Here is a 142,676-nt window from a genome sequence, read left to right as displayed (position 1 = left end):
TTAAGAGCATTGCATATGGGTAACAAACATTGAAAAACCATCGAAAAAAATAATACTAAAAAACAAGCCTATCTTGCCCTTGTCCGACCGCACCTTGAATACGCTTGCAGCGCATGGGACCCTCACCTACAAAAACATATTTATCAGATTGAGATGGTCCAACGCCGTGCAGCACGCTTTATCAAAAGCAATTATTTAAGGGAGCCTGGAACAGTAACAACTCTTCTAGAAGAATTAAATCTAACACCACTAGAAATAAGAAGAAAAGTAGCACGTATAACACTCTTTCATAAAGCCATCCATGAAAGAGTTGCTATACCTATTCCAACGCACATTATAAAACCAAGAAGAACGTCGAGACTCCACCAACCGAACACTAAAAGATATGTACAAATTAGGCCAAACAAAGATATCTACAAATACAGCTTTTTCCCTAGGACCATCAGAGACTGGAATAAACTACCAGGTGACCTATAAGAGATCGAGAGCAGTGAGGAATTCAAGACCAAACTCACCAAGCTCCTCTGTAGTGGCTAGCAACACAGACAGTCGATACTGGTAGAAAATGTTTTTAACCTGCACCTGTATATAAATTTTTAGCACAATTTTGGAACCATTGTTTGTAAATATAGAAGTTAAAACTATACTTGAGTGATGGGTCGAAGTACCCTTTTCAAGTGACGACATAGCTCCGCTATGTCGTAGATGTAGATGTACTAAACTTTTTTTCTTCTTGGCAGAACATAATATGGTAGGGAGGTAAAGACAAATGTTTTTTTTTTAGCATTTATATTTATATTATACATAAAATAATTAGAAATATTTTCTGGATTTAGACGGTAACGAAAAAAAAGAAGTTAGTAGCAACAAATATAGGTTCCCGTCTCGGGTAGGTAGGGGGGGGGGGGTACTTCTGTAAATGCTCTTTTGTTCCGACGTTGGAAAGTTCCGGGCGGAAAGAACTAACTAGCCGAAAAGGTCCGGAGGAACTTATTAACTAGTTACTTTGTTCTTCCTCTGGTTGAAAAGTTCCACCGGAACAAAGTGACTAGTTGAAAAGTTTCAACGGAACATATCAACTACTTTTAGTCAAAACAAACTTGCCTTAAAGTTCCAACGGAACTTATCAACCAGTCACAAAGTTCCATTTGGAGAATTAATGCAAAGTAAAAGCGCAACCTATTATATTTGAACCTTTCAAGGCAAAGGGGAACTGAGATAATGATTACAAAAGTCAAAAGGAACTTATCAACTAGTCACAAAGTTCCTCTTTGGCAAATTAGTGAAAACCAGAACTTATAAACTAGCCCAAAAGTTCCAACAGAACTTATCAACCATACAAAAAGTTCCATTTGGAGATTTGATACAAAGTAAAATAACAGAATGAGTTTTAATTTTAATGTTATACACATTAATCTCGAATTTATATTTTCAAAAGTACCCACATGAGGAGGGGGTATTTTTCCCTCTCTCGAGGGTACTATGAATACTAAATGTGCATGATAATGCAACTTATTCAGTTTTATGTTAGCTATGAAATACAGCTTAACTTTTGCTAACTAGTTGTTCTGTTCCTCCAGAACTATTCAACAAGCTACATTGTTCCGAAACTTTTCAACTAGCTACTTTTTTCCGGAACTTTTCGACTGCACTCGGAATAAAACAACTAGTTGGAAAGTTCTATCGGAACGAAATAACTAGTTGAAAAGTAACTGACGGAACAAAGTGGCTGTTACACTTCAATACTTATTGATAGGGGTGTCGCTGGGGTTCTGTTACCTCAGCTTTGTTTTATATTTTTTTTATTCTAAAAATTTATGCCTTTTCCTATGATTACGTAGGTAAAAATGTATGACTTTTTATATATTACGTAGGTAAAAATATAACTTTTTTCCAATATTGTTTAGGTTTCATGTAGTTTGTAATGGTCTGTAATGAAAGAGTTGAGTATCAAAGTGTAAAAAGAGAAAAATTGGTTGCGATTATAAATCAATCATGAAGGAACACTAATGATGACAGACTAAGAGGTTATAGGAACTTAATTGACCTAATTATAAATTATATTTCTAATAGTTCGTTCCCGACCTATGAGATAAATAGATAGATATGTTATTCTAAACTAAATGCAAGTTTACAGAGAAACATATATATATTTTCAAGCTTGAAAAGGTGACCTATTCCAGCGACACGTCCTATCACCTTGTATTATGTATATACTTGGAAGTGCCCCTTCCCGAAGGTTCCCGTAGCTTTTCCTACACAATTTGTACTTATCGCCCCTGTATATCAATCGTGCACATATAAACAACTTATAAACTATACGTGTCTCGTCACAGCGTAGACTAATTATACTTCCTTTTGGGCTAAGAAAAATATGGAATGCTGACATATGAAGAATATTAATAATTGCAAACAAAATAAAGAAAAATGACATCCCCACTCTGACCCTCTTATAAGCATAGACATATTAATTAAAATATATATCCGTTTAAAACAAAAGTTACATTTTCATAATTACTTAAAAAGTCAGTTAAAACCAAACTAAACTAGATATATTACACAAAATATATGCATGAGCTCTTTTGTAGTTTTTAAAAAATGAGGCAAATTCCAGGAACTGAACGTTTAAAATGTGATCATTGTAAAGAAAGAGGAAAACAAGGTTAAACAACAATAAATACAGCACACATACATAAAGATAGTTTACATACTTTACAACTGACATAGTTTCATAAGTATGAAACATCTGTTGAAACACTTTATTCATGTGTTGAAATGTTGTACAAGTATTTATAAATATATGCTAATGTTTACGGATTATTTTAAGTGGATAACTTACTTTATTGACTGAAAGAGACGTTGTAATAAACACTTGCATAGAAATCAGTGGCGAATCTAAAACTTTTTGTAAAAGGGGGCGCTGACAGACCTTAGGGGGAGTTCGCTCCAGTGATGCTTCAGTGATTCCCTATATAGTCGACCAAATTTCCCCCAAAAGGGGGCCCGGGCCCCCCAGGAGCCGTCTATGGAAATTAATGATCTAGGATCGAGAGACTGTACAGTGTTATAGTAATATTTTTGTTAAAACAGTGTCCTGGAATTTAATTTATTATTTTTGCCACGTACACGTGCAATCTAAAAATTCGTCAAGTGCATGAGCAGTGACGGATCCAGACCGTCAGTAAAACCATTGCCAAAAGGGGGGGGGTACATTTGGCTGTGCGGGATGTACAAATTTTCAGCTACGTCCGTCAAGAATGGGGACACTGAATCTGATGGTTCCTGTATAGAGTGCCACGCCCTTTGATTTTGTACGTAAAGCACCATTGCAACAACTCTTTGTAGGTGGTCTGTTGTAATGCATAATTTCGGTCCCTATCCATGCCAATATACCGCAATTTACAGTGGCAGTCCAATTTACCCGAATCTCTATTACAGAACCTACCCGTTTCATACATTGTGACTTTGTACTTGTCCGGAATATGCATGAAACATTTGTCACTGGACGTTAAGCAACCAGCAACCAATCAATCTGCATTTGATTTTATAATTTTTTTAACGCTCTTCTTATGCTATGACATGTATGTTTTGTCTGTTCTAACTGTTTGGTAAAGTAGATTTTACCGATCTAGCTTGAATCTATATAAAATTCGATATTTACTAGCTTGACAAATAGCCAATAACTTCTTTTAGTTCTGTCTACTTTGTCTGTTTCGCGTATTTTGTACAGTATCAATTTTCATACAATTTGCTTATATTTCCATTGTTTAGAACATTGATTATAGATCAGATACATTTCTTTGGTTATATCATAGAAGTAATATTACTTCCATGGTTGTATGTACATATGAAGACTGAATTGACGACTTGCGATCGTGTTGCTTTGTGTTCAAGAGAGTTATTAATTATCGTATCATGATAATATTTCATGACACTTTTAATGATATAATATTGTAAAGAGCAAGATGAATTTCTTGAAAGACAAATTGACTACCCTATGGATTCAGTATCCCAACAACACAAAATAAACAGACATATTAAGTTTTAACCGATGCGAATTTCAGAGTTTTTTAAAAGGGGGCCCACCGTAATTGAAAGCATCATCAAACCGAACACCTTGACAACTCATCACTGTCATGCTGTTGACCATGCATAAGAAGTCGTTCTGTTTAATAGTGTCTGAAAAGTGTGACGCAAATTTGTTTGACGAAGACGGACGGAGATGATTGCAAAATAGCCAAACTTAAAAGAGTTCTACCAAAGTTCAATTAAATGAAATGGATATAAGCAATTAAAGGCAACCGTACTTGTTCTCTTCTCAGTCTATAATCATTTGACAACTAAAATAATTCCTATCTGGCGTAAAAATAGTTTTCTGTAGTCGGCAAATCAAGACACACGAAGACCACGCTTATTTCAAACTAGTATGAAGAGCTGATTTGTATTTATTCCTTTTTGTACTATGCATTTTCTCAAGGATAAGGTTTTTACCATCTCTCACCAAGATATATAAGCTTTTAAGCCTCATTCACTTTTAATTTTAACTTTTACACTTCAATGATGAAAAATGTTCGAAGTACACTAAAAAGAAATATTCCGCCTGCAAGAACCCATCATTGATTTTATGAGGCGACTACGAGATTCACATTTACATATAACCATATATATTGTGCCAACTTTGGACTCGAGATGAAGAACAGCAATAAAAATGCTGTTATTTGCCGACCGTTTGCGTTCTTTTGTTGTGCTTGTATTAAATTTGTGTCATGGATACCCTATATTATTCGTTCTATATTTTTTATCATAGATTTTTGTTGTTGCAGGTGTCCTGGGCACAGTATATCAATATAATTCTTCCTCAGTGACGGATCCAGCCCCGGACCCCCCTCCCCTTATGAGGACATGTAGTCTTTTTCCTGGGTTAGGAACCCCTCTTTTTCAAAATGGCTGGATCCGCCTCTGATTTGTCATGGGATTGTTGTCTCTTGACTTCAACTCATTCTTGTACTGCTTATTTCCCATTTCAGCTGCGGACCCAGAAGTAGCCACAAGGGGGGTGATTTCCCATTTCAGCTGCGGACCTAGAAGTAGCCACAAGGGGGGTGATTTCCCATTTCAGCTGCGGACCTAGAAGTAGCCACAAGGGGGTGATTTCCCATTTCAGCTGCGGACCTAGAAGTAGCCACAAGGGGGGTGATTTCCCATTTCAGCTGCGGACCTAGAAGTAGCCACAAGGGGGGTGCTTTCCAATTTCAGCTGCGGACCCAGAAGTAGCCACAAGGGGGATGGAATGGCATATAAGAGGGACACAGGTGAGCTAAAAATGACACCAATCGACATTCAACCATGTTTAAGCCAGTCAAGGAATAGAGAATAACAGGGTACTGCAAAATGTTAACAAAATGAAAATGAAGGGCTGCCATCCAGACCCTCACAATTCGGCACTGCAGTATGTCTGAAGCAATAGTGTATCATCATAGGTAAGCAATTGTGTATCATATAATAAAACCAGTGATCCGTGTTATGTCTTAATAATATAAATGTAATAAACCAAACAAACAAGATGTTTATAAAAAGTTATACAATTTATTAAATACCAAAGCTTGCATGAAGTGATTAAAACAGGGCCACTACATATCTGATAATCACATTGCTTGCATCAATAATACTTTCCTTTTCATCGGATCACACCCGTTCAACTTGAACCTCTTGTTTTATTAGTTCAAAGCCGCTGATTAAGAAGCATTTTAATGAATTTTCAACATTATGATAGTTCCCCCATTTTGAACCCATCGCAAGTTTATGTAAATAATTTGCATGAAAATAAAAAAATATGCTTTTTGCCTAACAAAAACATCATACAAAATGGAATTCTTTCATAAATTCATAAATATAATGAGCACGTGTATATCTTCGGAGACAAAAGTCAAATTTAGTCCCTGGCTTGATGAAATTCTCAGGGTGTGGATGGAATGAAAAGGCCTCCAAGATTCTGTAGCATCACAAACTGACAACTATGCCGTCTTCTCTTGTTCAATTGCTAAAAAGATAAAATAAAACAATAAATAAACATCAAGAAAGTTAAAAGTGATGTCACCAAATTTCAAACTTGATCTGATTTTTACAACACTTGATTTTGGGGCGTACAAGACTGACAAGGATAAAACTTGAGTAGCGGCAGGGGTATAACAAAGTTTTAAAAAATACAATTCCTATAAACAAATAGTACGGTGATCTTTCAAAATATTGCAATATTCATAGTTGCTACAAATATACTTTAACTGGATCATGCGCCCCATTTCACATTTTCGATAAACATGTATATACTTCCTTGTGCATAATGTCAACATCATACGATATTGTTTGTTTTTTTAAGTATATATCTATTTCTAGTTTATTCTGAACCCATTTGTAGAATAGCTTGTAATTACTATTACTATGCACCGCCTGACGGCCAGTGTCCTCATGAGCGATAGTGTAAGGAATTTACGTCTAGACTGTATTCAAGGTAGATAGTCGACTTGTTTATTCGGGTATGATAACTATGCAGAATTTGACCAACATGTCGGATTCCCAAGAGCTTCTCATTGCTACAAAAAGACGCTGCTTAAATCAGATATCTTCTATTTACTCAGGACTATAACAGTACATTAACAGATTATATGTTCGATCACACATTGATCAAATCAATAATTAAAAGTTATAAATTAACAACTAATGGCCAGGATGGACCTCATGTGGGGTCACAACCTCAATGGCCAGGAGCAGACGGAAACCAGATAGCGTGTCATGATTTTAATCTGCTTTTGATAAATAATATGATAACTGCATGATAAGGCTTTCCTTTAATCCGTTCTTAGTCATCAGAAAAATAGAAACCCGAGATGATGAGAAAATGGTTGAAAAGTTCGTCTGCTGCTGAAGTTGAAATTCTAAAAATTCCATTTCAGTTGAATCATCCGTCTATCATCATCGATTTCATTTGTCGGAGTTCATTTTGTTGATTAAAATACATGAAAATAATTCATATGTTGTGGTAAAAGAATGTGAATCATCCCACATACAGCATAAAATGCAAAAAAATCTGTCTGGTTTTCAGGATAAACCGTGATAACCGCAAAATTACAATTATTTGTAGGTAATCAATCCATCTTTCGAGACAGTTGACTGCGGTAAAAATAGTGTAGTGTATAAAAAGATTGGATTGTTATATTATTAAAAGACAGTATTTATTGTTTTTGCCCGATTGATTAACGTTGATATGGAAACTATTCAAAAAGTATATGTAGCTGTGCTTGATCAATAATCATGCAATCCTGGAATAAATCCAAAATCGGTAGGTTAAGATGCAGTTGTAATTTAGGTTCCAAGTAAATTAAAAGAACTTTTCACTTCACGTTAGGAATTTCTTAAAATTCCCCAAACGTCTGAATTTAAAACGTCTCTCGTTATAACACAGGCGGATTTAAGACAGGAAAAAAAGGGGGGTCTGTTCCTTTATGGATTTACATGCAGTAACGAAAATTTACGCGAACGGGGCCCGCTTCAGTGATTCCCTATTCATGTTTTCCCCCACACAAGGGTAGAGGCACCTGCCACTTAGACTGTCTCTGATAACATAAATAGTTCATGCGTATTCAAAAGACCTTCTTTAAATTCCTAACGTTCCCTAGTTTTTTGGGGTCTCCTCTTTTTCCAAAATCCCAGATCCGCATATATCACTTAGGCTTTAAAAATGCAACTTTCTGCGGAAATCATATATTATGTCGGAAATGAGAGAAGAGCAAAACAAATTTCTACTGGAGTAACTATTTTAAAGTATAAGCATGCTAACAGAACAAAGCGACTGGTATTAAAGCAGACCATATGTGAGAGGGTCTTAACCTTGTTTGGAAAAGAATCATACCCGTAGCCAGGGATTTTGTCCGAACCCCCCCCCCCCCCCCCCCCCCCCCTGAAATCAAATAAGCACTGTTCAAGTCAATGTTCTAATCGAATTGTGACTGTTAAAGTCGAGTTCGCGAGTCCAAATATCCCCCCTTTTTTTGAAATTCCTGGCTACGGGCCTAAGAATTTTTATTATATCCACGAATTCAATCTTTGTTTTGTAGGGGTATGGAACATTCATCATATTCGCCCCATTTATGCTATGTTAAACTTGGTAAAGATCAACATGCATGTACTATTCCACTGCACATATCTGTCATCGTCTGCAGCTCAAGGATATTTGCCGCCAATTAACAATGCATTTCGCTTGATAAATATTCTTAATTAGATTGAATCACACAAGATTATGTAACAAAAAGGAAGTATTTGAGGTCAACAGTCAAATATAACATCTTAATTTCTACATAAAATGAATGGAATTTGCATACGACAGTAGAAAGAAAATGCATTACATGTGACTCATAGGAAACATCTGTCTATAGCTAGCAGACGATGTCAAACGCGGGTTATAATTTCCCGTTTAATAAATCGATCAAAAACAGAGAAAAATTTGATTATTATAAATTATATCGTAAAATGATATGTTATTTCCTCTATAAAACTATATGGCTATTTAGTGGCCTCTTGACTTGGAGTAACCTTTGTCCCTACTATGATACCAATTTGCCGACAGGCGTGCCTCACATAAAGACATAGGAAAGTGGGAAGAAATTGTAGAAATACTTTTACTTTTTAATACATATCCCTGTTAAAAGTAAAATGACCTAAGCAAATACTAGATTAAAAGGTGCGTCTTCTTTGTTTAAAAAAACGCCAAGACCATTAAAGTTCAACAAGGGGGTAACACACACCAGTGTAAAACTAGTTTACCTCTATCCTTTGATAAATACTCAACAAATAAAGAAGCGTTGCGTGAAAGAAGCTGTCATAATAAATAAATCTAATATTTACATAACAAGAGGGCCATTTCACTGCGGGCAGCACCGCATCGGCTTATACAACAGCTTCTCTAAAATAGCTTACAAATAAGCATGAAAGAAAAAAATATGAAAAGAAAATATATTCTTACTTTCTTTGGTCGGTAAAGGGTTTTTCTCTTGTGTTTCTGTTTTCTTCAATTTTGATTTATCAAACTTAGTTACTTCCTCGAGATCTGGTTTGTCTGCCATGGTTAATCTACAAAATAAATATTACTTTATAATATAATAAGTTTTTAATATATATGTATAAGCTTGCATTGCATGTTTAACATCAATAAACAGTAATCTACATAATTTAAATTCCATTTTTGTTCAAAAATGAAAAGTAATGTAGGTATTTGACAATAAGGAAATGTATTTTAAATTTTAACTTACAATTTAAATTCACGTCTTCCTTCGCTGCAATCAGACAAGCAAGTGAAGTGTGAACAATATTCAAGTGCTGGGAGTAGTCATCGATTATATTCCTCCGCGAGAGAACTATATTTTGATGAGACAGCGGTTGAATCATTGTGTGATGACATTGATGACTACACTCAGCTAATGCCAATTGTTTGATGTCCGGTTAATTGATTATCTGATAATATTGAAAAGAGATATATCTGTATTAATTATATTTATGAAAAAAGATATAGCATAGAGTAATGCGACATTTTTCTGTTACTATGACAATCTTTTCTAACAATGGATAATATATATTTCAACCTCAGATTTCAACAATGTAATTTGTGCGAATAAGAACAAAAAGAAAGGGTTGACACAGCTACAGGAGACTTTAATTTATTTTACCAAAGACTAGTTCGTACTTAAATGATTTAAACGAATACGGTTGAATTCCAAACCAGTGCCGGGGGTGGGGGGGGGGGGGGGGGGGGGGGGGGTGGGGTGGGGTGGGCATGCAGGCAATCAGACAGATAGACGGTCAGATAGAGGAGGGTGAAACTCCCATATTTGAGAGCCATAGAAACTAGAGAGTGAGAGAGAGTGGGAACTCCCATTGTTATCTTATTCTTGTATATATAAAAGGTTTTTATTCTATTGTTGCATATGTTATACTCTTCACTGGACGTGAAATCATATAAGTAAATACATGAATAAATTGAGAGTTATTCATCGAGAAAAAGCTTAAATTTTGTATATATACCATAAGTAGTTATAGGTTGAAGGCAATACTTTGACCTTTGATAGTGTATTTTTATAAATTGTATATAATTATATATTATATCTATAGGAAATACGAAGAACTATGTTCGGAAATGCATTAACACCAACTCATTCTTTAAGGGAATATTATAAAAACCGGATTTTCATTTTAAAATCGGATAAAAACACCGAAATCTTTTCTTCCTCAATTCCATTAAAACTATGAAATATTTACATTTGATGCGGAAGATATTTTATAAAAACTGCATAATAATGAACAAACGTCTAACCTTTAATCCGCTCAGGAAGTTTAGTCGTGTGTTGTATTATAATTTATAGTACATTGTTACAATTTTTTGTTGTAAGATATAGGAGCATTTGTCAATGTTTTTTATCTGATTTATTTGAGCAAGCTTTGGGGAAAAAGAAGTGGGGTATGTCACGAATTGTTTCAGTTCGACATATACGATAGATATCTTTCAAAATTATACTTTTTTATAAACTTGTAGATAAAAGATATGTAAGCACTATTTTGATACAAACTTAAATTGATTAGCTATATTAAAAAAGTTTTCTGAAATATGAAATGTTATTTTCTTATCTGCCAGAACGACTGACAAGACCAATAAAAAAGTAAATTAATATTATAGTCTCTCTACTCTCCCTTTTTGTATATTGGAGGAGAGTATCCGCCCCCTTTTGTTTGGAAATATTAAGGTGATACATATATAGGGAATCACTGAAGCGTTATTGGAACTTGACACCTCTTAGGCAGGCAGTACCCCCTTAAGCGAATATTTTTTTTCTGGATCCGCCTCTGAGGAACACTTTTTTGTTTTGTTTCAGATGGTTGAACTTTAATGCATGTAGTATTATGATATATTTTGTGGTCGTATATGCATATGGTGATATGCTAAACAAAGTTTTATTACAGCTTACATTTGTAGAAATTTGACTCGAGGCAAGATGTAATTTGAAGTGAATTAAAATAAATCATTATTACGGTGTCAAATTAAAATCAACTGATTCTCTTGTGCACTGAACATATTGTTTGTATGAAAATAAGATTAAGAAAGGATGCACAAAAAAAATCAAACACCTACATTTGAGGGATGTTGGTTTTTGTGTGTTCAGTATGTCTAAAACGTTGCTTTGACGTCGACTTACAAACTTTTTTTTTTTTGCATTATGACAGAATAGAGTAAAGTTGAACTCTATACGCACATTTTTCAAGCAGCAGTTAAAATACCACATCCTAATTAGTAATAGTCGAATCCATATCACAACAAGAAGCCTGTCATATTACTGCAGTATACAGGCAGGTGCATGTTTCATCGTTGTATCAAATAAATCATTACTCTTGATTTAGCTATACTCTTTTTATATCTGCAAAAATGACGAATCGAAAATGGCACATATAATCTTTCTATAGGGATAACTGTATTTATTATCTATAGATTGATTATAATCTGAACGCAAATGCAAATGATAGGGAATATCGTATGAAATGGATCATATATATATATATACACTTTTTGTACAACTCGTCTAAACATCAACCCACCAATGTTAGATCTGTAAATTTGCTTTCGCAAATTTTTAGTTCTTCCATCGCCGACATTCGAACCTATGCTACTGAGATATCGTGACACCAAATCGCCTGCACCGTAGCCACACGACCACCTGGGTTTCCGAAAATGAAGCTTCGGTGGCCGGGTGTTACCTTTCCGCGTCAGTTTGAATCTAGCGTCGTTCTACAGTACATAATATATAAGGCATGAAGATGTTATTGTTACAGATCAGCTAAATTATCTATAGTAAAGGATCCTACAAAGTAATGTAAGATACAGTCAGAGAAAATGATTATATTTATAAGTACGTCTGAGCCAGTGACAACTCTACAACAGATTTATATATATGTGTAAACTATGTTGGCAGTATGCGGCATTTTCGCCTTTTCGCGTTTTCGTGTTTTCTCCTTTCTTTCCAATCGAGAATCGAGAAATTGAGAAATAGGGAAATCGAGAAATCGGGAAAGCAAAAACGCGAAATGAATTTCTCGATTTCTCATTTTTTACTTTCTCGCCTTCTCGATTTCCCGATTTTCCGATTTCTCAAAATATAATGATTGATTGACTGATTAAAATTACTGTCTTATTATAAGTTTTATGTATAAAATTATATGTCGGTTAAACATCAATGAAACAATGCGAGTCGACATCAACCCCAAAACCAAATAATTATAGTTTAACGAAAATACAAACTCCAATGCTAATTTCAAATGGGGAAGTCTACAAACTGGAAAAAATAAAACGCCATCAATCGACGGAAAAAGTGAAAAACAACTGCCAAAAAAGGGGGTTTCCAACCCCTGGACCGCCCCATCCCCTGGATTCGCGCCTGTATATATTCATGATTTGGTACATGCACTTTTTGAAAGTAATATCTATTGTTACATTTCTCCATATAATAAGAAGCTTAAGCAAATCAAGCGGATATTTCAAAACAGACTTGGTTTCTAACCATTTTGTCCTTTCTGGGCCTTTTATTGATGAATAACACTGAAACTGTTTTTCTCATTGTTGAAGGTCGTAATGCTGCTTACATTCATGTGGATGATAACTGTCTTGGCAAATAAACCACATTTCCTCGTGTTCATAACAAGAAAATGACTACCAACAATATCAAGATTCAAACGTATATAACAGACTATATGTAAATATTTATAACGTTTAAGTTAAAACGGATACACCGTATCAGACAGAAAATGTAAGCCAAGGAAATATACATAAGTATATCAGGAAGTATGTAAGTATAGTTATATATATGTGACACTTTGTAACACATTTTATATTGTTAAATATGGCTGAGTTTAAAGATTACCGGTTTAAGTACAGGGACGTCCGTTCGGTTTGGGGAATATGAAATACATTCTTCCATTTACCCGGTGCTTTTCATTTGCGCCAATTGGCATTTCATTTGCGCCAAAAAAATCTTTCATTTGCGCCACAAACCATATTTCATTTGCGCCAAAAACTAAATCTTTCATTTGCGCCAATATTACAGGTAAGTACAGGTAAATACGGGTAAAATAGTATAAAATATAAAAATTTTCAAAAAGTCTTTTAATAATGAAGAAACATATTTCTCAGAAATACAGGTAATAATAGTATAAAACATAATTTTTTTCAAAAAGTCTTTTAATAATGAAGAAACATATTCCTCAGAAATCAGTTATCATAAAATCATACAAGTTATGCTAAAACCTCGATAAAATCATACAAGTAATGCTAAAATCATACAAGTAATATTAAAACCTGAATAAAACCTTGGTAAAATCATGAAAGCAATGTTAAAACCTTGATAAAAACAGAAAAGAAAGCACTATACACTGGAGTACATTATTGAGACATTTGTTAGCACTATAGTAAAGTTACAAGTCTGTTCTGGCACAAAATTTATAAGCAACGGTCTTGATGTAGTCATGCCTTGAAATTTCCCCTCTTAGATGCATGCCATGTTTCTCCATAGGATAGTCAGTTTTCCCTTTATCCCATCGTCGAACTGCAGCCGGTGTGTCCATATATCTCATTTTGATGTATGTTGTAGCCTGAATCTTCTTTACAACGTCAACATAAATAAACATGTTTGGATGTTTTGAATAAAATTGTTCATTAAAATGTGCATGGAATGACTCTGGTCCATTGTTGGTTCGTTTGAAATTAGCAGTGGGTATAGCAGCCCAAAATGACGGTATATATCTAGATTCCGAGCTTATATAAGTTTCCAAAACATAGTCAGCAAATTTTATGCATCTGCTATCAGTTGGAGATTCAGTCATAATGTCCTCTACGAAGAAGTCTTCAATTTGATCAGGCGGTAGGTATGGTAACCCAAAAATTGATGATAACCATTTACCAATTTCGCAGGTCTTTTCCTTATACTCGGTACTTAATCCAAGATCTTGAATTTTCCGCCACCAATTTTGGCCAAGGTGATTATCTACAGCAATCGATTTTTGATCCTGGCAACATTCGCAAAATAACATTATGCATGGCTTGTTCAAAGTCTATATGAATAGACTGTGGTATTAGTACAAGATTTCTCTGTTCACAAAGTTGAAATATAAAGTTCCACATGTTTGTGTAGCATTCTTCACTTTTTCCAGGAAGCAATGCATATACTAGCGGCACATACTTACCATCTTTACATCCATGCAGTGTGTACATTTGAAAAAATATCTTGGACAGCATTTAAAGGTACCATCCACAAACACTATTTCAAATACTAGTATTAGAAAGTGAGTATGAACTCACACATATATCCAGGGGGGAGTTATGTACAAACAAAAAACAAAATAAATCGTAAATAATATTTAACTTTTCCGTTATATTACCTGTCATACCTTTAAAATGGCGCAAATGAAGGTTTTTTTTGGCGCAAATGATATATAACCTTGTGGCGCAAATGAAAGGTTTGATTTTTAAAAAATTGGCGCAAATGAAATGCGCCCCCATTTACCATTATTAACATGTTAACAAAAACTTTTCAAGAACAGGGATCGATGGAGATATGTATTTTGAAATATATTTTCGATGAATAATTTACCATTAGAAAAAACTTTTAAAAAAACAATTAAAGGTGATTGTAAATACATTGATGCAGAATAAAATAATCTAAGCATGTTTTCATTTTCTAGAGGCAGACAGCTATTCATAAATAATAACATTAGATGTATGTTTCGTTAGAATACTTTATTCTAATTGGCTAACTGCACATCACGTGCTATTCCTTAAGCAATTGCATTACTCAATAAAACTTATCATTTATGGTAACACGTGGTCCAACAATAAAGTGCACAGGTGAATTAAATAAAAAAAATATAAAATTCATGTTTTCATGATCATACCTTAAAAATGTAATTATAAGTATTGAGTGATTCTTTTTATAACTTCATATGGTTGTAAAAGCGTTGACCGTGCGCACTTTTTTTTAGAATGAAACGCTTCCGCGCTTCATACAAAATGTACTTCGGTCAACGCTTTTACATTCCAATGAAGTTACAAAAAGAAGCATTCAATTCTTAAGCACATGACTTCCAATATTGCTCCAGGATTAAAAAAACCCACACTCACTTCCATATCTGTATTGTATGATTAGTTTCAGCATGGAAGTATTATATTGACAGGGTAAATGTCAATATAATATTTCCATGGTTTCTGTTACTGAATTGTTTTACCACTGGACGTAACATTGTGAGTATTAGGATTTTTGTGTTTAAAAATATTTAAACAGTTCAAAATGCATCATAACGAAACTTCCATCAATATGAGAAACGCATGGATATCAATGGTTTGGCCACAACAGAAATAATATACATAAACGTGCGAAATGTGGATCGGGTGGAGTTGGTGTTTTAGTCAGGAACGATTTTGCTGACCAGTTTTCAATAGAAATTGTCGAAAGCAGTAAAGATGGAATCATGTGGATTCGATTTACTGAAAAAAACTGTGTCCAAAACTGTTTTTATGTTTGCGTGGTGTATTTGCCACCAGAGAACTCTACTAGAGCTGTAAACGCACAAGAATTTTTTGATAATATTATCGGTGATATTTATACAATTCCGAATGAAAATATGTTTTATCTATGTGGAGATTGGAATAGCCGATGTGGTGACATGCTAGACTATATACCAGGCGTAGATTCCTTACCAGAACGAAATGTAGTTGATTTTAAATGTAATACGTATGGAAGTATATTTTGCGATTTTCTATCTGATATAAGCTGTTGTATACTTAATGGCCGAAATACGATTCAAAACGACTTTACGTACGTATCTACTCGAGGATCTAGTGTAGTAGATTACTGTATAGTACCTTACGAAAAGTTACAAAATTTTGAAAAGTTTAGTGTAAGTCGTGCAAGTACCTTAGTCAACACTGTAAATGGCATCGGAAAATATGACTTAAAAGGAATTGTTCCAGATCATTCTATGTTATCATGGGAGATGTCACTAGACTTTTTAGTGACTGAAATAACACGTGAAAATACCAAACAATCTGTTAAGACGAGGTACGACACACAAAATATACCTCAGGACTTTCTTTTAAATTCGGAAGCTATTTGTGACTTGAACAAACTTATTTTAGACCTTGAAAACTCAAATAAGTCACAAGTCGATTTAGACCAGATGTATTGTGAATTTGTTAAAGTGGTAAAATCAGAGATGTCAAGTAAACTTTCATGTAAAACATATATAACGGATGGATTTAATAACAAACGCCGTAGATGCAAAAAACCATGGTGGAATGAAGAACTAACCGTTTTATGGAATTGTGTTTGTAGTGCAGAAAAAATATGGATTAAAGCAACCTGTAATAAAAGTACGTTACGTCATAATTATGTCCAAAAGAGGAAACATTTCGATAAAGCGTGTCAACGTGCCAAACGCCAATACTGGTATAGTATGCAAGATGAATTAAAGAATTTAGAAGATAACCCAAAAGAATTTTGGAGGAAAATCGGGAAAATTGGAGTAGGAAACAACAGGCAAAGTATTCCAATGGAAGTGAAAATGGAAGATAATGTTATATATTTAGATATATATGTTTTATATATGTGTAATTCAGTTTTATATGTTTTACGGAATTGTACAAGTGATGTCCGGAAACGCCTTTTTGTTTTACGCTCTCTTTTATTAAATGTCGTTGACGTAAGATGTGTTTTTGTTCATGAGCTAGTCGCAACCCCAACACTTATATTATTAAGACGAGGCGATATCGTTACATGGTGGAGTGACCCTAAAAAGAGTACATATAGAGACGTTTTACTGAATTTTTAAGAACATTTATGCAGTTTTCGACACATATTTAATTATTTTCTGAAAATGTTACGTCCGTGTATATCATACATGTAGACCCCATACACGAGGACGACACACGTGGTTGATTCGTCAATATGAATACATTATGAGAGCATTTAGACCATTGAACTATTCGAACAAATATTCATTTTAAAACTATATATCCAAACAAACATGGAGACATTTATTTTAAAACATTGAACCGCCATTTATACATAGATGATTCTTCCCCGTGTCAGAAAACATCATGGACGTCCGTGGGTATATTCAAATATATATGGTCTTGTATAGACGGAATAACTTGGAATAATATGAGATTGCAAAAATAAAGATTTATTATAGTATGCATTGCCTGTATTTATTTTCATTTATGTAGAATGTGAGATTTATCTCATTTCTGCTCGTCTACTTACAGCTGAGCGTACAGTATGTGAGATTTTTCTCATTACTGATTTTTCCGTGCGATATATATAAAACATTGTATTTTTATTTGGTAAATGTCGGAATCTGACAACGAGTCTGTATTTACAGACGATTTTCTATTACATAACCAAATAACAGATGACTTAGAACCCGATATTGGCTATTTATTGCAACCACCGGCTTCTCCACTACAATTAAATACTTCGTTCAGTTTGCTAAATGTAGAGACGCCAGCTACTCCTGTCTTGACAGCATTTGATCAATTTCAAACCTCAGAATTTACCAATTCTAGTACGCCAAATACCGTAGTTTCTCCAACACTTGACGACGACGTTCAACCTTCCACATTAAATTTCAAACATAATTCTTTTCACAAAATGGAAAAGTTAGCCAATTGCCGTAAATTTGGGGGATACCCACATGAAAATGCATTTCAGTTTTTGAGCGAGTTTGAGTCCTATGCCGTGTTACATCATATAGTACCGGAGGAGGATGCTAGAAAAATTGCCGCTTTTCATTTACACCTTTGTGGCCCAGCTCTTACTTGGTTCAATACTCTTCCAACCGACAATAAGCAAGTATGGCAAACTTTTGAACAGGTTTACAAGAAGCAGTATATTGATATTGATTTTCGAAGTCCAACTATACTTCTTGAAGGTGAAATATTTGAAACATTAACACTTTCAAAAGGTCAATCAATTGATGATTTTTACGCTCAACTACTTGAAAAAGCAACAATTTTGCACAAAAGTGATCACGAAATATTGATTAAATTTATAAAGGGTTTGCCTGATCAACTCGCCTTTTTTGTTAGGGCAGGTCAACATAGTGATAGCGCGAATTGCCTAGCAGCTGCCAAAATGGGCGAAGCTTACGGTTATCGAAAGGACGATGCACTACATGTAGCTGCTGTTAGTAAATCTGCCAATAGGATACCCACTGTGGCGAAAGATGTAAACAATTATAACACTGATGTGGTGAGTGAATTACAAGGTCAACTAAACAGTCTAACTCAAGCCGTATCAAAACTTGCAACCAATTTTTCTCAGCAAAAAGACAATACTCGTGATGTACAAGGAAATGATAATTTTTCTCGTTCACGAAATCGAGATCGTCAGGTATATCAATCTGACCGTGGTTTGTGCCGTAAATGTCATGCGCCTGGACACTTTGCGCGTGCTTGCAATTGGAATGAACAGGGTAATATAGATTTCTCTTTTATATGTCATATTTGTGGACAAACGGGCCATAAGAGTCCACAGTGTGTAAACAGTTCGGGAAACCGGATGAACCCGGGGTTCACAGGGCAGGACCCCCGGGGTGGCATGTAGATAAAATTTCTGTACACGAGTCTGCCTATGTTAACATTTCTGATAAATCGGTATATTATTCTGAATCAACTGAATCAACAAGTGACGACGATTCAACATTTGTTAGTAAATTTTTGTATATGCCTGTGCGAATTGCAAATCTGGAAATTTCAGCATTAATTGATACAGGTAGTTCAATAAATGTCATGTCTTCGCAACTTTTTAATTCAATACCAGATTCAATGAAGTCCGAGTTCAGTGCTACGAGTGACAAAATTACTTTGGCGAATAATCAGACAGTGCAAATTTATGGAACTGCTAAGGTTAAGATTTCTGTGCCTCAAGGAAAGCACTGGATTCATGTATATATTTTAGTGCAAACATCGCATCCTTTAATTTTAGGAACGAATTATTTATATTCCAAGAAAATCGTTCTTGACTTTAGTGATTGTCGCATACTATCTAAATATTTCAAGATTTTAACTCAAAGTCCTGCTTCTATACCTCCGAATTCAGAAGTCCTTATTTGGGGACACGTAAATGGAAAAGTGCAATATGGAATGCAAGGTATATGTACTTCCAAAATATCTAAAGACCGAGGAGTCATAATATCAAAAGCTGTAGTGACAGTAAATCGAGAGAAACAAGTCCCGATTAAAATTTTGAATTTTACTAATGAAACTGTACATTTGAATAAAGGACAGATTTTAGCGGAGCTTGAACCATTTTCTAAGGATCATGTATGTATGCCTTTGAGTGAAAATAATGACACTCTTTTTGTTCAAAATATTCAATTGTCGACTGAACCGGTGAATAAAGATACTGAGATCGACTCTAAATTTATGTCTTATTTTGATATTCCCGAATACTTAACTGAAGTACAGAAATCGACATTGATTGAATTTTTACATTCTAATAAAGAATTATTTGTAACCGAGGAAACCCCTGGCTTAGGCTTTACCAATGTTGTTCAACACCAAATATGTTTGAAGCCCGACTTTAAACCGAAACACCAACGTTCATATCGTTTAACACCGGAAAAGAAGGATATTCTAAGACATCATTTAGATGAACTTTTGCGACAAGGTGTAATTGCACCAGTAGAGGAAACAGAAGATGTTCCTATTACAAGTCCGGTGGTACTTGTGTCGAAAAGAACATATCAAAAAGACAAAGCAAACGCTTCACCGAAAGAGACTAGTTTGTCAAAATTTCGTTTCTGTTGTGACTTTCGGTATTTAAATTCCATGACTCAACACTTTTCTTATTCAATTCCTGATTTACAAGATCTCACTGAATCGTTTTCTACAAAAACACCGAATTTTCTAACTTCAATAGACTTATCATCTGGATTTTTTCAGTTACCGATTTCAAAAGACAGTCAACGTTACACCGCCTTTAATACCTGTTTTGGTACTTTCAAATTTTTAAGATTACCGATGGGACTGAGCTCATCTCCAGCATCTTTTCAACTGTTGATGGATAAAGTACTTAAAGGATTAACTTTTAAATCATGTTTGTGCTATCTTGATGATATCCTTATTGCATCCGAAACATTCGATCAGCATATTGAAGATTTACGAAACGTTTTGCAGAGACTTTCGAATGCTGGTTTAAAGCTGGGACCCAAAAAGTGTAGCTTTGCTCAGAACTCTTGTATATACTTAGGTCATAAAATTTCAAATAAAGGAATTGAGCCGCCACCGGACCGTGTTCAGGCCATCGTTGATTATCCTATACCAAAAAATGTGAAAGAGTTGCGCCGCCTTGTTGGTTTATTTAATTGGTTTCGGAAATACATAAAAAATTTCAGTGCTGAAATGGAACCTCTGACGAGACTTTTAAAGAAATATGAACGTTTTAGCTGGACCGATGAACAACAACGTGCATTTCAGAATGTTAAATCACTTCTGCTAGATTCTCCTATTCTGGCCTTTCCAAACTTCAATTTACCATTTAGACTTGCTGTAGACTCTTGTTGTAAGGGGATTGGTTACGTGCTATATCAGAAAATGAGCGAAACTGATGAGATTCGTGTTATACGATTCGGATCTAAAGCACTTAGTAAATGGCAGAAATCATATGGCCCAACAAAGCTAGAATTACTTGGCATGGTTACCGCCGTTTTAGAATGTTCATCATACCTACGAACAAAGCCTTTTGTTATAGAATGCGACCACCAAGCATTGAAACCGCTATTTAGCAACCAACTGAAAGGCGCCATTTATGAGCGATGGATTGCTATTTTGCAGCAATATAATTTTGAAATTCAATACAAACCTGCGAGGGAAATGCAAGTTCCGGATGCTTTGTCACGATGCACGCAAGAGACTAGTAACGCCTTCGAAAGTCCAGACGAGCAAGATCCGTACTTCCCATATGAACCGGAAAATACAGGTCAAATAATTGTTCCAGGAGGTATTCAATTGACCACTTTATTACATGACTCGGATACTAGCGACAGTAAAAATTTACAAGTGAACAATATTGGTATGTCTTTGACAGTTCCGATGTACACCGTCGATAATAGTGTTCCACGCAAAAATGTATTATTACAGCCACAAAATGAATATGATGCCGACACTGAAGACATTGATCAACAGTTGGCACGTGTAGCAAAGAAACGTAAACCGCGAAAAACGTTACAACTTTACCCACGAAAGAAATATAACGTAGTGAAAAAATCAGAACCTTTGAATAAACTGACAGATTGTGACTCAAAGCATAGTCAAATATCGATTTCTGATCAGTTGAACCAGTTTGAAAAAGTTTATCAACAAATCACTCAGTCGACTAATTTACCAAAATCGAATCAAATATTTGATCAAAGTACTGATAGTGCTACTTCTCAATGTGATGCAACATTTTTCAATCAAAGCACTGAAAGTTCTCAAAATGAAAAGTCAGACAAAATATTTAATCAAAGCACTGCAAGTGATAATGTACAGGATTTAGACAAAATATTTGAGCAAACGACTGACGTTAATGAAACGCAGGTTACTTATATTAGTGAAAATGAAATCACGAACAATTATACCAACAAACGAGACTCTGATACTGGTATTGATAGTGATCCAAATGTAAATATTTTGAAATCGATTGACATTTTTAGGGAAAAGGGATTTAGTATAGAGTCGATACATGAATTGCAGCGCAATGACACAAACTGCAGCCCGTTAATTCAGTATCTTGAAAGAAACGAACTACCAAAGCTGCAGAAAGAGGCCAGCAGACTTCTTTTATTAATACCAAATTTTCACTTGATCAATGGAATATTATTTCATACACGAAATAGGAAATCAGTGCGTGCAAAAACAATGAATAATTTTCAGCTAGTTGTCCCGGAAATTTCACTGAAAACAATAATTGCATTACATCATGATTCGACATTAGGTGGACATTGTGGTATACAAAATACTCTTGATTTAATCCAAGAACAGTACTATTTTCCGAATTTGAGTGAAAAAGTAACTGATTATATTCGTTCATGTCATGAATGTCAAAGCAGGAAAAATACCACTCTAAAAACAAAAGCGTCCATTACATCATTTCCTACGCCGGGTGCACCATTTGAAGTTTGGGAAATGGACCTTCAATATGGACCCGTCCCCGTCTCTCGAAGTGGCAATTCTTACATTTTTACTGCAATTGACTTATTTAGTAAATACATGTTTGCAGAGCCGATACCTAACACTGATCCGTTAACAGTCGGAAATGCTCTTTTTAAATTAGTCACGCAATTTGGAGTTTGTCGAACTATCGTTAGTGATCAAGGATCGGAATTTATTGGTAAATGTTTCCGAGAAGTTTGTCGTTTATTGGATATTATTCAGGAATATACCCCTAGCTTCGCTCATCATTGTTTGGGAGCATGTGAGAGACCTCACAGAACTTTATCGGAAAGACTAACACCGTTTATTGTAAAAGGAAAACCATGGGAGGATGTTTTACCGGGAATAGTATTTTCGATGAACAATACGCCAAACCAAAGTGTTGGATTTTCGCCTTTTGAAATAGTGTATGGGAAAAGACCCCAATTTCCGTTGTCTTTGCATATTAAGGACACAGACTTTTCGTCTGTACCTAAAGATTGTCATGCGTATCTCAAACGGCAATGTGAAAAGTTGAACCTTATACGTACTGAAGTCGAAAAAAATGCTATTAATTCACAAGTTAAAATGGTTGACCGAGTAAATAAGGACAAAATACCAAATATTTCATTTAATGAAAACGACTATGTTTATTTGTCGAAAGAACCAACCGGGTCAGGACAAAAATTTAAGAATAGATTTGCCGGTCCATATGTGATCTCAAGAGTAAATAGTCCTCATATGTACACCTTAAAGGACCCAAACACGAACAAAATATTATCACAGCCAGTGCATATCAATAGACTGAAATCTGCGTATGTGAGAAAACCAAATCCGTCAAAATATTTTATGGACCCTGTTCATACGAAACTAGACGATGTTGAAGTGCAAGATTATACATCTATGAATGAGGATAATACGCCTGTTCAGGAAAACCAAAACACCAATTATGACAATTTATCTGATAATACAAGCCAATCAGACAATATTTTGATTGTTGAAAATAGTACAACCATGTCTCGCCCAAAGCGCACTAAGAAATTACCCGCTAGGTTCAAAGATAATAATTTCATTCATTTTAGTGAGGTTGACGTATCTAGCGATTCAAAGTCTGCAAGTCAGTTAAAAGTGAAAAGATTCCTAGCGCACAAAATAATGAATGGAAAAAGAGCGTATCTTGCTCATATAGTTGGTGAACCAGCCCAACACGCTATGTGGCTTCAAGAACATCAGCTTGGACCGAAAGCCAAGGCCAAATTAAAATCTCGACCTCCGCCAAAAATTTAAACATTTTTATTGTCATAACATCATCTTTATTTAATTAGCGTCCACCATTTATATACTCGTTAGATTTATCTCATGAGTACATGCGCGATACAACTCATGGTAAATTTATAATATATATTCACAAGTAGACTATTTGTCTGTGAGATTTATCTCATGACAATTTAATTAAGTAGCTATGTACAACGTAACATTTATCGAAAATTGGAACATCGACTCATGATATTAATGATTCGTCAAGGATCTGTGTGATATTGTTAGTGCCGTGTGTATTTTATTCTACCGCAAACTTACTTGTGAGATTTATCTCATAGTGAGATATCCGTTTACTGGATATCCGTAAATGAAGACCAAGAGGCAAAAGAGAAAGATTAATATGAACATTTATTGCATGTTCCCTATTATATTTTGTATTATTATGCATTGATGTGATTATTATATATGATTCCGGCATCACTTACATTTTTGCTACTTAATATGATTATTGAAATATCGTTTTTTGTATTCATTATTGATAACATGAATAATATTTTTTGATTGATTAACATGTTTTTGTTTTGTATTGAAGCTTTTATTAGACTTTAAGGGCAGTTAGCCTGAATTACTTTTGAAAGGCAAATTCATTGACTTTAGAACATGTAGCTAGAGGATTTACTTGTGGTTTTTCACCCTCCGTTTTTGAATTTCGAATTATGACTATCGTATTTGTATGTAATTTTATAAGTTCGAAAGTTGCAAGGATTAGTTAAAGACTTAATTGAATTGTCAAAACTTTTTAAAGGAAACTACACTTTATTTTATGAAATGAACATTGGTTTTTCTGTAGTGCTGATTGTTAATGAAATAAGTTTAATAACTCCAAAACATGGAAATTGGAATAGTAAGGCATAGATAACCAAATGAGATTGTATGAATATCTGTCAATGACTTTTATATGTTAATCACGAATAACCTGAGTAGTATTGCTGTGAGTAGTATGGTTCACGAGAAATTCAGAGTGCATGAGAGTTTTATGAGCTGGTCATGAATTGTATTTTTGAAAGTGTGCATATTTTATCACGTTTAGCATTTATCTACAAAATAAGAGTAAGGACTCTGGTGATTTCATAGTATTTTATATCATATGATATTTAATTGTCACGTTTATGACGAGCAAGATATTTTTTTACATGTAGTACTCCGCAATGTGTTACAAGATGCTTATTCCACAAAGTTATCCATACCAGTTACTTGTTCGTTAAGATATATATTGAAAGCATTTTGAATATTATGAAAGTTGGAAAGATATATTGGTAATATTGATCATGTATTTTTATTTGATTGTGAATCTGAATTCCATATATGCAAAAATTCACTGGGAATTTTCTTTCTGCCGGGGGATGTTATATATTTAGATATATATGTTTTATATATGTGTAATTCAGTTTTATATGTTTTACGGAATTGTACAAGTGATGTCCGGAAACGCCTTTTTGTTTTACGCTCTCTTTTATTAAATGTCGTTGACGTAAGATGTGTTTTTGTTCATGAGCTAGTCGCAACCCCAACACTTATATTATTAAGACGAGGCGATATCGTTACAATAATTCAATATGTACCGATCCGAAAATTGTTTTAGATAAATGGAAATGTGATTTTTCAAATATGTTGAATTCTGGAAATTTATATGAAACTACCGAAAAAGATGTTAACAGTTGCATAATAACCGATGATATTCTTGATAGTGAAATAACCAATGAAGAAGTTGTCAAAATTTTAAAATTGTCAAAAGCGGGAAAATCTCCTGGTTGTGATGAAATTCCGATGGAGATGTATAAGAATCAGACAGCTATAAACGCCCTTACTCAAGTGTTCAACATTTGTTATAATACAGGAATGATACCGGAGCTATGGAGTAGAGGAATAATCACCCCGATACCGAAGAGTTCGACTTCCGACCCTCGGGACCCGATGTCTTACAGAGGAATAACATTGGCGCCAACTTCATATAAACTGTATTGCGGAGTACTGAATTCAAGATTAACTGTAAAGCTTGATGATCTAAATTTTATACATGATGAACAAAATGGTTTTAGATCTAATCGTAATACTATTGATCATTTGTCAACAATTACAACTATTATTGAAACAAGAAAAATGTGTAAAATGTCAACTTTTGCAGCTTTTATTGATTTCAAAAAAGCATATGATACTGTAAACAGATTTTTAGTATTTTGTAAACTTGAGTCAATAGGAATTAGTAGTAAAATGTTGAATGCTTTAAAATCTTTATATCATAAAGTACAGTCATGTGTTAAAGTTAATGGGAATTTAACCCAATGGTTTGATGTTCAATGTGGTTTAAAACAAGGGTGTGTGTTATCGCCCATTTTATTCAATATTTTTATTAATAATTTAGTAAATGAGGTTAAAAGTTTAAATGTTGGTATTCCGATAGAGGAAGAGAAAATATGTATTTTGCTCTATGCTGATGATATTGTTTTACTTGCTGAAAATGAATCAGACTTACAGATGCTCTTAAATGTTTTACATATGTGGTGTCATACAAATGATATTAGTGTTAATTTGAGTAAATCTAAGATTATTCATTTTAGACCACCTTCTTTTCCAAGGTCTATTTATACATTTATGCTGGGTAATGATAATATTGAAATTGTAATACAATATACTTACCTTGGTTTACATCTTACAGAATTTTTAAATTATGATTTAATGGCAAAAGCTATTGCCAAGTCGGCAAGTAGAGCTCTTGGGTTATTGATCGCAAAATGTAAATCAAATGGTGGTTTTTGTTACTCTACTTATACAAAGCTTTTTGACACACTTGTATGGTCAGTCATCGATTATGGTGCTTCAATATGGGGAACAAGAGAATTCTCTTGCATAAATGCTGTTAAAAACAGAGCGATGAAATTTTTTATGGGTGTAGGAAAGTATACACCAAACTTATCTCTGTATGGTGATATGGGCTGGATTCCATGCAATGTAAAGCAATGGACAGCTGTTTTTAGATTATGGTCCAGATTTTGTAAAATGGACAATGATAGATTGAACAAAAGAGTATTTATATGGTCATATAAGTATGGAAATAAGCCAATTAAAAACTGGTGCTTCAGAGTGATGACTAAGTTTAAAGAGTATAATCTTGAACGATATTGTAACTGTGATATATTGTTAACTAAAAATGTAATTAAGGATATAGAATGCTTAGCTATTGATTTATATAAAACTGAATGGCATAATAAGTTGGTTTCGAATGAATATGCCAAACTTCGTACTTATAAATTATTTAAAACAGAATTTAAGGTAGAAAATTACATTTGTAAAACTATTGCAGGGAAATATAGAAGTGCTTTTGCAAAATTTCGTTGTGGTGTTGCGCCCTTAAAAATTGAAACGGGCCGGTATCAGAACTTACCTATTAATGAACGAATATGTTTTAGTTGTAATGAAACCATAGAAGATGAGAAACATGTAATTTTGAAATGTCCACTATATGCAGATTTTCGTGCTGTGTTGTTTAGTCATGCTAATTCTTTTTGTCATGATTTTAATAGTATGTCAGATGATGATAAATTTGTATTTTTATTTAGTGATGAAAATGTTTATTTTAAAACTGCCAAAATCTGCTATGATATTTTTTTTTTTTTACTGAAAAGAAAATGTTTATTATATTCTTAAAATTTGTTTACTTTTAAACTGTTTTATGTTATTCTTAACATTTGTATACTTTTAATTTGTTTTATGTTTTATGTATGTAAATATATATATGTAAATGTATATACCCTTTTTTTTTTTTTTTTTTTTTTTTTTTTTTTTTATAGTCTCTCATAACTCTTTTTAGAGTGGCTCTTGTTTTATATTGTAATATTTAAATTGTAATAGTATGTAAATGTTTTAGAAGAGGTGAGACTCAAATAAAATATTGTCTTGTCTTGTCTTGTCTATGATCGACAACGAACGGACTTCCAACAAGGGGCGGGGATCATGGAGGGATTTTTTTTGGAGGGAGGGGATTATCATCAAAGAAACAAAGGACAAGGAAAATTATTCTAAATTTAGTGATTAATCCCCTTGGCTGAAAATTAGATGTATTTAGATTAGATTCTAGTTTGTAATCTTTTTTTAAAGTTTTTTATAAAGAAAAAAAAAACTTTTATCATCAATGTTTTGAAATTTAGTTTGAGTTAAATCTTCATATCTATTTTTCATTTTTAACTTTATATCGTTTTTTATTTTATTTACATCTTTTATGTTCTTACAAGTAGAAAGAATATTGAGGTCTACGTTAGTCTCTTTAACAATATTTTTTGCATATGTATACCATGAGTAAGTTCCTGTCAAATCTAGAGACTGTGCTAGAGAAAAAGCTTCCTTTATAAATGCTCAATCTTGCTAAAGTACACTGAGCTCCCGTTTGGTAAAAAAATGAATGAGATTTTAAATTTGTAGTTGACAATCTCGAATTACCGATTCAGCTGCACGAATAAAGCATACAAACTACCATGATGGCATTGGGAAGTACAAAATCTTCCCGGTTGTATACTGTAGTGGGGCATTTCCTGCAATTATTCCTTTCCCGTAATTCTTTTTTTTTTCATTTGAGAAATGTATGTTTTCAAATGATTTATCACTTATATTAGCCTTCAATTCGAAATATATTGGCTGACCAATATGTGACCTTGCTTATTAGTCTCTGTAACAATAACATTTGTAACAAAATACCAATTGATATCTAATATATAGGTGCATATTCGTACTGAATATAGATCGATTATCATATATCAAGAACAGGTGTTTTATGGTGTTTTTTTTTGGTTAAACTAATTAGAAGACAGGTAACATTATATCTTTAGTTGCCATGGTTACATCAGAACTGTCATTTATCATATATAGTATTTTATTTTTTATTTTTAATCCATGATATCAATCAAACCTTAGTCAGACAAAGCAATATCACGGTGGGTATGGTTGTCCTGCGAGAGAATGTACTGTGCTGGTGATTCGGTCCTGACGGGTGCTGGTGATCAATGAAAAAATGTAAACAAAGACGAAAATTATGATTTTTGACGTTTTCACTCATAAAAAAATGAAGAAAACAGTTGAGATTTTTTAATTTCGTTTCTTATGGGTTCATATATAAACCATTAAAAAAAATGACCCTCTAAACTGTTTCAGTAAGCGTAACACAAAAATGCTCATTTTTAGAAAATCTCGAAGTGAAAAAATAAAACAAAAATGCTCATAGAGTCCGCTTTCTATACCGCAATCCACACGACAAAACAATTTTGTGAAAAAACATTTTATTTTTATTCATGAAAAATATTTATATATAGAAAAAAAGGACACATTGTTCACTTCCTCCCCCGTAATTCTTTATCAAAAATATTTATTTTGAAATGAAAAAAGCTAAGAAATCTTAATTTTATTAGTGTTCTCTATGTTATCACGTCTTCATTCTCTGACATATTCTAGCCTGCCCTTTCATAAAACAGTGATTTTTTTAGTGTTCTATCGAACTTTCGAAAACAAAATGCCTGATAACCGTTTAGACAAAAAAAAATGTTGGAAAAATTTTACAACAAGTGATTCTTAAATAGCTATAAGATACATTTTTCTTTTACAATACAACTGTTAAATCTTACGGGAAACTATTCCAAGCTTTCACTGTAACCTCGCTCTAACTTATCTCCATCCCTCCCCCGATGACGTATGGTTGTTAACACATACTTTTTATATAAGTATTGTATAAATTAAAACGTATTTTGGTGTATCTTGCAAAATGATCGTAATCCCGAAAATTGTAAACATATTTTCTTATCTTAAAAGGGGACAAGAAAGGTTCCATTAACAGGCCAATAAGTAAGATTACAGTTAGTTTTAAAAAAAATTAAAAAAGAAGGTTCTCTCATAATAACAGTAAACAGATTCACAACAATGTCAATTTCAAGAAAGCAGACAACAGCTAATAAGTCAATAACAGTACAGCGTCAATGATCTTGAATATATGCCACTTTTAACTAAAATATAAAAGCACAGAACCAGGACATAGGAGCACAGAACCAGGACCGTTTTTCTTATCACCAGCACAGCGTCAGGACAATTCCGTTTAACGAACTTGCACGACTTTTGCAATATAATATTGTTGTAATATACTTTGCATGGTACTTATGACACATCAGAGAAAAATTAAGCAACAAAACAGTCGTTTTATTGCCGTTCTGATACAATGTAAACAAACCCACCAGCACAGAATCAGGACCCACCAGCACCCGTCAGGACCAAATCACCAGCACAGTACGTTCTCTCGCAGGACAACCATACCCACCGTGAATATATTAAAAATATACATGGAACAGGTAGATACATCAATCTCCGTGCATGCATGATGTTTAAACTTAAATTAGAACAAATCGAGATATGATCCCTTATATTGAATATCTGAGCAACATTTCCGACCTTAAAAAAACAGTTTGTTTTCATACATAAATAAGAGGGTTTTTTTCAAATAATATTTCACAATACTTTGGTTCAAATTCCGAAAACTCAAAATATAGCAAACGTATCGTTAGCTTGAAAAACATAACCCTAAATCCGTTTAACTCACATCAAAAGCTTCAATGCCGGTATTCCTTAGTTGCATGGAGATGGGATACTCATGTGTTTAACATCTTTATAATATTTAAGCATAAAAAATGTCAACATTGAAACTGAGTGAAACAATAAAAAATGAGAGCAACTGGGAAGACAATATAATTTTGTTGAGGAATGCGACCAACAAATAATCATTTTCGTTCTGGTAAAAGACGATTTACATATATTTAAAAAAAAAAAAAGTGACATGAAACCCAAAAAAAAAGACCTAAAAAATAGTCATTATACCTACGATTGCATGTGTTTAAATCGCTATGCAAGTCATAGATCATCAACAATAAAATTGAGAATTGGAAATGAGGAATACATGTATGTTCAACCCGACTAAACAACAGATAAGAAACGGAAGTCTCTCATTTGTCTTCAACGCAGGGAGAGGTTGGCGCCAGGACCTCAGCTGGCCCCCAAATAAAAATGTGTATGGCTAGTTCAGTCAAAATATGGATGTCTTTTTCTTTTGGTTAAGTGCATGACTCATTTTGAGTATATTCACACTGGCGCATACGTACCATAGAAGTACAGCACTCCTCTATATAAAGTTAAAAAACGAATATTTTAAAATCCAATCATTGAATAGCAATTTAGATGTTTGAACCCGTCGAGGGTAGGAAAACTGACTAGTGGCTGTTGAAGTTATAGTTCTAAATTCTGATGGCACTCTGAAGAATGTTGGTATACTATGGTTTCGACAGTGTGATTGATCCCGCTTGAATTGAGTTTCTGATATTATGTCCTCTTGACGTCATACTAAACTCCAAAAGTTCATCTCGATTCTTAATTGGGCATGTATAATCTTTCACCTTTTATTCACGTCATTACCATAATGCATTTTATTGTTTGACGTTATGACATCTAGAAGTTTATATCAGTATATATAAGAGGGTTTGGATGGGGTTTAATGAAGTTAAAGAATAGTGCCCTTAAAATGAAGATTAGAGTAAGGGCGGCAAAAAAAATACAGATTAGAGAAAAAGGGGTTAATTTTTTAAAGATAAGAGAAAAAAGGGGTTATTTTTTTTTTTAAAGATTTGAGAAAAAAGGGGTGAAAATTAAATGTTTACAGTATAAAAGACACCCCCCCCCCCCATCATCCAGACCCTCATATAAGAATGATGCGATGTACAATGTACGTCGTGGTTTCGTTCTCTTGATTCGTTTTTTGGTTTGTAGAAAGATTTCTAGAGGGCGTGTTGTCAACAGGAAGTTGTAATCAACCGCGGGAAGTTTAATTTGGCGCCAGATATTGAGAAAGAAGACAAAGAAACGTCCAACAAAAAACCTACAAATTCTTGAATTTATTTTCATTTACCTGAAAATTATAGCAGATACAATGTTTGTCAACAAAAGAGGTAAGTGATAAGCGCAATAAATATTGCAATAAAATGAAAAAAGAAACAAAAAAACTCAAAATTTGAAAAAAAAACCTTTATAAAATCGGACTTGTTTGGCGTACCCAAACACTTGTTATTGGTTATTTCAATAAAAAGGTCAGAACCTGTGTAACAATGAGACTCTCATTATATTATTTGACCTAAACAAGTAAATTAGATTTTTAAATTGATATTTTCTTGATACTGCTTGTAAAAGCTTCAATAGGTTTGGGGTAATTAGGAAGTCTTGATCACTGTTTTATTTTTTGCTTTGATGGCATCATTGGAGTGGATCACAATGATGTAAATCGTCTAGTTTTGTTGGATTATGAGCTGTTTAGCAGACAAGCTTGGGCCGTACGGTAGTATGTCTGAGCTCATTCCATATCAAAAAGTGGATATTTGCGTGTCCAAAATGGATGCACTGATTCCTTGCTGCTGAAGCCGACTGAAGGATCCATTTAAATCTGACCTCAAGTGATGAAAAAAATAATTGGTGAATCTGACAGTGACAGTTATGATATTTACTTGATACTAATGCTTTAGTTTCAGGGGCAGATCCAGTTATTTTTTAAAGGGGGTAAACACTGGATAACATGGAATGTCTCCATTCAGCCGGTTGGGGACAACCCGCCAAATGGGGAACTATTCCCCAAATGAGTAGTAACCCCTCATTTGAAAAATTATTTCATAGTGCTAAAAACAATATTTACTAAAAATCGGTGTTTTTTGTTAAAATGGCACCAATTTATAGAAAAAAGAACAACTTCTTCCAAAGAACTATATTTTTATTACAGATTTAAAAAAAGTTAGAAGCCTTGAAAATAGTCAAATTTTCTAAGTTTTCATAGGCTTGTATCTTCTTAGTAAATCAAGATGGGGATAATCATCTTTTAGAAAAGAGGGACGAAAGATACCAAAGGGACAGTCAAACTCATAAATCTAAAACAAACTGACAACACCATGGCTAAAAATGAAAAAGACAAACAGAAACACAATAGTACACATGACACAACATAGAAAACTAAAGAAAAAACAGCACGAACCCCACCAAAAACTAGGGGTGATCTCAGGTGCTCCGAAAGGGTAAGCAGATCCTGCTCCTCATGCGGCACCCGTCGTGTTGCTTATGTGATTACAAATCCGGTAAATAGTCTTATTCGGTAGGTCAAATTCATGAAAGGGAAGGGGATTGCAGTTACGACGCAAGGAACATATCCAATATCATTTGTGAAATGGTTATTCCATAACAGTCAACCAACTCGTGATGGCGTCCGTAAAATTTACGAAGGGATGATTTCAACTTCACCATTTGGAACTCTTGATTTAATAGCTTCCTTGTGAGCAGTAACCCTCTATCAAGAAAATCATGATAGGAAATGCAAGCACGGGAATATCGTATCAATTGAGAGATATATACCCCGTATGCAGGTGCTGCTGGAATGTTGCTACTTAGAAATGGAAAGTTCACAATTGGAAAGCTGAAATCATCTCTTTTGTCGTAAAGTTTTGTCTTCAACCGACCTTCATTATCAATTTCTAGATGTAAGTCAAGATATGAAGCTGACTTAACTGTATCTGTAGTATCCTTTATCTCCAATTCGATGGGATAGATGCATTCCACTTAGTCACCAAATTTTGAATTGTTTAGTGAAAGAACGTCATCTATATAGCGTAAAGTAGAGTTAAAGGATATTGCTAACTTCTTATCTTTCTTCCTAAGAAGTTCCTGCATGAAGTCAGCCTCATAATAATAAAGAAACAAGTCAGCAAGTAGAGGGGCACAGTTTGTTCCCATTGGGATGCCGACAGTCTGTTGAAAAACACGTCCTCTGAACGTAACAAATATGTTGTCAATCAAGAAATCAAGCATCTTGATAATATTGGTTTCAGAGAATTTTTTGTTTGAATCAGAGTGATTCTTTACAAAGTAGGATTTATCCCTCCCTAAGACAAGATACTTGTAAATATGCAGCAGTTTTCATGAATATGCGCCATTTTACGAAAAAAGACTCAGTTTAGAAAATTTAGTTTTTTAGCACTAACAAATGATTACTCAAATGAGGGATTGTTACTCATTTGAGAAACAGTTCCCCATTTGGTGGGTTGTGCCCAACCTGTTCAGAAGCATATTGATCCTCACTAATAAAAGGGGGAGGGTGGTGTTCTAAAACCCTGGAACAAATCCCCCTCTTGATTTGCCATTTGAATAAGGCTGCATTTAAAATTTTAGTGAGATAAATGGAAAACTGACCTGATTCTATTGTACAAGTTGTCTCTACACTCTACGTTGTAGTTCAAATCTTACAATCACTTGCCTAAAGAATAATATTCTGACATTTTACTTAAGCAACTAATAAAACTTTTGCAAATTCTTTTACTATGCTCAGCTATAAGTGCAGAGTAAGGAGATGGTGCTGTATATCTAGGTGGATATTGGTTAATGGCTATGAGAATAAACATTTTTTTTCTAGGTATTTCGGGGAAAAGGACCCTGGTCAATAGCTATAAGTTTCTGTCATGAAGATTGAAATAAATTTTGAGATCGTTTGGGAATTTTGCTCCCAAATTTGGAAAAATTTAGAATGGGTCAGAATATCAGACTATGTGGAAAGCTAGAAAAATCAATGTTTAACAGCTGTGAATGTAATGTGGAAAACAGGATGGTCGTACAAAGAATATTTGACTTTAAACGTCCACCAGAAAATTATGTGGCCCTTTTGAAAGTTACTAATTATGTAAACTAAATCCAAGAAGATGCTTTACATGGCAAAAGTCATGTTTCATAAAACTTTGTGCATTATTTCAGATGGGAGACAAGAAAAGGTTATGTTTGACAAGATCACGTCAAGAATACAGAAGCTGTGCTATGGATTGAACTCAGATTTTGTAGACCCTGTAAGTACTTCATTGTTTACAAGTAAGTAATGTCACAAGATTTTGTAAAATTATCATTGATTATTGGGACCAATTGTACTGTAGCAACTTGATAAACAAACATTTTATACCATGCAAGTTTTTAGCTCACCTGGCCCAAAGGGCCAAGTGAGCTTTTCCCATCACTTGGCGTCTGTCGTCGTCGTTCTTCGTCCGTCGTTGTTAGCTTTTACAAAAATCTTCTCTGAAACTACTGGGCCAAATTGAACCAGACTTGGCCACAATTATCATTGGGGTATCTAGTTTAAAAAATGTTTGGCGTGACCTGGTCAACCAACCAAGATGGCCGCCACAGCTAAAAATAGAACTTAGGGGTAAAATGCAGTTTTTGGCTTATAACTCAAAAACCAAAGCATTTAGAGCAAATCTGACATGGGGGTATAATTGTTTATCAGGTCAAGATCTATCTGCCCTGAAATTTTCAGATGAATCGGACAACCCGTTGTTGGGTTGCTGCCCCTGAATTTGTAATTTTAAGGAAATTTTGCTGTTTTTGGTTATTATCTTGAATATTATAATAGATAAAGATAAACTGTAAACAGTAATAATGTTCAGCAAAGTAAGATTAACAAATAAGTCAACATGACCGAAATGGTCAGTTGACCCCTTTAGGAGTTATTGCCCTTTATAGTCAATTCTTAACCATTTTTCGTAAATCTTAGTTATCTTTTACAAAAATCTTCTCTGAAACTACTGGGCCAAATCAATCCAAACTTGGCAACAATCATCTTTGGGGAATGTAGTTTAAAAAATGTGTGGCGTGACCCAGTCAATCAACCAAGATGGCCGCCATGGCTAAAAATAGAACTTAGGGGTAAAATGCAGTTTTTGGCTTATAACTCAAAAACCAAAGCATTTAGAGCAAATCTGATATGTGGTAAAATTGTTTATCAGATCAATATCTATCTGCCCTGTAATTTTCAGATGAATCTGACAACCTGTTGTTGGGTTGCTGCCAAGGTTGGGCGGTAAATACCACTCCCGGTTTTTACCAGTGGTATTTACCGCCCCGGACAATACTACCCAAGTGGTCAATACTGGCAAATACTGGTCAATTGAAATTTTCATGGTTGTTTCTACTAATAATTGAAGTAAAATCTTGATAAAAAGTCAAATATAATGTGTCAGCTTATAAAATTAATGAATTTGATATGTTTTATACATCTATAACACTTTTTCTTACTGTCACTGATTTAAAATTTAGTTTTTATGAATTATAATATAACATACTTAAGATATATATATATATATACAAATTTATAATTTATTTAAACATGTTTAAATAAATGAATTTTTTATTCAAAATGTATGATTTTACAGGTAATTAAAACTAAAGGTAAATAAAACTACAGGTAAATGAAGTTACATGGGTCTTTTTACCTATCACCTGGCATTGCTAGGTGTGAAAATTTAATTGCTAAAACAACAGCCTCCAATAAAAGTTGACAGTACATGGGTTGAAAGTAATAAAATTGATATTTGAAGACTCCCCTAAACAATAAATTATTTCCTGTCCATAGCTATTTAACTGTGAGATAAAAACCTTCTTCATGCTGGAAAATTTGAAGTTAAGGGACAAAAAGTTTTTATCCTTTAACTATAATATTATGTTCACATTAATCAATATAGATTCCTGTTTGAATTAACAATAGATTTCAAAATTAAAGCATTAAAAATGATTTGAACACCTTCTATATAAATTAATTATTAATTGTAATTATAATTGACCAAGTAGATAGAGGTTTTTATAGTGATGACCACTCAAAATTTCAATCAGGCCAAGTTCATTATAGATAGAGATAATTGTAAGCAGCAAGACTGTTTAGTAAAGTTAGATTTACAAACACATCACCATCACCAAAACACAATTATGTCATGAATCCATCTGCTTCCTTTGTTTAATATTCACATATACGAAGGTGAGCGACACAGGCTCTTTAGATCCTCTAGTTTTTTTTGTCTTTTTGTTTTTTGACCAGACCTACATGTGTTCATTAGTTGTTTATAGCATATTTTTCTTGCTAATTTTTAGGCAGCAATTACGTTGAAGGTTATAAATGGATTATATCCAGGTGTCACCACTGTGGAACTTGACAATCTGGCTGCCGAAACTGCTGCTACTATGACAACCAAACATCCAGATTATGCCCAATTGGCTGCCAGAATTGCTATCTCAAATTTGCACAAGGAAACAAAGAAAGTCTTCAGTGGTAGGTAAAAACGGGACGATATTGAATAATGATGACATCTTTTTTACAGTTAATTATATTTTCTTAATACTAGCAGCTGCAGATTCATGTAAAAGTTCAAATTAAAAAAAAATAACCGTTATGTCTACAATAACAGGCCAAACATAAAATGTTTTAAAACAGTTGCTGAACTGGGTGTTATTTTCGACAATGAAAATTTCAGATTTGTAAATTAATAAAATTGTCTCTTGATTGTTATCCCATTTTCGAAGAGTCTTCCCAGGTACGATACTTGTATTTTGTATTTACATGTGGTTTTAATTTTAAAAATTATGTGGTCCAAAAGTGAAAAAAGAACTTCTCTATATAGGCAGGTATGTATGAAACACATATCAGTAGCCAGGTAAAAAATGTACATTTAGGCCAAATAGTTTCTTATTTCCCTATCTACTTTGTTAAGAAATGTTTTTTTGTCATTTTTCAATAAGCACTGTCGGAATGTCTCTCCCATAGACCATGTAGACTCAAATATATATATTTTTTTTTAATAAAATAAAAAAATTCTACCTATCCCATTTTCTTACAAAGATGTAATAGGAAACACTCAGGGCTCACGCTACCAGGCGAAGTGGGCGAAGAAGTCTCTTTCCCGACCGTCACTTCGCTTTCCCCGACCCCTAAAAGCGAAAAGAAGTCGCCCTGTTCTTGAAGATACTCGCTTACAGTGGCTTCCGTCATCAGACATTTTCAATTTTTACCATTGAAGTTGATGAAACATCAATTTTTTATTGATATTAAAGAAATTTAGACATAAACGATTCATTATCTTAAGAAAAGAGGTTGAAGTATTGTCTTTGAAGTCTGTAGCAGGTTATTTGATAAAAATATACTGAGTGCCAATGAAAACGCAACACTTGGTTTTTCAAAAATAATATTTATTTTAGAAATGATGATCTTTCAAACAAATTGTTCTTGAAAATTAACAATTCTAACAATAGATCGATATCAAACAAAAATGTTTCGTTGTCATCTTTCAGACGTTATAGGTAAACGAAACATCCAATGTCGAATCATCAACTCAGTCCTAACTAAACATGTTACAGCCCTGTGGTGCAGCGCAATCTCGACAGCGCCGTGGAATTAATCATCCCGAACGTTTAATGTGATCTCGAGGAATGTTATTCCATTTGTCCCGCAAAGCAAACTCAAGCTGACTTTATGATATTGGTGGTGGTTTTGCTTGATCGGACCAAAATAGGGCGAAACACATGACATTTGTTCAAGATGGGTGTCAAATGTCTATGTAACCACCACTGACGGTTTTTGGTACATAATGAATGATTTTTGGTCTACAGAATTCGATGTTTACGCCTGACGGCCGTTTAGATATCACCAAGGAAAGACTTTGGTGCTCTTTAACAATCTCTGTGCAAATGGTGCTTTACTGAAATTGCTCCAGTGGTTTTACCGTGACCACCATTGAACTCTCGTGACCTTTTACTGCCATCAGAGTCAATATTGGATATGTTTAAGACCAAATGTATCGATCTGGCTAAGCGTTTCCTGCTTTTTGTACCCCGGGATGTGGCTTATCATTAAATGATCCATTTTTGTTGAATTTGTGGAAGATTTGGGTTATTGTAGAGGCTATAACTTCAGTCTTCTCGTAATTGTATGCTGTAAAAGGCTTCATTGAATCATGCTCAAAACTGCATGTCGCTGGTTGTCAGAAAGTCTTAGCATTAACTCAGATGTTTATTGCAGTTTCCTAACAATAAGGGTGGGAAAATTCGTGACATTAGCCAAGCTTTAAATTACAAAATCGTGAAAATGGTGCGTATGTTGAAAAGCGGTGAACTCGGTTTATGTCCGTTCAAAATAACCCTTACTTTGCATTTGTTCCAAAAATCACTCAACCGTAAAGTTGTCGACAATTGTCTTAAAAGTCATTTTTAACAAACTATACAAAGTTCTAATATAAATAAAATGAAAATCATAAGATTTTTTTGAAAAACAAGAGTGTTGCGTTTTCATTGGCACTCAGTATACAACTTGTTATCACTTCGTGCATTTCCGCTTGTTCCGGTGCTTGTTACTCGAAAACGTACATCAACCTATATTTCGGCGGCAAAATAAGTTTGTTTCTTCATTTGAATGTGATACAAGTTGCCTCCAGTAAGTGTTTAATCCATTTATTGCATTGAAAACGTAATGTTCCCTTCCAAATAACTTGTCAAACATCGTTTATTTTTGTAAATTTTCTTGCATTCGTCCGCCATTGACTGATTTCTAAACTACGGATCTCAACCGGACCAGCTATGAACAAAATCCGTACTTTTACATTAATTACTACGGACGCACGGATGGAACAGCTGACAGAAGAATATTGATCCCAAAGGGAAAAAATACGTATTCCACACGAATTAAAAGACTTGGTTACATCTAATTGATTGGTGTATATAATTCTCTATATTTTTTATGGATTGTTTCAAACTATTGAGTAAAGTTGTTTAACTCTTAGACTATCATGACTATTATCAATATATTATGGCCAAGCTTAATAACTTTTATTTTTTTTAATGAAAAACACAAGATAGGTTTGAATATTAAATTGTAATTGATATATTATAATTTCTTTACCTTTTTAAGATAAAAATTTTTTTTTTTAGTGCTAGATACTAAATATTTAATTGGTAGTTTCTCACAAGAACCTGAGTAAAACTTAACAACTTTTAATTTGAAATGTTGCTTTAATTGTATACTCAGATATGAATTGAACATTATAAAAAGAACATTATTTACATATGACCCTTTATACTATATATGCTATAGTATAATCCAAACATTGTAGCTCACCGCGCGAAAGAGCACTTCTCTTTCAAATCTCACCACTTCTCCCTATCAGTTTCAAAAAGAGAAGTCACTTCTCCCTATAATTTTGAAGTAGTGTGAGCCCTGAACACTTAAATAATTGATATGGCCTTAAACAAATATTTACATTTTCAGAGGTCAGTGATGATTTATATAAATGGATCAATCCAAAAACAGGAAAACATTCACCAATGATCTCAAAGGAAACCCATGAAATCATCATGAAACATGCTGATGTAAGTATTGATCAGGATTTTATGTTTTGATAACTTATTTTGTACTCGGAGTACTGAGTAAAGTTTTATAAACGAGGGCCAGATGTCTCAGGTTCTGTAAAAGTCAGTTTTATGTCCAACTTAGGGGTATTATGTTTTTGGTCTGTCCAATCGTCTGTCTGTCCCACTTCATGTTAAAGATTTGTCTGTCCCGTTTCATGTTGATTATGAACACAAAATGAACCAAAAAAATGTGTAACACCTAAACAAAAAAACACTGAATTACAGGCTACTGGATTGGGACAGGCAGACATACAGAATTATGATGGTTTTATAATGAATAATACTTGAATTAACATAAAATTTTTTCATTTTAAAGAAAAACGAATGTTGAATGCAAAAAAATATCAATAATTATTGTATCTCTTTATGTTTTATTTAAACTTTACAGAAACTGAATTCAGCAATGATCTATGACAGAGATTTCAGCTACAACTATTTTGGGTTCAAGACGTTGGAAAGGTCATATCTGTTGAAAATTGACCAGAAAGGTAAGGCATTTCAAAGGTCATTAATAATCACTGAAAGGGTTGGAGACCTGATAACTGGTTATTTCATATCTGACTGTTAGAAATATTTTCACCTTTTAATTTTTGTTAGATAAGAAATGATTAAGCCATACCACTAATAAATGTTATTTACCCCATAGCAAACACTCAAAATAAAACAAAGGAAACAAAAATCAATTTAAAGTAAACGAAATTCCATGTTGCAGTCCTGAATTTTGTTTCATAAACAATTGTTAAGTAATAATAATTTTACATGTCTCAACTAAAAATGACTTGTTTTATTTTATTATAGTTGCTGAACGTCCCCAACACATGTTGATGAGAGTTGCTGTAGGAATACACGAAAATGATATAGAGGCTGCTATTGAGGTAGGAATATAGAAAAAAAAAAAGTTCTCCGATCCTTGAACACAGCATCTTTAGTTTTAAACAGATTGATACAGTGTCAATACTTGTATAAAAAGAACTTGGAGGTGTGGTATGATTGCCAATGGGTGTCATCTTTTAAACATTTGGACTTGAGTGGGAAATATCACACTTAAAGATGGATCAGGATGCAGAATATGTTTGTTATTATTTTTTGCAAGACTAGGCAAAAATTCATGGGATGATCAGTTTAGTGTACAAAAAATTATCATCAAAAATACAATGTACACTCATACCTACCTTGATGACCACTTGTCTCAGACCCTCATTTTCAGACCCTCTCGAGTCATTTCAATTATTTATCTCTTCAGCGTTTTTTAATGCCCCACCTACAAAAGTAGAGTGGCATTATGTTTTTCTGGTCTGTGTCAGTGTGTGTCCATCCATCTGTCCGGCTTCAGGTTAAAGTTTTTGGTCAAGGTAGTTTTAAATAAGTTGAAGTCCAAACAACAAACTTTGTACACATGGTTCCTATGATATGATATGATCTTTCTAATTTTAATGCCAAATAAGAGTTTTTACCCTAATTACATGGTCAAACTGAACATAGAAATGAAAGTGTGATTCGTGTAATGGGGACACATTCTTGTTTAGCACAAAATTGTCATTCCCACTTTCAGCAACATTAATTCTAATGATTTTAACTACCAATATAATCATGATTTTGGAACCTGCATGTTTGCATTAATAATCATTATTTTGTTTTCTTTCAGACCTACAATTTGTTGTCAGAGAAATGGTTCACTCATGCCTCACCAACATTGTTCAATGCTGGAACATGTCGACCCCAGCTGTCAAGGTGAGTATTTAACAAAGAAGATGTGGTATGATTGCCAATGAGACAACTATCCACAAAAGACCAAAATGACACAAACATTAACAACTTCAACATTGAGCAAAGCCCATAACGCATAGTCAGCTATAAAAGGCCCCGATAAGACAATGTAAAACAATTCAAACAAGAAAACTAACGGCATTATTTATGTAAAAAAATCGACGAAAAACAAATATGTAACACATAAACAAACGACAACCACTGAATTACAGGCTCCTGACTTGGGACAGTTCCATTGAAAAAACTACTATCTACATCTAGAAATTGTCTTATGCTTGATTAGCCTGTCAGTTTTTACAATTTATCTAAAATATGCATTTTCTGGAATGATTCATTGATCAGGACATAACCTTGAAGTATATCATTCTAACTCTAAAGAAAAACAATCAGGTTACCTAATATTGTTGACCTTTGTCTGATAGTAAGAGTAGTTAATGAATATTTGATTACAGAACAATTCCCAAGGGTACTTTTAAAAGCTCTAGCGCACTAACTCACTGCTCAAGCGCACCGGTGAAGTTAATATCCATAGAAAAAGGGATAATTGATCTATGTAGGAAAATTATAGAAAAGTTTGGGGAAATATGGAAAATCAATGAAATTAGCATTTGAAGATCAAAGGAAACACTAAAATCACTTAAATAGGTGATAACTGAATTTATTAAATCACTGAAATAGGTGATAATGAAATCACTTGTTTAAGTAGCACCCCTGACTGATTAATAATACATTGGTGATGGGTATCAGAGCAACTTTTCACACTATAATGCACTATAATTCTCATTTACAAATATCTGGGATGCAGGTGCTGACAAAAACTGCCTTCCATATAGTGAATTTCATATTCTGAATTAAATGCTTGATGATAGTAATTACTGTGGATTCATTTATTTGTGTGGATTGAGGAAAACTTGTATATATTCGTTGATATTTATTTTGTTTTTTTGGCAAAGTCTGCATACATTACTAAAGAAAATATTTAATTCGTTGAACATTTAAATTTGTGGTTCCCCTGTACCCTTGAAATCCATGAAAATTAGTATCCATCGAACATTAATGAATCTGTAGTAACTGGATTCTTTAATGAATTGTCAATTTTGTTTTTCAGCTGTTTCTTATTGACCATGCATTCAGACAGTATTGAGGGGATCTACGACACCTTGAAACAATGTGCCCTTATATCCAAATCAGCAGGCGGGATAGGACTTAATGTACATAACATAAGAGCTACAGGAAGCTACATTGCTGGGGTATAGTTTTATTTGGAATAGTCCTAGGGTTATTCCATTAAAATGTATGTCATAGGGTAGGAAGGGAAGTTTACTTATTGAATGTTTGTAATGGGTCTTTTTCAGTAAGTTTCCATTACCATTATGCAAAATTATCTAAAAAAAAAAAAGGTTCTGTTTTTTTAGGGATAATTCAAGTCCCTTCCTACCCTCCCATATACATTTTAATGGAAAAGCCCTTATGTTTCATGTGCAGAATAGAAGTTTGTTATAAACTTGATGAAATTAGAATGTCATGGTATTTTGCTAATTTGAAGTAAGGTCTAATTTAAGAAAAAAAATGTATGGATGGCTTGGAAAGGACATATGTTTAGTGTTTTATAATGTTGGAAGTAATACTATTTTGTTAAAAACGAAAATAAAAAGTTTTGGTAGTTTTATTTACACAAACAAAAAGTGATGTCAAACCCCCTTACATTATTTTTTTCTGGAATAGCCTCAACGGTATTACTTTTAAAGAAAATACATGTTGCACAATAGTTTTATTCTGTTCATTAAACTTCCTGCATTAGAAGGCTCATGAAATATGGGTTGATTTTCGTAAGATCCGCAACAGAAAAAAATATCTTGTAAGATGGAATAGTTTTTTCAACTTTAAGATAAAAAATTAACCCATAAAAATGGAGTTTCTTGTATGATCAGAATACACATAATTAAAAAAATTGACTAAATGAACTAACAGTTATGATATATTTAAATATATAATTTTTATTGAACTTTTGGTTTGGTTATATTGTAGACAAATGGAATTTCAAATGGATTGTTGCCAATGTTGAGAGTTTACAACAACACAGCCAGATATGTTGACCAAGGAGGCAATAAGGTAACAAGGCAAAGTGTTCTCAATTTCTTTGTATAGATTTTTTAAATCCTGATAAAAATGGAATTTAGTTGATCTTCCACATTATTGATAATACTTTATCTCATATTTTTGTTTTCTAGTATAGTTTTAAAAGTTTTCTTTGAAAATGAAGATTTGTTTTACTGTAAACCAACTTATTTTTCGTGGATACTTTATTTCGCATTTTACACTTTTTAGTCCACTTCACAGCTATTTAATTACGCGATTTTCTGATTAACTAGATGAAGTTTAATATAGAACAATCCAAGTTTTTCATATTCACGATGATTTGTATTCGCATTATTTTTGTAGTGAAAATAAGTTTGTTTACAGTATCTTCCCAAATATACTTGCAAAGCGTACTGAAATACATGTTCTTATATCTTTCAGATTTGTAATATATGTATTTACTTGTATGTACCTATTGGGAAATAGCTTCATACAGTAGGAGAAGAATATTAAGTGCAAAAGATGTAAAAGATTTCTAGCACTTTTGAGAATTTAAAAAAAAAAAAAAACTAGCACACGATAAAAAGACCCACCTAAAAATTTGTGTGCTAATGATTGTTAACTAAACGTCAGTGGCAAATATTTAACGCATATTAAGTATCAGAGAAAAATACTATAAATGAAATGGATGTGAATGTCTCATGTAGTATGAGATTTTAATCCCACAACTGAAATAATCAATGAAAGACAACTGGAACAACTTGCAAAAAAAGGACTGTCCTTCAAACTATCACAATCAGTATGCGCCAAAAACTGTTTTCATCTACATGTCCGGAATCTAACTATCAAAACTTGTCCCTATATGACTATAAAATTTTGAAAATTTTCACTAGTACGAATCCTTATTGGGTCATCAGACTAGTGGTTAACAGTGCAGACTGTCACAATAGTTGATGCATGCAAAAGATTTCTAAATGTACAGTAGTTGATAAAATATATAATTTTGTTTTATTCAGAGACCAGGTGCCTTCGCAATATACCTTGAACCATGGCATGCAGATATCTTTGATTTCTTGGACTGTAAGAAAAACACAGGAAAGGAAGAGTCAAGGGCAAGAGACTTGTTCTATGCCATGTGGATACCAGATTTGTTTATGAAGCGGGTAGAATCTAATGGTGATTGGACCCTGATGTGTCCTCATGAATGTAAGGGACTGGCCGACTGCTGGGGAGAAGAATTTGAAAAGTTGTATACAGGGTAAATATGCCTATTTTGTTAAGAGAAAAAAATGCCAGGAGAAATACAAAATGGGTCAGCGAAATATCCCAGCTAAGGACCCACCCTGTCGCCATATTAAAGATAAACATAAGCACTTAGACATCGGTATTTACAGTCTAAGTTTGTAAATCTTCTAATCTAGCTCAAATTGGTTTTTAGTGGTATCTTAGTATCCCGTTTATTATTCAAATTCGGAGTTAAATTATGCAAACACCTGTGTGGATTGGGACATATGACACAGAATGAATGCGATCTAAGAACTTAAAAATCCCTGATTCGGACCAGCTTGAAAACTGAGCCCATAATCAAAAATTTACATACACATGTTTAGATTCAGTTTTTTTATCAAAGAACCTCAAGAATTCATTTTTAGCTCACCTGGCCCGAAGGGCCAAGTGAGCTTTTCTCATCACTTTGCGTCTGGCGTCCGTCGTCGTCGTCCGTCGTCGTCGTCGTCCTGCGTCCGGCGTTAACTTTTACAAAAATCTTCTCCTCTGAAACTACTGGGCCAAATTAAACCAAACTTGGCCACAATCATAATTGGGGTATCTAGTTTAAAAATTGTGTCCGGTGACCCGGTCAACCAACCAAGATGGCCGCCATGGCTAAAAATAGAACATAGGGGTAAAATGCAGTTTTTGGCTTATAACTCAAAAACCAAAGCATTTAGAGCAATTCTGACATGGGGTAAAATTGTTTATAAGGTCAAGATCTATCTGCTCTGAAAATTTTAGATGAATCGAACAACCTGTTGTTGGGTTGCTACCCCTAAATTGGTAATTTTAAGGAAATTTTGCTGTTTTTGGTTATTATCTTGAATAATATTATAGATAGAGATAAACTGTAAACAGCAATAATGTTCAGCAAAATAAGATTTACAAATAAGTCAACATGACCGAAATGGTCAAATGACCCCTTTAGGAGTTATTGCCCTTTATAGTCAATTTTTAACCATTTTTCGTAAATCTGATTAATCTTTTACAAAAATCTTCTCCTCTGAAACTACTGGGCCAAATTTAACCAAACTTGGCCACAATCATCATTGGGGTATCTAGTTTAAAAATTGTGTCCGTTGACCCGTCAAACCAACCAAGATGGCGACCATGGCTAAAAATAGAACATGGGGTAAAATGCAGTTTTTGGCTTTTAACTCAAAAACAAAAGCATTAAGAGCAAAACTGGCATGGGGTTAAATTGTTTATCATGTCAAGATCTATCTGCCCTGAAAATTTCAGACAAATTGATAGTCAATTTTTAACAATTTTCATAAAATTTGTAAATTTTTACTAACACTTTCAACTGAAACTACTGGGCCAATCATTATAGATGGTGATATATGTACGAGCAAGAATGTTCAGTAAAGTTAGATCTACAAGCACATCACCATCACCAAAACACAATTTTGTCACGAATCCATCTGTGTCCTTTGTTGAATATTCACATATACCAAGGTGAGCGACACAGGCTCTTTAGAGCCTCTAGTTTGTTTAAGTCAAACTAAGTTTAATTTTGGACCCTAATGCAGACAATATGAAAACAGGACCAAAAATTAAACTAAATACACGGTTAGATTTGGCATATCAAAGAACCCCAATAATGCATTTATTGATGAAATCAAACAAAGTTTAATTTGCACCCTTATTCCTAAACTTTTGGGACCAAAACTCCCAAAATCAATCCCAACCTTCCTTTTATGGTCATAAACCTTGTGTTTAAATTTCATAGATTTCTATTGACTTATACTAAAGTTATACTGCAAAAACCAAATGTCTTTGGGCAACGACGCCAATTTCATACCAATATATATACGACTAAAAAATTTTCAATTTTTGTGGTCGTATAAAAAATCCAATGATCAAAAAGACGTGTTTGATATATATTTTGAAAAAATTTACAGGTATGAAAAGGAAGGACGTGGACGTAAAACAATTAAAGCCCAACAGTTGTGGTATGCCATCATAGAATCTCAAACAGAAACTGGTACCCCATACATGTTATACAAGGATCACTGTAACAGGAAGTCAAATCAACAAAATCTAGGAACCATTAAATGTAGTAACTTGTGTACAGAAATCGTGGAATACAGCAGCCCTGATGAGGTTAGTATGAAATATGTGAGGGTGGTTAGGAGAGGGCCCAGGGGAGGCAGGGACCATTAAATGTAGTAACTTGTGTACAGAAATCGTGGAATACAGCAGCCCTGATGATGTTAGTAAGAAATATGTCTGTTTCACCTTCCCAGGGTATACCCTTTGTAAACATGTGCTCAATTTGAGTGTATAAAGATTATTAATTCTTATGCTGTTTAGCACTTTTCAAAAATTGACCAGGAATAAAAAAAAATATGATTTTGTAGAATTTTTTTTTGATCTGGGTCGGGGAAGAGAAACAAAAAAAGTCTAAACAATTGTGATCATATCCCTGTTGCAATTTTTCGCAATTATTTTCTGAATTTACAGTAGTTTACATCGTTAAAAAGTAGAAACATTTTGGATTTAAAGGAAAATATTACAGCTTTATATCATTTTGTGTACTTTCAGTGTTTTCTGATAATTTTTTTTTAGATCAAATGTTGTCATGAAAGCTGTCACAAGAAACCTGAATCCTTAGCAAGGAATTGGAGATTTTAAAGTGTTAATTATATGACAGTTGTGTTCTATTCAAACGATTTTTTTTAGCTTTTGATTTTGCCGTATAAAAAGGGGCTTTCCGTTTTGAATTTTCATTTAGATTCAGTATTTTACTTTTTCAAACAAATATTTAATAATTCTATTCATTTCTTTTCAGGTTGCAGTGTGTAATTTGGCATCCATAGCATTGAATATGTATGTTAAACCAGATAAAACATTTGACTTTGAGAAACTGAAGATGGTGACTAGAGTCATTGTAAGGAATCTTAATAAGATCATAGAAGTCAATTATTACCCTGTTCCTGAGGTAAGAAGACTTCTATAAGATAGTTGAGTACTTTGACCAAAATAAAAAAAGTGTTCCACTATTTGCTAAGTTTTTAATGCACTAAAATGTCTTTGTTTTTATTGACATTTTCTATTGTAAATTTAAAAAAATTGCAGGTCTTCTAATAGACAAAGTAATTAAAAATAGAGCTAACTTTCAATTTCCAATTCTGGCCTACTTATCCTTATTTTTTTCTGAGATGAACTGATACAAGAGTTAAATAATTTTTGTTTCTTCCCAAAAAAATGATCAACAACGTTAACACATTAGTTTCTTCAGTTGACATCTTTGTTCTCAATTTCCAAGTTGTGATGTTTTTCTCAGTAGCAAATTAAAAGTAAATTTATGATTTCTAGGCCAAAAGATCTAACTTCCGACACAGACCTATTGGTATTGGAGTTCAGGGACTAGCAGATGCATTCATTTTGATGAGATTCCCATTTGAGAGTGAAGAGGCCCAGAAACTGAACCGGGAAATCTTTGACACTATCTACTATGCAGCATTGGATGCCAGTTGTGATCTAGCAGAGAAATTAGGTGCATATGAAACATACAAAGGCTCACCTGTCAGCAAAGGGGTATGTACAATTGTAGGGTTTTAGTCTTTACCAACAACAAATTAATTTCCAATGTGAATACCTTGTATATAGGCAAGTCAGTTCTGTTTAATAGGATTTGAAATAATTTAATTAATATGAATATTGCATTTTTGGAAGTAGACTAATAAGTTCCTAATTGATAATAGTCTGGAAGTGAAATTTACTGTTAAGACATTATCTGATGTACAGCTCCAAAGTCCAAACTTGTCCTGACTGTTTATAATTATTTTTTAGACCTTATATATAACTTATAATTACATTGGTTGCAATGAATTACATTGATTTCCCAGTTAAATAAAAAAAAAAGATAATTTCACATGTGAAATAAAAATGGTTATTTCACTCTCTTTCATTGTACGACAATAGACGTTGTCAAGATGTTTATAACAGCGGATCAAAACAGATTGTGAATGCTTAGAAAAAAGATATAGTTCCTTACATGTTTAACATTAATTACTTTAAAAAAAAGCCATTTGCCAATGTAAAAAGAATAACTAATTAAAGAATTTATATATCGAAAAATATTCAACTCCTGACCGAACAACACTGATAAATAACTCATGTGCTTCGGGCATTCATGAATTAATGTTTTGTTCGGTCACTCTTTGAATATTTTTCTCTATTTGAATTCTTCTAATACTTATTCTATAAAGAATAAAGTGAGATTGTGAGTATTGTGTATTACATTGACACTAGTATAGAAGTTCCCTCCTTTTTGTATTTTAGATTATGCAACATGATATGTGGAATGTTAAAGACACTGGCATCAATGACTGGGATACCCTGAGAAAGAAGATTGCAAAGTAAAGTTTTGTTTTGTAATTCATTGATAGAGGAGGAAATTACCTTTAAGGGGGCTCGCGGGTCTAAATGAATTTTTTTATTTAATATAAGATTTCTCTATATTTTTCTGTAAGTGAAATTTATCTTATCCTTAATAGAAAAATGAAATAAAAAAATGGGGTCACCGTTCATTTACACTCACACTCTGCCGTCGAAAGAAGCATACATTTTTGTTAATGTCCTTTTTTTCTGTTGAACTAATAGGAGAAATAGCGGTAATATCGAAATAAAAAAAGAACTAAATTACAGAAATCGCTTAAATTTTACAATTATTTAGTTTATGTACAGCTTTTTTCGAAAACAACAATAAAAAATATAGGTCACCGATGAGTTAAAAAAGATATTTCAATTTTAATGCCAAAAAATGGCATTTTTTAACCAAAGGGAGATAATTTAGAGCTTTTTCAATGATATCGACATTTTAAAAGTCACCTGGGGTCAACACGAATTGATTTTTTTGAATAATTTTTTAACCATATGATAAAGTAACAACTACTGAAGGTAATTAATAGAATTTGTAATGTAAACTAGAAGTTTAATTTTTTCTGAAAATCTTATACCCGCGAACCTCCTTAAGGGCTGTTCCATAAAAACATACATGGGACCCAGGATAGGCAACTTAAATTTGGCACTATGGTTGGGATTGAAATATTGTGTTTAATGAACTTTAAATGTATGCAGGACTCTAAAACTGCGGTGGTCACTGTGTTTTTTAAATGCCTTCCCTGTGTGCCATGTGTGTTTTAATGGAACAACCCTAAGAGTTTCTGCCAAAATCAAATTTTTAGCACTTCAATTTTCCTTCTGACAGCATATCAGTTCTTTCTCTGGAATCTATTAAACTACACACAGATATAGATTAAATCACTGCATCAAGCATGTTACAATTTTTCTCCACTTGAGACCGTTAAATTTTAATGTTTTTAAAGCACGTCTCAGAGGCTGCCTGAGCTTCGTGAATATTCAAATTTTCAGTAAGAGAGGAGAAATACAAAATATTTCATTGTTCGTGGGTCATAGTGGTGGAATCTGTTTCTTTAAATAATTTTAAGATGAAATTTAAACAAAGTTTATCCTTCCTTTTTAAAGATTTGCAGAAAGTTGTGTTCTTTATATCATCGAACATTGCCGCCTTTTTATGAATTCACAAGAGGAAAATTAAGACAAAAAAAAATGAACTGCATTATTGAAATATCCCCAATCATTTGCTGAGAACAAACATTTTCTAGAATTGAGAAACATTTTTCTGACCCTAATTGACAAATGTGAAGCAAACATAAAAGAGCAAGAGAAAAGTTATTAATCATTATTTTATTCATTGACAAGACTACAAGCGTCAAACTTTCTGTAAAACAATATGTATAATGCTAGAACTAGAAAAGGTGAAGATTAGATATTTTCTGATTTATGAAACCCCTTAAAACTTTTGTTGATCCTATATTTCATTTAGAAGAAACATGCATTATTTTCTCTGGCCCATTTGCGTTTCTGTATGTAGAAGAAAGTCGACCTCAAATCTAGTTAACAAGGAAGGAGTGAAATAGAATCCTTTTTATTTTATTTTTCTAGACATGGAATAAGAAACAGTTTATTATTAGCTCCAATGCCTACAGCTTCCACTGCACAGATCCTGGGTAACAACGAGTCTATAGAAGCTTACACCAGTAACATCTACAGCAGGAGGGTATTGTCAGGAGAATTCCAGGTAGGTTGAAAAAAGTATAACATGCAATTACAGAATTCGCGAAAAGTGTAAAATTTTGCATAGGACTGACCCAATTTTAGTATTTTCCAATAGAAATAATAGTAAGAAACAGTAGATTTCCTTCAAGGACCACCAGCGGAAAAAAGATTTGGCTAACTCTGCAATTACTATAAAAGTCAAATAATGGATTTATCTATTTTCATTAAATCCATTTATGATTGGAAAAAAAATGTATTTTTTCATGTATATTTGATTTTGTGGTTTTGCAAGTCTGTACAGTAGCCTAAAGAAAACTTGTTGAAATTTTAGATTTGTGGGTCACCTTTATCCATGAAATTTGGAGTCTTACTGTATTCAAGTATTTTTTGTTCTAATTTTTTAACTATGACCAAAAAATTTATTACTATAGAAAACCATTTATGCTCTCGTTCAAGTCAATATTCCTTTCTATCTTAAAGTCATAAGAAACGAGTGACCGGTGAAAAATTATGTTCTTCCAATTCTTGAACCAATGCATACACACATCATAAACTTAGTCTTCTGTGCACGAATTTATCATTTTTTTCGTGTAAATTTCGTATAATCGTCATTTTTTTTTTCAATCGGTCAGTGTTGTGAAAATATGGCAGGTAATTAAAGTTCGTGTTTTGAAGCCGAAGTTTAACGATGGTCACCTGTTTGTCAACAATCGACAAAAAATAAACAAAAAAGCATGGAAAGAGAGCACGTGTTTAACATGTGTATTCAGATAATAGTTTATTTTAAGGACATTCATGCGTATTGTGATCACCGGAGTTTTACGAGATGGGTTACACTGAGGTCACTTTGCATACGGAAAATATGTCGGGGGAATTGGTTGCTGGAAGCAAGCAATTAAATTAAAGTAAACTTCTTCTAAATATGAATAAATTAAAGAATTTTCTTCAGAAAAAAGTATATGTACATAAGTTTTATAATGAAAACTATCCATTGAGTTATAAAAAACATATGCATTATTTTTTTTGATTTGAGGTTTCTTATGACTTTAAATTAACATTTTATGAAAAGTGAGGGTATACACAATTGTTGATCTTTATATTTTCTAGATTGTAAATCACCATTTGTTGAAAGATCTGACAGAACTTGGATTGTGGAATGAAGATATGAAGAACAAGATTATTGGTCATAGTGGATCAATCCAGGTATGTAATTTGTATAGTCCAAAAAATATGCCATTATGAAACAATGCAAATTGTCATAGAATTGTTAATTTTTTTAATGGTAGCCTAATGCTGAAAATCATCGAAAAGTATTGTGGAAAATGGAATAAAAACATTGATGACTGACCAAAAAAACTGACAAATAAACCAGAAGGTTAAGTAAATGCAATACTGCATCAAATTCAGATTTTCAAAGTTTACTCAACAAAAGTTTTGACATTTTTCTCCCTCATAAACTACTGTATATAGTTCTGTACAATACACTATTTTGTGCCCCACCTACAATACATTTTCTGGTCTGTTCGTTTGTTTGTCCATCCGTTCATCCCACTTCAGATTTAAGTTTTTGGTTGAGGTAGTTTTTAAAGCAATTGCTTTCATGCCGTCGCGTATGGCCATCTTTGTGACCCAGATCAAGCCATAGTATTTTGTTAAACAGGCTCCTGGTCTGTCATTCTTAAACACCTATGTATGTTTTCTAATGCAATACATAGCTTGAAACTTTTGAAAAACGTTAGTGGATTTAAAAAAAGTTCAGCATACGTTCTTGTAGATGTATTTTTGTATTTAGGGGGACAACCATTTGACTATCAAAAAAACATAGACGTCCGAGTGAAAAAAATGCATTTTTATACCTGCGATTCTGTTTTCCGTTCGTACGATGTTTCAACAAAATATGGAATCATTTCAGTTGTTGATTTAGTATTGAAAATTTGACTGAATTATCTTTTCTAATATACGGTTTCATATGTTTAATTGGTGTTTTTTTAAGAAAGAGGTCAGGTGCTCTTGTTCATTCATAAAATTGTCGTTCATTCATAAATTTATCGTAAAATCAAAATCACCACAAGGTTATCAGGTTATACGTAGTGTCAAATGATTACCTGTAATCTAAAAATAGACAAAGTTAACTGACCTATTTTGTTGATTTGTTTGCGCAAATAATTTGGAGGAACGAAACCCTTGTTGAAACACATAACAATGAGTTTGTTTTCCTTTTTTGTCATAACTCCGTAAGATTTATCGATCACCTTACTAATGAAATGGACCCGTCCAAACGTGATAGATGCCAAGTCCAGATGAAGAGATATTTACAATTTGGAATTTTCTAGTTTCATAGATTAAAAAAAGTACATCCTTTTTGGATATCATATTCAAAACTGGGTATGCATGACAAATGATGAAACCATTATCCTCGTCTTTCCAATGGACGAGTCTACTACGTTTGTTGACCCTCGACGGTCCACCTTGTTTGCAATTTTATTTCACATGTTTTCGAAATATTGAAGATCATTTTCACAATGTTTCCTGAAAATTGGATAAATATCAAAGCAACTTAGAGCTGTTTGTTCTTGTTCGTATAATGACGATTTAATGTCATGTTTGTCTGTGATGGCCCCTCTTTTCGGGATTGCATGAGAATTATAGTTATCTCGTACCGCATGAGGATGACACATATCAACTGAGCAATATATAATGTTTGGGACTTAGTTTTTAAAAAATGATGACAAAGTAACATTATGAAAATATTTTTAGTCAGCTGAAATATATATTTATTTTTTACATGTTTTTGCTTGTAAAATATTTTGTTTCTTTCCCGTTTTTCAACATTTGCGTCTGGAAAGTTGAAATGTTTTAACTGAAGTGTTAAATTTAAATTTATTATGAAAATTAAATCAATAAAGGAAATTATTGCCCAGTTACAAACACTACTAGGGGATAATCCATAATAATTTCTCTTGGAGTTTATATGTTTCAGCACATGTATATTTGACCCCAACTTTAGCCTGGTAAACGTGTTGTCTCCTTGTGAAATATAAAACATATTAAAAATGACTTTCTGCTAAAGTCTTTAATTGATATAAAGCTAAAACCTTCTTAATTCTCACTAGACACCACTCCTGTCATGTTTAATTCTTAAATATATGTGGATGAAAAAAAAGTCCCCAAAACATAAACATGGCAGCAATTGCTTTTACAGCCTTTCAGGCTTTGATTGATGAAGTTGAAGTCCAATCAACTTGAAACTTAGTAAACCTGTTCCCTATGATATGATCTTTCTAATTCCAATGCCAAATTAGAGATTTTGTCCCATTTTCACGGTCAACTGAACATAGAAAATGATAGTGCAGATGGGGCATCTCTGTACTGGGGACACATTCTTGTTTTATTGTCGAGCCTGCCACTTTTGTTGCAGAAAGCTCGACATATTGATAGTGATCCGGCGGCGGCTGGTGGCTAACTTCTTAAAAGGTCTATATTTTAGAAAGTGAAAGACCTGGATGCTTCATACATTGTATATAGATGCCTCATGTTACGAAGTTTCCTTCAATCACATGTCCAATGTCCTTGACCTCATTTTCATGGATCAGTGACCTTGAAAAATAAGTTCAGAATTCTTGTAATGTTGAATTCTCTATTATAAGTAATAGGTTAACAATTTGGTATGTGCATACCTTGCAAGGTTCTCATGCCCGTCAGACAGTTTTCACATGACCTTGACCTCATTTCATGGATCAGTGAACAAGGTTAATTTTTGGTGGTCAAGTTTATATCTCAGATACTTTAAGCAATAGGGCTAGTATATTTGGTGTATGGAAGGACTGTTAGGTGTACAAGTCCAACTGGCAGGTTTCATCTGACCTTGACCTTATTTTCATGGTCCAGTGGTTATAGTTTTTGTGTTTTGGTCCGTTTTTCTCGTACTTTATGCAATAAGTCTACTATATTTGTTGTATGGTGTATATGTCTAGCAGGCAGATGTCATCTGACCTTGACCTCATTTTCATGGTTCAGTAGTCAAAGTTAAGTTTTTAAGTTTTGGTCCTTTAATCTAATATTGTATGCCAAAGGTCAACTATATTTGGTGTATGGAATATTTTATGATCTATATGTCAGTCCTGCAAGGTTTTTTTTTCCATGACCTCAATTTCACAGTTCATTGCACAGTGTTAAGTTTTTGTGTTTTGTTACATGGAAGCATTGTTAACTGTACATGTCTGCCTGCCATGGTTCATCTGACCTTGACCTCATTTTCATGGTTCATTTTGTTTAGCTATCTTGGTTATTGTTAAGTTTATGTGACAGTTATAATAAAGCTTTATACTTAGGACTATCAACATAATATCAATGATAAGTAAAGAAGGCGAGACATTTCAGTGTGTGCACTCTTGTATTATATATATAAATATATATTAATGAGTTTGTTTTTTTTTGTGGTACTGTAAATTCAGAAATTATTGCCTGCATTCATTATTGCAAGTTTCATTTTAGACTTAAATGCTATTTTAATTTTTAGGATTTTGAGAAAAATCCTTTTGAATTCATATAAAATATTTCAAAATGCGAATTTAGATTATTGCGTTTACAACTCAGTCACATTTTTCGCCATTATAAAAACTTCTTATTAATTTCTGAATTTACAGTAGTTTATAAAGATATTGTTAAGTAAAGATAAAGGTTGAACAAAAAGTTCTTGGTACATTTAATCTGTTATACCTTTTAATTCAAATTACTTTTCACTTGGTGTCCAGCATCGGTCGTCCGTCGTTATAAACTTTTACAAAAATCTTCTCCTGAAAACAACTTGGCCACAATCATCATTGGGGTATCTAGTTTAAAAAATGTGTCCGGTGACCCGACCAACCAATCAAGATGGCTGCCATGGCTTAAAATAGAACATAGGGGTAAAATGCAGTTTTTGGCTTATAACTCAAAAACCAAAGTATTTAGAGCAAATCTGACATGGGGTAAAATTGTTTATCAGGTCAAGATCTATCTGCTCTGAAATTTTCAGATGAATCAGACAACCTGTTGCTGCCCCTGAATTGGTTATATAAGGAAATTTTGCTGTTTTTGGTTATTATCTTGAATGTTATTATAGATAGAGATAAACTGTAAACAGCAATAATGTTCAGCAAAGTAAGATTTACAAATAAGTCATCATGGCAAAAATGGTCAGTTGACCCCTTTAGGAGTTATTGCCCTTTATAGTCCATTTTAACCATTTTTCGTAAATCTTAGTAATCTTTTAGAAAAATCTTCTCTGAAACTACTGGGCCAAATCTAACCAAACTTGGCCACAATCATCAGTGGGGTATCTTGTTTAAAAATATGTCTGGTGACTCGGCAAACCAACCAAGATGGCTGCCATGGCTGAAAATAGAACATAGGGTTCAAATGCAGTTTTTGGCTTATAACTAAAAAATTAAAGTATTTAGAGCAAATCTGACAAGAGGTGAAATTGTGGATCAGGTCGAGATCTATCTGCCCTGAAATTTTCAGATAAATCACATGACCGGGCGGTTGTTAGGTTGCTGCACCTGAATTGGTAATTTTAAGGAAATTTTGCCGTTTTTTGTTATTATCATGAATACTATTATAGATAGAGATAAACTGTAAACAGCCATAATGTACAGCAAAGTAAGACCTAAAAATAAGTCAACATGACCAACATGGTCAATTGACTGATCCTCTAATGAGTAATTGCCCTTCATAGTCCACTTTTGACAATTTTTATAAAATTTGTAAATTTTCACTAACATTTTCCACTGAAACCACTGGGCCAAGTTCATTATAGATTGAGATAATTGTAAGCAGCAAGAATGTTTAGTAAAGTAAGATGTACAAACACATCACCATCACTAAAACACAATTTTGTCATGAATCCATCTGTGTCCTTTGTTTAATATTCATATAGACACAGGTGAGCAATTTTTGATTTGTATAGATCTTTTGCTCTTATTTTGATACTTAAATTATAGAATGTTGATGAGATCCCAGCAAAACTGAAGAATCTGTATAAAACTGTATGGGAAATATCACAGAAGACAATCATCAAAATGTCTGCCGACAGAGGGGCTTTTATTGACCAGAGCCAATCTCTCAACATCCACATAGCTGAACCAAACTACGGAAAATTGACCAGCATGCACTTTTATGCCTGGAAATTGGTAAGGATATTTTCAATATTTTGTGAATCTTTCAAAAAAGAAGCCATGAAAATTTATGAACAAGTCTCCCCTTTCATCTGTGATGTTTATCAACAACGAAAAAGTTGGAAAGCTTTTATTCCATTTAAAAAAAAAAACCCTGATTTATGCATCATCTTTACATATTGGGTATAAATTTGAAATTTTTTGTATGCTTTGTTACTTCAACATGTTCAACTTGAAACTTGATACACTAATAAAAATGAGATAAGATATGAGACACAATGATGTAGATGTTACTTTAGGTTGCTGACAGCCTTCAACAAAGAGCAAAACCCATAAGCATAGCAAGTTATAAAAGGCAAAAATTACAAATGTAAAACAAAAAAGGTTATTTTTGGTTTGTGAATATGTACCAAATTATGTTTTGATGCAGATTTCATGGTTCACTGATGATGGAGTAGAAGTGTTATATTGATGCATACATATTTTCATATTTAACAGGGTTGTAAAACCGGAATGTATTATCTTAGAACCAAGGCAGCAGCCCAAGCAATTCAATTCACAGTCGATAAGGCAAAGCTGCAGCAGTCTTCCACAACTAAATCTGCTGAGAAATCAGAGTCAAAGACCGAAGGAGATAAACAAGACAACAACATGGCAGCTATGGCCTGCTCACTGCAGAACAAAGATGACTGTCTTATGTGTGGATCATAGTGTTAATTTGTCAACTTTTGTCTGTCTGTCTCTCGTGCTCAAGTTGTCGCATTGTGTTCATTAACTTATTAGTGCAGAGAATAGTTTAGGTCTGGCAATGTTAAAATTACAGTGAAACCTGTCTAAACCGAACTTTATAGGGACCAAAGTTTTTGTTTGGTTATTGCAGAGGTTTTGGTTAAATCAGGTTAATATCTCATGTTTGATGTGACTACTTTTAAGAACATGTTTGGTTTAGTCATGTTATTGGTTAAGCCAGGTTTCACTATATCTTGAATCTCGTAGATATTGTTTCTAAACTACATTATAGTTTAAGATCATGTAATGCCATACTATTCTCACTATATTAGTGCTCAACTTTAATCTTATTTGACTAAAAGTTGTATTGGTCAAAAATGAAATATTGTAATTATCTAGCTTTCTTCCTTTCTAAATGTGTATAGGTGGAGAAATGGGCTTTTCTTCCAAAACTGTGCCTTTATGTATTTAAAATGCAGTGTTTAAGATAATAGTTTCCGAAATCTGCTTTATCTTTCAGTTTATAAGCATTTAGAAGTCAAAACCTGAATTATTTGAGTTACAACAATCTCTTAAGTTTTGGGGGAAATTTATTTTATTTAGGAGCTGGGCTGACCTAATGAACATTATACTATTACTTCTGATATTTGTGAAATGGTCTCTCTTAAAATCATGTATGGTAGTTTCAAGAAATTATTCATTAAATAGAAACAAATTTGATATGTAATATTTTTAAATTATAAAAAATGGATGTGATTATATTGTTATGTTTGGTATAATTGTGGAGTTTCTTAGGAATTACTGAAGTAATATGTTGTGTTAATATTCAGTTGCCATATACATGTGTCCTTTAATTATAGTAATATTTATAGCTATTTATTAAATCAACTCAAACCACAGTTATTTAGTATTTTTATGTGCCATCAAAGAATATGTATATATTATTACCTGTTTGGCACATTGGACATAGAAATGCTTGGCTACTCTCAGTTTATTTCTCTCTTATGATGAGTAAAAGGATAACTATATTTGGTATGTGCGAAGCTTGCCAGGTCCTCATACCTGTCCCACAATTTTCACTTGACCTTGACCTCATTTCATAGATCAGTGAACAAAGTTAAGTTTTGGTAGTCGAGTCCATATCTCAGATTCTATAAGCAATAGGGCTAGTACAGTGATCCGGACTGACGTGCACACAATATTTTTCACTTTTGTTTCGAAATGTTTAGATATAGTCAAATGGATATCTGATTGTGTTCATGCCGCCAGTTGTGTGTACACAACTGTGTAATGTTCCTCCAATAAGAGGATCCCCTTTATTTTTAGCTCACCTGACCTGAAAGGTCAAGTGAGCTTTTCTCATCACTTGGCGTCCGTCGTCCTGCGTCCATCGTCCGTCGTCCGTAAACTTTTACAAAAATCTTCTCCTCTGAAACTACTGGGCCAAATGTTACCAAACTTGGCCACAATCATCCTTGGGGTATCTAGTTTAAAAAATGTGTCCGGTGACCTGGCCATCCAACCAAGATGGCCGCCATGGCTAAAAATAGAACACAGGGGTAAAATGTATATTTTGGCTTATATCTTTGAAACTAAAACATTTAGAGCAAATCTGACATGGGGTAAAATTGTTAATCAGGTCAAGATCTATCTGCCGTAGAATTTTCAGATGAATTGGACAACCCGTTGTTAGGTTGCTGCCCCTGAATTGGTTATTTTAAGGAAATTTTGCAGTTTTTGGTTATTATCTTGAATACTATTATAGATAGAGATAAACTGTAAACAGCAATAATGTTCGGCAAAGTAAAACCTACAAATAAGTCAACATGACCAAAATTGTCAGTCAACCCCTTAAGGAGTTATTGCCCTTCATAGTCAATTTTTAACAAATTTTCGTCAGTTTTTGTAACTTGTACAAAAATCTTCTTCTCTGAAACTACATGGCCAAATTAAACCAAACTTGGCGATAATTATCATTGTGGTATATAGTTTGAAAAATGTGTCCGATAACACCGCCTACCAAACAAAATGGCCGACATGGCTAAAATTAGAACATAGTGGTAAAATGCAGTTTTTGATTTATATCTTTAAAACTAAGACATTTAGGGCAAATCTTTCAAGATTTAAATGTCCATCAGAATAATCCCCTCGCAAATTTTCAGATGAATCTGACAACTCGTTATTGGGTTGCTGCCCTAAAATTGGTAATTTTAAGGAAATTTTACAGTTTTTGGTTATTATCTTGAATACTATTATAGATAGAGATAAACTGTAAACAGCAATTTTGTTCAGCAAAGTAGGATCTACAAATAAGTCTACATGATAAAAATTGTAAGAGTACCCCTTAAGGAGTTATTGCCCTTTATAGTAAATTTTGAACAAATTTTCGTCATTTTTGTAACTTGTACAAAAATCTTCTTTTCTAAAACTATGGGCCATATTAAACTAAACGTGGCCACAATCATCACTATGGTATCTATTTAAAAAAAGTGTAATGACCCCACCTACCAACCAAGATGACTGACATCAGTAAATACAGTAACAGGTGAGCGACACAGGCTCTTGAGAGCCTCTAGTTTTGTGACGTCTCGGGTATTTTCCCATGATAATAGAACATGCGGTTTAATGTCTCTGGTGTTTTCCTATGGTAATAATGGAACCATGGGGTCTAACTGATAACCCCAAAAAACGTAATTTCCATCATCCATGATATAATTTTTTATGAAATTTGTGAAATTTGGCTAGTAGAGACTAGATTTAACTCTAATAATAATCTCATTTAGTTAAGCTTGCTATTATTTCGATTGAAAAACCCCAAAGCCTTTTTATGAATATAGTTTTTGTGTCCATAAAAATGCTTAACTGTCCTTTTCATTGTTTGTTCTTTGGCTGGTTGACATTTTGTAAACAATTTTTGTTTTGTTCTATGAACTAATGCTACTTTCTACTGTTATTCTTGTCACCGTGGTGAAGATATAATAATACAAGAAGTGCAGAGGAAAGGCCTGAAATGTCCTCTGATACAGAGCGTCTGGAATAAGTATGGTATCAACGAAGACACAAATTTAATGTACAAAAAACCCATGAACATGAACAAGGCAACAGTACCAGTTTAAACATTGTAAACAAAGGTTAACTTAAATATTGTTCGGTTTGGAAGAAGTTATTGTATATTCATTGAAATTGAAATAAAATCACGAGCAATATCCATGATATTATTGAAAATCATAAAGGTAAGTTCCAACACCTCTTTGCCAAAATATACTGAGACTTTTTCTTTTTTTACAGAACTCAATTCAAATGGCCCTCTCATTTCACACCATAGCCCATTATTTTTTTAATGGCCCATTGAATTTATTTTTGAGGGGCCCTGGGCCCATAGTGAAAAAAAACTTCCAGATCACTTCGGTGTATGGAAGGACTAAGGTGTACATGTCCAACTGGCAGGTGTCATCTGACCTTGACCTCTTTTTCATGGTTCAGTGGTTATAGTAAAGATTTTGTGCTTTGGTCTTTATACTGCATGCAATGGCTACTATATTTGGTGTATGGAAGAATTGTAAGGTGTACATGTCTACCTTGCATGGTTCATCTGACCTTGACCTCATTTTCATGGTTCATTGGTCAATGTTTAGTTTTCTTGGTAAAGTCTTAAACGATAAGACATAGGTCAACAAAATTTAGAGTAAGGAATGATTGTAAGGTAAACAGATACTTTTTGTTCGGTTTATGACATTGAATTCATATTCTTGGATCATGTCAAGTTTATGTGATAGTTGTAGTACAGCTTTATATTTAGGACTCAGGACTCGACATGATATCAATGATCAATTAAGAAGGCCTGACATTTCAGCGTGTGCACACTTGTTATGATTTGAGTTAGTTTTCCATTTCTAAGACCATATCACATAAACGGAACAAAATTTTAACGCAGATGTGATACCTTTTATGATTTGAATGTATACCAACTAATTCAAGTGTTAAAAAACAAAATGCTGGACTAATATACATATTTTTATGTCCATAAAAACTTGCACAATAAATATTTCAACTGGGCTGTAAACATTAACTTTATAGAATTAAATGAACGATTCTAATTTTTCAGCACCAGATGCGCATTTTGTTTCGACAATAGAAAAATAACAAAAGTACCAAACTCCGAGGAAAATTCAAAACCGAAAGTCCGTAATCAAATAGCAAAACTAAAAGCTCTAATAACACATCAAGCGAGTGGTAAATGTCTCTTAAGTGATGCTCGAAGCTAAAAAGCTTGAAAATCGAAAGCTTATGAAAAGATGGAGCTGTAATCCGAAAAGTACCAACACAGTATAGACAAAGCCTGGCAAGGAATCAGAGCATTGCATTCCTTGATTCAAATTAATTTTGTAACAGTACATTTTAATTTCATACCATGCAGTACCGGAATACATGGGTTGATGATACACTAGGGTAACTAACAGTTCATGCACCAGCAGAGCATCAACACAGTGGTAATAGTAACATTAACAATGCCATTTTCTTCTGCACTAGATTCGTATTTTACCAATAAATGTCTTTCAGTGATGCTTGAGACCAACATATTTTAAAACTCAATGCGTATTACTAATTGACTGTACAGAATGCACAAGCGTTGTCTGATTGTTTCAATGTTGAAATACCGAGTTTGCATTAAACAATACTATATATATTACTAGAACGTTCAAATACCAAAATTTAATGAAAAAAACAAGGAGGAAGTGTCCTTTCTAAAAAGTAGTAATGTGTTGGAGTCCGAAGCAATTCTGAAAAATTACGGCCAACACTGGTATATTTCGTGCAATTGTGTCTGATAGTCCTTTTTTTCAAAATTAGCCAATACGCTTTATTGTCTAAGGATATATGTCAAAGCCCCAAAAAATTCAAAAAATCTGATCTAGGACCCACAATCTCGCCCACAATGAAATTAAAGATTATATTATGATGATTTAATAACATTTTCTGTTGACAATATCTGGTCCATATTCCTCGTACTCTGCTTTTGTTATCCACCAGGATTGAAATGTTGATAATGAAGCAAGAATGGATCCACCAATCCACACCGAATACTTTCTTTCAGGTGGTTCAACGACTTTTGTTATCATGCGTTCTGGAATCAAAGCTGCAAATTCTGTTTGCAAACGCTTTGCAAATCCTACAATACATTTAAATTTTACATCTTGGTGAATACTGATGCCCGAAAAGCTAATAATTTCATTTCTATAAAATCTTGTAACATGTATTTTAACATCGATTTAACATATGTCTAAGTAGGAATTGGCTTTCGAATATCTACTTATTATTAGCGCCATATTTTGGGTATCATTAATTAAAGTTAACTGAAAAGTATACTGCAAAATAATATGAGACTCATATTAAAAATTTGTAGCGAACCCAATTCCGATATTTAAGTGAGTTCATACTCACAACTGAAATTAAGTTACTTGTATATTTTGAATGGCATTATGCAGTGTTACGTTATTTGATGAACATCATTTATTATGAAACAGGAAATAAATGTGCACAAATAAAATACACATTGTATGAAAAGTCCCATAGATGTACTGTTTTTTTTTTATATTGCAAAGCAGTGATGAAAACAGACGGTGAGAGAGAAATAATTAAACTCATAGATACCAGGATTAAATTTTGTATTAACGCCTGACGCGTGTTTCGTCTACAAAAGACTCATCAGTGACGCTCTAACCCAAAAAAGTTTTAAAGGCCAAATAAAGTACGAAGTTGAAGAGCATTGAGAACCAAAATTCCTAAAGTTTTGCCAAATACAGCTAAGGTAATCTATTCCTGAGGTAGAAAGCCTTCGTATTTCGAAACTATCGAAGAAGAAAAATCAACACAACCATTGTGTATTAAAATCTAAAATAGTCAATATCGAAAGTCAAATAACAAACATATGAGCTATATTGGATAGAAATATACTAGTATATATTTGTTTAAGGGCCAGCTGAAGGACGAATCCGGGTGCGGGAAATTCTCGCTGCATTGAAGACCTGTTGGTGACCTTCTGATGTTGTTTTTTCTATGATCGGGTTGTTGTCTCTTTGACATATTCCCCATTTCCATTCTCAATTTTACTTATGTCACTTAATATCAATATATCTGTTAACTTTTTTGATTTATAGCACATTTTTGTGAGTGTTTTGTAATTCTCTTTGTAGTAAGTGTTGCTCAGTCATTAGGTTTATGTGTTGTGTTTGGTGTACTATTGTTTGACTATCGGTCTTGTTCTGTTTTATTTTCGGCATTAGTTTGAATGTCCCTTTGTTATCGTTCGCTCATCTTTCCTTTGCTCTGTATATCGCTGTCAGGTAAATTGATTTATATGTTGCATGTAACCTAATAATTTCATACTTATTTATCTTTTTAATCAAAACATAGAATTATTTGAATAGTTAGAGATTTATGTTTTTTTTTGTTAAAGGGGCACTAGCTAGGATATATGAAACACATAGGAATAAGATTTTGTTTGGTTCAGTCATTACTAAAAGTGAAATATGAAATAATACTTCACTTTAAGCAGCAAATTTGGTTCAGTTTTATAAATAAGAAAAGGGAATAATTCCACCTTATTGAATCCGTATTAATGTAACTTACAATTTAATCTATTGGCTATAGATTGGTTATGCAAGAATTAGTCGTTTTAGACATTAAAGTCAAAAAGAATGTCAAAATTGAAACAAAAGTGAACCATTTCATTGACTGAATCGATCAACAAAAACATTCTTATACAGGAAAAAACGATAATAAACTTATGTTTTAACCCATTTACATGATATAAAACAGACATAGAAAAATCTTGTTGTAAGAGGTCGTATTTATATATTTATGTTTACGTTTATATCGGGTCATGTGACCGTCGTCAGGGAGGTCATCTCGTTATTTGATGACAAGGCATCTAGACTAAAATACACACGAAAGTCTGTTATATTGTATCGAGTACATGCATTGTTAACTATTTATTCCAGACTAATAGTAACTTGGATATACGTTATAGATATAGGAAGATGTGGTGTGAGTGCCAATGAGACAACTCTCCATCCAAATAACAATTTAAAAATTAAACCATTATAGGTTAAAGTTATAGTATGTTATACATGTTATAAATCGAATATGAGAATTTTAGTCAAATCTGTGAACATGAATTTTACAGCTAATGCACTTTAATGACATGGCAATTTTAAACAAAACAAGCAAAACATTGAAATTGTTAATAAACGGTATTCAATTGTGGACAAAAATCTTACGATATATCAAGCTCTAAACCATTTGAGTTCACACTTAGAGTATTGTAAATATGACCCGGTGCTTCATTACCTGAGAACATTGTACAACCGCCAGATAGAATTATGTTTGTATAATAATGTTTTCTCCAGTCCATGTCCATTGCCATTATCGAGTCGTACACTAACTTGTGTATACCATCAAATCCTATATCTAAAACAAAACAAAAATCGTCACAGGTTATAAACGTAATTTACTTCAAAATTATACTTTCTACCGAGTTTGTATTTAAGTATGCTGCACGACGGATGTCTCACAAGGAGCAGGATTCATATCATCTTCCGGAGCACCTTACTTAAGGCAACAGTAATATACCGGTATTCAATGTCATAAATCATTGAGAGAAAACAAATCCGAATTACAAACTAAAACCGAGTGAAACACGTCAAGTATAAGAGGAAAACAAACGAACAACAGACAAACTTTTAAAGTACAAAAAAAAACCAACACAAAAACACACTATCATACATACTTGCATGTATACATACCAAATTAAGTTTCAATTGTCTTAGTATGAGACCTTTTTTCACTTTACAAATAAAATGCTTCTACTGAATTAAAATTTCAAAATCCAACTTTAGTTTATGTTCAAAACAAAAATATCATATTTTTATCTTTTCAAAATCATGGATTTTCTAAGAAGTTAGAAATGCAGTAAATCAAACAAATCAAGGAGGTCATGGGGTAGAAAATATCGAAGCTAATGTACGATAAAACATTCAGAACTGCTGAAGATTAGTTAAAGTCCTTCAGTTTAAGTTTGTTACCCCCGATTTGTTTTCTCTCAATCGATTTAAAATTCTGAACACTATTGCCTTCATATGTATGCCTCTTTTATACTTTCGCAGATAAAGCAAAGCAAAAATTCTGCAGATACAGCGTATAGAATGCATTTAAATATCGAGAAAAATATAATTAAAATTTGAAGTGTATTGATCATGTTGATTAGCTTATAACGTTACTGCATATTCAAAGTTTTGAGCGTTCCTGGTGGAAGTAATTCAACATGTACAACGGCTTTTACTATTTTTTTTAATTTCTAGCAATAAATTAATGAATTAAAACTTTGTTAAATTCATAGCATAAGGGTCTGGAAAGTGCTGTGACTTAAAAAAAAAATTGGGTTAATAATACCTCTGTGTCTGGTGAACATGGAAATGGTACACTTGTCGTTATAGCGATCCGTTTTCATTTTTCTTCGAAAATTCCATCAAATGGTTTATTTACATGGGATAAAAAAAACAGCAGGAAAACAACAGAATTTTTCTGTGCAATACTAGTTGGTATTAGTATTACATGTACATTGCAATAGTGGTAATTTTTTTCAAGACAAGAAGGATAACTCTAGCATATGCAAGTCTTCAGTTTAATACCTGTTGAAAAAATATGTTCATAAATTTACATTACCTTTCATAGGTCGGAACAAAAGCTCTGGACACTGGAATCTCTCCTTGCCAATGGTAATACAATTTCCATCTGGAAGTTCATATGATTTTTCAACATCAGAAAAACACTCCGACCGAGTAATTTCATTGGAGTAATTTTCGGCAACATAACACAATTTTTCTTTTATTTCTCTTACAATTTCAAAATCACCTGCAATAAATAATTTTGTGACGTATTAAAAAGCAGCACCATCGAACCGTTGTTCATTATATTCAGAATGGTACCATCAATGTAATGGGGACTAAAACTAACATGAAGCTCTGTACTTGCTTGGTCTTGTCTGACAACGCGTACTGGTTTATTCCTTCTTTCTTATGAGACTACGTACAATGTACATATGGGAGCTCCCTTAGTATTCAATAATTTAGATTTCGTTTGTTTTAAGTATGTTGACTTTGTTGCTTTTAATTGAATAGGAATAGTAATTATCCGTTGAAAAATCGCCTAAAAACGTAACAAAATCAATGTTTGTTTGTTCGAAAGTATTATTTCCCAATTCAAGATACAAAGGAAAGGAGTTTTTGTATTTATTTAGATAAGTGGTGGGCAATTAAAAGCAAAATGAGCAACACAAACTCAACCAAAAGCCAGTGATTATCGCTAAAAGGACATGCATTTTCTGCTTCACTATAGTGACTCGTGTCCTGTAAATCATTGCAAGTGCTCATTTTGGTACCTAGTCACACTCAGCGTTGTCATATTGGTAGAAGAAGAGCTTCCATATAAATTAAAATGAATGGTTTAAACCATTTGTTTCGATTGCTTTCTCGTTCGCTATTATTTGTCAATGAAAACATGATATGAAATACAAGCAATGTAAGGGAGGGGAGAGAAGTACCCTGCATTTTCAGATTATGAACAGAAATAGAGGGTTCAAAATGGGATTGAAATCATCTCTTTCGTAGTAAAATAACTTACCAGTGGTTACAAAATCGTGCCCTTTTTCATGCAACAGAGTTTGTAAATAAGATGTAAGGTCTCTGCCTCCTAAATCAAGTCTTCTTATGGCAGGTTGCATGCAAAATCCTGTAAAAGAAATTAATACAATTATCGAATGAAAAGGCAAAGAGATATGTATACGTAGTTTAACTTGCCTCTACATCAAAAACAATCTCACATGAATTTTGTTTTCGTGAAAATTAGAATAATGATCATTTACTCATTTTTCATATTCATCAACTTTATTTGATTAAAAAGCGTGTTTCCTCAAAAACAGTGGTGCCTTTATTTGCAACGCATAACTATAAAAGATTCCCAGGATATATATAAGTTAGAATTTTTATCTGATATTTACTATAATTTCAGATTTGTTCTTTATTCACTGAGTAGGTTTATGATTAGTTGTGTCTTTTTCAAATGAAATATCGAGATGTCTCGGTCTTGTGTTTCAGCAACGAATTGAATACTTTCGATATATGTACAATGTCAATTTGTCCTTGCTTGGCGTAACAAATCGACTATCGTATATACGAACAAATGTTGAGATGTCTGAACAATGTGTTTCAGCAAAGAACTGAATTTCTAGCATAAAATGTCTAATGTCAAAAATAACCTGATCTTGTGTTTCGGCAACGATTTGAATATTTAGATATACATGTACAATGTCAAAAATGTCCTGACCTTGTGTTTCAGCATAGTTTGTAGATATGTACAAGTCCAAGATAACCTGACCTAGTGTTTCAGCAACGAGTGGAACAGTTTCGATATGTACAAGTTCAAGATACCCTTGCTTGACCATCGTATATATAAACAAATGTTGAGATGCCTTAACTTTTATCAGAAACGAACATAAATATGACCAATTGTGAGGTGGCCTGATGTTATAATGTAGCAAAGAACTGCATTTTTAAGATATGCCAAACATTGTATATAGATATCCTATTTGTCCAGTAATTCCATTGTTTGACAAAAAGCATCAATGAAAATGATTTCCTACTTCTTCAACTATTTTGTTGGAAGTTTGATCACTATGCGTTTTTATGTATGTGAAATTTAGCTAGCCAAAATGGCTGACAGTGTTATGTAGCATATTTTGTCAACCTACCTTCACAAACAGGAACTATATGTGTCACACCATCTCCTATTTCTAGCATGATTGCAGAGCCTCTCCCTGACGCATAACATGACAAAAGACCTTGCATGCTCACGTAAAATGCAGGTACATTGTATTTTTCGAAAAATATCTACATACAAATAATTTCAAGTTATCTTACAACTATTTTTATATAAAATATATCACAACTTCGAAATTAAAAAAACATGTTAAATAAGAAAAAAAATTGCCACTGAGGTTAAGAATTTCTTGAAAGGCACGAAATTGTCAAATCTTGATAGATAATGTGCACGAAATGTTGTCATATCTATGTTATATTTAACATTGCCAAAAAATCGGGAAGTTTGGCATGCCACAAAACCATTTTCAACCCACTACTTTTTTTCTTCTTAAAATGTCCTGTACCAAGTCAGAAAAATGGCCATTGCTATGTTATAGTTTGTATCTCTGTTTGTTACATTTTAATGTTGTGTTTCTGTTGTGTCGTAGTTCTCCTCTTATTTTTTATGTGTTTCCTCAGTTTATGTTTGTAACCCAGATTTTTTTTTTCTCAATCGATTTATGAATTTCGAAACGCGGTATACCAATGTTGCCTTTATTCGATCATCGGAAGTAATTTGATGCGTTTTTGGCACATCTTTTTTGGAATTTTAGATCCCCAATGCTCTTCAACTTTGTACTTGTTTGGCTTTATAAATATATTGATATGACCGTCACTGATGAGTCTTTTGTAGACGAAAAGCGCGTTTTGCATACTAAATTATAATCCTGGTACCTTTGATAACTAATTAACCAGTTCAAATCAATACTAATGCTAGTTTGTTGTTACATGTATTAGTGTTCGTATGTTTGAACAAGAGGTAATGCTAAAAACGGTTGACATTTTATCTTTAATGTAAATTCATCATATATACCAGGCTAAAATTTTGTATTTACGCCAGACGCGCGTTTCGGCTATAAAGGACTCATCAGTGACGCTCGAATCCAAACAAAGTTAAAGACTATCATATGGGAAGAAAATGCAAAGCAAAATTGTAAAGATTGCAATTTGGAGGCAATTACTTCCTTTTACAATCCCCAAGAATCTTGTATTGATACTTAATGATTACTCAAGACCTACAAAATATAGCCAAACGATCTACAGTAACTTTTCTTTTGAAAGTTTTTGGCATCTCAATTTATTAATATTTCCAAAATCATCAATGTCAACGTTGAGCATCGTATGTTAAAATCACGACATAGGTTAATTACTGCATACTGAACATTTGAAGAGGTATATTTGTATTTTGTAATAACATAAGCAACACGACGGGTGCCACATGTGGAGCAGGATCTGCTTCCCTTCCGGAGAACCTGTGATCACCCGGAGTGTTTGATGGGGTTTGTGTTGCTTAGTCTTTAGTTTTCTATGTTATGTCTTCTGTACTTTTATTTTTCTGTTTGTCTTTTTATTTTTAACCATGGCGTTGTTCTATATATGAGTTTGGCTCTTCCTCTGGTATCTTTCGTCCCTCTTTTATAATTTTTTTTATAACTTTTTCATCAAAACTGTTTTTCTCGGGCACTCCTGCTTTCTCCACTAATAAAACTGGCCGCCAAGAAATAGCCTAAATGTGTGCTGAAAAGTCGGCGTAAAACACCACAAACCCCACTCGTGCGGGTGCATTTGACTATCTGACTATGATTGTCAGTTTTCCTATCGGAGGTCGGTGGCTTTCTCCGGACACTCCGGCTTCCTCCACCAATAAAAACTGACCTCCACGAAATAGCCTAAATGCGGTCTTTAAAAGTGGCGTTAAAACACCAAAAACTCTAAATCAAATCAAATCATGTCAGTGGTGAAGCACTGACTGCGGGGCGATTAATGCATAAATAGAATTTAATCCACGAACCTGTGCCGTTTTCTCCCTGTTATGTTTTGGATTAAGTGGGGGTTCTGTTAAGAGAAATGGGTGCTCCTCTGGTGCCGTCCGAAGATAAGTATAGAAAATATCATGCCATATGAGTTCCATGTCATCCCAATTTGTTACAATTCCATGTTCTATTGGATAATCAAGGGAAAGCACACCACGTCTGTTCTGTGCCTCATCTCCAACATAGCTATCCCTAAATACCATACTCTGGAGTTACAAAAAATCGTTAAAAATGTAATGGAAACAAATCTGATCATAAAATAGTAAAGTGCTATAAGCTACGATTTCGACAAAAAAAATAATAATAACGATTCTTTTAGTTTCAAGTATTTTTTTTATAAAAAGATACTAGGCCTTACTTATACAGATGAAACGATGATTCACCTAAAATATAAGTCAAACAGACCTTAGTTTTAGGTCGAGGTTGGTTTTGATGAAGCAGAAGTCAAATCAACTTGAAACTTAGTTCACATGTTCCCTATGATATGATCTTTCTAATTTTCATGGTCCACTGAACATAGAAAATAATAGTGGGGATGGGGCATCCGTGTACTATGGACACATTCTTGTTTAAAATTGTATTTATGTTTCATAAGAAACATTATTCTTACTTCACATTTTGTATATGATTTTGGTCTGCCCACTACCGTGCTGTACACACATCTCGGGCCATCATCACCAGCAAAACCGCCCTTGGTCACACCTGAACCGCTGTCAATGACAACGGCTTGCATATCGTCGTCTACAGACATTCTGAAAAAATGAAAATAACTTATATGTGGTGTATTCCACAAGTTATATTTTTTATCATATTAAACTAATTGATGAATAAGAAAGAACATGAAGAGTAAAATAATAACAACAGACAAAAACATCGCGCGAAATATCTGTCCAATTTTTTTACCTGAAAGCCTAGTCAGGTTTATCTATAAGCGCCACACAGAAACGCCCGAAATTTATCTTTCTGTTTTATTTTACAAAACTATTTACTGGATTTTGTGCCCAGAATATCAAATTTCATCGTGTTTTTGGTTTGATTTTTAATAATCAGTTTAATGTTACAAGAACATTTTATTCCTCTTGTACAGCATATCTGGGCGTTTTTCAATAAAAAACGTATTTTCTTGTCCCAGCCACTTAAAAAAAATGTGTTTGATCTTTGCAAGTAATTTTTTGTGCAGTCATTGAATTCGATTTAACATTTTTAAGCAAAGAAACAGTTTATTTTTAGAGGGATTGATAAGATATTGACTCCTGGAAGATCCAAAACAACCAAAATGGCATGTCCCTAGACCGCCTGTTCAACATTCATACTCTAAAATATCGTAAAAAATAAAGAAATAAATGTTTTTTTTACTTTACATAAGTTCTTTGATAATTCAAAAGTATGTTCAGAGCCAACATATTTTAATAAACAGCTTTCAATATAGGTTTTTTAATTTCAGGTGTGTCCCTCACAAAATGTCCACTACGAAACGAAGTCATTAAAATTTGCCAATAAACAGTTTTAGAAAATCAATGTACTTTTTGTTTGCAAGAGATATAAACATTAGGGTCTTACAAAAAAGTGATGTTTTTATAACGGCAATTAAATTGTTGATAAGAAAAATTGAGCACATCAAATGGACCAGAGTGATACCGTATTTTTTTTAATGTCCACTACGAAACGGGTCAAATCTCCTTCAGTATCTGGTTTTAAAATTATGCTATTATACTATTGCGATATAGGGATATCGCAATAGTAACAAGACTGATTGTATTCATCAAAGCATTTATCAAGCTGTACACTGATATTTTTTTCATAATAACGAAACGGTCCCCTACGAAACATGTATGAGAGAAAAACGTTTCGACACTTTTTTTTAATCTATTTTCAATTATATTCGTGCAAAACAAATAACAAGGGTTAGTTTCATGTAATTTTTATTATGTTTTTATTAACATATAATAGGATTGATGTCAACTACGAAACTTTTTGTCCACTACGAAACGCATCAAAATGACCACTACGTAACATGAGTAGAGCCTTCATATGTGAAGTACTGTCTTATCTTTATCGATAAAAATGGTTTTCCAATTCAGATTTTTTTTTTCTTTTCTAGTATTTAAAGTAAACAAACTGGAATGTCTATAGGAAACATTTAAAATTGCCAAAATTATGTGTGTTTAGAAGAAGTTTCGTAGGGACAAAAGTCCCCTATGAAACAGTACACAAATTATGAAAATAATATCATTTTAAAGAATATTTAAGATTGCACTTTTTGTTTACAAACAGGTCTATTATAGAGGTATTCAAAATAACTCTTGAAATTAAATTTTAGACAAGTTGATTTTCGATTTGTTTTAGGTCTGAAATTTACGCTTTTATTGAAAAACGCCCATCTACCCCTATCAGAATTACAATTTTCGCTCACTTAGTAATTTGTAAAAGGGCCAGGGTAACACAATGATATTGACTATATCTGACTGGCATATCATGCACTCTTGTCTTTTCTACATTTGAAAATGCCTGTACTACCAAGTTAGAAATATGACAGTTGTTGTCCATTCGTTATATGTGTTTTATCATTTGATTTTGCCATTTGATTAGGGACTTTCCGTTTCAATTTTTCCTCCGAGTTCAGTATTTTTGTGGTTTCACTTTTTTCAGTTGACTAACTATGCTCGTTTAGTTGGATTTCCCTTTATCAAGCAATCTTTGACTATGTGATTATATGACAAAGTTCAAATTTATGTTATATGCATAAAACCACTTAAATTGAGAAATCCAATCGCAGTACTAATTTATCGTTGGACATTTAAAACATTCCACCACTTCGGCTTAAAATCTGAATTTTAGCTTTATGCATCCGGGCCCTGATTGATACTCGATTGTTGGGTAATGCACGTTAATTTGAATAGTTCTACTCTGGGTAAAATTGAAATCGCAAGACTGCCACTAGGATGGTCTGCAAAAAGTAATATCAGCTGATTTGTTTCGTTCGATCTTAATGAAAGTGAAATAGTAGAATGATAATTCGCTTTCAGAGTCAGTTTGGGTCTTTTTTGTCAAAATAAGCTAAGAATAGTTATCAAAGGTTCCAGGATAATAAAAATCGCTGATGAATTATTCACTTGTAAGTGCATTATTTGACCTCATTGAATCCGAATTCATGTGCATGACCCACGAAGCAAGACCTTCAATGTAACATCATAACTAGAGATGTGTTACGAATATTAATAAAAAAAAGAACATTGAAAGGGAAATAAGGGAAACCCATCTGATTGACTGATTCAATCCTTAAAAACCCATTCTTATACAGATAAAACGATAATTAACATATAATTTTGAACAGCGGTATACTACTGTTGCCTTTATTTAAACATATAATTTGAAATCAAACAGACATAAAACAATCCAGTTGCACGAGTTCGCTTTGAATTTATTTATTACAAGTCTATTGTTTTTTGTTTGGTATTAAATTAATATCCATTTTGTTAAATCTTGTGATCAATTTATTAGGCAATCGTCAACGGCAGTCAGCAGGGTTTAAGAACATCAGTTGTTCGGCCTGTTTGTCAAATGCGTTTTGTTAAAATATACTCTTTCACTTGTTTGGTCTTTTGGAAAATGTTGTTTGTGCTGTATTTAGACCCCTCTCCAACAAAATTTGCTTAACATGCACACATTTAAAAATCGCGGTTTTTATCCAACGGAATCATAGGTTTGAATCAATCCTAATTCTAACGTATTTTTGGTAAATAATTTTAGAAATTCAAATGAGACGTCACTTTGTGTATTTATTTACAACTTCAAATGTGACGTCACTTTGTAAGTTGACGCTTTGGCTAACTCGGCTGTGTATTTTTATGTGCTGGATTAGGTTGTTTTATGTATTAAATGCATCCGTTGTTATTCTGTAGTTAGTCACCACTTCGGTTTCATCCTGTATACATATATAATATAGTCATTTTATAAAATTTACTGTTTGCAAAAGTATGAATTATTCTAAATAAAGATGTTCTTATCCCAGACAGAAAACCCTAGCCGTTTTGGGCACAACTTTTTGGAACTTTTGATCCTCAGTGCTCTTCAGCTTTGTACTTGTTTTGGCTTTCAAACGTCACTGGTTAGTCTTGTGTGGACGAAACACACGTCTGGCTTATTAGATCTTAAACCTGGTACCTTTTGTTAGCTATTATTCGTGTGTTTCTCTGTCCTATATGTTCTCCCAATTATTTGTATTTTAGTCCTGTCATATGATGTTCTTATTCTAATGTCATATTTAACATTGTCATAAAAGCGGGAAGTTTGGCATGCCACATAACAAGGATCAATCCACCATTTTTTTTCTTTCTTAAAATGTCCTGTATCAAGTCAGGATGTTGGATATTGTTATATTATTGTTCGTTTCTGTGTGTGTTACATTTTAATGTTGTGTTTATGTTGTGTCATTGTTCTTCTCTTATATTTGATGCGATTCTCTCAATTTTAGTTTGTAAATTCAAGAGTCTCTTTTAAATTGTGGTAAATTATATGGACTTCCAAATACTGTTTCGATAACTAACATCACTGAAGAGACATTAATTGTCAAAATCCGGATATGAAGTAAAACAATAAGCACCTCATGTGTGTGGTTTACCATCTTTGCCACACTATTTTTATTTTCTGTTTGCTATTAAAATATAAAAATTCATTTTGTTAAACCTTGTGATCAATTTATTGGGCAATCGTCAATGGAAGTCAGCAGGGTTTAAGAACAAAATTCAAATGCGTTTGGTTAAAATATACTTTTTCACTTCTTTGGTCTTTTAAAAAACTTTGTTTGGTGCTGTATTTAGACCCCTTTACAACTTATTTTTTCTCGAACACGTATAAAAAATACGCCGTTTTTTTATTCAACGTAATCATAGGTTTGAACGTTGTTTTCAATTTAGACTTGTGTAAATATATATATATATATATATATATATATATATATAATTGAATTTAGCATTCAATACCAGCTTTTCCAAAAAATTTAGCGAAACTACATTTAGGTGTGATAATTGATAACCACTAAGGGTTTTACTGTTATATTTGTTGTGTACAAATTATATATTTTACAAATTATAATTTGTATAAATATATTTGTACAGATTTTTTGTACACCTTACCAGTTTTTTATGAACTGCTTAACATACATTTTAGAAGATAAACCTGTATCACCTAGTGCAAGAAGGTGTGTGTCAAAAAACTTATTACTTGTACAAAAAACCTGTACAAATTATAATTTTGTACAAACTTACATCTAGTACACAACATATATATATATGCATGGTCACTAACCTGCTAACACCATGTAACTAATAATATATAGCCATGCGTATCTTAACAATTCAAAAGTATCAACGATATTATCATACCAGAATTTATGTCCGCTTCTATTTGAGTATTTGTTTAATAATTAAAGTTTTATAATTATTTGTTTTGTTGATTACGAGTTATAAAATTATAAAAAAATATGTTTTCATATTCTATTTGATTCGGCTTTTGGTTTTGTATTACCTTCATTATAGACTCAATAAACCGTATCATAATATGAATGAAGTGTTTACTCTAACGTCCTTCCATATATAGAATAATTTATTTCGTTTGGAGGGCGTGATCATATTTACTACATTTTCTCGAAAATTACAGTTTTGGAAAAGTACTTACATACTTGTCTTATTGTCAACCCATTGGTTCTTCAGAATTCTTCACAAAAAGTATAAATATCCAACAGAATATACCCTGTTGACTGCATAATATAACAAGTCAAAGTATGTAAATGCTAAAAATAGATAACAAATATAAACAAGTCACACAACCATGAGCAAGGGGATTTAATCATCAACTGAATATTACCCGCGAAAAGATGAAAATAGTACATCTGTAGTAATCATCAAATTCAAAATTAAAAGCAGATGACCGGAAAAAAACAATTTGTGAAATTTAATTTTAATTTTTTTTAATATACTGAATGCAATAATCATACCGTTTAAGATATGTCTAGTATGAGTATACATGTATATGTACCTTATAATTACATATTTGCTTTGAACTAGGAAATAACATTTTCAACGAATTGCAAATTAAGTTGTATGAGTTTGCCACAAAACAGGGTCGCTTTTTCGTGCCCTGCTGGTTAGAACAGGGATCCCTTTTTCATGTCTGCTGCTTAGAACGGAGTCGCTTTTTCATATCTGCTGGTTAGAGCAAGGTCGCTTTTTCATGCACTGCTGGTGAGAACAGGGTCATTTTTGAAACAAAGTATTTGTCTAGAACAAGATCGCATATTTAACTGTTTAAGATACAGTCTAGAACCCAGGTATAGAACAGCTTTGTTTTATACGGTCTAGAACAGGGTATACATTTTCTGAGCGTGTCTAGAACATGGTATGTTTTTCGATATTTCTGTTTAGAATAGGGTATGTTTTTCAATGTTTTCTGGTTAGAACAGAATATGATCTGGAAAGTGCTGTCAGCACAGTTATATACAAAAGGATAGTCAATAGTGACCCCCCGGGAACATAGCAAACACACAACCAATAGCAAGAGAGAGTCAATTTTTGACATCTATACCTATTATGTGTGTTTGTTTTGTTCACACAACCTTGTCAAATTAATAGATGATTCGACTGTCTAGTTTTATTTATCAAAACATATCAAACAAGCATCTCGGATATAAAACGACATTAGAATATGTATGTAGGATATAGATATTATGCTTCCGTAATTACATGTAACCAGTAAAATTGCTCATTTTTTCAAAATTGTTTAGCTATTCCATTACATTTACTACTCTCATATAATGTGTATTTAAATAAGTTATATTTTTTGTATCCAAAATAAAATTGAGAATGGAAATGGGGAATGCGTCAAAGAGACAACAACCCGACCATAGAAAAAAACAACAGCAAAAGGTCACCAACAGGTCTCAATGTAGCGAGAAATTCCCGCACCCGGAGGCAACCTTCAGCTGGCCCCTGAACAAATATATACTAGTTCAGTGATAATGAACGCCATACTAATTTCCAAATTGTACACAAGAAACTAAAATTAAAATAATACAAGACTAACAAAGGCCAGAGGCTCCTGACTTGGGACAGGCGCAAAAATGCGGCGGGGTTCAACATGTTTGGGAGATCTCGACCCTCAAAAAGATCTCAGAAATTGTAATTTTAGATTTTATTGAATATGTCAGGTGAAAATGTTAGTTTAAAAATTTACGTTAACTTTATGGTTTACAAATACGTTTAATGCATTTTTAAAACTTCTCAATTAAATAGACAAATATCTTTATCTTCTCATCATCATGTTTATTTTAATAATCACACCGAGCTTTTTCAATACTGATTTCGTCACATCTTAAACACTTTCTCTATTTGCCCCTTTTATATATCATGATGAAGAAATTCCAATAGACAATAAAATATGTTTAGTCTGATAAATAGTAACACCCCAGAGTCACATACACTTTCACTAAGTTTTATATTTTAAATCGAAAACTGATAAAAAGTTACATTGCCGTTCCCTCAGGACGCTTCAACTATGGAATTTCTTCTAATGCAATTGTTATCGTATTTCATGAATACAACCTTTGAATGTTAATTAGGTTCAAATGTCAAACTGGTCGGATTTATAGCATCTATAGCTAGCATCAGTTGAAATGCTCTATTGGAATAGATAGAGATAAATTAGTTTGACAAATAGCTTATGCATTTACGACTCTGGTTTAACCGCATCAAAAATAAATACTGACATCTGATTAGTTTTAGATACTTATGATATAATCAAGCAACCTATTGATATATTTAATCTGAATTTTTCACCCTTTTCATATATCATTGAACATGACATAGTGACCTATTCCAGCGGCTCATCCCTATCACTCATAACCTAGTAGGTGCCCCCCCCCCCCCCGAAGGACGAGCATGGCGAGGGAGAATTAAAGTCAATGGAACATCCTTCTTGCGTTTAGGAGTAGGACGTTACTAATTTTAGGTTGCTCTTTTGTGTACCCTACTTATATCAATCTATCTGAACAGTGTGATTGGACAATTACAGTGATGAACTGAACATGTTTTCCCAAGCTATAACTGTATGAAGGATGAATCAAAAGTAAACGGGCATGGTGCATGTTCGTATTCATTTTTGAATATCATAATGCCTCGCATAATGCAAGTACTTCAATTAAATGTGTATGTAGAATTTTGAGCAGTGTCAGAAAGTGGTGAAAAATCTACTTAAAAGGGGTATCTTTATCCCTGTGGACTTGGAAATAATATCGTGCCACCTCAAGTCACTTCCGTTTCGATGTTCAGCGAGCGATTGGAAAACTATGAGGCTATTTTGCACAAATTATTCGGCCTCTTCATTTCTATAAATTATTTTAATTTGGGGGAAGGGGGCATTTTTATGTCGTCGTTGAATTAACGCATAGTCTGTAAAACATCGTGAAAATTATTTGACTTTATACGTTTCTTCATGTCCGCAGTCATGACTCTGAGGGTGGTAATGGGGGTACCTTCACGACGAATAACGGTAAACATTCTTGCCAAATGACTTTAACGGTAATTGTTTGTACACAACGATAAAAAAAAAAGCCGTGGTGTAGTGGTTAGTGCATCGGACTACAAACACAAAGGTTTCTGGTTCGATTCCCGTTCGGGATGAAAATTTCAGAAACTCAATTTTCGGCTCTCCCTTGACACCATTTGCGAGCATGGTCTTGAGGAAACGATAGTCCGTCGGAAGGGGACGATAAATGGCTGACCCGTGTTAAGAGAGAGCCATATGTCTCTTTCACGTTAAAGACACCCTTGCAGATTTCGAAAAAGAGTAGGCTAATGCCGCTACAAGGAAGCACTCGCACCCGCAAAGTGGAGAGGGATTAACATAAGTTTGTAAAACTTGTTTCCCAATCCACTATAAACAAATATGTTTAAACTAACGATAAAATATGCAGTTTCTTTTACACGATAAAAAAATCGAATGATTTTGACAAATCACATTTTTTCAGGCCCCCCAAAAAATAACGGTAACGATAATTATTTGAGACCTCTGAAGAATCACGATAAGGATATTTTAACGAATCACGGTAAAATTTTAATAAATTTGACGATAAGTTAACGAACGGTAGCCGAAAATGGTCGTTTGTCTCCTGACGGTAAAGGGCATATATCCTACCCTAAGTCATCAGTAATCAGTATTGTATGATCAACCTATTTTATTACACAGACATTCGTTAATTTTAACTACCCATTATCATTATTCTCTTTGCTGGTATTTTCAATGTAATTTTCTATTAATTTTGTCCTTGGCCATTATTCTCAATTCTGTAATTCCTATTCAGACCCTCATAATATACCTGGATTTTCTTATCTATAAATAACTATAAATAACATTTATTTATAACTTGACGGGATTGTAATGGCGACGGGATTGCCCTGATAAACAAGTTTCCTTAACTGGGAACGGTAATGTTACTGTATTTTGATATTGGTATATTAGATCATAGTAGTTGTTAAACAACATATATTCATAAATTGTGTTATATATACTTTTTTCTGTTGTATTAGTCAAAATTAAAAGGTCTCGTTTCCCATGTATTATTTTTAATATGGAAAGCCAATTTAACAACATTTTCGATCAATTTCTCCGTACAGTATAAAATATAGCTGACAAAATGCAAAATATATTCCGAAAATAGGAAAAATAGGATAAAGAATAACTAGATGCTAAAATATAAATAATAGAGAATATTAATGGGCAAAAAAATATAAAATAGAGAAAAAGGCTCAACAAAATTAAATGATTCAGAAATGGAGGACCCCACCCAGACCCTCATACATAAATACAGTATGTAACAAGGGTGATTTGTTTTCTTACAGGCAAATGCATTATACAAATAAAATAATAATGTAAGCTGAATGACACAAGCTAGCTATACCATGGCAGATGATGACGTAGCTGTTGTCGTTATTGACAACGGTTCTTATAAAATAAAGGCGGGGTTTGCAGGAGATGATTGCCATAGATCTGTTTTCTCGACAGTAGTTGGACGACCTGGTCGCCCAGCATATCAGGTATTTCATTAAAGCTTTCATTTAAATCATTAGATTCTATTTAACGTTAGTCCTGACTATTCCATATCACCATTTTTTTATGTAATTCAGGGACCCTGCAAAAGTTTTGTACTTTTAAACATGGCAGTGCTAGTATTTTTTTTGTTTTGCTTTTATGCCCCTGCCATAACGGTCATCTCTCCAGTACTGACATCATTGGTTAATATCAGCATTGTTTTTGACACTTTTGAAAATAAGTGCTGATATATTTGAAGTGAGTAATGCCCCTTTGGAATATTAATTATATCGAATATTGCACATTTATTGCTGTTAAGCATTCATTTGTCCATTTTTTTAAATTCTGTTTGTTTGTTATAGCCATTGATAGATGATTATGTGCAACGTTGGCGGACATTGGAAGTCTTCTTTTTATTGTTAAAATTGAAACAACACTGATTTTTTTCATGTAAAGTTGTTTAGAACTATTTTGTTTTCACGCACTGCAATAACCATTTATAAATTGTAAGATTCCTAATATTAATAACTATCTATATGTCAGCAACAAGACGGGTTCCATAGTGGTGTAGGAAACCAAACTGCTTGCCGTCTTGAGCACACAAATTCACTATATATAGTTGTTTGTTCCTTGAAACATGTTCAACCAGTAAATTCCAATTCTATTATTCTTGAGTGAAAACTATTTTGTCGATAGAAAAATATCAGTTTTAAGTAAAATAATAATCCGAAATTTGATTATAAATTTCCTTGATTTTCTATCCTGAAAAAAGCGACCATGCATGAAAACGTCACATATAAAGAACACAACTTTCTGCAAATCTTTGAAAAGAAAGGATAAAAATCGTTAGAGTTACATGCAGATTCCACTTATACAACTTGTGTATTACGATATTTCTCCACTCTCAACAGTTAATTTTTTTAAACAGATCGGCATACCTTGCGCTTTTAATATTAAAATGTAGCTGTTTCGAGTGGAGAAATATCGTAACACACTTGTTGCAGTGATGTAATGTATATGTTTATAGTACTTAGTGGACTGTTTTTGTTCTTTTTTTGTAGTTTTGTCATTGTGGTGTCCGTCTTTCTTTGAATATTTATTTCGATTGCTCTCGTTGTGTCTTCTTTAAATAAATCCAAATTTTCAAGAAAGTTCACCATTGGAATTGTCTGGCTAAAAAATGACAGAAAATATTTGATATCTTAATTTGCCATGCTATGTCGCAGATTTTGCTAAAAAAAATTGCATACAACCTTTGCTCGTTGAACTACAACTGAAAATCGAAAAAATAATACATTTATCTGTTTTATTATCTGAAAAATTGCAGATTGATTTCTTTTCATATGGGTGAACATTTGTATAGAAAGCACATGAAATCGGCGAAAACCCTTCTAAAATTTGTCTTAAAATCGCCAAATCACTAATTCCACTCCATAGATTTTTCTTAAAAAACTATATTTTGTTGACACATTAATTTCTGTTTTAATGATATAAAATAATCATAGGGTCACCGACTTCGTTTTTTGTCTAATAATCAATTTGTTACCTTGTTTGTAGTGAAAAACGTCAAAAATCAACGTTTTACGGCCTGCAACGCGACAACGTTACGATTATTTCGACGTTTTATCGGATTTTTTCACAAAGAACGCAACTTTAAATGAAGTATACCGTAAAAACGAAGTCGGTGACCCTATCTTTATTTTGCATCATTATAACGAAAATTTATGTATCAACAACATATAGTTTTTTAAAGAAAAATCTATGGAGTAGAATTAGAGATTTGGCGATTTTAAGACAAATTTTAGAAGGGTTTTCGCCGATTTTATGTGCTTTCTATACAAATGTTCACCCATTTTGTAAGAATTCAATCAGTAATATTTCAAATGATAATTGAGATAAATGCAATATTTTTTCGATTTTCAGTTGAAGTTCATCGAGCCAGAGTTGTATGCCAAATTTTACTGAAATCTGCGACATAGCCCATTTACTGTAACTTGACCTTTTAAAAAGGCTTTTTATCAATTCACAGTTGTGGCGTGATCTTCAGTTTTCCAACAATTCCACTGAAATCGGTGCTAGCTATAGGGGCCATTTTTTTTTCTCCGTGTTGAAGGTTAAACTCTGACATTCTGGTCACTTCAGGAGAGTTGTCTCATTGGCAATCATACTACCTCTTCTTTTTAGCTCACCTGTCCCCGAAGGGACAAGTGAGCTTATGCCATCACTTGGCGTCCGTCGTCGTCCGTCGTCTGTCGTCGTAAACTATTTCAAGAATCTTCTCCTCTGAAACCACTGGGCCAAATACTTTCAAACTTTAACTGAATGTTCCTTAGGGTATCTTATTTATAAATTGTATCTGAAGTTTTGATCTATCAACAAACATGGTCGCCATTGCTAAAAATAGAACATAGGGGTCAAATGCAGTTTCTGGCTTATAACTCAAAAACCAAAGCATTTAGAGCAAATCTGACATGGGGTAATATTGTTTATAAGGTCAAGATCTATCTGTCCTGAAATTTTCAGATGAATCAGACAACCCGTTGTTGGGTTGCTGCCCCTGAATTGGTAATTTTAAGGAAATTTTGCTGTTTTTGGTTATTATCTTGAATATTATAATAGATAGAGATAAACTGTGAACAGGAATAATGTTCAGCAAAGTAAGATTTACAAATAAGTCTACATGACGGAAATGGTCAGTTGACCCCTTTAGGAGTTATTGCCCTTTATAGTCAATTTTTAACCATTTTTCGTAAATCTTAGTAATCTTTTACAAAAATCTTCTCCTCTAAAACTACTGGGCCAAATACTTCCAAACTTTAACTGAATGTTCCTTAGGGTATCTAGTTTGTAAATTGTATCCTAAGTTATGATCTATCAACAAACATGATCGCCATTGCTAAAAATAGAACATAGGGGTCAAATGCAGTTTCTGGCTTATAACTCAAAAACCAAAGCATTTAGAGCAAATCTGACGTTGGGTAATATTGTTTATCAGGTCAAGATCTATCTGCCCTGAAATTTTCAGATGAATCAGACAACCTGTTGTTGGGTTGCTGCCCCTGAATTGATAATTTTAAGGAAATTTTGCTGTTTTTGTTTATTATCTTGATTATAATTATAGATAGAAATAAACTGTAAACAGCAATAATGTTCAGCAAAGTAAGATCTTCAATTAAGTCAATTTGACCAAAATTGTCAATTGACCCCTTAAGGAGTTATTGCCCTTTAAAGACTTTTTTCACAATTTGTTCATCATGTTGACTTACTTTAAAAAATCTTCTCCTTAGAAACTGCTGTATCAATTTCAGCCAAACTTAGGCTAAATGAGTTTCAGAGTATCTAGTATAAATTTTATATTTTATTTCCTTGTATGTCAAGAAACATAGCTCCTATGGCTAAAAATAGAACATAGGGGTCAAATGCAGTTTCTAGCTTAAAACTCAAAAACCAAAGAAAGCATTTAGAGCAAATCTGACGTTGGGTAATATTGTTTATCAGGTCAAGATCTATCTGCCCTGAAATTTTCAGATGAATCAGACAACCTGTTGTTGGGTTGCTGCCCCTGAATTGATAATTTTAAGGAAATTTTGCTGTTTTTGTTTATTATCTTGATTATAATTATAGATAGAAATAAACTGTAAACAGCAATAATGTTCAGCAAAGTAAGATCTTCAATTAAGTCAATTCGACCAAAATTGTCAATTGACCCCTTAAGGAGTTATTGCCCTTTAAAGACTTTTTTCACAATTTGTTCATCATGTTGACTTACTTTAAAAAATCTTCTCCTTAGAAACTGCTGTATCAATTTCAGCCAAACTTAGGCTAAATGAGTTTCAGAGTATCTAGTATAAATTTTATATTTTATTTCCTTGTATGTCAAGAAACATAGCTCCTATGGCTAAAAATAGAACATAGGGGTCAAATGCAGTTTCTGGCTTATAACTCAAAAACCAAAGCATTTAGAGCAAATCTGACGTTGGGTAATATTGTTTATCAGGTCAAGATCTATCTGCCCTGAAATTTTCAGATGAATCAGACAACCTGTTGTTGGGTTGCTGCCCCTGAATTGATAATTTTAAGGAAATTTTGCTGTTTTTGTTTATTATCTTGATTATAATTATAGATAGAAATAAACTGTAAACAGCAATAATGTTCAGCAAAGTAAGATCTTCAATTAAGTCAATTTGACCAAAATTGTCAATTGACCCCTTAAGGAGTTATTGCCCTTTAAAGACTTTTTTCACAATTTGTTCATCATGTTGACTTACTTTAAAAAATCTTCTCCTTAGAAACTGCTGTATCAATTTCAGCCAAACTTAGGCTAAATGAGTTTCAGAGTATCTAGTATAAATTTTATATTTTATTTCCTTGTATGTCAAGAAACATAGCTCCTATGGCTAAAAATAGAACATAGGGGTCAAATGCAGTTTCTAGCTTAAAACTCAAAAACCAAAGAAAGCATTTAGAGCAAATCTGACGTTGGGTAATATTGTTTATCAGGTCAAGATCTATCTGCCCTGAAATTTTCAGATGAATCAGACAACCTGTTGTTGGGTTGCTGCCCCTGAATTGATAATTTTAAGGAAATTTTGCTGTTTTTGTTTATTATCTTGATTATAATTATAGATAGAAATAAACTGTAAACAGCAATAATGTTCAGCAAAGTAAGATCTTCAATTAAGTCAATTCGACCAAAATTGTCAATTGACCCCTTAAGGAGTTATTGCCCTTTAAAGACTTTTTTCACAATTTGTTCATCATGTTGACTTACTTTAAAAAATCTTCTCCTTAGAAACTGCTGTATCAATTTCAGCCAAACTTAGGCTAAATGAGTTTCAGAGTATCTAGTATAAATTTTATATTTTATTTCCTTGTATGTCAAGAAACATAGCTCCTATGGCTAAAAATAGAACATAGGGGTCAAATGCAGTTTCTGGCTTATAACTCAAAAACCAAAGCATTTAGAGCAAATCTGACGTTGGGTAATATTGTTTATCAGGTCAAGATCTATCTGCCCTGAAATTTTCAGATGAATCAGACAACCTGTTGTTGGGTTGCTGCCCCTGAATTGATAATTTTAAGGAAATTTTGCTGTTTTTGTTTATTATCTTGATTATAATTATAGATAGAAATAAACTGTAAACAGCAATAATGTTCAGCAAAGTAAGATCTTCAATTAAGTCAATTTGACCAAAATTGTCAATTGACCCCTTAAGGAGTTATTGCCCTTTAAAGACTTTTTTCACAATTTGTTCATCATGTTGACTTACTTTAAAAAATCTTCTCCTTAGAAACTGATGTATCAATTTCAGCCAAACTTAGGCTAAATGAGTTTCAGAGTATCTAGTATAAATTTTATATTTTATTTCCTTGTATGTCAAGAAACATAGCTCCTATGGCTAAAATAGAACATAGGAGAAAATGATTATTTTTTTTGGCTTTTGAAGAAAATAGGACGATCCAAAAAACATTTAAATAAATTGAAAAGCCAAAATAATCATTGATGAGAGATTTAACCAAAAGAATTAAGGTGAGCGATTCAGGCTCTTGAGAGCCTCTTTTTTATATTTGAGATGAAGAACAGAAACAAAAAAGCCGTCCCTTGATTTTCGTTTTTGCATGAAATCTGATTTTGTTTCATGAATGGATACCCTATACCCTATATGTCATTGTTTTTTTTTATACTATATACTAGTTTCACTTGAAGGTATCTGACAGTGACCATAAGGACGTTTACGTCGGTGACGAAGCTCAGCGTAGACGTTCAACGCTTAATTTGAATTATCCAATAGAACATGGCATCATTACGAATTGGGACGACATGGAGACGATTTGGCAGCATTGTTTAAAGGACGAACTGAGGATAGACCCGGCGGAGCATCCGATAATTATGACAGAACCCCCATTAAATCCCAAAACGCAAAAAGAAAGGACTGTTCAAGTGATGTTTGAAAAATTGAATGCGTGCGGATTTTTTCTTGCCTTGTCGTCCAAACTTTCCTTATACGCTTCCGGTCGTGGTTCAGGTATCACTGTGGATGTAGGAGACGGGGTGTCATATGCTATGACGATTTATGAAGGTAAAATCAAAGTTTTTTAGTATTTATTTATTTTTTTTGCGAAAAACTTAATGGACATTGGTAGTTGTGATGGTTAAGAGTTGAGAAAGCAAATATCATGTCCGGCTTTTTAAAATTAAAAGAAAATAACATTTTTAGAAAACTTCGAATTTTGGTCCTATGAATGCCGTAAACCGATAAAACTTTGATTGGTTTTTGGAGAAATAGTTAGAGAAAAGACATGAAATGTATATTAACTGATAATTCGCTAAGCGATTAGCATGCATTAATTTGGAGAAATATGAAACACTGTTCGGTTCACACAATCTGGATAATTTGTTAGGTAAGGATGGCATGACTTCCAACGAACTGTTACATTACGAACTAGTATCTCATATAAAATGAGTAGATGTGGAAGGATTTGCCAATGAGACAACTATCCAACACCTGGTGTCGGACTAGTTCAAAGCAAGAACCGCATTATAGGACAGAAATCATATATTATCGCTCTTGATAAGTGAGGAATATTTGCCGCTGGACGGTATTCATCTATCAACCCTTTTATAGTTTTAAAAGCTTTGAAATGACAAGAAAACCTTTCAACTATAAATTTGATGAGGAATTGATTCATAACCTTTGTTGATTATTGATAGTTTTAGAAAATGTATAAAATTTAAAAAAAAAATCTAATCAACTAGCTGAGAAATTCAGACATTGACTAAAGGGACTAGACCAAGTAAAGGATAGAGGATAACAATTTCTGATTACAAATAACTTGAAAGTAATTGTCATATTCAGGGCACTGTATTATGCCGGCTACAAGACGACTTGATTTTGGTGGACGGGATTTGACACTGAATCTACAAAAATTGCTGCACGAGAAAGGATATGATTTTGTAAATAATTGTAAGTAAAGTAATGATGTTAGGGGGAGAATAAGGAATAGACATAACAGTGAGCTAAGATTTATAGGGCCGTCGATAAAATATTTTTTTTTTATTAAGAGATAAGGTAAACTATAAAAGAAATAAAAGAAAAGGTGTCAGCAAGCGTGATCACTATTATAACAAGCTTTATGATAAGATAAATGTAGCTTTTTAAACATAATGTAAAAAAAACAAGGAAAATGATCAGTATGAATAAAGTATGTTTATTATGATAAGTAATATTAATTCTTTACTAAAATGATTATCATACATGTTCGTCTAATGCTTTGAAACAAGGTTTTAGTGTTAAAACGTTTAACAAATATATTTGCAAATTTTATTTTCTTGTGTATATTTTATTTACAGCTGAATTGGAGATCGTTAGAGAAATTAAAGAAAAGCTGTGTTATGTAGCTTTAGATTGTGAACAAGAGGCCGGAAATGTTCGGGATGAGAAATTTGTACTTCCGGATGGAAACACAATCACAATCGGAAAAGAGAGGTTTATGTGCCCGGAAGCTTTATTTGGACCTATCCCGGGTTAGAATAATGTAAATTGATTAGTTAATGCTTAAAGGTTAAAGCCACAGTTCAAACCTTCGACCATGATCTAAATTTAAAGGCAGAATAGAATGTTGAATGATGTATTTACTACTATAATATTAAAATAAGGAGTTTCTTTTCGATATGATTGCCAATGAGACAACTATCCACCAAAGTTCAAATGAAGTGGGTGTAAGCATTTATAGGTAACCGTACGACCGTCAACAATGAGAAAAATATATACCGTATACTATAGTAGTCGGCTATACTTGTTCCGGCTTCTCCACCTCGCACGTACTCATAATTTAGGGGTTCAAGTGGTATTAGCGATTTCAATAGTTTTGGTATTTCGATCGTTTGTTTTCAAGATGTGTGGTAAAATAAACAAAACGGTTGTATTCATAGGAAATTATGGGCATTTGTCACAACTCGGCCAATTCCGTACCTTTATATGATAGACGGAGAGTAGCGGAATCACCCGAGATTGCCGATTGATAGTATGGGCATATTGCATGCGTGTCGTCTGATCGTTAGGATGCAAATCAGTTCAGTTTTTTTACTGCCCCGTATTAGGTAAACATGGTGGTTTATCTTGAAGGTTCTGTCAATTCATTTGGAAGATCTTTTTCTTCAAATTACTGTCCTCATTCAACATAATGAATATTCTTGTAAATTCATTATGATTTGAGCTGTTTTAAGAATACTTGCGATTTTTGGACCATGAACATACACATATATTGATGGCACTAGCTACGGTTACTTGAAAATGTTACAAAATAATTATTGTTACATTAGAGACTAATTGTCGGAATGCAGTGATGGGTACGTAACCGTTACATTACGAATATAACAATACTATTTGAGTATACGGTTACATAGTGTTATCGTTACATACAAATGCACTTTAATGTACGCCAAAAAGTGAACAATAAATACAAAAGGTAGGTCTGCTAATAGAGACCATAGAGGGATGTAAAAACAATAAATACAAAAGGTAAGTCTAGTAAAAGATGCCAAAGCGGGATGTAGCAGGGGAAAATTTGGACACGTGGCATCGTACTTGTACATCCCGCCCAGCAAAACGGACATCCCACTTTGGCAAGCGTTTTACTGAAGATCGGAAGATACCACGTGACCCAGTCACTCTTGGGGGCACATACACATAGGCTATGTTTATTTAAAAATGATAGACCGTCGAAAAGTTTGTTCACTTCATATTTGTATTTTGCCGATAGACCGTCAAATATTTTTTTATTTCGTATTTTTATTTAGCCGGATGATTTGAACTTGCTGTAAACATCTTTGTAGGTGTAGGATATGGAGGTATAGTGGATCTGTTGAAGAGTAATTTGGATTCAACAGACGTAGACTGCAAAAAAGATTTATTATGCAATGTCATTCTGTCAGGAGGAACTACTATGTTCCCTGGTAAGTATATACAGCAGATTGTATATTCCGGGCAGGATAATCATTTACTCCTTGCCAAAAAATACCATTGAAAGTTCAAAAACAGCGTTACATGTGTACTTCTTAAACTTGTTCTCTGTACAGTTAAATCGGGATACCTTGTCTCAACTCACATTTGGTCTTTGTTTACTCCGTGCCAATAAATGCCGTTTTAAGTTCAAAATGGCGCTCTAAATGTACTTTTGAAAACTGTTTCTCTGTATAGAATAACGGGGAAACGATGTCAGAACTCACATTTGGTGTTTGTGTACTCCGTGCAAAAAAAAAATATCATTGTAAGTTTAAAACAACGTTAAACATGTACTTGCTCTCTGTATAGGATAACTGGGATGCAATGTCTCAACTCACACGCGGTCTTTGTTTACTCCCTGCCAAACAATACATTGTAAGTCCAAAGCAGCGTTATATATGTACTTTTTGTTCTCCGTATAGTATTATTGAGATATGATTTCTCAACTCACTAGCTGTTTTTTCGGGGTTTCAGATCTTTATATATAAAGAAAAGAGTTCTGATCATTAAATCTGCAGGTTTTGTATTATTCCTCACTATAAGAAATATAATAAAACATATATAAAAGTATACAAAATTGTGGTGGAAAATTATAAAGAAGACTTAGATAACTAACGGAGTAACTAATGAAAATTCTGCGTATCAACAATAAAAACCAGTCTTAAACATGAGATCCTTGACAAACAATGGTAAAGGACTAGTACATGTTGTAATTGATGACTTGAAATATATTGAATGTGTTATTTATAAAGGACAATAACGCCATTCTTGTAGTTAACAAACTGAAGAACACTCCGCACAAATACTTAATAAATGTTTTTTTTCTTTTCTTATCTAAACAGGTTTTCCGGAGAGAATTAGGAAAGGAATGGAATCTTTTGTTCCAAAAACGACGAAAGTGAAAGTTATAGCTTACCCAGAACGTAAATCGTCAGTGTGGATTGGTGGATCTATATTAGGATCTCTATCCACATTTCAAAGTTACTGGATAACAAAACAGGAATACGAAGAATATGGACCATCAATCGTGCATAGGGGAGATTGACGAATGGAAAATGAAAATAATCAGAATTGAATGGTTCTCAATATAAAGCATTCTGTGTTATATCTTCAACAATGAACAAATGGACAACAGTCATTTCAAAAACTGAGAAAATTGTACCCGTAATTTTCAAGGTCATAAAACTAGCAACAATGATATGTGATATTGAGTTGGTTTTTATATTCTCTTGTCTATTAAATATTTTATATCAACTTGTATATACATGATGATGATGTGTGTGTTTTTTTTTTATATATATATATATGTCTCGTGGACAGTTTACCCCATGACGATTTCATAATTATATCCACACAGTATTCAGATATTTAGATCATTATTTAGGGAACGACCATTTAACTCTAAAAGGGGGATATGTGTTTGTAATGGATTTTTCATCCAATTTGATGAAAAATTATTTTCTGGTCAAGCAGATGACATTATAGTGTGAAATTAGAAAAAAAATATGATTGACTGCATCGAACAACTATAAAAAAAATCGTAAAACAATGTTCTGGCTCAGAAAAACCCCCATACCCCCCCTTTGAAGTTAAAAGTAAAATCACAAAAATACTGGACTGAGAGGAAAATCAATTCGGAAAGTCCATGATGACATAGCAAAATAAAAATACAAAACGCATCAAAAACGAATGGACAAGAACTGTCATATTCCTGATTTAGTACAGACATTTTCAAATGTAGAAAATGGTGGATTAAATCTGGTTCTATTGCAATTATTGCCATCTTATTACATGTATAAACCTGCCGAATAATTCAAAACCAAACTTTACATCTTTTTGAGACTTATTCCAATCATAAATCATTACCCAAGACATTACTAAGGATAGTATATATTAAAAATAAGATGTGGTATGATTGCCAATGAGACAACTATCCACAAAAGACCAAAACGACACAGACATTAACAACAATAGGTCACCGTACGGCCTTCAACAAGGAGCAATGTAAAGACAATGTAAAACTATTCAAATGAGAAAACAAACGGCCTTATTTATGTAAAAAATGAACGAAAAACAAATATATAACACATAAACAAACGACAACGACTGTATTACAGGCTCCTGACTTGGGACAGGCACATAAATAATGTGGCGGGGTTAAACATGTTAGCGGGACCCAAACCTCCCTCTAACTTGGGACAGTGTTAACTATTGTCTGGCGTATAAAATAATAATCCTGGTACTTTTGATAACTATTTACACCACTGGGTCGATGCCACTGTTGGTGGACGTTTCGTCCCCGAGGGTATCACCAGCCCAGTAGTCAGCACTTCGGTGTTGACATGAATATCAATTATATGGGCATTTTTATAAATTTTCTGTTTACAAAACTTTGAATTATTCGAAAAACTAAGGATTTTCTTACCCCAGGAGTAGATTATCTTAGCCGTATTTGGCACAACTTTTTGGAATTTTGGGTCCTCAATGCTCTTCAACTTTGTATTTGTTTGGCTTTTTAACTATTTTGATCTGAGCGTCACTGATGAGTCTTATGTAGACGAAACTCGCGTCTGGCGTATAAAATAATAATCCTGGTACTTTTGATAACTATTATAAAAGTACAACATAAGAACGAACTATCAAAGTTAGTTGAAAAAGGCTAACTCATGAGATGGACAAAAATACAAGTGGACGTGACCGGGTACTTATATATTCCGACACAAAAAGACACAACGAAGAGATCTGAGAGTACTCGCAGTATAACTTGTATAAAGGGTAGATAATAATAGGTAAAAGTTGTAAACTTCAATGTCAGTCATACCTGCCAATATTATAAAATTTCCATGCGGTTTTCATGAGCAATGTGGCTGTTACAGTTCTTCAAAACCTTTAAATGGACTTTCAAATCTATTATAATATTGTTTTTTGGCTTCTTCATACTCTATATTTATAAACATGTTAAATTAATCGTTTTTGTTTGTTTTTGAATAGTGGACGTAATTGTTCTTTGAATTTGAGTGCTTTCATGTGGGAAAATATTTTATCATAATATTTGCCCGCAAATGTTGACAATTTTAAATGTAGCAGGTATGGGCATTTGGTCTCTGGTGGATTATAATCTCATTAGCAACCGTACCTCATCTTCTTAATTTTATATTTAAGAAGTAGAAGAGAACATGGATTTAACAAAACGAATACAGACATTTATTCAACCTCATCCAGGTCCTTATTTATGACTGTCCGCTACTTATGTCTATATTCATGGGACCATATATTAAGTGTTACATATACACTTGAATAACTCACCATGGACCGAACTTTTGAAATCTGACAGATTTACAAAAAAGATATACTGATTTCAAAAATGTTATTTCCCAATGTTGATGCCAACGACAATTGTGTATTAATGTATTGATTAATTGTTGATGTTAAGCGCCACTATTGGCTACATCATGGCGGCCTGTATTATTTGTGAAATATTTAAGAGTTCACAAAGAGGAGCAAACCTGGCGATCCTTTTCTGTTAAGATAAAAGTCGAACACCTAGCCTAGTAATGACTGTCGATACACTATTGAGACAGCTCGGCAAAAGCATATATAGCATTTGTGTCTTCAGCAGAGCGTATCACATTAAAAAAGAAGATAACAAAATCGAACTAAACACACAAGCAGAAATAACAGAAAAGGCAAATTTTGTGCCTGTACAAAGTCAGAAAATCTGTTTCAGTGGACTTGTTGCCCATGTTAAATTGTACTCTTTTCCTTTCGGAGGAGTCCGGTATGGATGTTTGTAGTTATCTCTGCATGGCACAGGCCAATATTTTCTTGTTATTCCTGTTATCGCTTTTATATGATTTATAGCACAATAAAAAAGACACAAAAAATGACATAATCTCAAAATTTGTGCACACAGAAAAAGATAAACGAAAAATCGAAACATATTACTTATGTTTTGAATGTACCAGATACGCATTTCGACATTTAACCATTTCCGAAAAAAAAGGCCTTGTGGCAAACGTTTGCAGTAAACTAGTAGCAAACATTGACTATGATGAACCCTAGCATACACTCTGCAATTTTGTTATGCTTTGTTGGATTCCTTTTGAAAACAGTGACATACTTTGCATCAAGATTGTTTTAAACCCGAAATAATTGGTTATCAAAGGTACCAGGATTATAATTTAGTACGCCAGACGCGCGTTTCGTCTACATAAGACTCATCAGTGACGCTCATATCAAAATAATTATAAAGCCAAACAAGTACAAAGTGGAAGAGCATTGAGGATCCAACATTCCAAAAACGTTGTGCCAAATACGGCTAAGGTAATCTATTCCTGGGATAAGAAAATCCTTAGTTTTTCGATTATAGTTATGTGATGCATTGATATTTATTTGCAGAAGGTCGATATATATTTGTCATAGCTCATATGTTTATTGTACCGTACCATACTGTTTAGATATAAGTAAAGTACTGAGAATCACTTTCGATTTTTATATATCTATGTATGTAAGATATATATTATACGTATTATATGTTTCTGTAGTCATCAATAAATCAAACACGTAAAACTATTATTGTCAAAAATGTTAAAGGAGTAGGTCCGGTAAGGGCCGATTTCGGCCCCAAATTTAAGGTTCAACAAACGAAATATGTTGGACACTTTTTTAACACTTTTAAGTGTCTATTTCAATTGATTCAATTAATTTTTGTGAAAGATTTTAACTGATTAAGTCATTAAAAACACTCCGAATCAAGCTTAGATATGAAAAATCTATCAAATATGCAAAAAATCGTCACTTTTTAGATGTTTTTTTTTTGTCAAAAATGAAAGTGGCCGCATCCGTGTTCATCCTCAACCTTTATATATGTTATGTACGTATCATCATCAAATACAACTTGCATTTCAATATTATGAATGAACACGAATGCGGCCACTATCATTTAAGACAGAAACCGTCTAAACTTAACGAAAATGCTAAAATTATGAAGATTTCAGTAATTTAGCATGACTTAATGATGTTAGTACCCGATATATGTGCATTGTATTGTCAAAAGCAGCCCATATTTGTGTAGCAGAAGTATTCCACTTTCCAATAAATAGCTAAAAGGTTACATTTTCACAATTTTGTAAAACTGCTATATTTTGGGGCCAAAAAGAGGTTACTGAACCTACTCCTTTTTGTAATCTCCCTTTCAAAAGATTAAATTTCATGACACTCCTTCAATGAAAGAGGGACGGAAGATACCAAAGGGATAGTCAAACTCATAAATCTAAAACAAACTGACAACGCCATGGCTAAAAATGAAAAAGACAAACAGAAAAACAATAGTACACATGACACAACATAGAAAACTAAAGAAAAAATAACACGAACCCCTCCAAAAACTAGGGGTAATCTCAGGTGCTCCGGAAGGGTAAGCAGATCCTGCTCCACATGTGGCACCCGTCGTGTTGCTTATGTGATTACAAATCCGGTAAATAGTCTAATGCGGTAGGTCACATTCATGAAAGGGAAGGGGATTGTAGTTACGACGTAAGGAACATATCCGATATCATTTGTGAAATGGTTATTCCATAACGGTCAACCAACTCGTGATGGCGTCCGTAAAATTTACGAAGGGATGATTTCAACTTCACCATTTGGAACCTAGGTTATATTATCTCAATATTATACACAAAATGTAACTATATATAACACCCCTCTTGCCTTTATACAGCAAGTTCGCTTTGTTTTTAAGGCCTTATAGTGAAAAATTAAACAAATATGCACAGCCAAATCATTTTAACAAAATAGATGTATGTTTCATTATAATACTTTATTCTTATTGGCTAAGTGCATATCACGGGTTATTCCTTAAGCAATTGCATTACTCAATAAAACTTACCGTTAATGATAACACGTGGTCCCACAATAAAGTACAGAGGCGAATTAAATAAAAATAATATAAAATTCGTCTTTTCATGATCAAAGCTAAAAAAAATTAATGATAAGTATTGAATGCTTCCGCGCTTCATACAAAATGTACTTCGGTCAACGCTTTTACACCCCAATAAAGTTACAAAAAGAAGCATTTAATTCATAATTGTAACCTTATTATAGCACAGATCGGTTTCATTCATAAAAAAATAACTGATTTGCTTACTATTCTACTTCCTCAAACATAAACGAAAGCAATATTGTATAATGACCTAAATTCCCGTTCCCATTTATTTAACGTAAATTCTCGTTAAAATAGCTATTACAAGTCTATTACCAATGCTATTTCAACTGATCGGGTGGCGCTTATGTTTTATTTTGCATAAGGACAGTCTATATAAAGATGTGTGTGATAAGGATGATTGCCGTTATAATTATTATTGAATTATAATCACTAATCAGTGTCACAAAAAAACATATACAAAAGAACTGAGTGTATGATATGGGACGAACAACTGGACACTTCATTGATGAGCTTATCCCAAAACTCCTGTCTATAGATGGACTGGTCTTAAATGAGCGAACATCTTAAACTCCGCCCAGTCAAGTGAAAACAATCTTGTCATACAAGTCTGGTTTATAACAAAATAGATATGTATACCATGACAAAAAAAAAAAAAGGCGACGAACCGTAACACGTTTTCCGTTTTTAAAGTTATCTGTAAAAATAAAAGTTAAAACGTCAGTAAGGATTTTTTTGAAAGCTTAAAAACTATTCATGGCAGGTAAGCCACTATTTAAGAACAAATTTCGTTAAATTAAATAATTTTAAATAAGTTAATGTAAACTAATGAGAAGATCAGAATTACTTCTCATTTTGGAATTAAATCATGAATCCCGGAAATAATTATGATGAAAAAAGTAACTGCATTATAAACTATGATTTATCATGAAGTAGGTATTTAGCTTGTTTTTTTCTCTCTCTTATATATGATATGTTTTCCCCTCTTTAAAATATAGCTTAAAGTACCCCCTTTTTAAGAAATTGGGTTTTTTTGGGGGGGGGGGGGGGGTGAGGGGATTTAAGTTGATCTGGAAGGGGTATTCAAATCATGCAGCTCCACTAATGGCACCAGTCGTATAACACATGCAAATAAAAACCTGGCGATAAGTTTAAATTAGTTTAAATTAGTATGCCAGATTCAAGGAGAGTGGTTAAAGGAGTGTGGTTAGGGCAACTGGAAAATTTCTCCCGTCATCTGAGATATTCTACCACGGCCAACTAACTCGCGATGGCGTCCGTTAATTATTCGAAGGGATGATTTGAACTATACCGCTTGGAACTCTGGGTTCAATAGCTTCTTTTTTAGCATCCTCTCTTTGTCAACATAATCATGATAGAAAGTTCTGGAATATCGTATTAGCTAGGAGATATATACTCTATATGTTGGCGCTGCTGGAATGTTGCTTATTAATTACGGAGAGTTCTCTATTCAGAAGTTTTGTTCTCAGCCAACCCTCATTGTCAATTTCTAGATGTTAGTCAAGATATGAAGCCGACTTCGCTCTATCCGATTTATCCTTAATTTCAAGGTTGATACATTCACCATCACCGTTGCTTGGATTATTCAGTGAGAGGACGTAATCTATTTAACGTAACGTGAAAATTCCTGTATCAATTCAGCCTAAAAATAAGGTAACAAGATAGCAAGACGAGGAGCACAAATAGTTCCTATGGGAATTTCGATATTTGATGGAAATTTTTTTTATACAAATGTTATAAATATGTTTGAAATCGGGAACTCAAGCATGTTGATAATGTAGTTTTAAAGAATGTTTTGTATGATTCGGGTGATTGTCCCTTTCATGAATGTGACCTACCGAATTAGACTATTTACCGGATTTGTTATTACATAAGCAACACGACGGGTGCCACATGTGGAGCATGATCTGCTTACCGTTCCGGGGCACCTGAGATCACCCCTAGTTTTTGGTGGGGTTCGTGTTGTTTATTCTTAAGTTTTCTATGTTGTGTCATGTGTACTATTGTTTGTCTGTTTGTGTTTTTCAATTTTAGCCGTGGCGTTGTCATTTTATTTTAGATTTATGAGTATGACTGTCCCTTTGGTATCTTTCGTCTTTCTTTTACAGAGCAAAATTATGTGTGCTCACAAAAAGAAGCTCGAATCATGAAACTGAAACCGAGAATCTACATTTTTTTCACCACTTGTTTGTGTTATTTGTGGTGTATAAATATGTCGTAAAGCTTACATTCTATTTTCAGGAAACAGTCAATTTTTCACACAAGAGAGTAATGTTTTAGCCAGCAGTCACATAGTACCGAGTGGATTGCCGTACAGGGACATCAACCATGCGGACTGTATTCCTGTTCACCAATTCACGGTACCTCCATATGTACATGTACAACCGTTGATGGGTAACAGTCATACAAGAATGTATAATACAACTGAGGCTCGATTAGTACCATATGGAAAACTGTATTGTTATCAATCTACGGAACCATTCGACAGAAGGAATTGCAAAATCATTCTCCCTCCGATTCACCAAGAGAAAGTAGGAATTCAAGAATCCACAAGACGGCAATAGACAACTTTTGGTAAATAAATGTAAAAGAGGGACGAAAGATACCAAAGGGACAGTCAAACTCATAAATCTAAAATAAACTTACAGCGCCATGGCTAAAATGAAAAAAATACAAACAGACAAACAATAGTACAAATGACGGAAAAAGCTAACAAAAGAATAAACAACACGAACCTCACCAAAAATTAGGGGTGATACTTTTGCATCATAATTTGATAAAAGAAGAAAAGGAATCAAAAAGTGAAAAATAACCAAGCGACGACGGACTGTAGTTCATGCTGCATCGACATACTGGTTCCCTTTACAAGATCCTAATGATGAGTCTATATATGAATTTGGAAATATGACTGTTGGTTTCCTGTTTGAATGGTTTTACACTAGTATTTTTGGGGCCCTCTATAGCTTAATGTTCGGTGTAAGCTAAAGTTTCGTGTTGAAAGCTATATCTTGACCTATTATGGTTTACTTTTATAAATTGTTAACTGTGATGGAAAGTTGATTCATTGACACTCATACCACATCTTCCTATATATATCTAATGGCAATGACTAAGTGCTTCCATGTGTGTTATCCTTAAATATATATGTATAAACTAAAATTTACAGCGTCTAATAAGTCATTTATGTAAAATGCCGTTGAAGGGTGCATGTGGCTATGCCTAACCCAGCGACCTATATACATAACTCACTACTTGTTCATTATGATATATCATGTTTGATCATAAACATACACGACATACAAATATGTTCAAAAATAAAATCTGTAGTTATTCAGCAAAATATAAAATAAATGCACAGGTAGAAAACAATAGAAAAATAATGAATTCAAACAATACTTGTTCACCAAATTAGGGATTAAATAAGTTTGACCGATAGAAACAATTTAAGTTATACAGCGTTCAATGTTTTGTATTGCGTCCTAACGGATTGATCAGTGCAATTCTAAATTAACCATATTTTTTTGTCTAAAACCCAGCATAATAAAACATATCCGTCTTGAGGATTGGACCGTTTTCTTGTAAAGCTAGATTTTCGGAAAGAAGTGTGTTTTGCTGACCACACACTCTCATAAAAACAAACCAAAAAATTACAATAATCCGGACTATGATAAGATGTTTTGTTGTTCTTGAATATTTTTTGTTAATATTTTTGCTCATTCAATGGTATATGGTGATTGGAAACATAAAAGATAGTCATGATTTTCTTTTTCAGATTTTAGGCTACAGAAAATAAAGAAAATGAATGCTAAGATGACACAATTTTGATGCATATATAGATAATGAATGACACAATTCTGATGCATACATATGTTACGAATGATACAATTCTGAAGCATATATACATTATGAATAACACAATTTTGATGGATATATACATTATGAAACTGATAAATGAAACATACTAAATACTTGTTTTATACATTGATATTTAATAAAAATATTGTTAAATATTGGATAGGCTTGATAAATAAGCATTTAAGAAGCGTTTGAAAAAACATATTATACAGAACATGCATAACATGCACAAAGAACAGAAGGATCGTCAAATATATACAGTGCTAGGCAAATATATATATTTAAAAAAAAATCAACACTTCCTCCTCGGAAAATTATCACGCTTGTACAAAGACATGGTCAGGTAGCATGCCCCGGTATATGTTAATTAGTATGCTGGTTTAAAACCAGTTCTTTTTGCATATCAATCTAAACCATTATTAAAGCTCCAATTTTATATCCAGTTCGTTAAACATGTTGAAAGGACTTTTTTATTTTTTTCAACATATACCATATATACTTTTAGATACTAATAAGAAAATAACAAGTTATATTCTCTTTGGTTTATTCAAATGTGAGCTGAGCCGATATCAACCCAATGCATATATTTAAATGATCGTGTTTCTTTTTTAAAATATTGAGTACATAAATGGCAGCCACGACTTTTAGATAGAACTATTGATTTAAAAATTATAGCAATGATAAATATCATTATATTTTTCAACAAAGTCCAAAGACTTTAGCAATCCAGCATTAGCTAAAAAGTAAATAGCACTTTATTAATTATATGCATCTTGTATGCCTTTCTGGATATACTTCAATATTGCGAAAAATCAAGGCAAAACCGTGTGGATAATTAAAGACCTGTATCATTTAAGGGCCTAACGACCACAGGACATAAAAGTAAAAGTTAAAAACGACTAAGATCAACCTTTCCAAAGGAGATCAGAACATAATTAGTGTCTAAAATTATCAATCACGATTTTCGAGAATGTCTTTTTTTTATGAATCATTCCAGTACAGCAGTAATGACTACTACTCTGATGAAGTATATAGAAATAAAATTGACAAGAACGAGTGCTGGTAAAAAAAATAAAAATTTACCATTTCAGTTAATCAGAATCGTTCAAAGATAATAACTTGTAAGCCGGATGGACAAATACCGAATAAGGCTAAGAAAGAGCCATACGAAAGCATGAAAGCTAAAATTGAGAAAGGAAATGGTGAATATGTCAAAGCGACAACCACCCGACCATAGAGCAAACAACAGCCGAAGACAACCAATGGGTCTTCAATGCAGCGAGAATTCCCGCACCCGTAGGTGTCCTTCAGCTGGCCCCTAAAATATGCATAATAGTACAGTGATAATGGACGTCATACTAAACTCCAAATTATACACAAGAAACTAAAATTTAAAATCATACAAGACTAACAAAGGCCAGAGGCTCCTGACTTGGGACAGGCACAAAATTGCGGCGGGGTTAAACATGTTTATGAGATCTCAACCCTCCCCCTATACATCTAGCCAATGTAGAAAAGTAAAAGAATAACAATACGCACATTAAAATTCAGTTCAAGAGAAGTCCGAGTCCGATGTCAAAAGATGTAACAAAAGAAAATAAATAAAATGACAATAATACATAAATAACAACAGACTCTAGCAGTTAACTGACATGCCAGCTCCAGACCTCAATTAAACTGATTGAAAGATTATGTCTTCATCATATGAATATCAGGTACAATCCCTCCCGTTAGGGGTTTAGTATCATACTATCATAAAATATATGAGAAGAACATAACCCGTGTCATGCCAACAACTGTTTTTTTAAGAAATAAATGTGTTTAGTTCCGATGCAAAGACCCTATCAGTGAATCAATGTTAAAGCCAAAATATGCAATCTTTAATGACCTGACAACAGTATCGTAACTATATCCCCTTTTAATAAGTCTATTTAAAGGTTTTGTTAGTTTTTGAGGAGAATACTGACATTTTTGTGCTTTATAAAGAATATTTCCATAAAATTTTGGATGTGAAATACCTGAACGTATAAGATGTCTGCATGTTGAGTTATATTTACGAATTATTTCCTTATACCGGTCATAAAATTTAGTAAATGTTTTGACCAGTTTGTGATATCGAAAACCCTGGTGTAATAATTTTTCAGTAATACATAAAATCTAATACGTTGTTACATACACGAGCGAATCGTACAAGTTGAGATATATAAACACCATAAGATGTTGACAAGGGAACGTTACCATCTAAAAATGGATAATTAACAATAGGAAATAAAAAAATCATCTCTTTTATCATAAATTTTTGTATTAAGTTTCCCGTTTATGATATAGATATCAAGATCGAGGAAAGGGCAGTGGTCATTGTTATCATTAGATATATTTAAAGTAAGATGGGTCTTTGCTAATTTTAGTCATAAATTGTAACTCATAACAATACAAAAACAGGTCCGCAATAAGTGTTGCACAGTAAGCCCCCATTGGAATACAATAACTTGACGATATACGGAATCTCCAAAGCGAACAAAAATGTTATCAAGTAAAAATTCAAGCGCATAAATAGTATCAAAGCATGTCCAATTGACATAGTTCTTTTGTTTATTGCTACTAAAAAATGATCTAAAAGAGTTTGAACATATGTACTCGCATTCCGACTTTTTAAATGCCCAGTTAATTAGGGATGTGAATTTTTTCTTAATTAGAATATGAGGCAAAGTGGTATATAGGGTAGAAAAATCAAAACTTTGAACAGATTCAAAATCACCAATATATGCATGCAATTTATCAAGTACTTCCAACGAGTTTTTGACACTCCAAAAGTAATTAATTCCACTATTTTCAAAGGCCTTATTTGAACAATTTATTATCAGGTTTTTTATTGTACAAAGTGTACTAGAAAGTAAAACAGACAATTTAGTAGTTGAACAATGGCTAGAAGATGAAATAAATCTATATTTGTAAGGTTTGTTGTGCAGCTTCGGAAGTCGTGCATTGTTGGGACTTTCATTGTGTTTGGTTCTGCTTGTAAAGAAGTAGCTAAAAGTTCATGTTTGTTACAGATGTCGTTTTCTGAAAATGAAGTCAGTTGGAATGTTGGTGAATTCGTGATTTCCTTTTGCAGAACCTCTATATAAAATTTACATCAAACAATAATGATATTATTAGCAGCTTTATCAGCCGGGACAAAAACAAAGTCCTTGGCTAGTTCTGTTAGTTTATTTTTGATACGCGAAATAGGGTTTTTATAGTTTTTGTTAAGAGTAAAATGTTCTTTAAAATGTTGTATTCGAAAATCAACTATCTTCATTACTGAATTAAAAAAAGAGTCCAAAGATTTTTTGTCAGCTTTTTCCCGTTTTATCCATTTCAAACAGTAGGTACGGAGTGAGTCGTTGAACATACTTTATTTTAATAAAACGTTTTTTATGATCTTCAGGGCGATCAATTTTTGGAAACAGTTTAGAAAAACAATATGCCATTATAATTTGGACAATTTCATACTTAGGCCTGTAATATGAAATTATGTTGCAATCCTCTAAAATTTTATCTAATTTATTTATAGGTAAAGAACAAAGCTTGGTTCACAGATAATGTCTGCCGTTGTTTTTTGAAATAGAAATTAGGTCCGAAATATTTGTATGGTTGGTCCGAAATTTTCTTTGATTGCGATTTTTCTGCGTCCATGAGAACGATTGTTACGAACAGTTTAAGAAACTATATCCAAAATGTTAACAGAATCGGTTCTTGATATATTGCCAATTCCGACTGTCTGTAATTTTTTAATCCAATTTAATTCATTTATTTTTCGTGATCATACAAACTTAGAATGAGATTTACCAGGCTGCTTATTTACTACTTCTAAAGGTTGAACTGTTAAATACCTAATAGGATGACTGTGCTTCTTAAGATGTTGATAAATGATACTTTTGAATTTATTTGGTCTTTTAAAACGATACAGGTGTTCTTGCGTGCCTTTAGATAAATATCGCCCACTTTCACCTACGTACTGAATACCGCATCCCGGTTTGTTTCATGTGAGTAAATAAATAATACTGTTTGTTTTTCAAGTAATATCAGTTTCAAAATTTAGAGAAAATGTTCGACCATTAAATGTGGACCTTAGTGTATTGTTGGTGGAAAGACGGGGACACGTAAGTCATTTTTTGGCATGACACTTATCGATAGAAGGGTAACCACGATTTTTATTGTTAAAAACGTTAGCGATGGTAGTATTTTTAGATAAGCGATTCTGAAGATTGAGACGTGTAGATACCCTTTCAACGAGTTTTGTATTTAATATTTTTCCATTTCTAAGCTTCATATTTGTTTTTTGGTATGTAGATTTATTACAAAGGAGCAAAGACTGGCGTCCAGAATATGAACCATCACACAGTAGATTAAATTGTGTAAAAATGATAAAACTGTTCGGCTCAAGACGTCAAATGCTTATTGTCATAAGTTACCCCACAAATTTAACAAAAGATAGGGTATATCAAGGTAGCGACTGACGTCTGACTAAAAAGATGAATGGGGCTGAATATCAAAATACTACTTTTTGATAGATATTCCTAAAGTAATGAACATAGAGAAGTTCTCGCTCGGACACACACTCCATAATCTAGTATAATATAAGAACATAAACCTTAAGCACTGGGAGGCACTCTACTGTCTCCATACGGCACTAAAGACAAACTCTGTAAAAAATAAAATTGAGAAAGGAAATGGTGAATATGTCAAAGCGACAACCACCCGACCATAGAGCAAACAACAGCCGAAGGCAACCAATGGGTCTTCAACGCAGCGAGAATTCCCGCACCCGTAGGTGTCCTTCAGCTGGCCCCTAAAATATACATAATACCGGTAGTACAGTGATAATGGACGTCATACTAAACTCCGAATTATACACTAGAAACTAAAATTTAAAATCATACAAGACTAACAAAGGCCAGAGGTTCCTGACTTGGGACAGGCGCAAAATTGCGGCGGGGTTAAACATGTTTATGAGATCTCAACCCTCCCTCTATACCTCTAGCCAATGTAGAGAAGTAAAAGAATAACAATACGCACATTAAAATTCAGTTCAAGAGAAGTCCGAGTCCGATGTCAAAAGATGTAACAAAAGAAAATAAATAAAATGACAATAATACATAAATAACAACAGACTACTAGCAGTTAACTGACATGCCAGCTCCAGACCTCAATTAAACTGATGTACAGTTAAGCTAGTTTAAAGTCACGAAACCACATGTGCACACATCGCATAAAAATTTAAGAATATGTGTCTACATAAAATTCACTCTCAACCCATAGGGAATTTACTTACCCTGTAGTCTAATACACTATGTAACTAATCATATCTATGTTTGTTTCTGAAGAACAGAACAAAACATCTGGACATTTGTACATATATAAGTTATATACCTTCTTCATGAAAAAAGCCCATGACATATCAACATTTGTATAAACATAGAGCAAAATATTCCGTCGTCTCGATATTCGCAAAAAAACTTTGGCCACAACGTATTAAGGTTTCGCACATTTCAGTCAAATATGCCTGATGCAGATTGATTAATGAAATATTGATAATTATATAATTGTTTGCAAATACAGCCAAAATAACAGTCAGATTTGTGTCAAGGGGCATGTTAAAATTATTACGATCATGTGTGAAATAAGGCAGTAACATCAGCTTACAGTTAAATTTTTTCTTGGTCTTTTTAACCTTTATTGGTAATATGTTCTTTTACAGGCTATTGTATACAACCTGCCATAAGGAGACTAGATTGACGAAGCAGATACCTTACATCTTATTTACAGACTCTCCTACAAAAAAAAAGACACGATTTTGTTACAACGGGTAACATATAAGTATTTCCTTGTTTACATATATATATTACAATATTTTTTTGAAATTTTCAATTCACAGGTATAATTAAAACAAATTTCAAACGAGCCTATATATATAACTGATACTTGAAAAATAAAGTTGTTTTTCGGGGAAATTACATAACGACAAGTAGAGATGATTTTCATTCTTTCACTGTGAACTCTAGTTCTGCTCATCATCTGAACATGCTGAATACGTAGTGTAATTGTCATATATTAAAAGATAATCATTTTTTTTTAAAATCCCATCTTTCTATACGAAGGAATAAAATAGACCATGGTGTTTAACATGGTGAAGTAACTATTTGAAATATACAGATGGTTCCATGATTACGTTGACCGTAATGCAATAAGTACACAAACATGTTTCACTTATCATAACTTCAATGTAATATTTTGTATAATGTATAATTTTCTCGAGTATTACAACACTGAGTGCCCCTAGACACTTGTAATGTTTAACAGAACATAAGCCACTGTGTGTATGTTCTGTATCTCCCTCCTTTAGTAGGAACACCACTATGGGTTATGGTGTAAAAAGGAAGACATTTAACACACTGTATCGATACATATTCAATGTGAGCATTTGTCTATCCAGTTTCACAGCCTGACCGTGACGGGTCTTACTACCAGAAAGTTAACCTTCCCCAAAACAATAAGTACAATATAATAAAGCATACGAACACACCCTCTCACCCGACTCGCTCATTCTCAAAAATATAAAAAATGCATAATATGGAAAACACATTATATACAAAATAAAAGATAAGGTCTACCCGGATGCCGCACAAATGCCTAGACAACGAACGGGAAACCGGAGAGGACATACTTGGAATCCAAACAGATACCGCTAAATGCCCAGCTGTATTCCTGGTAGAGGAAAGCCGAAAGTCCTATGATAAAGGATCTCGGAAAGAAACTACCGATCCATTAGGGGAACAGTTAAAACATTAGACATCAGATAGATTGGTCTGATAGTTTCCCAAATGGACACTACTTATGGATCCCATCTGACTTCATGTCTCAAAAAAAACCTGAAAATATCTGCACAAACCTTTCTCAACAAAAAAATATAATCAAAATCATAAAATATACAATGTAAGCAGGGTTTCCGCTGGCGGTCGTTGCGAAAAAATAATAATTGTGGCGATTAAAATTAGTCATTGGCGAAAGAAATGTATATAACGATTTATTTTCAGCCATCTTGTTTGTTTACTATTTTCGGGTTTCTCTGACTTTACCGATCAGACAATACTCGGAATTCACCTTGAACTCGTTAAGATTTGGACAGAAAATTAATAATCAGCTGATTGCATTTATAGTTATCGACATCAAAGGACTAATTAATAAAGGTGTTGATTGTATGATATGACAAAATGATATGGTTAAATGGCTTCTGTCACATGTCTCAAAAGGGATTTATTTACCGCTTTGCAACGCACGTGTTTGAAGCAAAATTTACGCTTCCTATCCTTCTTTTGAAAAGAAAATTATTGTTATGACGAAAAATGTTCAAAAGCTAGAAAGGTCTCTGATTTTAAACTTTATCATTTAACTTTCATATAGATCATTGATTTGAGTGGGTACTTCAAAGTTGTTTCTGTAACACAGGTGTTTCAAGCATATAGTTTTACTTATTTACGATGGTCTAGAAAAGAAAACTGTCGTTATGAAGAAATCTATTTATAAGGTTGGCATGAGAGTAACCCTTCAATGTAATGACTACACCTTACACGAGGGATCAATTCCATGTAATAAGATTCTTAGTTTTGTTGTTAAAAAACACTTCTCATTTTGGGGGGGGGGGGGGGGCGCTTGAAAAAAAGAAAATTTTAAAGGAAAAATATATTTGGCGAAAAAAATAATAAAGTGGCGAAAAATATATTGTTTTGGCGAAAGAGGTGGCGAAAAAAATAATTGACCCAGGGGAAACCCTGAATGTAAGGATAATAATATTTATCCATGAAATCAATTTGACAAAACAATTTCAAAGATGTTGATGTCTCTACAAAAGTTTTCACGTCCACTCTCATCGGCATGCTCGGCCACTAGTTTAACAGGAATCACTAGCCCTTTCGAAGATTACCACTGATTTGATATTTTCGTCTTATATTCCTCATTTTCCCTATTGCTAATTTATGAAATCAACACGTTGAATTTTATTGGTTTTTTTTTATTTTGAAATAAAAAAAATGAAAAAAACTAATTTCAGACTTACATGCTAAATCATTTCTACGTTTGCAACTTCGAAAAAAAATGGCTTTTCACCTCATTTCTGTTTTGTTTTGGGAATTCATATACTATGCAACAGGAACTATGATTTGAATAAAAACGCTTTTCTAAAACTTATACCTCTAAAGTTTTCTTTTTTTACAGCGTTTGTTTTACGTCCAGTTAGGTTTTGCTGCGCTTAATATGTATCACACACTTTGCAAGTGATTTGAAGCTATTAGAGAAATATAAAAAAAATGTGTTTGCAGAAGATTAATCAAAAGAAATAACAAGGTCAGAATGTTTTCCGGATGTCGATAAAACATTTGTACTTCCGGATGGAAATTTGATTACTATTGGTAAGGAGAGATTCCAATGTCCAGAGATGTGGTTTTAATCTTCAAACGGTAAAGAGGTAAATAAATTGAGAATGGAAATGGGTAATGTGTCAAAGAGACAACAACCGGACCATATAAATAACAGCAGGAGAAGGTCACTAACAGGTCTTCAATGTAGCAAGAAACTCCCGCACCCGGAGGCGTCAGTTCAGTGATAATGAACGCCATACTAATTTCTAAATTGTACACACGAAACTTAAATTAAAATAATACAAGACTAACAAAGGCCAAAATCTACTACACAGGAAATGTAGAATAACTTACCCGAACCTACCCCCCCCCAAACCCCCCAAAAAAAACCAACAAACAAAACCAACAATAAAATCGTCATAATTGTCGTGTTTTCTATTCTAGAAAAAGTACAGTAAGTAATCAAAATAGTAATGTTTTTTTCAAGGAAATAAAACGAAATGATAATTGATGCAACGAAGATAGAAACTTTGACTACCTCCGTGACATTCGTCATTTTATTCATTCGAGTAAAACTTGAAAAGCGAATTGCATTTGTACTGTCAGATCCGAGGTAATCAAACCAATACTCATGTGTGTTCAGCTTCTAACACCAAGGTTTTAAGTTCAAATCACGCACTTAGCAGATGTCCTTGATTGTTTTCTGAATGTCGGTCGTTCTCTTCGAGCGCTGTGGCTCTGGGTTGTTAGTAACCCCAAAATGTATAAAATTTCAGATGCACTTTAAAATGGACATATTCATGTACACTACTTCAAAATTAAATGTAAAATGTTAACGAAAGGTTTGTTATAACATACATGTACATTTGCTCCATGTTATTTTTCTAGACTTTGAAATGTTTTCTTTGCCTGTAACTTTATATATAGAGCAAAACTGCTGGAAACATAATTAGTATTTATAATACTTAATAAATACATATAATTTTCTTGCTTATATATTTAGTATATTTGTATCCATGTGTTGATAATAACAATGCAAAGTTTAATATTGCTTTGGATAATTAATTGATTTAGTTATTTGTACATGTGCGTTATATTTACAGCACTATGAATCAAAAATTGAAAACAAAACATTTATATATCAACAAAAATATGAACAAGTACATGTACTGCATACATACAACAAGAAAACAGTAATCAAATGGTATGTCTATTGTGACGAGTAATGTTGAAATCAAAATTATTTTGTTTATAGAAAACAATAGAACTAGAAAATATAAGGATAAGTAATTTAATTAGTTATCAAAAGTACCAGGATTATAATTTTATACGCAAGACGCGCGTTTCGTCTACATAAGACTCATCAGTGACGCTCAGATCAAAATAGTTAAAAAGCCAAATAAATACAAAGTTGAAGAGCATTGAGGATCCAAAATTCCAAAAAGTTGTGCCAAATACGGCTAAGGTTATCTACTCCTGGGGTAAGAAAAACCTTAGTTTTTCGAAAAATTCAAAGTTTTGTAAACAAAAATTTATAAAAAGGACCATATACTTGAATGTCAACACCGAAGTGCTGACTACTGGGCTGGTGATACCCTCGGGGACGAAACGTCCACCAGCAGCGGCATCGACCCAGTGGTGTAAATAGTTATCAAAAGTACCAGGATTATAATTTTATACGCCAGACGCGCGTTTAGTGTCTGTTTTAGGTAACTTCAGTGGGTTATTTGCAATACAATGAAGGTGCTATTATTTCAATCCCACAAGTATGAAACAAACACATAATAGACAGGGTATTCAAACTGTTATCATATGAAACTTAAACTATTTTACGTTAACAAATAGACACAAGAGTCGACAATGGAATAAATTGGGAATAGAACTTTAAATGTATAGCTATATAGGTTGCACTTTGTAAATACAGCTGTTTCTCAAACCACGCCTGTTTAAGGGAGATTTAGAATATTCATAGAAAATCAATTTTGTTTACATACTGGTTCCCAGTTATGCTCTTTGTCTTCCATCTCATAGAGACATAACTTGGAAATGTCACCAGTAAATATACATATGCATATTATTTGAATTGTAATCTGTGGTAAACCTTCATGCAAGGTAGGGGTTGTTAAGAAAATTAGTGTTGGTTTAAACTCTGAAAAGTTCAGGGCATATAAACGTTGAAAACATGCCGCACAGCCTTTTATTTTGACCTTTCATAATAATTGTAGTGTATATGAACTTTCAATTCTAGGATAAGATTTTTTCAAAACTTCATAGGAAAAGTGGTACAGTTTTAGCCGTAAAAGGAGTTCCTATGGGAAATTGCATTGTCAATATTTAAAAAATTGCAACCTATATAGGGTGAAAAAAGAGAACATTCAAAATTTAACCAAATTTGATTTTTCTCACAGATTTTAAATAAATTAACTCAAATATGAAGTTTTACAAATTTTCATGAATATTGATAGAATCCCGGGCCTTAGATTTGATGACTCAGCATACATTTACTGTTTACAGTATGCATAATTTACTTAAAGTCCTGAATACAAATTTAATTCATAATATTTGCATATATGTAAGTTAAATTCTTAAGAAGTGCTTACAATGTATATATACTCTTGGCAGTCATTGCAACTAGTCGATCCTTACAGAATATTGTTTATTGGGTGCTTGTGTCCTGTCGATAACACAAATGAATTCTGAACACCCTAATCGGCTTTTTTGTCATCACCGCATAAAAAAAACAAGCTAGAAATACAAAACTTTCTCAACAAAACGTATAATAGTGTGTTCTCTCCTGAATATGTACTAAATAGTCCAAATTGCTAGAAAGGTTGGGTGAGAAATGTTTTCTTCACATTCAGGACTAATTAGTCGTTAAAAGATTTTCACAAAAAAAATGTTTAAATTTGAGGGCATTTTGAAGTGGTACATGTAAATGGTTGAAAGTTTTTTTTTTTCTAAAAAAAAAAACCCGACGTGAAACAGAGCAGTTTGTCAATCAGTAAGCTGTTTTCTTTGTTTTAGCGTGCAAGCACCAGGATCTCATGAAATTTGGGATCAATATTTATTCGACCATGATATGTTTTATGACAAAAAATAAATAATAAAAAATGTAATATGTTGCCTGTTCAAGTTATATTTTATCATATCGATTACTACCAAAATGTTATTGTGTTTCGATCTAGCTTAAACAATCTTATTAGTATATGAAGGTTACAGTTTCAAAAACTGTATTTTTTTTATCAATAGACAGACAAATTGAATAAAAACAATAAAAAAACGTTAAAGTTTTGGGTCAAATCCTTTTAGTTCACTATTCCGAAATATCCATTATTTGACTAATTGCACCTCGGGTCATCATTAGGTCTTTCAACCTTTCGGATGAAAGACCTATTGTTTTTGTTCTGATTATTATTATTAGGTCTTTCAACCTTTCAGGTGAAAGACCTATTGTATTTGTTCTGATTATTAGGTCTTTCCACCTTTCCGTGGAAAGACCTATTGAATTTGTTCTGATTATTATTAGGTCTTTCCACCTTTCCGTGGAAAGACCTATTGTATTTGTTCTGGTTATTATTATTTATTTTTTTTTCTTCCGCCTAAATTTTTTTCTTGCTTAGTATTGATGTTTCAAAAGATGTCGCTTAGATATTTGGAATATGATATCGTATAGTTTATATGCTTTAAAAATTTACAACGACATAACAAAATACTTTATGTTGTAAGAGTTATCTCCCCAAACACTGTTTTCTTGTGGCCACTACTCTTTCGCAACCGTAAAGGATAATGACAAATTTATTTTACTAAATTGCTCGTTACGTCTTAAAGATTAGGGTCTTCAATTGGACCGAAGCTTTACGGAGACTCCATATGAGAGTTATTCCCCCTTTTTCATTTGATTCAAGTGATATGCATTTCTTACTTGTAAACCATAAGTGATAGAGACCTAGGGTCCTCAGATTTGAAGTCCTTGGTCCAAAAAAATGAAAATGAGGTCAAGGTCAAAGGTCAAGGTCATATTCTAAATTTTGATTTTGGCTTATTTTCACTTATTTTCAAATACGTTATGACATATCGACAAAAAAAATTTCATAAATTGTTAGTTGCGACATGTCCTTACTTGTATATTCTGGTTGAAAGGGTGCGTAGACAATAAATGGGAATTTTTGCCCATCTTACATTTAGAATAACGCGTCAAGTGATATTACTCATTAACCAAACATATTAAAGACCTAGGGTCTTTTGATTTAAGGTCCGTGGTTTGTGACCTTAAAATTGAGGTCAAGGTCATAGGTTAAAGGACGTTCTAGATTTTGACCTTTGCTTTAAATTCATATTAATACATCCTAAAGCCATTGGAACTAACATTTTAAACTGATTTTTCATATTTCAATATCAAAATAGAACTTTACTAGTGGAAAGACCTTCAATTGTTCTTTGAACAATTAGTTTTTAATTATTATTATTTTTTTTTTTTTCTTCCGCCTAAATTTTTTTCTTGCGTAATATTGATGTTTCAAAAGATGTCGCTTAGATATTTGGAATATGATGTCGTATAGTTTATATGCTTTAAAAATTTGCAACTGCGTAACAAAATACTTTACGTTGTAAGAGTTATCTCCCCAAACACTGTTATTCTTAAGGCCACTACTCCTTTGCAACCTTAAAAGATTACGACAAATTTATTTTACCAAATTGCTCGTTACGTCTTCAGGATTAGAATATTCAATTGGACCGAAGCTATCCGGAGACTCCATATGAGAGTTTTTTCCCCTTATGCATTTGATATAAGTGATATGCGTTTCTTACTGGTAAACCATCATCGATATAGGCCTAGGGTCTTTAGATTTGAGGTCCTTGGTCCCAAAAAATGAAAATAAGGTCAAGGTCAAAGGTCAAGGTCATATTCTAAATTTGATTTTGGTTTATTTTTTCTTATTTTCAACAACCGTGAAAGATATTGACAAATTCTTTTTACTAAATTGTGAGTTGCGACGTGTTGTAACTTATAAATGAGAGTTTTCGCCCATCTTACATTTAGAATTATGCGTAAAGTGGTATTACTCATTAACCATACATATTACAGACCTAGGGTCTTTTTGTTTGAGGTCCTTGGTTGGTGACCTTGAAATTGAGGTCAAGGTCATAGGTTAATACGACGTTTCAGATTTTGACCTTTGCTTTAAATTCATATAAATACATCATAAAGACATAGGAACTAACATTTTAAACTGATTTTTCATATTTCAATATCAAAATAGATCTTTACTAGTGGAAAGACCTGCAATTGTTCTCTGAACAATTGGTTTTTAATTAGGTCTTTCCATTTTTCTGTGGAAAGACCTATTGTTTTTCTTCTGATTATTTTTTTTTTCTTCCGCCTAATTTTGTTCTTGCGATAAACATTTGTTTCGCAATATGTTGCTTAGATATTTTGTATATGTTATTGAACAGTTTATGCGCTTTTGAAATTTACCCTGCGTAAACAAATACTTTTCTTTGTAGGAGTTATCTCCCCAAACACTGTTTTCCTTGTTATCGCATCTCCTTCGCAACCGTAAAAGATTATGACAAATTTATTTTACAAAATTGCTCGTTATATCCTTGGCATGATTTGTCCTATTTTGACCGAAGCGATATGACCGCTCCATATGAGAGTTATTTCCCCTTATGCATCTGATATAAGTGATATGAATTTCTATCTTATAAATCATAAGTGATAGAGACCTAGGATCTTTTGATTTGAGGTCCTTGGTCCCTAAAAATGAAAATTAGGTCAAGGTCAAAGGTCAAGGTCATATTCTAATATTTGAATTTGGCTTATTTTCACTTATATCCAAAGACTGTATAAGATATCAACAAATTATTTTTACTAAATTGTTAGTTGCGACATGTTGTAAGATGTAAATTTTGATTGCAAGCGTACGCTAAATGTAAAAGGGAGTTTTCTCCCCTCTTGTATTTAAAAATACGCGTTTGGTGATATAACTCATTAACTAAATATAATTAAGGTCTTTTAATTTGAGGTCCTTGGTTTATGACCTTGAAATTGATCTCAAGGTCATAGCTTAATTTGACGTTCTAGATTTTGACCTTTGCTTTTATTCTATATGTATACATGATAAAGATATACAACTTTTAGAAAAAGGTATCAAACCATTTAACCTTGAAAAAAACAACCGGAAGTGACCTTTTGTAAACCGGAAGTAACTATTTTTTTGTACTTTATTAATATAAAAGTATATAGAACCAGATATTTTTGGAATTAGTGTCAAGTAAATATTCAAATAAAATCGGAAGTAACATTTTTCAAAGCGGAAGTAACAAATTATCTCCCTTTAAAAAAAAAATGTATGGAAACAATATATTTTTGGAATCAGCTTACTAGGAGCTAACATTTGACGATTGAAATGACATTTTAAACTTAGTTTCTCAACTTTTCATATCAAAATACATTATTTTGATGGAAAGACCTTCAATTGTTCTCTGAACAATTGGTTTTTAATTATTATTATGCTTTTTTGTTTTTTTTTTCTTCCGCCTAATTTTTTTTCTTGTGTAGTATTGTTGTTTTGTTGTTTAATAAGTTGTCGCTTAGATATTTGGAATATGATATCATATAGTTTATACGCTTTAAAAAACAAAATACTTTACGTTGTAAGAGTTATCTCCCCAAACACTGTTTTTCTTGTGGCCACTACTCCTTTGCAATCGTAAAAGATTATGACAAATTTATTTTACCAAATTGCTCATTACATCTTTAGGATAAGAATATTCATTTGAACTGAAGCTCTATGGGGACTCCGTATGAGAGTTATTCCCCCTTTTTCATTTGATTCAAGTGATATGCATTTCTAACTGGTAAACCATAAGTGATAGAGACCTAGGGTCTTCAGATTTGAGGTCCTTGGTCCAAAAAAAATGAAAATAAGGTCAAGGTCAAAGGTCAAGGTCAAATTCTAAATTTTGATTTTTGCTTATTTTCACTTATTTTCATTAACCTTTTAAGATATAGACATTTTTTTTTACTAAATTGTTAGTTGCGACATGTCGTAACACTAAACATTTGATTGCAAGGGTGTGTTGACCGTAAATGGGAGTTTTCGCCCCTTTTATATTTAGAATAATGTGTCATGCTATATAACTCATTATCCATACATATTAAAGAGTGTCTTTTGATTTAAGGTCCTTGATGTATGACCTTGAAATTGAGGTCAAGGTCATCAGTAAATTTGACGTTCTAGATTTACCTTTGCTTTAAATTCATATTTATACATCATAAAGCCATAGGAACTGACATTTTTAACTGAATTTTCTTATTTTCATATCAAAATAGATCCTTATTGGTTGAAAGACCTTCAATTGTTCTTTGAACAATTGGTTTTTAATTTTATATGTTAATCTATATAATCAAATTTTCATTGTTAGAAAATACGTTTTCATTTTTTGACTTCATTTTAAAAAGAAGTTAAAGATACCAAAAAGATATCAACTCGTGAGTCGAAATTGAACTCACAACGCTACAGCAAAAAAAAAAAAGAAGAAAAAAATAGAAAGACCAACTGTACTCAAAACATCACATATAAAACGAAAGACCAAACAACACGTATCAAATCAAAAATCAGGGGCGCCGTCTATAATGAAACTTGCAATATTTTTATATTGTATTACCAATAAACACAGATGATATATATGCTTTATTAAAATAATACTTTCAATATTCCATATAAACATTATTTACAGAAAATAGTGATAAATCGACCCAATATAGAAACTGTTCTTCGAGCAGTGAGTTAGTACCCAGCGGCTCACTGTTCAGGGGCATTAACTATGGTGACTTCATCTCAATGCATTCAATTAGACATCATTTGCATGTACATGTACTCTCATGTATAGGTTACAATCACATAAGACTATATTGTGCAGCAGAGGATGAATTTGCACCATGCGGAATATTGTACAGATACCAGTCGACTGATCCTTATGATGGAAGGAATTGCAAAATAATTCTTTTACCGATACAGCAAGAAAAAATGGGAATACAAGAAAGAACAGAATAGACAATGTATAGAAAATGAGATATATTAATTAATGCTAACGTTTGTAAAATCTTTAAAAATGACAAATGTACTTTTTTAATAGAAAAATTGAGTCATGCATTGGTTGAGTGTTGTGTTGGTAACTTAAGGACGTACGATACAGTTTTGATTCTGTATTTACAAGTTCGTGAAAATTTGCATATAGGCTAATTTTTTTCCTGATTTAATCAAATATGTAATAAAAAATATACCTTCATGTGCTACTTTTTGAGTAAAATAAGGTCGAAACTTTGTATATTTGCTAAAAATTCAGATTTGTGGCCGTAATTTCTTTTTCGAAAGAAAGACATAACTTTTTTTTTATAATAGACAAAAACAATTTTTTTGTTTGTTAAATAATCGGTAACTTCTGTATTTTATAGGTATCCTAAAACATAATGCGTTTTTAATTCAGAAATAATTCATATTTATCAAATGTTCATGAATTGAGGAAAATACGTCATTTTTTGTTGCATGTTTATTTAAATTAAAAAAAATCTACTATTTACAGTTTTATAAAATTTGGGTCACATAATTTCACTGCAAAATGAAACATATTGCTGTTTTAAAAAAATAGGGGTCCATGAACTCGTTTTCAAATTAAATCAGTTTGAATGATAAAAATAGGTCGAAAAATGCATCTTTTCCTGATATGTCACAGATTGACGTCGCGAAAATAACATTTTACGTTAGCAACGTCATTACCTCCCCTTGTAACTGTATCGTATGCCTTTAACGTTCAGGTTGAGTGTTGTGTTGATAACTTTACGTTCAGTGGCAAAAAGTTGAAGCAGAACAAATTAGAATCGCAGAATTTAAAATAATCCAAATTTATTAATGAAATACATGTTTTTCAAAAACTACATAAAAAAAAAACAAGTCAGTAGAAATAAAAACTATAAGTATATAAGCATATTCTTATTAAATTTTTTTTAGAAAAAAACGCCTTCAACAAACCAAAAGGCTTTATGCGAGCAACATTAATCCATTTCTTAATTATGTTCATCTCATATATGTTATGATGGTATGATAATAAACCCCTAACTGGAAATATGGTGCCTGATGTTCATATGATGAAATCATAATCTTTCAGTCAGTTTAATTGAAGTCTGGAGCTGGCATGTCAGTTAACTACTAGTAGTCTGTTGTTATTTATGTATTATTGTCATTTTGTTTATTTTCTTTGGTTACATCTTCTGAAATCAAACTCGGACTTCTCTTGAACTGAATTTTAATGTGCGTATTGTTATGCGTTTACTTTTCTACACTGGCTAGATGTATAGGGGGGGGGGTTGCGATATCACAAACATGTTTAACCCCGCCGCATTTTTGCGCCTGTCCCAAGTCAGGAGCCTCTGGCCTTTGTTAGTCTTGTATTATTTTAATTTTAGTTTCTTGTGTACAATTTGGAAATTAGTATGGCGTTCATTATCACTGAACTAGTATATATTTGTTTAGGGCCGGCCAGCTGAAGGACGCCTCCGGGTGCGGTAATTTCTCGTTACATTGAAGACCTGTTGGTGACCTTCTGCTGTTGTCTTTCCTTTGGTCTATAGAGTATAACAGGAGAAAGGAAATAAGTTTGATGTTCATCGTACGAAAAAGTGAACATTTATAGTAATTCGAAACACTTATCAAAGCTGTAATAAACCAGATATAAGTTAACATTAAATAACAAAAAAATATAACAAATAGTGTCAACAGGTCAAATTAGTTAGTAAGTAGAAGAAAATATGTCTGGTACATTAGGATACCCTAAGTATATCAAATTTATAAAATTAAGTTAGAAACAAACAAACATGTTTGAACTAACCAACCTTTATGAAGACCGCAGTAAGGGCTGAATAAGACATTTTAACAACACATATTTCTTTTCGTTTAAAAAATAAATCAAACGAGCAGATTCAAAATTATCAATATCAAAAATCATTCTAGTTCACGCAATGTCGAACACAATTATTAATTATATGTTATGGAGTATCTTTAACTTCAGGAACTACATGTAAAGAAATATACCAAAATACATATTGGTGACTTACATTATGGGACTTAGCATATTACATAATTTTCACTTTTCATTTGAACCTAGTCTCGTTTAAAATATGCATCACATATCCTGCGTTTGTATATATTCCAAAGAAAAAGTAATAAGGAATAAACTGAGAGAACTCTTGATTTAATTTCAGATTTTGTTGCAAATCATGGAGGACAAAAACAAAAATAGATAATAAATAACATAACTTGGACGTAAATGCAGCTTGTCAAAAACACGTTTTAAACCAAACGTGATGATTGATTTTATTATAAAATTTATATTATATTATAAATTTGACACATGCAGAATTTAGAAAAACAAATGTTATACTATTTGTTTTAATCAATTACATACAGCACATTGTGTTCTTATATATTTCCACAGTCATATAATAGTTATCAACGGTACCAGGATTATAATTTAGTACGCCAGACGCGCGTTTCGTCTACATAAGACTCATCAGTGACGCTCAAATCAAAATATTTATAAGGCCAGACAAGTACAAAGATGAAGAGCATTTAAGATCCAAAATTCCAAAAAGTTGTGCCAAATACGGCTAAGGTAATCTATGCCTGGGATAAGAAAATCCTTAGTTTTTCGAAAATTCAAGGTTTTGTATTCAGGAAATTTATAAAAATTACTACATTATTGATATTCATGTCAAAACAGAAGTGTTGACTACTAGGCTGGTGATATCCTCGGGGACGAAACGTCCACGAGCAGTGTCATCAACCCAGTGGTGTAAATAGTTATCAAAGGTACCAGGATTATAATTTAGTACGCCAGACGCGCGTTTCGTCTACAGAAGACTCATCAGTGACGCTCAAATCAAAATATTTATAAAGCCAAACAAGTACAAAGATGAAGAAGATTGAAGATCCAAAATTCCAAAAAGTTGTGCCAAATACGGCTAAGGTAATCTATGCCTGGGATAAGAAAATCCTTAGTTTTTCGAAAATGCAAAGTTTTGTATACAGGAAATTTATAAAAATGACCACATTATTGATATTCATGTCAACACAGAAGTGTTCAGTACTAGGCTGGGGAAACCCTCGGGGACGAAATTTCCACCAGCAGTGGCAACGAACCAGTGGTGTAAATAGTTATTAAAGGTACCAGGATTATAATTTAATACGTCAGACGTTCAGTACTTTATTAGTTGTTAAATAATAATTGTTTTGATTGAGCATACCTAACTTGCCAATTGTCCATACCTCTTCTAGTAAGATGTATTTTCATCAAACAGTTATTTTGAAAAATATGCCGCATTAAATTTATGTAGGGTTTCATTTGATTTGTGCCCAATTTGTAAACCTCTTTTTCTGTATTTGCCTTAAACGCTAATGTGCTACTTTATTCCGTCAGATTTCTGGTAAAACAGTTCATATCCAACAAATTATATAATAAAAAGCTGTAAATTTTGGACGCCTTAAACTGGAATATTTAAAAAAAAAAAAGTAAGTAATTTTGATAATGCACAAATAGATTATTTGAAAACAAAGCTCACTAAAAATGTTTATATGTATTTAATGAATACAGTGGTTTAATAAAAGGAAGTATCTGTTATAGATAATGCATATGTTAATGTCATTCTTGTCGTCGATAACAGTGTATGACAAATACAAGACACACTGTAAGTTATTTATTGTACCACTTAGCTTATGGTAAAGGGGGGGGTATGTTTTTTCTCTTTGTTATGTTATTTCTATCGCGGAAAAGTGGTTATTTTTTTTTAACAATTTCACTTGAACCGAATGAAAAATTCAGAAAGATTGTCTTTTGAATAGCAATACATTTTATTAAAAGATAATCAGGATATAATTATATACCCTCCACATCCGACCCTTTCGTGAGTTACGTTAATATTATTCAATAGAATATAAGATTATCTTATTAGTTGATCATTTGATAGAGTAAAAGGTATCCCTAAATTTTTAAAACTGACACGAAGACGAATATAAATACATGTAGGTCACAGTATGATTTCCTATTCAGAATGATCGTTCTAAATATGCATGAAATATTTGCCACTGGACGTTAAGCAAGCAACCAAAAATCAATCAACCTATTCAGTTTGACTCAATAAGATTTTCAAAATCTTACAAACGAATATGTTAAATCTGGATTTATTTTATGAAAGTCAACATTAAAATTTATCTGACATATAAGATAATGTTTCTTTGTTGTAGCCATAAATCAACAAAACTTCACGTTATTTGTTTCTAAAATTAAAATGCGGGACTACAATGACAGCTTCTTTTACCCCTATCATCGATTAAACTTTAAAAAATAAATTTCCAAATCGGCAACAAAAACTATTAGACGAATAAAGCTTTGAAGTAAAATAATAGATTGCATGTTTATCAAGGTAAATAATGACCTTACACAGGTCATTATGTTATGCCTTGGAGCATATATCATTGAAAAATGGTATCGTCCGAGTTGATTCTGAAAAGGAATGACCTGACGTTCTGAAAGAAAATTACTCCATATAGGTATATAAGTGAACAATAACAGTTTGTATGGTAGAATATGATCAGAACAATATAGAGTTATTTATAGATTAATTTTCTAGCAAGATACATCAACCATCTGATTTATGATTATAAGCTAGGGGCCAAGACATCTATTGTCAACAATATTTTCACAAAACATACATGATTTCAGTACGTTGATTCCCGAACATTTAGGATTTTTGAAATAAATCAACCCGGTTACACTGAATTATAATCAAAGTTTTAAATTCTACAATAACATTGTGACGTTAAGTCATTCGATTGGTCAAATTTGTAAAGATAAGTTGTCGTCATAAGTCTAATTGTCATAATCTATTTGAAGATTTTCGCTACTATTTATTTACTATTACAACTACTGAACTGAAACCGGGTGCATACCGTGGGAAAATATCCCCATTCATGAAGTTATATTAAACGCAATTATCAGATTATTTAATCGATGTCAATATAAGTATGCAGGCATCCTTATAGAATAACTATCCAATATTGTTTTCTCAAATTAATTGGATCAACTTATAAAATAACAACATACATAAGTTGTGATAAAATATAGTTTATATATATAAATATATGATATTCTTCCTTGTCGTTAAACGGTACTTTGTAAAAAAAAAACAAACTCGGAAATGATTGATAAATACTTTTGATTCAAAAAGATGGTTTGCATTGTCTATAAAGTAATATGAACATATTTTTCCCTATCATAATGACCGCGTAATTGTGTAACAAATTGTCATGTGATACTCGCGACTTATAAATAGTTTTAATTCGATAATCTCAACATCTTTCACTACACTCATGTCATGTACTCTCACTACGCCTTTATAGAATAACTCAGTACTCATATAAAATTCATTTGAAATTACACTCGTTTAATAACAGGGTTCGTTATGTTGAGATTTTATTTTTCTATGAAGCGATTTGTGGACTTGATTTTTTTTTCATCTTTTGTTTTGCAAAATATATGTTCATGAGAACGATTTATTTGTTGAATTTTCAAGATAAATCTGTTTGAAGTCAAGAATACTGTTAGTTGCAGGTTAAATTATAATGCTTTGAAATTTAGTGAATTATATATCTATAGCAGATATTTAATAACGAAATTATAAGCAGATATCTTTGATGAGTTATTTTGTTATATAATAACTGTGAACATGTTGATTTTGATTGTATATAATTTAGGTCAGCATGTTGTCATTTTGATATGGTTAGCTTATGTACTCTAAATTGGTGTTTTTAAAAAAAAAAAACACTCAACAGATGTTTCCATAGTTGAATTATGTCCTGAAGTGATATCAGTCACATGAGCACAAACTGCATTGTAGGGAACATTTAGCTTCAAATTGAATCTCAGATTATTATTCATTACCTATAATGCTTATACAGAAAAAAACACTTGTTCATATTTTGAAAGACACTTTTTTTCGAAACAGCCAAGTACATGTACCTGAATTTCATGTCAATAAGCTAGTTTTTTTTTATCTTGTGCGGCACCAGTTGTTATGTTAGAAATAGGAGTATAACGTAATCAATCTGTTTTAGTGGTAAGAAAGTACGATATACACATATATGAACATGAGAGTAGAAATTGCCTCGCTGGTTCAATTTGTTTTCATCTTTATTTTAGATTTTTTTTCTGGCGAACAAAAACTGTGTTGGAGATGGTCCCTTAATTCATAAATAGTCGTTAGCTTTCGAAAATGTCTTACCTTGTAAATGATAAATATAAATTATATTGTAGGATTTACAAATCAGTTGACAGCAATGACCAATTATTCACCTAATACTTGTAAGATAGGTTAAGCAAGATTAAGACTTGTATTAATCATTTTGCAGGCTCTTTGATTACCTAGTAAAGTACAAAATGAACGGTAGTCATGAATTTGTGATCATTTGTATATTTATTTATCTTTATTTCATAATGTGACGTGAGCGATCCTTTTAAATGTATTTGAAATAAAAAAGTCCTCTTAAACCTGGAAAACTGTACCTGATAAAATATTACAGCAATTTGAGTAATCTATTAAAAAACTTTGAAGTTCGGGCAATATTTAGCATTACGCTATGTGTTGTTATATCATATGAATTTTCTAAGTAAAGTTTAGTACACATTTATTTAAGTAAAGAATATATCAGGCAACTTATATTGTGTTTTGCTATTTTAAAGTACTTTTTTGTTATATAGCTCTCCAAACTGTTTAACGTAACGGTACCCAAATTGCAACGAGTACCCAAATTGCACATATTTAGCAAAAATAGCAGCGGAAACCTTTCAAGATTTCCTAGAGACTAAACAATTTGTATTTTTATGATTTGATACTATGCACATCTTTCAACATAGGCAAACATATTTAGATATGCACAAAACCTGAAAAAGCAAAATGTACTGACACGTCACCATGCGACGTCATCAAAACGTCATATATTTAAAATGAGCAAATACAATATGTTACAAGCATCTTTTTCTAAAAAATGAAGAGTCAGCATGGACTAATATCCAATTGTTCAAAGTATTTGAAAAAAATTAAACAAAAGCTCTGTTATTAGACTTTTGAAGATGCGAATTTAAGCATGGATGCAATTTGGGTACTCTTCATTTCAGAATCATTGGTGGTTTGGAGGTCAGTTTAGACCAATTTTTCTATGATTCCTTATGGATTCAAAATTAAATTGGTGAAACCATAGATTAAATAGTGATACATCTACAAAATAAACATATAATGAAAACTTTTGTCTGAAGTATAAATAAACGTAGGTTAAAAAACTGTCATCAAATAGGTGCAATTTGGGTACCCTGACGTTAGGTTCTTTTGCATCCTTGGATTTCTAATAATCGGCTTTTTGTGATCAATTCTGCAATATTTATGTGATCAAATATTTGGCACATTTGATTATATGTTACAAAAATAGCAAACTTCTAGGAAAGTCCTAACCGGAATTGCTCTTACAAAAGTTAACACTTTTTTAAATCATCAATTGGCGTGTTTGAGTTTTACATTTTATTATATAATACCTCTATTCTTAGTCTACTTTTCCTCATATCCTGTAGGTTTCGAACACTTTGATGTTTTCTGTAAGGTTTATTATAAATTTGTTGAAGTTCTTAAACTGTGTATCAGAAACGGCCCCTTAACCGACTAACATTAGCGCTTTAAAACAAGGTTTAATCCACCATTTTCTACATTTGAAAATGCCTGTACCAAGACAGGAATATGACAGTCTTGTCCATTCGGTTTTTATGTGTTTTGTTATTTGATTTTGCCATGTGATTATGGATTTTCCGAATTCATTTTCCTCTAAATTCAGTATTTTTTTTAATTTTACTTTCTACATAATTTACGATTTTTTTAAAAACTATTTTTTCTCATCTGGTATACCTTTGTACCTTTAATGCCTTCGAATCAAATGCATACGTCTACGGATAATTTTTATGAGACGTCATACGTTCACTCTTAAGTAGAATTGTACCGGTCTTGGATCAATAAATTACAACTCATGCTTGTATCAGATCAGACCAACCCATGTTTATAGGTGGGAAACATTTATCGACTCAGGGAACAAACACCGTGTATACTCATATTTTACTCTAAGATCCCTATAATATTTGCCTTTAAAGAAGCAACTCAAAATCCGATAGTCATTGCCACCTACTTATTTAATGGCGCTGTTTATCCGTCCGTCCATCCGTTCGAAAGTTATGTCGTACAAAATGTTCTCTATATAAAGGAATGATTTGTATATTTGGACCGCAGGTTTAAAATTAGCGAGTTGCAGCGTTTGTGCTTTTTGTACATCTACTAAGCAGCTACATACTGTTCCCCATAGTTTGAAATTTCATAAGTCTCACTGCACAGGGAAACTTTGTCGTCAAGGCTCGACGCATGTCTAGACCCAGTTTTGGTTTTGTTCAATCAGAGAAAATATTAAAATACCAGTATTGGAGTACACATATTATTCTAAACATAAATATGTATAGATAACGATAGTGTTTTGTTTTTGTTTATTTGTGATTGTTTTGATACTTAAACCGTGAACAAATGTGTTAGCCAAATTCAGAAAAAAAAGTAAAAAACAATAGAAACATACTCATCGGATTTTGTCTAATGCTTAGTCCGTTTCTGCGTGTGTCACATTTTAATGTTGTGTCGTTGTTGTCCTCTGATATTTAATGCGTTTCCCTCAGTTTTAGTTTGTTGCCCCGATTTTGTTTTTTGTCCATAGATTTATGAGTTTTGAGCAGTGGTATACTAGTGTTGCCTTTATTTATACTGAACGACAAGTATAATGACATGAAGCATGAAAATTAATGAAGCACCCCACCTCATTTTCAATAAAAAAAAAATGGAAACTATATGTCAGAAAATTCTGATGCTGTCAATAGGCTCCTTAGTTTATAATTCTCTCCTTACACAAAGTCTTGTTAAAAATTAAATTTTAATTGTCCCAAGCTAGTCAACGATTTATTCTAAATATCTCATTAAATTATTTTTTTTCCGATTCGATCCAACCCTTTTCAATAACAGCACGGTTATAGTGTAGTAAGATTTTGTTTTTGAACGCCGAACTCAGGTTTAAAATACTACCAGAGAGTGTATCAGTTTTTTTGTGATCCAAACTGTATGACAGTTCAGCAAATGTCTAGTATGCGTTGTTTAATATTTGCAGTTATTTATAGATTGTGGGTTTTAATGTTTTAAAATAACGACAAACAATCTAACCTTTAAATTGCACACAGATATCAACTTCTGTTTGTACAAAGCAATATAAATTTAGACACGATAATGGAGGGTAAGTAAAAAACTGAATAATTTAGAGACTTTTTCTAATACTTTTTTGGAATACAAAAAAAATGATTTCAATAAAAATATGAATCTAAATTATATTTTATATTTTAAAATAAACTGATTATTATTATATTTAGCGATTTTTTGCATTATAAACCAAAAATTCCGAAAATGATACGGAATTCTTCTAACACTTTCTGTGCCTAGGGGTTAAACTGATAAATAGTTTTAAAAAAATGTTAGCCTAAACAATTAGGGAATAGGATAATAAAATCAAGAAATATCAGGTGTAACTGTAACACCATAAACATGTCGAAAGTTTCACATGTTATCAAATTTGCTAGTAAACATAAGAAAATGCTAGGATCTTCTCTCTTTTTGAAAGGAAATAATGGGGGAATTGCCATGTGTAATCTGCTTTTATGGAATCATGTGGTTTCAATGCTCAACAATTTATTAGTATATAAAAATAAACACTACTGTTTTGAAACCCATTGCTAAAATGATACATTTCAATATCAGATTAGTTTCAACTAGTTTTATTATTTTTTTTATTGTAATTTGTCTATTTTTAAAACATCGACAAACATTTGTACTTATTTGTTTAAAGCTAGAAGTAAGCCGTGGTGATTTACGTCTATACACCTTAAAGATTATCTGCACTTTAAAAATTGTTTCCGTATGTTAAAAAACACCTCTGCGTAATGTAAAAAACATTCTGCAAAAGTATTAAATATATACCTACCGTTGATATAAAAGTAAGCACAGAACGAAAATATACTACAGTATTTAAACATTGTGAAAGGAATAACTTCCGTTTTAAAGAAATATCTTCAATTTTGTTTCAGGGTAATGGAAGGTAAGCAATTATATTTTAATAAATTATTTCTTTTTTTCCCAAAATAGAAAAGCGGCATTTTGAAAATTGAGTTTTTATGTAATTTGTTTTATAAGTTAATATTAATGATAACACAAAACGAACTAAAATCCTTGGTAAACAAATATACCAGTTAATTGTGTACAAGAAAAAAATGCAATCCAACTAAAACACATCCTTCACTTTTTAAAGGCTATCAATTAAACACTGTAGTAGGACCTTTGACTTTATTTTTATTGGTAATCACATTGATTTTGTATTCGATATCTGAAAACATTAATTAATGTAAATTGAAATATAGATATGAAAACTAATTGTACTATAATATCCTGTAGACACTATATACCTATATTTTTGGTATTGTGTCGGAAATTTTTTATTCTGTTATATACTAAGTTTTAAGCTGATGTTACCAAACGTCATGGTTAATTATCTTAACAAAATAATCAACCAGATATGGGACAGATGGAAAATGCAAAGACATAAAAAAAAACTCCTCTCCTCCTTTACTTCTGTACACGGAGCATAACAATGAACAAACATCTTTGGCTGCTGACCTTACATAAAATCGTTGAATTTTATCATATAATCCTATAAGAATCATTTTAAATTTGTGAACATACGCCAAATACGCTGACAGCAAAAACCTGGGAATTTAAATGGAATAAACTCATCATAGAGCATTGGGGACCAAAATTCCTAAACGTTTTGCCAAATACAGCTAAAGTAATATATGCCCGAGGAAGAAAAGCCTTAGAATTTCAAAAAATTCTAAAATTTGTAAACATTTAATTTATAAATATAACCATATCAAAGACTATTCATGTCAGCACAAAAAGTGCTGACTACTGGGCTTGTGATACCCTCTGGGAAATAAATCTCCACCAGGTGTGGCATCGACCTTCTTGGAGAAGACGTTACTAAGTTGAAAAACTTGTGTCTAATCCATTTGTCTCTTTTTGAAACAATAAAATATGTTTAAACTATCGACCCAGTGGTTGTAAATAAACTCATCAATAGATACCAGATACTTATGTTTGACTTTTTCCTTTTCAAGTGGTTTACCATTTTTGCATTATACTTTTTGCGTGTTGCAATAATATATAAAAACATATAGCATTTATACTTATAATGTTTTATATGTTAAAAAATACACAAAGCTATTGATGAGTTTATTGTTATATCTAAACAAAATTAAGAAGAAGTGTATTCAACAATTCACTACTCAACGGCTTGACAGGGGAGGTAATCGTGGTTTCGAATGTCGTTAGAATTTATAAACCACTTGAAATTAGTTGTATAAGCTATATTTACACGTTGAAAAATATAGGAGAATATTTCGCCGGCATCGAGCAGAATAAGGTCCCAGACAAGAGTAGAAATAACTACATACTATACAAAATTTAAAAGCATTATAAACCAAAAATTCCGTAAAGAAAAAGGAATACAAAATTCTTATACGGATTTCTATACCTAAGGGTTGTACTACAAATCAAAGTAATGATAAATAATTTCAAAATAAGTCAAGTCTTAACTATGAGAGAATAAGATTGAAAAATCCAAAAATATCAGCGTGTAATTGTGACACCATAACATTTCGAAAAATTCATATTTTACCAGACTTGCTAGTTAATAAAAAAAATTCCAGGATCTACTCGCACTTAGAAAGAAAATACTGAGCAAATTGTCTCATGAAATATACTATTATAGAATCATTTGTTATCAATGTTGAATACTTCATATGAATATAAATGTAAGCTTAACTGTTTCGGAAGCCATTGCTAAAATGACACTTTTCAATATTAGAACAATCTCGACAAGTTTTACTTTTTGTAGCAGTGTGATTTATATATTTTCAAACATTGGCGAACATTTGTATTGTGTTAACTGGGAAGTTTTAATCGAAGTGATGAAACCACGTGTGTCGTTTTTGTTTGATGTATATATAGATATACTGTTACAAGAAAGATATAATTAACTAAACTTTAGCATAAAATTACGCTATATTTAGCAAATTTAAACTACCCTGAGTATAAGTTTTTGTCTTACAGCTTGTTTAGTATATGCATAATTGTGAGGGAATAACTTCAGGTTTTATTAATTCTAAGGCTTTATGCCTAGGGGTTAAACTTATACATAATTTAATAAAAGTGTTTCTATAGACGATGAGGGAATATGATTATAAAATCTAGACATGTAACTTGTAACTGTACATGTGACACCATAAACATGTCGCAAGTTTTAAATTTTACCAAATTTTAAGGTAAACATAAGATAATACCTGGATCTACTCTCAGTTGGAAAGAACATACTTGACAAAATGCCTCGTACAATCTGCTATAATATATGATTACAGAATCATGTGATATCAATGCTGAACACTTCATTTGTATAATATAGTAAGCACAACTGTTTCGAGAGCCAATGATAAATGATAATAATCAGTTTTGTATCATTGTGATTCGTATGGTTTAAAAAATTGACAAACATTTATAGTGAGAGCTGCGTTGGATAGTAATCGACCTTAATGTTACTGTTAACCTATTTTGGGTTGAAAAAAATCTCTATTTAAAGTTAGTTGATATAAAAACCCTTCAAAACAGATAAAAATTCAACTTTTATTTCGTATTTGAATATCCAAAAATCAATCAAAAGATTATACATGTACCATGTACATGGTTGCGTGCACATGCGTTAGGTCGAAATCTATCTTCGGAGTTAGTTTGTTTACAGGGAATTTAATCGAAGGGATTAAACCACGTGTGCCGTATTTGTTTTTGGAAATCATTTGTTGTCTTCGAACTATTTCCCCAACTTGCCATTCTTTCCCCAAACGGATAATCACTATGGGGACTACAGATTAGATACTACATTAGGATTTACAGCCTTATTGGTTGATTTGGTCTAAAAAACGAAGAAGCAATACACAAAAAGCGAGTTTCTCTTTAAGTATTCTGGACACGCTGTTAGACAAAACAAATTTTACGTACTCTTTTTTGGCAAATACATTTTGAATTCACATTAGATATTAATTTATCCTTACTTTAAAATTAATATTTCTGTGAAGTTACAAATATTTTTAAAAGGTAATTAGATACAAATAATGTATACTTGATTGTTGTTTATTATAAATTCAGTGGCAAAAAATATTTGAAAAAATATTTCATAACTAAATATGTATAAACCTGGTGTTGTCTGGAAATTTCACCCTTCCGGATCTTTTTGATTCCGAGTAAGTGACTATTTTACTACTATTTAAGTCTAAGCGGAAAAAATTCAAACATACGACATATCGATTACTTGAAAAAAATATTTTATAAATATAGCTTGCTATGGATTTTACTCACTGTTGAAGGCCGTACGGTGACCTATAATTGCTAACTTAAACTTTATTTTGTGAAGACTACACTTTTCATTACTGCACATCATACATTTATCACATTTTCATATTTTCATATTAATGATAAAAATGTAAAACTGATAACGATTGTAATTACACATTCAGCCAATATTTCTACGTTTAAAGATCCAATAATTTGTATTTATTGCTGCATGACATGTTTTATCACGTCTGTGTGATTATAAACAAAATGATAAAATATCGGATCTTTCGAAAAAAAATATAAATTTAATTTGTGGTTTACATCGCGTGAACAAGTTATGTCATTACTAATATTTCAAGATATGCAGAACATATATACTGGACGTTGTTAACAGGAATAAACAGTTGATAATTCATTTGTTTTTACTTTCATTGAAAATGCAACGTGAACATGGCTCGGAAGCTAATTTGAAATTCAAAACTGTTTCAAACAGAGAAAACATTAAACTGATAAAATATCAACAAAAAATGTCATACTCAATAGGGAACCTTTGCGTTTTTATCCGCGATTTAGCGTTACCCATGTGTTGTTATAACGAATAATTCTTATGCAAACCAGTTTTATACACATGTTAATAGGGAAATGAAGATGTAATGTTAAGTATAGTGGTTCAAAGTGTGTGTGGATTGTGATATTGAACTGTGTCTTTATTTAATGTACACATTTTACCTCCAGGAATAAACCAGCTTTATGCACAAGAGAATAATTTTTTTGAAAGCAGTGAATTAGTACCGTCTGGATTACCGTATAGGGGCATCAACCATGCGGATTTCATCCCTATTCATGAGTTTACGGTACATTTGCAAGTACATGCACAACCATTTATGGGTAACAGAAGACTGTTCCATGCAACTGAGGATCAATTTGTACCATGTAGAATATGGTACAGCTATCAGTCAACAGAACCTTTCGATGTAAGGAATTGCAAACTAAGTCTTCCTCCGATTCAACAAGCGAAAGTAGGAATACAAGAAACAACGGGACAAACATAGACAATCTTTGGTAAATACATGTCACTTATTTAATTCAAATATCATTTAACTTGCAAGAATAATAAATCCCCCCCCCAAAAAAAAACAACAACAAAAAACCCCTTAACAAACCACCAAGCAAGGAATGGTTATATATTATGTTCAGAGTTCTAGTAGCAAAGACATACGCAATTTCCGTGCAAGATATTTCGCGGTAAAGCCTTGATCTCAGTATAAAATAATCATCGACTTTCCTGTGTGTATTTCTCATGACAATACAAATTTTACAAAGTATAATGAAATCAGCTATTATTCAGCTCTTGGTTAATTATAAATCCTGGGATGAAAACAAAATATAGAAATAAACATAAGTTGAGAATAAGAATGAGCTTTAATGAAAACCTAACATTTGTTCTTTGAGTAAGGGAACTAGTAAGAATCAATGTTAGAACCAATTTCACCTATACGGTGTTTGATGTTGAGTTTTACATTTTCAGATTTTGAAACAGCACTTTTTGGATGAAAAATAACTGTCTTACTCTAATGAAAAGAAAACAAAACCAAAACAAAACAAACAAAACAATAAGACAATAACATAGCATGGCTTTTTTTGCGAACAAGTCTGAATCAAACCAATCCGTCTTGAAGATGGAACTCTTGTTAAATAATGTTTTTGGAAAAGAAATGATTGACAGGTCCGTTGTTCAAAAATTATATATATTTTTTTAATTCTCAATTTCCAATAGAAGTTCACATACTAGTCATAACATGTGCTAATAAAAAGAAATAAAATCATGTTTCACTAAATAGGACTGTGTATAATGTATCGGGCATGATTTTCCTTATTCATATGTATATCATGATAAAAAGAAGAAAAGAAAGTCTTGATTTTCTGTTTCAGATTTTCTACCACAGAAGATAAAAGAAACTGGATTCTAAAATGACACAATTTTGATGTATAAGTAGATCATAAATTTGATTCCTTGAACATGATAAATGCTTACTTCGTACAATGATATATACTTTGTTATTTCATATATGCATAATTAGAAAAAAAAGAAAATTTAATGCCAACTTATGTAATCTAGTTAAATTTGTCTTAAGAGTATGCATTGAAAATTATCATAATACAAAAATACATACAAAGACAAGTCCATTTAGCCTGACTAGGTGCATGCACTAAATAAGCTGAACCATGTGTGGCATAGATAAAACACATAATAAAAAACTTGCACGGTACTGTTCGCCTTTCCTTTTCAAAAATAACTTAACACTTTTAAAGGGGAATTAGCTGTCAAATTCATGATCACCGATTTGACTCAAATTCTCATATTAGATTTACATCTAACTAAAACGTTAATATAAATTATAATAAGTCTGAAGTAAACAGTAAACAATGCATATACTCGATACTATATATCAGAATTTCGAATGTATTTTAGTCTAGACACCTTCTAATTAAATATCGAAATGACCTCGGAAGACTGACGATGATCACATAACTCAATATAAACACAAACATAAACATGAATAGATAGCGACCTCGTGCAATTGCATTTTTCATTGTCTGTTTGATTTTATTCTAAAAGTTAACAAAACAAGTAAATTATCGCTTTACCTGTATTAGAAACATTTTTTGTGGATCGAATCAGTCAACGAAATGGTTCACCTTTGTTTCACTTTCAATGTTGACATTCTTTTCCTTTAAATGGCTCAACACGACTAAAACATACATAACCAATCTCTAGCTAATGGGTTAAATTGAAGTTCATATGAATACGGATTCAATAAGGTTGAATTATTTACTGGCAAGTGAAAAATTCCATTACGAAGTTTCTTTGCTTATTTTGACAAAATTGAATCAAATTGGCTGTTAAAAGCAAATTATTTTTTTCATTATTTCACTTTTATTAATTATTGAACCAAACTAAATCATATTTGGTTTTTTTTCAGATCTCGTAGCTAATTCCCCTGTAAAACTTGAAACTGGTTTATTTATTTATTTCGGTTTAAATCCTGACCAATCTTGTATTAAATTGTAGCTTGATTATAGCTAAAAAGCTCTTAATTTTGAATTTGTTTAGTTAATCTAATTTAATGAAAAAATGGAATTATTTAAGTTTGTCTTAAATTATTCTGTGCTTTAACTCCTAAAATAATTGGATTTTATCAACGTTTCGCGGGAAATGTTTAGGCAGTGTGTTTTGGATTAAATCCCCCTTCTTTATTGTTGTGTGGGTCATCTATGTTCAGCACACACACAATTTAACATGTAATACTATGCAGTCAGTAGGGGATATTTGTTGAATATTTATACTTTTTGTGAAGAACTCTGGTGCAGCAATGGGATAATAGTAGGAAAACTATGTGAGTATTATTAAAAAAACTAATAATACAAGGGAAACATAACATTGTAATACCACGCCAACAGTAAGCAACATATAATTATAATATACAGAAGGTCGCTAGGGTAAACACATCATCAATATTATGATAATGTCTAGTGATTCTCGATAGAAAGGAACATTAACACTACCTAAACAAAAGTTTTACACCGAAATGAATAGAAAATAGAAAATAATATATGCTGTTATACGTATTCAAATTAGCGACTAATTTATAGAACTAAAATCATTGAAAAAAGTCGAAAAACAATATAAAGAGTACTTTTACAATTGCTTTATTTTAAGAAAGAAAAACCAAAAAAAAAAATGTAAGACTCAATTTTGTGTTTATTTTAGTGGATATGGTCTTGTTTATAAGTTTATCAGAATAAAACAAGGGTGTGTATCTATGTTATCAGAATTAAAAGGCAATATTGATATAAATGTTTTATTAATGATCAAATGATCAAATAAAATATAAAACTAAATTATTGAAAAAATACTAACAAGCAGATATACATTAATATATCCTATCAGAATATTCTTTTTTCTAGAGCAAAAGAAAACATTAGTTTAGTCCCCAGTATTCAAATAATGAAATCTTAAGACCAGTTTGAAATATTAAGTTTTGTGTGATCTAAAAATGAAAACAATGAAAATTTTAAAATTTGAAATGGTTTTTATCTAGGTTTTAGAATTGTAACTAGATTCATAGAATTATAAAAGGCTTATTACCAAGTTATCAGAATTGAGAGGACCACTGTATTAAATGCTTATAAATAATAAAAAAAAATAATTAGGAAAATAAAACTAAAATTAGCGAAAAAAAAACATACACGCAGACTTAAATTAAGAGACGAGTAAAAAAATAAACAGCAAATGTATGTACAAATACAGTGAAATTAGTAAACTTCTACACTAAACACAACAAAAATTATTATCACTATTTCTAATAACGTCCTGAATCAATGAATGTGCAAGGTATACTATTATGGCAGATATTTAGACACAACAAACAAGATTCCAAAATAAACAAATACAATTTAATCACTTCAAACTACTTACTAAATTCATCATTCATGTTTCCAGTTTGAGAACTTGGCTCTTTACAAAAGCAGCAGTTTGAATAGTATTGCTTTTATTTTGACTGAAGATACTATTGTTATTTGTCAGATATTTGAAACCCTATAATTCTATCCATACTTGTTTATGGTTGTGTGACTTGTTTATTTTAGTCATCTTTTTTAAGCACACACTTAAGTTAATATGTGTGCAGTCAGCAGTGGATTTGTTGTTGTATATTCGTTCTTTTCGTGAAGAATTCGGGTGCAGCAATGGATAGACAGTAATAAAACACAAAGGGTTTTCTAGCCCATGTTTGGATTTTGTGGAAAACATTTTGAGAATTTTTATTTTTTGATATGTCTTTCCAATTCGTTCGTTTCGAGCGCCACCGATGCGTGTCTGCCGTACCAAATTATAAGCCTTGCTCGATGATGTTTTGACTGCAAGATGTCATTTTTTTATGGTTGTTATCTTATATTTGTGAACCACCATATTTGATAATTTTACCGATATTTCTTTAAAAACTGAATATTTAAGGGTAATCATATTTACACAGAAAATCATCCTGGTAAAAACATTATAAGGGGTTGAGCTATCACTATTTATAAAGAAGACAAGAGTCAATTTGAAGGATACACGCAGTAGAAATATTCCAACCAAACTTCAATTTCCGATTATGCAGCCGAATTACAATTTCATTTTCTCCACATGATCATATGACCAATGATTACTTGACAAAGAGTTAGTCGACCCAATAAGCATTTTGGGAACAGACGGCACGGCTGATTGAAAATCTGCCAATGCAAATGGCCATAACATTTTATTTCCCCTTCCTTTTTTTATTATTGAGGTGACGATTATTTGATTTCATGAAAACGGGGAAGTTTTTTAAAGTTGATATGCTGTTCTGATTAAAACTTAGAGTCAATAATCTTGCACAAGAGCGGATGAAATTACATAACTATTCCATCCATGAAAGATACTCCTGCTTAATTGTAGAACCAATGGTCGTCACTTAACGGTAACACATTTGCTTAATGTTAAATGCCGTATAGTAAAGTTTTGTTCTTTACGGCCGTTTCGTTTGGTTTTTGGTCGAAAATTGTCTCATTGGCATTAATAACATATCTCTTCTTTTTTTTTTTTTTTAGATAGAAGCTCCTCAGTTTCTACCGTTGGAACTCTTGTTGCGAATCTGATGATCTTCAATGGGACATTGATACCACTTAACTATTTTATCTGTTTGTATTATTTCATGTGCATGTACAATGTTACTCAGATAGAAAGGAGGTTTTGAGGGGATTGAACCCTTAGTTTCTTCTGAAATTATCAACTGAGAATTCAATAGATAAAAGAAGATGTGGTATATATGAGTGCTATAAGACAACTCTCCATCCAAGTCACAATTTGTAAAAGTAAACAATTATACGTCAAAGTATGGTATCATCACAGTACGGAGGCACTGACTATTATTCTGACGATTTTAATTATACTTTTTATAAGTATATCACAGACAACACAACGGTGAACAACCAGATATAATTTCTTAACAATTTTATGATACCTATTAATAAATAATATACATTTCATTCGGTACTATCATTTGCTTTTTTTTTTCATTTTCCAATTACATGTACCTTCTGCAATGTTTTTTTTCTGTCTACATATAAATATTTTTTAGTAACTCAGTCAACCATGTTCGTCAAAGTTTTATATAATTACTCGCCAAAAGGTAATACTAAAAGTAAATTAAGGACTGAAAGTATATATACATAATATTTGTGTTATATGAATTTAAGGTGCAAATACTACATAAGTAAGCCGCCTACCAAAACCAATCACAACAACAAGATTCGCAGAAGTATCATATTTTTTTTATTAACAAATAATACGCCTTCAACATTTATTTTAAAGTTTGAGCTCGAATGGTATCTTGTGATCGAGTTTAAGTTCAATCTACTAGTTTCCAATAATAAAAAAAATACCAAAAACACTTTTGTTACAAATTTTTTTCTTCGAGGGGACACTGTATTATTTGCTTCGATAAATGAAATGTATAAATTTTACATTACCCTTTATTGATTTCAATGTCAGTAAGAAGTCTTGAAGACGAAAAAAAGATTTTTAAAAGATCACAGAAGACTTCTAAGATATGATTGGATTAACTGATTCCAATAGTTTTTCTTCCTTGTGGGCATTTCGTTGAATGTAGTAGCTACGCACATGCGGTTACACGATGTCCAATATGTAGAGCATTTATCAATGGAACGCTAAAAGCCATATTCGTGATATTGTGTTAATGCCTTTAAAAGAATTAGGAATTACAATTATACAGAATAAAACAAATCTTGCAATATATATTGTTAAGTTATATATCTTATAAAGAAAGATCAGGACGAAAATCAAATATCAGATATGCGATTTCTTAGTGACGTTTACATGAGACATATACAATAAAAAAAGAAGATGTGGTATGCTTGCTAAAGAGACAAATATCCGCCAAAGACCAATTGACGAAACTTTAGGTCATCGTACGGCCTTTAACAATGTCAAAAACCCATAACGCATAGCGAACTATAAAAAATCTTCGAAATGACAAATTTAATACTAGTACAATTCAAACGAGAAAACGAACGTCCGGATCATGATATATATATGAATAAAAAGAAAAGAAAAGAAAAAGAAAAATCACAAAAATACTGAACTCAGAGGAAAATTTAAAATGGAAAGTCCCGAATGAAACATACACGTATGTACTGTATGGTATGGATAGTATTGACACTAATTAGTCATTGATGATCGCAGGTATATCTCTTGAATTTAGACGGTTTAAATTTGTGATGTAGACTTGTTGTATAATTTGCCTCTACACCACGTCTTTTTTAATCTATATATTAGTTATGAAGTAGAACCAATAAAGTATGATGTTACAGTTTTATCTTTGTATTGCCCATGTATGAACACATTGACTCGGAAATTACTATGTGGTTTATCATCGAGATGGGTTCAAGTTAAAGTTCAAGGTATAAGCACATATGTAATATTGTAGTGGAAATTTAGTGACAGTTTTCGAGTTCGAGCACTACATTTGAAAATAATTAGCACGTTCAAGTTGATTTGCATCTTCTGTTCGAGTTCAAGTTCAATCTAAAGTATGTGTATACTAGTAACTCTCAACTCGAATTAGACGACTAACTTAAACTCTTTTATCTTACATTTCAAATTTAAACTCGAACTATCAGCTCAAAAAAATAAACGCAATGCCTTGCAACTTTCCAGTTATCAAAAATACCCAAAACACCTTTGTTTTAAATCTAAAGATGTTTTTCGAAGATAAACTTTATCATTTGCTTCAAAAAATGAAATGTATCAATTTTACATTAACCCTTTATTTATTTCAGTGTCAGTAAGAAGTATTAAAGAAGACAATCAGAACCTAGAAGATCATCAGACCTGTAAGTTATTATTGGATGAACCGATTGCGATAGTTTTCTTACATGCGGGCATTTAGTTGTTCGTAGTAGCTGTGGACATGTGCTAAGAAGATGTCCAATATGTAGAGCCATTTACCAAAGGAACAGTAAAGGCCATAATTTGATAATGTCTTAAAAGTGTATGAAAATGATAAAAATTAATAAAACAAATCTTGCAATATATGCACATGGAAAAAAGTATTGCAACACCTTGAAATTTTTAAAACTTGAAAAATCAGCCATTTATTTTGAATGGAATATGATAAAATATTTGTAAAATAATATTGAAACATAGTTTAAGATCACATTGGCATTTAAACGAACAAAAAATGTTTGAAAACTTACGATTTATATAACCACAATTGTACAAAAAACTGCATTTTACAACTTTTACTGTAGTCGAACTTTACAATGTTAAACATTAGAAAATTAATCTGAAGATGATTGTTCACATCATGGTTGATCGTTATACGCCGGAAAATAAGTACTCTGAGCGCAGCCTCTATTCAAACGGTTAACCGCCATTTAACGTCTTCTGATTCCTAATAAATCGACTAATTTGTTGCTAAGGTAGCAGCAACCATTTTTGATGAAGGGCAATGTTTATTTCATCACGTGTTTGGACTGGGGTGTTCTTTTGCGCACATTACGCCCAATAGTGTCCCATATACGCTCGATATGGTTCAAATCCCCGGGCTACGATCGACCGGGCTACGATCGGGCCAAGGAAGGTAAACCGAATTCCAGTGAAACAATGGATCTTCCTCCACGATGCTAATTTCTAACTTTGACGAGCTCTGCACTTTATTGGATACGGACAACTGTGTGTCTGTTCGTAAGCAAAGGTTCCCGAAATGGTCTTATTGCACGATAACCGGTAGCAATGAGTTAATCTCCAACACTTTTTGTTAAAAGGCTTCAGTATGGTCACCACTCTCTTTTCAGGATTGTGTTGTATGCTATGGGTTTCTTCCCGATCAAGATTTATTATGTTTGATTTTCCCTAGCAGATGGCATAGGGGGTCTTTTTGATCTCGGATAGTCTTTAACTTCGTTTATTGCCTGATTTTTTCTCTCTCAAAACGACTACTAGTGGAATGGTTATGACCAACAATACGTGCGGTTGTCACAGCGCCATTCCTGCTTCTCTCATGCTGATAATCTGCCATCTTGTTGCGGTTAAGAGTTGTGGAGAAACAATTTCAAGATGTCAATCACATAACTTTATGAACTTGGATATTAAAAGTGTTGAAAACAATGAAGATTAAAACACCTGTTTTGCTGTTTACGTTTACAGTAGCTGCATGTGCAGATAAGGACTTATCGAGTCGATAGTTAGATTAAATTGAGGTGGTATTTAAATAATGTTTTACTAGTTCTATTTTAACAAATTATATCACAAAAAAATAAAGAGTGGTTTTTTAATTTAAATTTTATCAATACTTTTTTCCATGTGTATATATTTAAGTTATATGGTTTTATATTTTATACGCAAGATCAAGACGAAAATTAAATATTAAATCTCCGAGTACTTCGTTGCGCTTACAAAAGAGACATATACCACAAAAAAAGAAGATGTGGTATGCTTGCTAAAGAGGCAATTCCCGATCAGAGTCCAATTGCCGAAACTTTAGGTCATCGTACGTCCTTTAACAATGACAAAAACCCATACCGCATAGCAAGCTATAGAAATCCTTCGAAATGACAAATTTAAAACTTGTACAATTCAAACGAGAAAACTAACATCCAGGTTATTATATATATTTATATATATAAAGATCACTATAATAATGTTCTTTAACCCTGCTGACTGCCATTGGCGATTGCCAAATAAAATTGATCACAAGATGTAACAAAATGGATCTTATAACAAATTTAATACTAAACAGAAAAACTTTTTAAACTTGTGGCCGCGATGAAACTATACATGATTAACGTAACTATGTAACGGTAGGTAAAATTCAAGAGTCAATTTTAAATTGAGAGTAAATTATATGGCCTTCCAAATACCGTTTCGATCCCTAACATCACTGAAGAGACATATATTGTCGAAATCTAGATCTGGTGTACTAAAGAAATATTGACACCGAATGTTTGTGGCACAACATCGTAGCCACAAGTTAACAATTTTTTTTTCTGTGACGTATTAAATTTATATTCAGATCAGTATTTCCACGCAGTTGTTTAACATCTCAACTGTCAACACCTTTGGGAATTTAGAGTTGTGCCAGTTCACATCGTAAATAACTTTTTTTTATTTTTGGCATATTTTCGTCTGGCTTACTAAATTATAATCCTGGTACCTTTGATAACTATTTGCGGTGTGTTTGGAAATTTTAAAATTGTTCCAGCGTTCGCTTAAATTGTATAAATCAAGATTTTGATAGAGTCTTAATTTGAATTGACATGATTCATTTTTCATCGTGCAATTACCGAAGAAGGATATCTGTTATCCGAAATATCTAACATATTGTTCGTTTTATTGTGTTTTTGGTGATGTTGTATTCTTTTAGACTTGTTATATATATAATATATATATATATACAACTCGTCTAAACATCAACCCAACAATGTTAGATCTGTAAATTTGCTTTCGCAAATTTTTGGTTCTTCCCTCGCGGGGATTCGAACCCATGCTACTGTGATATCGTGACACCAAATCGCCTGCACTGCAGCCGTCCCGCTAGACCACACGACGACCTGGGCTCTGTATATATATATTAAAGAACATCAGTTGTTCGACCTGTTAGTCAAATGCGTTTTGTTTAAATATACTTTTTCACTTTTTTGGTCTTTTGGAAAATGTTGTTTGTGTGTGTTTTTAGACCCTTCTACAACGAAATTTGTTTAACATGCACACGTATAAAAATTGCTGTTTTTATCCAACGCAATCATAGGTTTGATCGTAGTTTTCAATTTAGACTCGTTAATTTTTGTTTGTTTGGGCTTTGTATCATATTTTCCCTCCGGTTTATATGATCCGTTCATCCTATATTGACTCTTTAAATTCAAGAGTTTATCTAAAAATGATGGTACTTTTTCTAAAAGTGAGGATACTCTTTATATGGCCTTCAAAATACCGTTTCGATCTCTAACATCACTGAAGAGACATTTATTGTCGAAATTTTGATCTGGTGTACTAAAATATATTGACACCGTATGTTTGTGGCATAACATCGCGGCCACAAGTTTAAAAAGTTTTTCTGTTTAGTATTAAATTTGTTATAAGATCCATTTTGTTACATCTTGTGATCAATTTTATTTGGCAATCGCCAATGGCAGTCAGCAGGGTTAAAGAACATCAGTTGTTCGTCAAATGCGTTTTGTTTAAATATACTTTTTCACTTTTTTGGTCTTTTGGAAAATGTTGTTTGTGCTGTTTTTAGACCCTTCTACAACGAAATTTGTTTAACATGCACACGTGTAAAAATTGCGGTTTTTATCCAACGCAATCATAGGTTTGAACGTAGTTTTCAATTTAGACTCGTATATATATATATAAAGAAAACTAAATAAAAAGTTAAATCATAAAAATACGTAACTCCGAGGAAAATTAAAACACAAAATATACAAAAGAAATAACTGTTATAGTTTACTTTATCCCAACTTATTGAATCTCCTAAAACTACAAACATCATTTCTTGGGTTGGTATGGGGTTTAGAATAGAGGACACGGACTAAAAATATAAATAGAGAAAACTTGACCAAAAATAAAAAAAAAGAGAATAATGGTTAAAAAGTATCAGGAGTAGAGACAAATGACCCTAAAGATTAAAGAATATATAGAAAGTGAGGACACCTCCATTCAGACTCCTGTTTAGTACTAGTAGTTTTGTTAAACAGTGCATATGATCATGAAAAGTATTTTTTACAAATTTCAGGTATATGAAAAATAAAACAGCAAGTACGCCACTTATCAGTTCAACACCGCCTTCCATACTAAAACAAACCACACAAATTATATGTGACTGATTGTTGATTTTTATCATTTACATATGTTTTATTTTTACATTATGTGTATGCATTTAAATTTACTTATCTTTTAATAAAACTTCTTTTTGTATGCGTTTATATTTACTTATCTTTTAATAAAACTTCTTTTTTCTCAAAAGTTTTTGATGTTTATAAATATACAAACACCCTAATCATTTCACATTTTTAACAAGGGGTAGATTTACATGAGACAATGATGCTTCACTACAATAACACATTATATTATTAAAAAAACCTGCTTGGTATTCTCTAACTACATTTCATTTTTTTTGCACTTATCATCGGTTTACAATGTATGCACTTTTGAGTTTACTGTTTTCACGTTTATAAATATATTTTGAGTGTCACGTGATAACCATGTGATAATTTGAAAATGTTATTTTTGAAAACGAAAATTCATATTGTCAACATACTAGCAAACTTAAAAAATATCACAAATTACACTATAAATGAGTCGAAAAGTCTTTTTTATTAAAAGTTGAAATTTAAGTATCATTTTTTTCTTTTTTTTTGAAAATACAGCATTAACCTACCCGCGAATACTAGTTATTGGATACAGATTATTAGTAGTGTAAACATATTAGGAAAACAACAGTGTTTTATTAGGGAAGTTTCGAAGATAAGTTTTAATGAAAGCATTAATACAGATACGACTAATGTTGGGATATCGCTCAATCTTTTTCTAATGTTTATTTGAATTAGAAGGCTAACATTGTCATACAGACATAAGAACACATTTAATTAATGTTTACGTGCATATGTTGAATAACATAACTATTATCATTTTAACATGATGAGTGAAACCTACGTACAATATTCAGTTAAAAGTAAAAAATAAATCCAGTGTATACATGAGTGCAATCACTAAGAATGTTGGACATTTACTTCTGTAAATAAGTGATAGATCGTTAATGGAGAATTCAGTATTTAGATATAAATTTTAAGGAACGACACCCTGATAAAATAAAAAAAAACAGATTTTTCAAAATTAAAAAAAGTTGTAATAATCACAAATTTAATTACTACACTATTAAATGTTGCTTTATGACAAGGTACACAAAAAAAATTTAATTCGTTCGCTTATGATGACTTTTAAAAATATTTATAACATTGATTATTTTATTATATTTAATTAAGTAGTTGTATATTG

At 32.6% G+C, this 142,676-nt stretch overlaps 3 protein-coding genes and 1 long non-coding RNA gene across 7 annotated transcripts; 2 read left to right on the top strand and 2 right to left on the bottom strand.

Moving 5' to 3' along the window:
• Positions 1 to 5,566: 5,566 nt before the first annotated feature.
• LOC134697034 (uncharacterized) lies at positions 5,567 to 9,471 on the bottom strand. Its single transcript, XR_010103055.1, has 3 exons — positions 9,303 to 9,471; positions 9,017 to 9,123; positions 5,567 to 6,040 (listed from the first exon to the last, which is right to left on the bottom strand). It is a non-coding gene; the product is annotated as an uncharacterized LOC134697034 (long non-coding RNA).
• Positions 9,472 to 31,363: 21,892 nt separating this feature from the next.
• Positions 31,364 to 58,832, top strand: LOC134697099 (ribonucleoside-diphosphate reductase large subunit-like). Its single transcript, XM_063559140.1, has 18 exons — positions 31,364 to 31,542; positions 34,373 to 34,461; positions 36,533 to 36,710; positions 39,696 to 39,796; positions 40,227 to 40,326; positions 40,637 to 40,713; positions 41,484 to 41,569; positions 42,714 to 42,855; positions 43,634 to 43,717; positions 44,701 to 44,942; positions 46,861 to 47,062; positions 47,751 to 47,900; positions 48,278 to 48,499; positions 49,247 to 49,323; positions 50,933 to 51,068; positions 52,154 to 52,249; positions 57,031 to 57,219; positions 57,703 to 58,832. Exons 1-18 carry the CDS (start codon positions 31,524 to 31,526, stop codon positions 57,913 to 57,915), a joined length of 2,403 nt encoding a protein of 800 aa, XP_063415210.1. The 5' UTR covers positions 31,364 to 31,523; the 3' UTR covers positions 57,916 to 58,832.
• Positions 58,833 to 62,882: 4,050 nt separating this feature from the next.
• On the bottom strand, positions 62,883 to 76,508 carry LOC134697031 (actin, clone 302-like). 2 transcript variants are annotated; one of them, XM_063559051.1, is made up of 8 exons: positions 76,340 to 76,508; positions 71,274 to 71,415; positions 70,642 to 70,869; positions 68,741 to 68,879; positions 67,615 to 67,722; positions 66,658 to 66,846; positions 65,284 to 65,403; positions 62,883 to 63,103 (listed from the first exon to the last, which is right to left on the bottom strand). In XM_063559051.1, the coding sequence occupies exons 2-8, from the start codon at positions 71,412 to 71,414 to the stop codon at positions 62,898 to 62,900; spliced, it is 1,131 nt and encodes a 376-aa protein (XP_063415121.1). In that variant the 5' UTR covers position 71,415; positions 76,340 to 76,508; the 3' UTR covers positions 62,883 to 62,897. The 2 variants fall into 2 exon arrangements, with proteins under 2 accessions (XP_063415121.1, XP_063415120.1); XM_063559050.1 differs by having other exon boundaries at positions 76,344 to 76,494.
• A 3,539-nt stretch (positions 76,509 to 80,047) lies between these two features.
• Positions 80,048 to 91,024, top strand: LOC134696502 (actin, muscle-like). 3 transcript variants are annotated; one of them, XM_063558337.1, is made up of 7 exons: positions 80,048 to 80,142; positions 80,557 to 80,751; positions 86,454 to 86,826; positions 87,604 to 87,711; positions 88,098 to 88,271; positions 89,583 to 89,702; positions 90,594 to 91,024. In XM_063558337.1, exons 2-7 carry the CDS (start codon positions 80,596 to 80,598, stop codon positions 90,794 to 90,796), a joined length of 1,134 nt encoding a protein of 377 aa, XP_063414407.1. In that variant the 5' UTR covers positions 80,048 to 80,142; positions 80,557 to 80,595; the 3' UTR covers positions 90,797 to 91,024. The 3 variants fall into 3 exon arrangements, with proteins under 3 accessions (XP_063414407.1, XP_063414405.1, XP_063414406.1); XM_063558335.1 differs by having other exon boundaries at positions 86,442 to 86,826; XM_063558336.1 differs by having other exon boundaries at positions 80,090 to 80,167; positions 86,442 to 86,826.
• Positions 91,025 to 142,676: the final 51,652 nt, after the last annotated feature.

The sequence above is a fragment of the Mytilus trossulus genome, chromosome 14 (genome assembly GCF_036588685.1).
Source record: "Mytilus trossulus isolate FHL-02 chromosome 14, PNRI_Mtr1.1.1.hap1, whole genome shotgun sequence".
Lineage (NCBI taxonomy): Eukaryota > Metazoa > Mollusca > Bivalvia > Mytilida > Mytilidae > Mytilus > Mytilus trossulus.
The sequence above is the reverse complement of the archived record's forward strand: the minus strand, read 5'-3'. Positions and strand labels throughout refer to the sequence as shown.

What these genes read in the sequence shown, in the direction of transcription:
- LOC134697099 (XM_063559140.1), top strand. An exon ending in AACAAAGAAAGTCTTCAGTG is followed by an intron (nt 36,711 to 39,695) that starts GTAGGTAAAAAC and finishes TTACATTTTCAG; the next exon opens with AGGTCAGTGATGATTTATAT. An exon ending in TATTGTCAGGAGAATTCCAG is followed by an intron (nt 51,069 to 52,153) that starts GTAGGTTGAAAA and finishes TATATTTTCTAG; the next exon opens with ATTGTAAATCACCATTTGTT.
- LOC134697031 (XM_063559051.1), bottom strand. Translation starts at nt 71,414, where the DNA reads ATGTCTGTAGACGACGATATGCAAGCCGTTGTCATTGACAGCGGTTCA. An exon ending in AATCATATACAAAATGTGAA is followed by an intron (nt 70,870 to 71,273) that starts GTAAGAATAATG and finishes TTGTAACTCCAG; the next exon opens with AGTATGGTATTTAGGGATAG. An exon ending in CGGTTGTACAATGTTCTCAG is followed by an intron (nt 63,104 to 65,283) that starts GTAATGAAGCAC and finishes AATGTATTGTAG; the next exon opens with GATTTGCAAAGCGTTTGCAA.
- LOC134696502 (XM_063558335.1), top strand. Translation starts at nt 80,596, where the DNA reads ATGACACAAGCTAGCTATACCATGGCAGATGATGACGTAGCTGTTGTC. An exon ending in CTGGTCGCCCAGCATATCAG is followed by an intron (nt 80,752 to 86,441) that starts GTATTTCATTAA and finishes ACTATATACTAG; the next exon opens with TTTCACTTGAAGGTATCTGA. An exon ending in ATATGATTTTGTAAATAATT is followed by an intron (nt 87,712 to 88,097) that starts GTAAGTAAAGTA and finishes TTTTATTTACAG; the next exon opens with CTGAATTGGAGATCGTTAGA.